Source organism: Phocoena phocoena, chromosome 12, assembly GCF_963924675.1.
Source record: "Phocoena phocoena chromosome 12, mPhoPho1.1, whole genome shotgun sequence".
Classification (NCBI taxonomy): domain Eukaryota; kingdom Metazoa; phylum Chordata; class Mammalia; order Artiodactyla; family Phocoenidae; genus Phocoena; species Phocoena phocoena.
In genome coordinates, this window is record NC_089230.1 from 7,836,275 (window position 1) to 7,978,010 (window position 141,736).

General features: G+C 44.2%; 6 protein-coding genes and 2 non-coding genes across 11 annotated transcripts; 4 read left to right on the top strand and 4 right to left on the bottom strand.

The window, feature by feature from the left end:
• Positions 1-692: 692 nt before the first annotated feature.
• Positions 693-19,585, bottom strand: PNLDC1 (PARN like ribonuclease domain containing exonuclease 1). The gene is made up of 19 exons (XM_065889055.1): positions 19,510-19,585; positions 19,053-19,110; positions 18,688-18,761; positions 16,673-16,712; positions 15,800-15,923; positions 15,529-15,617; positions 14,147-14,247; positions 12,311-12,387; positions 11,976-12,119; positions 11,376-11,445; positions 9,693-9,778; positions 8,395-8,450; positions 5,402-5,466; positions 4,915-4,968; positions 4,683-4,725; positions 2,634-2,733; positions 2,142-2,317; positions 1,940-2,038; positions 693-756 (listed from the first exon to the last, which is right to left on the bottom strand). The coding sequence occupies exons 1-19, from the start codon at positions 19,583-19,585 to the stop codon at positions 693-695; spliced, it is 1,596 nt and encodes a 531-aa protein (XP_065745127.1).
• Positions 19,586-21,681: 2,096 nt separating this feature from the next.
• On the bottom strand, positions 21,682-28,232 carry MRPL18 (mitochondrial ribosomal protein L18). Of its 2 annotated transcripts, none has more exons than XM_065889191.1 (4): positions 28,181-28,232; positions 27,480-27,666; positions 22,271-22,502; positions 21,682-21,753 (listed from the first exon to the last, which is right to left on the bottom strand). In XM_065889191.1, the coding sequence occupies exons 1-4, from the start codon at positions 28,230-28,232 to the stop codon at positions 21,682-21,684; spliced, it is 543 nt and encodes a 180-aa protein (XP_065745263.1). The 2 variants fall into 2 exon arrangements, with proteins under 2 accessions (XP_065745263.1, XP_065745265.1); XM_065889193.1 differs by having other exon boundaries at positions 21,686-21,753; positions 22,420-22,502.
• A 900-nt stretch (positions 28,233-29,132) lies between these two features.
• TCP1 (t-complex 1) lies at positions 29,133-40,035 on the top strand. Its single transcript, XM_065888476.1, has 12 exons — positions 29,133-29,380; positions 30,501-30,586; positions 30,797-30,925; positions 32,152-32,249; positions 32,637-32,747; positions 33,055-33,236; positions 33,630-33,756; positions 37,574-37,749; positions 38,123-38,246; positions 38,558-38,750; positions 38,896-39,059; positions 39,741-40,035. Exons 1-12 carry the CDS (start codon positions 29,317-29,319, stop codon positions 39,955-39,957), a joined length of 1,671 nt encoding a protein of 556 aa, XP_065744548.1. The 5' UTR covers positions 29,133-29,316; the 3' UTR covers positions 39,958-40,035.
• Positions 32,417-32,554, top strand: LOC136132400 (small nucleolar RNA SNORA29). Its single transcript, XR_010656476.1, has one exon. It is a non-coding gene; the product is annotated as a small nucleolar RNA SNORA29 (small nucleolar RNA).
• Positions 38,314-38,445, top strand: LOC136132398 (small nucleolar RNA SNORA20). Its single transcript, XR_010656474.1, has one exon. It is a non-coding gene; the product is annotated as a small nucleolar RNA SNORA20 (small nucleolar RNA).
• On the bottom strand, positions 39,946-53,475 carry ACAT2 (acetyl-CoA acetyltransferase 2). The gene is made up of 9 exons (XM_065888477.1): positions 53,371-53,475; positions 52,552-52,686; positions 49,328-49,509; positions 47,259-47,376; positions 43,421-43,564; positions 42,145-42,267; positions 41,445-41,599; positions 40,761-40,871; positions 39,946-40,344 (listed from the first exon to the last, which is right to left on the bottom strand). The coding sequence occupies exons 1-9, from the start codon at positions 53,423-53,425 to the stop codon at positions 40,174-40,176; spliced, it is 1,194 nt and encodes a 397-aa protein (XP_065744549.1). The 5' UTR covers positions 53,426-53,475; the 3' UTR covers positions 39,946-40,173.
• Positions 53,476-59,622: 6,147 nt separating this feature from the next.
• Positions 59,623-85,818, bottom strand: WTAP (WT1 associated protein). 3 transcript variants are annotated; one of them, XM_065888606.1, is made up of 8 exons: positions 85,643-85,818; positions 79,020-79,057; positions 75,606-75,661; positions 71,809-71,867; positions 70,632-70,759; positions 66,756-66,934; positions 61,637-61,791; positions 59,623-60,210 (listed from the first exon to the last, which is right to left on the bottom strand). In XM_065888606.1, exons 2-8 carry the CDS (start codon positions 79,047-79,049, stop codon positions 59,627-59,629), a joined length of 1,191 nt encoding a protein of 396 aa, XP_065744678.1. In that variant the 5' UTR covers positions 79,050-79,057; positions 85,643-85,818; the 3' UTR covers positions 59,623-59,626. The 3 variants fall into 3 exon arrangements, with proteins under 3 accessions (XP_065744678.1, XP_065744677.1, XP_065744679.1); XM_065888605.1 differs by lacking the exon at positions 85,643-85,818 and adding an exon at positions 85,349-85,515; XM_065888607.1 differs by lacking the exons at positions 59,623-60,210; positions 61,637-61,791; positions 85,643-85,818 and adding an exon at positions 66,478-66,538 and having other exon boundaries at positions 79,020-79,049.
• A 23,119-nt stretch (positions 85,819-108,937) lies between these two features.
• SOD2 (superoxide dismutase 2) lies at positions 108,938-117,612 on the top strand. The gene is made up of 5 exons (XM_065889107.1): positions 108,938-109,013; positions 109,431-109,633; positions 112,889-113,005; positions 114,879-115,058; positions 116,793-117,612. The coding sequence occupies exons 1-5, from the start codon at positions 108,991-108,993 to the stop codon at positions 116,936-116,938; spliced, it is 669 nt and encodes a 222-aa protein (XP_065745179.1). The 5' UTR covers positions 108,938-108,990; the 3' UTR covers positions 116,939-117,612.
• Positions 117,613-141,736: the final 24,124 nt, after the last annotated feature.

Here is a 141,736-nt window from a genome sequence, read left to right on the forward strand (position 1 = left end):
TTTTATACAGAAAAAACTTCTTCCACAAGGAATTTAAGAAGGCTTTGCTGAATCCTTAAGTTCAAGGCTGAACACACAGCCCAGCCAAGTTCAACCCCTCACACAGAAGAGCTCCTGATAAAGCCAAGTGAAGTGCCCAGCACTGCCAAGGAAAGAAAATAATCCGATTCTACCTCGATCTCAGGGTTCACACCTGTGGTACAAGTCACTTTGTTTCTAAGGTGAGTTGCTTCATGGTTTATGACAGTTACCCAAAACATGGACCAACACCGGCGCCCATGACACCTGGTTTTATTTTTCCCTTTAATAAAGCTTCGGCCGTTTCTCAGGCCTAAACCCCCGCCTATCAGCTACTGCTTTCTCTCTCAGCAATAATGGAGTCTTCTGCCCACCTGGTGTCCAGCTCCTATCGTCCCAGTTGTCCGTTCAGAAGACACTCTGGAACATTAGCTCAAATTCCCAGAGGTGTGGCTTCTCCCCGGTCATTTATAGAAAGAAAAGTTTTGGCTACATACAAAGGATTTATCATTGATAATATTTACAGAATTTCACACTCAACACATAACAAAACTCCTAGTAAGGACCACGCAGATCCACGTGCAAGTAGGATGTGATTCGAACAAACAGAAGCCAGGACGGCAGCCCCGGGATCGCGCGGAGACAGGACGGGACTGCAGGCGGCCTTGCTGCGCTCAGGGGCGAGCTCTTCCCAGGAGAAACGCGATAAAGGCCCAGGTGGTGACTACGCCACAGACCCTGCAAGACAATGACACCGGTCAGCGGCCTGGATGGCTCGGGAGGCCCCGCGTGCGCCCAGCAGGTGTGAGAGCGCCGGCGCAGGCTGGCCCCTCTTCCTTCCCGGCTACGTTCGCCCAGGTGTTATTTTCTTTCCATCCCTCTCCCGGCGCCAACATTCTCTCGAGGCTAGAATGGCTCTGGGACACAGAGGGCACCTTTCCCAGTGATTCACGTTGGAGGTTGAGGGGGGAGAAGACTGCCTAGCAGCCAAGCTTTCTTCTTCAACGACGTGGTTTTCGACGGGTCTGGCTCCTAACAGGAAACCAAAATCCTTCAAGCTCATTTACAGCAGCTCTGTCTTCCCAGTTGCTCAGACCAAAAACCCTGGGTTTAAACTTGACCCTGCTCCCGTCCGTCTGATCCCACCTTCAGCACCCCCGACTCCCCCGATCTGCCACCAAGCCGCAGCCGAACAGTGTGACCAGGTGACCTGGCTTCCTGACGCCCCCCTGCCCTGTGTCCTCCAACGTCTCCACGCAGAGCCCTGCGCCACCGAACCTCGGGCGGCCGACCCAGCTTCTCCCGCAGTCCTCAGCCGCGCCCTCTGCTGGTCGCAACCCGCCGGCTTCCGTAGCCTTGCCGGCTGCTCCTTGTTTCGTCTGGTAGCTTTGTCACTGCCCCTCCACACGCCAGGAGCACCGCGCCCCCAAGAGGGCCCCTCCCCGCTGCCTCCTCTGCCTGGACACCGCCCCCGCCCCGCGTCGCCGTGCCTGGCTCACTCCCCACCAGCGACACGCCCCCACCCCCCGCCCTGGGCCTTCTATGAGGGCCCCGATCTTCTCCTTTAAAGAACAACCTGCCCCCAGGCCAGCCCTCCCGCTTCCCGACCCTGCTCGTTTCTAACACTTATCACCTAACAGACCGTGCAGGTCACTCGTTTATTACCCCCACTCCAGTGCGAGCTCCACGAGAACAGGGGGTTTTGTTTCATCCACGGATGAAGCCCTGGAACCTAGGACAGTGCCGAAGACAGCACGTGCTCGATCAACGTCTGCTGAGCGTCACTGAACGACGTTTGGTCCAGCGTGCTGGTCAACGACCCCTTGCCCAGCACACACCGGCTAGCGAGCTGTGCTCGATCGACTCACACCCAGCTGGGACCACCGGCAAGTCCGAAGCAGCCTCAGTCCCGGTCACTTACTGTAACAGGCAGCTGACGTTCGGGGAGTGTCTCCAGTAGCGGTACAGGGAGACCTGCAGGGTGGGGTGGCACCTGTACTCCTTCAGGATGCTCCGGGTGCTGCCAAAAGAAGGGCTCGGTCAAGCGCGCAAGCAGCACAGCTGCTCCGAGCGGCTGAAGTGGCCGCAGGTGGAGGGCGGGGGCTGAGAGCCGAGGCACCTACTCCTTAAACTTATTGGTCAGAAGAAGGAAGTGGCTCCCCACCAGTCTCCTGACATCAAACTTGCAGAGGTTCTGAAACTCGCGGTAGACTTGCTGCTCGCTGACCCCGGGCCACCTCTTGACGGTGACAATGAGGATGGGAGGGCGGATACTGGGGTGATCTGGACCCGAAAAATTCTAGAAGACAGGGAAGGGAACAGGTTTTCCACAGTTCCTACTGACTGACTACCTACCCAGCTGGAAAATCCTGCGAGAGACACTAGGACAGGCCCTGTGAGCAGGCGGGAGGGAGAGGGGAGGAGAGGAGAGGAGGAAGGAACGGGCGAGCTCACCTTGGCTCAGGCGGGAAAACACAGGAGACAGTCACAGGCTTAGTGGGGCGTGAGCGCCCTCTCTGGCCGCGTTTGGTGGCCGTCAGAAGCCCCTGATAGCCCCCAGAGCCCCAAGCTGCCTCCAGCCTCCGAATGGGGGGAGCAAAATGAAGTCTACTTACGATCTTGGGGACCCCGGCTCGGATAAGATTCACCTGGTTCACATAGGGAGCCAGCACATCGAGGTACAGCGGGAAGGAGGGCTTGGGGATGGGAAGAACCCTATGAGGACAGAAAGCCCCAAAGCCTTCAGGCCCACGGGGGGTGTCCCACGTCCTCGGCCACAGCTGAGGCTCTGGTGACAACGGGCAAGGTGCTGCCCGAGACCCCCCTCCCTCCTCCCCTCACAGGCTCTGGGACTTCTGTTGACGGGCCACCCCCACACGACCAGCGAGCTCTCACCACGGCCCGAGCCAAGGGAGAACTTCCAGGGGTTACCACCTGTTGGTGGCCATCTGGTAAAGGCCCCTAGGCTCACCAACATCAGCCACAGGCTCAGGGGATGAGCGAGGCCCCTGTTCAGAGGAAGGTCCACTCCATTGCCCCTCGACGAGACTGCAAATGGCCGTCCCTCGCCCCACAGCCTTGTCGTGACTCAGCCTCGCCTCCACCCAGACACCACCACGTACCTGAGCACAGGCCCGCGAGAAAGCACAGCCCTTGGCACCAGGCAGGCCTGGCTGCTACGGAGCTTCTCTAAACCTAGGAGGGTTTCTAGGTTTTGAGGATTAAAAGAAATTGGGGCTTCCCTGGTGGCACAGTGGTTAAGAATCCACCAGCCAATGCAGGGGACATGGGTTCGAGACCTGGTCCGGGAAGATCCCACATGCCGCGGAGCAACTAAGCCCGTGCGCCACAACTACTGAGCCTGAGCTCTAGAGCCCACGAGCCACAACTACTGAGTCCACATGCCACAACTACTGAGCCCGTGCACCTAGAGCCCGTGCTCCACAACAAGAGAAGCCACCGCAATGAGAAGCCCGCGCACCACAACGAACAGTAGCTCCCGCTCGCCGCAACCAGAGAAAGCCCGTGCGCAGCAACGAAGACCCAACGCAGCCAAAAATATATTAATTAATTAATTAAAAAATTTTTTTTAATTAAAAAAAAAGAAATTAAGGACACAAGGTCCAGGTACTAAGGCATCAATAAGCTCCACTGCTCTTAGCTGCCCTCACAGTCAGAGCACAGGGAAGAAGGAGACGGGGGCGGGGGTTTCTTACTGAAGCTATAAGCCTCACATCAATGTGTCATAGGCTATTTCTGTGTATAATACCCTTTACCAAAAGAGACAACTTAGGCAGTACCCACATTAACAGGGTAGAGTCTGAAAATGTTTAAGTCAGTCCCAGAGAACACAGTTTTGATCAGCTCCTTCCCCTGGCCTGCTAAATCCTACTTTTATTAAAAAAAAAAAAAAAAAAACAACCCTCTTGAAGGGTATTTTTATCCCCAGCATGTGGGATCTTAGTTCCCCAGCCAGGGATCGAACCCGTGCCCGCTGCATTGGAAGCACAGAGTCTCAACCACTGGACCACCAGGGAAGTCCCTAAATCCTACTTAACACATGTACGCGGCAAGGATGGTGCCACAGAATGCACAGTTCACGTGTGGAGCTGATGCCTACAAGCCCAGCACTGCAGGCATCCAGGATGACAATGCCCTGAGAAAATGCATTTAAGATTCCAATTTGAGGTTTTAAGAACCTTTCCCCTGTGTGCCTTGTTCCAAGTCACTGCCCTTCTCCCCAGCCTGACTGTGTGAACCCCGAGGATGGATCATTTGTTGGCCTATATGCTTTGCCCTCCTACCTCACTGCGGTTTACACGACACGAGGAAACAGGAGGGTAACAGACAAAGCAAGCATACTGCCCGGGGAACACTGGGGCGGGTGCGGAACCCAAGCCTGACCCACTGTCTTGGCGTCCCGACAGTGACTTTTCCCAAGGCCGACACAAGAGGCAGGGGGGCCGGGACCAGCCCCAGGGTGGGAGGAAGGCTGGGAAAGGCCGCCTATGGAGGAGGGCTGCTTCCATAAATGTGTCATTTACACAATGACACTTGCATCCTGCTTCTTTGGGAGAGTGTGGGAGCCCCGAGGTCTTGGTTTACAGTGAGGGCTCAACAAATCCTGACCACTGATGAGATCACAGGACGAAGGGGACACTCACCCGTGCACTTTCCATAGGAGCAAGTGGGCCACTTTCAAAAGAACTGGAAAAAAAGAAGCTAGAAACGTGACAGACATCGAGGCGCAACCTGATCACCTTGTCAAAATATGCAAACTCCGGCCTTATTTCCACATGCGCCACCCACCTGGAAGTAAAGGGGGGGGCCCAGGGATGGCGGGGGATGACTGAAAATAAGACAGGGGTCTCCCTTTAAAAGCGCAGCAACTCTCACCTGATCCGCACAGGAAGGCATCGTACGCTGCTTCGTGGGGATACTTTGTCTCAACTGAAGTGTTTTTCCAGAAGCAGGAGAGACGGTCAAGCAGCGATTAGAACACAGCCCGGGAAAGGACTCTCCCCCAACCCCGCCCCAGTTCCACATCCACGTCGGCCGTGCACACACAGCCTACTAACGGTTGTTCCTGCAGAGACCACGCACCCTTCTCTCAGCCATACCCCACTTTGACCTAGGACCTCCCCACAGCAGCAAGAGCGCCACGGGAGGTGGAAGCACAGGGCTTCCGGACAGACGGACGCCCCCGGGACCTCCGACGCCTTCTGGGATGGCTCCTTTCGATCGGGTGGTTATAATATGGACACGGCACAGGAAAAGCCCCACCCGGCCCTCCCACACCTGCCACGTGGAGACCCGGCTTGAGCTCCAGCACCTCAAAGCCGTGCCAACCTCGGAGGAGCACAGCTCAGGCAAACATACGTACCGTATTTTTCACATTTGCTTGCGTGAATAATCACTGGCCCAGAATTCTTGGTGGGATTCAAGTCACTATTAGAGAAGAAAGATCAATAGAAAATGTTCGCTGACAATCCTTTCTCGTTCTCCCCTCATCCTCTTACCAAATAAAAACGTCCTCAGTACTGGGACTCCTTGAAAATCACAACGAAACACAGCTCTAATATAAAATAAAACAAACAAAGAAAACAAAACAAGGATCCAGGCATGGGCAGACAGGTCTTGGTAACCAGGCAACAGGACAGAAGAAAGAACAGCAGAGCCAGAGGCTCCAACCGCGTCATTCTGAGCATTTACCAGACGCGGGACCCCAGCCCGGGCGTCAGGATCAACCCTATGCTGGGTCTGCCCCCGGGAGCTTGCTGTTCAGTGCGTCCTAGAAATGCGACGCCCGAGGCGTGAGCAGTGCACGTCTGGCTATCGAGGGACAGGCCTTCGGGAGGAAAGGCTTCCTGAAGTCGGTGGTCCTACAGGAGAGTCCTGAACCCCAGTGACTCACCTGGTGGAGGAAATGGGGCAGTGCCAGGCACTTCAAGCCAAGAGAAGAGCACGCAGAGACAGCGAGGGAGAGGGCGAAGCCCGCAGCGAAGGGCAGGGGCCGGGAAAGAGCTCGAACATTATGGGGGGGCTTCAGGAACCAGAGGAAGACTCTGACCAGAAAAATGGTCAAGTTCACATTTTAAAAGATCACTCAAGTGGCAGCCCGGCAGATAAAGTAGGTCAGGCCACCAAGCTAACCGGGGAGGAGCTACTATCACCATTGGAATAAAAATTAAGGCCTCAGGGAAGGCAATGATCCTGGGGATGCAGAAAAAGGAACCGGTTTCCAGGACATTTAGGGAGTAAAACCAACAGGCCTTGACTAGAAGACGCTGGTGGCCCAGCTCTGGGTCCCCTTCCAGGTCTCAGCTCTGGCATGTGGGTGAACGCAGCTGGCATTCGACAGGGAAACCTTCCCTTCACCTGTTTTCCAACAGAATCTATCGGTACCTCTCTATATGCTTCACATCTCTGAACCCTGATTCCCTCATCTGCTCCTAAGCCGCAAGGCGGCCATCGCTCTGGGGGCCTGCTCTCAAGGTGACTCACGAAGCTAGTGAGAGGCAAAGCTGGGATTTACACCCAGCAAGTCTCGATGCAGAGCCTGCGTACTGAAAACAAGATTCTCTCTCACACCTGCACACGAGCCATCGGCACAGCGCCTGGCGCCGTCAGGACGTGGCAGAAGTTGCTCCAGACACGGGAGCGGGTTTGACGGGCAGAGAGGCGGGCCAAGCAGAAGGTGCCTGCGGCCACGTGGTACAGGAACAACCAGAAGGCGGTCAGGACGCGAGGACTCTGGAGCCGCGGTGGCACAGACGTGGTGATCGCCGAGGCTGGGGGTGGGTGGATTCGGTCACCCAGGGGCACGGTAACGAGGAAGACGAGGACAGTGGGGACCCTGGAAAGATGTGAGGGACCGAGTGGAAGAACGAGAGCCCACGAGGAAGAGATTAAAACACTCACCAGAAAATAAGAGAAAGCCGGGAGAGGGCGCAACAGCAGGGAAGGGGGCCGAGGGGCCCAGGGTGTCAGACGCCAGACAGAAGTTAACACTGAGCACGACCGCCTGCCACGCCCTGTTCCAAACGCCTGTGCGCATCTTCCCATCAGCTGGGCCCCGATACCCAGATCGAGTTCCATGGAGGGGAGGCAACCTGACCTCAGTGGGCCCAGGAGAAGGCGAGGCCTCTGAAGAGGCCTGTTGTAAAGACAGAACAAGGACAGTGGTGGCAAGAGGGGAGACCGAGGGGAGCTTCACGTTTTCTGAGTTAGAAGAAAAATGCTGATGCTGAGGGAGAGGCTGAGGACACGGCGGGGGTCAAGGGGGCACGAAGGGCAGGGAGGCTGCTGAACGGAGCGAAGGTGCAGGGCCAGGAGGACGGACAGGCTGCGGGAGGGCAGCCCGTCGTGCCCTGGCCCCATACACGGTAGGCGTTCCCGTGTGCGGGCTGACGGGAGAGACAGTGGCGAAGAGGGTAACACCGCGCAAGTGTCTGCAGGGGGCTGAGACACTCCCGCCTCTAGCCTCTTGTTTTCCTCTTAGAAATGAAGGCCAGGAGGGCCGTGTGATATAGGAGGAGATGAAGCCTAAGGGGCCAGAGGAGACGATCACGTCGGAAATAACGGATGCCATGAGCCGGAAAGATCATCTATGGGAGACTCAAGAGGCCAGTGCGGCTCCGGCCAGGCATCTTCAGGGGCCCCCGTGCCAGTGGCCGGATGACAGCGAGCCACAGAGACACAGCTTCTTTCCAAAAGGTCTCACCTTCAACTGCTCCCGACGCCACCCTCTCCCTGCTCTGGTTTGCTGGTCCCCCCAGTTGGGGACAAAGGAGTGGGCAGAGAAGCCCCCATCCACTCCAGGCCTTCCAGGCAACACACTCCTGCCAGCACATGCCCGCAGCGTGGCTGGGACACGAGGGAAGACAGGGTCGCTGTTCCTGTAGGAAGGGCAGGAACTCACCCGGTACTAGGACCGTTCACTCACTCCAGTGTTTAATGTGCACCTACTATGCCTCGCACTGCTGTAGGCCTGAGAGAAACATCAAGGTCCAAAAGAATAACAAAATCTGTTCCCATGGAGCTAATCACTCCAATAATCAAACAGATCACAGGGAAAATAAAACCCTGGCCAACAGAAAACACCAGATAATTAAACAGCTGTAGGTATTTGACCAGGCCCCTTCCCCTCCAGAAGGGGGTTTCGCAACCTCAGCACCAGTAACATTTGGGGCTGGAGAATTCTTTGGGTTGGGGGCTGTCCCGTGCATCCTGGCCTCTACTCACTAGGTACCAGTAGCACCCCCGAACTGTAACGACCAAAAACATCTCACTGTTGCCACATGTGCCCTGGGGAGCAAAATCGCCCCAGGTGAGAACCCCTGATCTATAAGCAGCTCCGAAAAGCAGCTTCCTTACCTGTTTAGTACTTCATAAACTTCTAAAAGATTTGAAACCCTTGGGAAATTCAGTTCCTATAATATGGAAAACAAATTAGGGAGAATAAGACATTTGTGGTTATGTTTATTATCTGCTTCAGGTATTACCAAATGGCCATTAAAATGACCTGGAAAATGCAAACTCCGATAAACTCCTCTCTCTTCACACACACCTATCTTTATTCCTTAATTCGGATGTCAGGGTACCTAGTGTCTTGGGTTTCCTATAAGGGACCCGGCAACCCAGCCTAAGAAAACTGCCACAAACACAACACAGCAACTTCCTTCAAAGACAAGTGTTTTAGGGGTTTGAGAAACACAGGACTCCAAGGCACAAGACCGCGGCCAAGGACACATTACGCAGGGCACTAGGTACTCTAAGGGACTGCCAGGTCACCAAGGCCCAGAGTTCACCTCATCTCGCGTGCAGTGGAGACTGGTTTGCACTAGTTGCCTCAGATCAGCCCCCGCGTCCTTCCCGCTTCGCCCTAGAACTCCGTTCCGTGGAGATGGGCAGCGTCACAGAACACCGTCAGCTAGAAATACGTGAGGTACGAGTAATACGTGTGTCTCTGGGCAAAGATGTACCAAGTAACCCAGTGCCGTCTTTGTGGCTTCCTTACCGAACTGTAATTCTGATCGGCTTAAAGCTTTATTTACAACACTGATCTGGCTCCCCTTGTTTGGTTCCTCAGTTTTAACTTCTAAACCAGCTGGGTGCTTCCGTTCTCCACACAACCTCAGCTGCAGGACAGAAGTCACCTGGCAGCTGTAGAAATGCCACTCCCGGCCCCTCTACACCAGAGAAGCTGAAGGTGGGGTCTGGGTGTCAGTGTTTACCCTCCCAGGTGATTCTAATGTGTCTGGGTTGAAATCCCACGGCCCTAATGCTCAGTAAAGATAAAATTTTTCAAGTGGGATCCCTGCCCCCAACCCTGACGCTCTTTAAGCACGTTGCAAACACTCACTGTGTGTACACCAAGCTCTAGAACAAGTTGTTCTGCTGTGCCATCTAAATAAGCCCGTGAACTACACACCAGTAAGTCAAAACGTGAGAACTTGAATGAAGGAAAGAAAAAAAAAATCACACATAAGCTAGCATCACTCAGAGGTGGTAGAATAAAAAAAGAAAACCAATACTGGTTGTAAAATACGAGAAAAGGGTTCAAGGAAACGTTCAAGGAACGCACGCTCTCGTTCTTTTGAAAAGAACGAGAAAGCTAAGTGTTAGTGGGACAAACGAAGCATTCCTTTCCCCAGAGCAGTTTAACTTATTACCTTCCAGATATCCTTTGCCACACTTTTGGTGTCAATGAGAACAGGAAATAGGTTGTGGATATTCAGCTTAAATTCATCATAGCTTTCTGAAGGAAAAGACCCAGATAGTCAGAAGTGAGTTCATTGGTAAAAATGGGAAGAAATTCTCCAATCTAGCTTGTCACCAACACTGGCTAATAAAGCAAATAAAACAAAATAGGAATTGAAAACATCCTTACTCCTAATCATCAAGGATTTCTGAATCTCAAACCAACCTGACATCACCATTTGTAACAGCAAAAGCTAAACGGTTTTCCCAAATTCAGGCCAACATTAGTTAACGCAATTTGCAAAGTTCTAGCCAATGGAAAAGGGAGAACGAGGTATGACTGGAAAGACAGATGTGAAGTCTGTAAATAACTGTTCAAAGAAAAATCCAGTAAGTTAAAAATTATAAGTGCCTTGATAAAAATTACCTATTAATTCACGTATTTATCAAAATTATACCTGCATATAGTTGTCTGCAAAACAAACCAACCCAAACCCCTCTGCTAGCCCTCTTCTCACTGCCCTCCCATTTCCTATTCCCCAAAGGCAACGACCTTCAATTTTTTCTTTCGGAGTTGATTCCCACATCTCTAAATAACATGCTCACGCTGCTCGGTGATTTCCCGGTTTGGGGCCCTCACTAAACTGTTGACTCCCACGAGGTAGGAAAATAATCACCCTTTCTACCTCGTACGCCTCACCATTGCCAGCACCTGTGCATTACTCACCAAGGGGCCATGTGGTCTCCTCCAATGACTTCCTTTCTGGCACAGCTTTTGTTCCAGCAATTTTTTTGTTTGGTTGTTTGCTTAGTCTTTTGGTGAGTGATTATTTTACCCTTGATTCTCCCCAAGTTCTCTCAAGATGCTCAAACTGAGGTGTTTTTTTTAATCAATTCATTTCCTAGAGAACTCTCTCCTAGAACCTTCTCACCCCTTTCAATCTACACTGGTGTTCTCAGTACATCGTTAGTTCATTTAATCCCCAAACAACTCTGATATCCATACTGTTGATATCATTTCCCCCGTTTTACAGACATGGAAACAGAAGAGGCACGTTTAAGTAACTTGCTTGAGATCGCACATAACAATGGTGGGATGGGGCCTCAACGTGACATCTGAATGCGTGCTTTTAACTGCTACGTCACACTTCCGTGTGTCCAATGGCATCAGTCATGGAAAAGACTGGGACGGGCATAAGTCAGTACCACGTGGCCATTAAATGATTTTAGGTTAATGACATAAATAAATGCTTTTGGCAAGTGAAAAAAAGCCAAAATCAAAATCATCTACGCAGTGTGGTCAAATACGTAAAAAGCCACGACAGAGGGAAAAGCAAAAAGTGTCAGGATTATAGCTGTGATGACACGTCCCCTGCCCGTCTCTGATTTTGCTAAGTCTTATGCAGTGAGACTGAACAACTTCCGTAACAGGGGGGAAGAGTATCAATTCAAATGTAAGTTTTTCTCCTGGAGAAAGTCCCCCAGCTCCAGGAAAATGGTAAGAGGCACAGATGTACGCGACCTCTCCGGACACCTGTGAGGCCCTGGGGATGGCTGTGTGTGGAGGGGCTCCCTCAGGGGCACGATTCTGGGCCAATCCCCTTGCCGGATGGCAAGCTAAGGTCAGAGGCAGGAGAAGGATGGTCTGTCCCTACCTGGGAGAGGTCTGAAGAACTTCTCGTGGAGATGCAGCAGGTCCATCAACATATTATGTCCCACTAAGGGCTACTTGGAGGAAATCGACAGGTGAGAGGAATGAACTTGCAAAAATAAAACAGACGCCACCGACTAACTGCTGTCTCCGGCCAAGGGTGCAGCTTTAGAACCCACCGCATTCTGACGACGTGGTAATCCCATCCCCACCTGCACTCCACTCCCGTGAAAGGTAGCCTGACTGCTTAAAGGCCAGAAAAGCAAAGCAGCGAGTCAGAGGGACTCGAGGCCTGGGCCGCGCTGGGAATCTAAGCTGTGAAGCAGACATGTGCAGTCCCCAAGTAGTTTTAGGTCAATCAGCATTGAAATGCCCATGTGTCTGAAAGGAGCGAAGAACTAGTAATATTTCACAGGGACAGTCTTTCCCCAAATGAATCTGTCATGATTTTGTGAAAGCAAGGTTAGATCCATAAAGCCAGTTAACAAAAAGGAAGTCACTTATCTTAAGGAATCTTAGCGTACTGTTGAAGGACCCATTAGGACCTACAGCCAAAATTACAAAAGACTGCTGAAGACCAAGGAAAGAGATACTTTTTCCCTACCTTCTGGGCTTTCACCAGCATCTGGAAAAACACAGAAAAACCCCTCGCAGAGAGAAGAATCTTCTCCTGCCAACAGCTCTCTCGATCGCAAGAGGTGTTCTCCAGATACCAGCGATGCCGTTTACTCACTTTCTTCACTGTCACCTGAAAGGAGAAGTAGAGACAAGGTCCCTGTATCCTGGGTTCCTGGGAATGGGGCCAAAAAAGTGGTCCTTCATCTCAAAAGGGAGGAGAGGGAGCGGGGGAGAAGAAGCCTTTCACAGAGGCCAGATTTGGCCAAATGAGAGAGAAATGATAGAGCCACTGAGGCTGCCCCCCTCCAGGTGGGAACTCACCCCCTGGTCTCTCATCACCGTCCAGATGTCAGGGAGGGCCTTCCTCAGCACAAGCTGGACCTCGAAGGCCCGGAAGCCTGCAGCAAGGAAACAAGACGTGCACAGAACCACTGCAGACCCTGGAACGGCAGTCCACCCTCCCCTCAAGAGAAGCCCGAGAGGAAAAGCGGCTGAGAGATGGATGGATCAAGTGGAAAGACAGCTCTTAGGTATACCCAAGCCCACAAGGCCAAGCGACAGGGATGGCACGGCATGATCTAGGGCAGCTTTCTTGAAGTTTCTGATCTCGGGGCCACTCTTAAATTGAGGACCCCAAAGAGTCTTTGTGTGTGTGTGGGGGTACGGGTCTTGATATTCATCATGTTAGAAATTAAAACTATACATGAAATTCGAAATCGCCAAGTTTTAAAAATAATAAACCCATTCATTACACTTTTGCCCATGATTTTGTAACATCACGTGCTGGTTATTTGGAGCACACTGGTTTCCTGAGTTATACACGTTGTCCAAGTGTTCACACATCATACAATACCATCAAAAGGCACTTGTACATATGGCCACTGATCTCATTAGAAAGGTCTCATAAAGTTGTCCAGCTTATGGTGACAGATGCAAGCTTTCCAAAATTCCAGTCTTTTACTGAAAGCTCAAATTTCATCTCTAGCAAATACTGTAAGTTAGTCTCCCTGAAGACAAGGCTTACTTTTTTCACTTGAGAAAGTGATTGAAAATACCCACATTGAAACAACCAGTCAGTTCCTTCAAGTAAAAATTATATTCCTTAGGGGAATTCCCTGGCAGTTCAGTGGTCAGGACTCAGCGTTTTCACTGCCGAGGGAGGGCCTGGGGTTCAATCCCTGGTCGGGGAACTAAGATCCCACAAGCCATGCGGCATGGCCCCAAAAAAAGAAAAAAAATATATATATTTATATATATATATATATATACACACACACACACACACACACACACACACACACACACATATATGCCTTTAAATAAATAAGTAAATAAAAGGGAGCTAATTCAGCTCTCAACACAAAAACCTGCACAAGTGCTTCTGCCCAAGACAACCACTGTACTTCGGTAGCAGCAGCAATGTTTCATGAACATTTATTTTTTCTGTACTTATTTTGATACACAGAATATTTTAAAAGATGAGCAATCAAATGTTGAGATTTAATAAAATTAATAATTATTATTTCACTAAAAAGAATTATTTCACTAAATTCCAAGTAAAACTGGAATTTTTAAAAACTGGAAGCAGTAACAAAGAATACGACTACCAGCGTGGTCGGACGCGCCTCCCTTCACCTGTGCTGAGGTGCCAGCCTCTCTACCCACCGCTGCTGCAGGACCATCGGTGCAAATGGCACAGTGATAATGGCAAGTGATAGCCGAGTGATATTCTGACAAGAGTTTTGACCTTGTGAACCCCTTGCAAAGGGTCTCAGAGACCCCTGGGGTCCACCGACCAGGGCTGAGAACCGCTATTCTAGGGCAGGTTCATTGTGATCCCACATTGTCCCGTTGGGGGAAATTCAGAGAAATTCAGAGATTAACAACAGCAAAGCAAGAGTCCATAGGGCACCAAGGATTGGGATAAGAAGGATGGCTCTGAATGGAACTTTACTCCCTCAACCTTAAAATTCAGAATCGGTTGAAAACCCTTCAACCTCAGAATTGAGGTCAGGGCTCTATCTAACCACAAGGACCATGTGTCTGCTGAGCTGCCGCCCAGGATCCACCAGGGGAGAAGGGATGCTCCCCCACCCTCCAGCACGTGACAGCGGCCGGTTCCACAGCTCCCAGGCCGGGGAGTCACCTCCTGCCTACCGGTGATACCAGGGAGGGTCATCCAGTCGCCTTCCTCTGCCAGGTCCAGCCAGCGCGTCACCTCGTCAATCACCACCTTGATTTGATCTTTATCCAGAGAACTGAAAATGGGCACAGTGAAGCGGGAATGCTGGGGAAGACCACAGAACCATGAGACAGCGCTCACGTGGGAGAGGCTTCTGAAGGCTCCCGTTTTAACACTGTGATCTCAGCAAGAAAATGGACCCCAAAGAGACCACTTCTTTTCTGAGTCTTGTTTTGCAACAGGAAGCCAATCACTTGGCCTCTACCCTCTGGTCTGTCCTCAGGAGCCCTTCTGCCCCTCCCTCGGACGGGACTATGGGCGGGAGGATGCTGGGATGCAGCCCACACTGAACAACACCATCAGCCCTATCTTCTCAATCCTGCTCTCAGAGGTGGAAGAGCACCATCTGCTGAAGCATGGAGAAGACAGCAACTTTGGTAAGTACACCTTCTCCTGCGTTAGAAGTATAAGGACATGATGTTATGCTGAGAAAAGGAAAGACTTTTCTCCAACACTTGAAGGTAACAGAAGATTAAAAATTCAATTTGCTTTTCCCTTCCAAAAGGTATTTTTATATAAAACCACAAACAGACATTAAAAAAAAAATGCCCACATTACATAATTATCTGGACCAGATAATCGTAACATTCCAGAACTAAAAGCTGTCTAATTTAACCCCTTCTTGAGAGAGGCAAAGAGTCTCAAGCTCAAAGACCTTAGAGGACTGGTTCAAAACCAGAAAGCTAGCGGACAGCAGGGCCTGTGTGGGCCCGGGCGGCCTGCTCCTTCTAGCACACAACGAGGCTGTGCAGGCCTGGCCCCAGCCCTACAGTACAACTGGGTTTCTGGAGGCACTGGAGGCCAAAGAAAAAAGGCAGAGATCCTGCCCTGGGGAACACAGCAGCGTCAGGCACGTGGGGCAACGTGCCCAAGCCAAGGCATGTGACTACCTGGTCAAGGCTACCTGTGATTTACCTTGAAAAATCCCTAAGATCACGTGGGAGGCCAACATAACATCTCACAGGGAGGCCAACAGAGCCATCTTCCCCTCTAGCCCTGGAATGGGGTTCCTGCCTCTTTGAGTACCAAATTAACAGTCAGTTCTTTCTCCCCTTCATTGTTAAACACTAAAATCACACGCTACACAGTGAGAGATTTCTTATCTCAGGCCTGAGAACGGTATCACCAGCACTTCAGGCTGTTGCGTTTGACTGAGCGTGGGTCCAGGAAGCTACGCCAGCTAAAGTTGATGGTGTGAGGTCAGCCTGTCCTGGAGACAGCACGTCTATGCACAGGAAAGCCAGAAACACACCAGCAGCAAAGAAACCCACAAAGCACCCGGAGAAGCAGGCTTTACCTGCGAACTCTCCAGTTCCCAGTCAGGATGCTGTGTTTAATTTTCTTCTCCTGTTCTTCGTTCATATATGGGATTCCATTCTTGAGAAACTGAAGATAGGAACAGACAAGGAAACTAGTCAGAGTCATCCTCTGTGCTGGCAGCAGAGTGGAAAGGAACCTTCCTTGTCCGCGTTTTGAGGACAAGTCAGAAAGGGGACAGGAAATGGATTCAGACCAGGTGGGCTAGATAGCCTTGCAACCCTTCCCGGTCCCCTCCTCCAATGCTGTACCTTGTTATAATCGAAGCCATGCTCATTCAAAAACTGAACACTAGAAGCCTGGAAAGAGAACTCTGAATCCAAAATCCCAAATGTTGTAGGGAAGAGAAAGAAGTTACACGAATGGGCTTCATACCTAGAAAAAAAATACACATAGGGAGAAAAAGATGAAAACCAGTTTTAGAATTCTGGCTCACACCACAGGCTTCTGAGTGGGCTCTTCCCTCCACTTGAGAAGTACAGTTGACCCCTGAACAACACGGCGGTTAGGGGCGCCAACCGTTCATGCAGTCAAAATCCGCATATAATTTACAGCCTGCCCTGTGTCTACACATGGGTACCGTCATTTTAGTGAAAAAAATCTGAGTATAAGTGGACCCATGCAGCTCAAACCCCGTGTTGTTCAAGGGTCCACTGTACTTGAATGTCAGCTATATCTCAAGCACTATGACTGGCATGGGGGTGGCCAATGAATAAAGGCAGAGATCCTGCCCCTGGGGAACAAAGTCTGACGCCCTATTTGAGACAGTGGGGCTGCCATCCAGCATCCTTTCTGACTGCTGCCGCCTGGGAGGTACATCACCTTCATTATAACACCGTTAATTGCAATCCTGAAGGCGCACACAGGAGACAAGGAAATGGGGAAAGGAGCACCAAAGGTACAGGGGTGTTGGGAAAGGCCCCCAGAGATGGTGCTGCTTTGAGAGACTTGAAGGACCAGCGGGCATCGGCAGGGGAGGGGGGTGGCGGGCACAGAAGCCGGAGAGTCTACAGAGCACCCGGGGCCAAAGCGCTTCAGAGCCTGACGCAGAATTTGAAGGGGGAGCAGGTGGAGAAGGTAAATGGGCAAGAGCCATGTGTTTTGCCAAAGGTCTTTATACATACTTGTTGGACTCGCCTTCAATACTGGAAAACATAGACAATCCTAGAAGAATGATGGTAGAGAGAATGAATACCAAAAGAAAAGCTACCAGAAGTTAACTACAGAAAAACTTCTGAACAGTACTTTGCACCCAAAGCTATTGTACGAGCTTTAAGATAACTTCTAAAAAAGAAAGAAGAGTCAAAACATGAGAACTGTCAAACTGTCATTCACACGGAAATTACTGAAATATAATTGTGACTGGCTGTTCAAACACAGAATGTTAAATTGACACTTCTATGGTTTTAAAACTAGTAAAAGGAAACACTAAGAAAAAAAAGAGAAAAAAGGGATAATAAAAGAAAAAAGAGAAAACACTAAGATCTATGAAGATGTATACATTTAATTGCTTTAGAATGTCTGTACCGCTAAAAAGACCACACACAAAGTGAAAAAGACTTTGAAGTAGGGGAAAAACAATACAAACGCATCTAAGTGCTGTTTCCCATACTTTCAAAGAGGTCTCACAATTAAGAAAAACAATCACAACAGAATAATAGCAAAGGACAAGGACACAGAGCAAAACACACACATACACACACACACACACACGGGTGTTCACCATCATTCACAGGAAAAGAATCAGTAAAATGTCTCATGACCTGTTTTTTAAATAAAGTTTTATTGAAATACAGCTATGCTCATTCATTTGTGTATTAACTACAGCTGATTTCTCATTAACAAGGGCAGCACTGAGTAGTTGTAACAGAGACAGTATGGCCTACAAAACCTAAAATATTTCATTTAGCCCTTTACAGAAACAGTTTGTTGATCCTGTATTAAAAATGTAAATCAGAACGGTAATTTTAGATCATTTTTCCTCTACCAGGTGGGCAAAAAATTAAGACTGGTAATACTCAGTGTGAGTGAGGGAAACAGACACATTCCCTGTTAGTGTAAGTCTCTGTAAACTTCTCAGATGGTTGGTAGGAAGAGCAATAGTTAGACAACAAATCAATACTTTAATGCACATACTCCACTGCTACAAGTATACCAAACACATATATTCACAAATACACAGTAACATATAAGCACTAAGACAGTCAATGCAGCCCTGTTTCATCACATACAAATGGTAACTAAAGTACTCATCATTAGGAGGGGGAGCCAACAGATACATTCAGTTTGGAGTGCTATGCAACCGTTAGAAACGAACAGGAGGGCTTCCCTGGTGGCGCAGTGGTTGAGAGTCCGCCTGCCGATGCAGGGGACATGGGTTCGTGCCCCAGTCTGGGAAGATCCCACATGCCGCAAAGCGGCTGGGCCCGTGAGCCATGGCTGCTGAGCCTGAGCGTCCAGAGCCTGTGCTCGCAACAGGAGAGGCCACAACAGTGAGAGGCCCGCGTACCGCAAAAAAAAAAAAAAAAAAAAAAAAAAAAAACGAACAGGAAATCTGTATATGCTGATATAGAAAGATCTCTAAACCCCAGTCGTGGGGAAGAAAAATAACGATGCAGAACAACATGTTTATAGTATGATCTTGTATGATTTTTCTTTAAAGAAAACATACAAATTTTTCCCTGAAAGATGGTACAAGTTCCTTAATGTTGATTTAGGCACGGAGATCACGTTTCTGCTTATTCTGAAGTGTTAGGTCTCGCAGGCATGACATGGCCAAAAACCAAATGAGCACGCAAAACGATAGCCAGTATCTCACAAAGGCGCCAAAACTGTTTTCCCAGTAGGAAACACAAAGACAATTTTAAAAAAGGAAGAGGGCTTCCCTGGTGGCGCAGTGGTTGGCGGTCCGCCTCAGAGGGTGCGGGTTCGTGCCCCGGTCCGGGAGGATCCCACGTGCTGCGGAGCGGCTGGGCCCGTGAGCCGTGGCCGCTGGGCCTGTGCGTCCGCGGCCTGTGCTCCGCGGCGGGAGAGGCCGCAGCGGTGAGAGGCCCGGGCACGGCAAAAAAAAAAAAAAAAACAAAAGGAAGAAAGTCTCTATTTCAGTAACTTATAAGAAACAACTGAGGATTAAACTCACCAATCTGACAGACGGTGAAGTGCTGAACGCTCTGACGGGTCTTGAGATACCACTCTGATGGCAAGTCAAACAGACTGTGAAAAAACAGGCATCTCAGCGCAGAGGCAAGCAGATGGCATCAAGGCAGCACTGCCTCCGTGCTGGATCAGCACGTCTCAACCAGGGGCAGCACTTTCCTTGTTACAACTAGAGAACCAGCGTTCCTGATAAGGGCCAGGTCCCCAAACCCCACACAAAATGCTGTCCTGCCCGCCCAATGCCAACAGGGTGCCTGTCGGGAAACAATGCTGGCCGGCCAGGGTGTCGTCCAGGAGCGCGCGGCCGAGAAACTCTCCAGCTCAGCTCTAAGGCAGTTTTAGCTTTACCTGATCTGCTGGGGCCCGGACGGGTTAGAACGAAGACCAGTGAACTCTATGTCTAGACCTGCAGGGGAGGCAAGAAAGACAAGAGTCCCCAGGCGCAGGCCATCGCAAGGCTCTTTGTGCTGTAAACGCTGCTGGTGGTAAAAGTTCTGGCTCACCTTTTTGCTGCTCAAGAGGCCAGGAGAGGTCAAGAAGGAACAGAGGAAGCCAAAGCAAGGACAAGCCAGGCCACCCCGTTCCACCTGGACCAAACTGGGGCCAAGGCTGTAACTGCTGCCTAACATCCCCCCCAGGCCCGAGAAGGCACACACCCTGTCCTTCGGAGGGGCCCTGTTTTAAGCCTCCTGCAACCTGGCAACCACCCAGCCGGGCCTCACCTCTCCGCCCTGCGCCGCCCGAACCACACCCTCCCGCCGGCCAGGGGGCTGCGGCGACGAGGCCCGGAATCCCGGCGCCTTACCCACGAAGTCCGCGCCCAGGACGAGCTCCTGCAACAGAGGGAGCCTCTGCTCGAACTCATCGGCGCCCACGTCCATGGCCGCGCAGCTCGGCTGAGGGCGCCCGGTGCGGCCACGTGCTGCCACGCGCTTCCGCCGCGCCGCCGTCTTAAAGGGCTCGCGGCGGGGAAACCTGCTGCCCAGCACACCGCCACCATCACCGAGAGCCTCTGACCGGCGGAGGGCGGCGCCGGCCACCTGCCCACCCACGGGCGTTTGATCTTACACTTGGGCCCCTGCGGTGAAGCGAAGCTTAGTTAGACTCCGCCCTGGCGCTCAAAGGCCATTTACCTTGCTCCGCAGCAATTTCTTCGCAATCCCTACAAGGGGAGAATATCATTTACGTAGAATGTGAAGAGGAATGGTAGGAAAAAGAAGAGCCTGAAACAGTAGGAACGGACCAGTAAACAGCACCTGAAGGAATTGCAGTAGATCAGGTACTGCAGCTACGGTGCAGGGATAGAGGGACTGCATCTTGTCGGTTTTCCAAATCCGCACTTCTTCCCAACTTGGCCATCGCCGCCAACATGGGTCTGTCCCATCTCCTCCCCAACAACCCGCCTTCTCCCTCTCTATTTTGCATCACTGCTGCCTTTGTAATACCTTGCATCAAACTTGCCACACAAAGCCTCAAAAATTGCCCATCAAACATAAGTTCTTGGTACAGAGATGATCTACATCATACATCATACGCCTAGAAAAAAAATCCCTACCTATGGCGTCCCTTACAGGTGAACCCTATTTTTGTCACTGTCAATTTCCAAAGCCACACTACTCCAGTCCGTGGTCTCCTTTGCATCCTCCCCTGAACTCTAGACTTGTCTGAACAGCCTTCTAGGACTGTGGTCTTCAAAGTGAGATGCTCCAATCTTTAAGAAGAGGGAAGAAAATATTAGAACTATACTATGTATTTGTAAATGTGTCCACTGGGGTATCTATTGATCAGAAGGGGACTACTAAGCCATTGCACTCTGAAGGCCTCTCAGAGTGAATCAAACTTTTAAAAAATGTTGGTGCATACGTATTTCTTGTTAAAATAATAATACACTGAATACTTAGACTAACAGTAGCGATGTTATTTCACTTCTGTATAAATATACAATTGGGAGTACACATTTCAAATGTGGGGGGGAAATGCTCTAGAAGCCACTTTAACTGCTTACTGGTTCTTCCTCTTCGCATTTGTCTTAAATAGCCAAAATCAGTTAACACCTTACTTTGATTTAGCCACTCATTTAAGAGACCCGCCGTGATTCCCATCTACCCCACTTCAATTTTAAATTAACCTGAATGTACTTCAAGCTTCATCTCCTACCTAACAAATTTTCACTTGATGGCAAACTTAGCATACACTAACCTTGTCCATTTCCTTTCCTCACTGCATTCCTTTCTTCTTTCAAACCTGGTTCTGTTAGGATCCAGGAGCCCAACTGAGGTTAGGATTTGCCCCTTTTATCTTCACATGACTGTTTATAATAAATTGACTGATATTGACATCTCTTATTAAAAAAACACCTCCACACCCTGAGCGGCAACCCAGCCACGGTGACAAATGCATAAACCTATGTGTACCCATGCCACAGTGAGCTCAAAGGCAGAGAAAATGTCATATAACCAGAAAATAAGAGTTCACAATATACCTTTATTCTTTAACTTATAAACATTTGTTCCTCAAAAGTTAATTATAGGCTTCCCTGGTGGCGCAGTGGTCGAGAGTCCGCCTGCCAATGCAGGGGACATGGGTTCGTGCCCTGGTCCAGGAAGATCCCACATGCCGCGGAGCAGCTGGGCCTGTGAGCCACGGCCACTGAGCCTGTGCGTCCGGAGCCTGTGCTCCGCAACGGGAGAGGCCACAACAGTGAGAAGCCCGTGTACGGCAAAAAAAAAAAATTGTTAATTATAATTGGCAACAGCTCTTCTCAAATACTTCTCTCAAGTCAGAGAGAGGAGAAGAATTTAGCCCTGGATTTAAAACAAACACACACAAGGAAAGAAGAGGACAACCTTTACTAATAACATTCCGCTGTTAGGTTACTGTACAGGACGTCCAAGCTGGCGGTTCGTCTAGAGACTCTCCTCTGATGAACGAACAGCTGACAGCTTTACATTTACAAGTCTCAAGCAACGCTTCTGCTTCATTCATAGATTCTCCGAGGCTCCTGCAGCACCACACCACCTTCTGTCATGGCACTCTGCAGTCGTTTCATCTGGTTTTGAAGATCAGGAAAAAAGGAAAAGATGAAGTCAACACCACAAGCTGACAACAGTTCACTTCCCAAGAGAAGGAGAAATAAACACCTGATTTGATCCTTGCTAACTTCCCAGCCTACACTGGTTTTTCAGAAAGTGATCTTAATAACGACACAGATAAGAAAAAAGAGGATGTAGAGATGTCAAGGATTAGCAGCATTTTAAAATATTCTATCGACAAGATGTTACTATATGAACAGGGAAGCAGAGTGGTCAACATTATGGCTATGAAATCGGTCACGTGGGTTTGAAGCCTGCCCCGTGCCACGAGGACTGGGCCAGCCAGCCTCAGCTGACCTACAGGACATGAGTGCTGACGCGCTATAGGCTGTTGTGAGGGAATGCACATCAGGATACTGACCTCAGGCTCTGACACTTGGAAAGAACTTAATAAATGGAACTATTATTATGTAAATATCTAGTGTCAAGAATTAACACAATACCTTTTAACTAAGTACATGAAAACAAAAATACCGAGTCTGAGGCTGCCTCCCAAGGAGTTGGTTGGTAGACCATGAAGTTGATTCCTGCTTCCAAGCACCGCTCTGCCAGCACTCGTCCTACACTCTCACAAGCCACCACATTTCTGGTGCTATAAAGGTGTTTTTTAATAGCCCATTCACGAGTGGATGCCGAAACCACAGTCTGGCCATTGCGATGCTCAACAAGCGCGTCTATGTGATGCTGACTCCTTATAACTCGCAACCTAAATGAGGTGAGAGAATAAAATCATAAAAGAATTCTAAAGATAAATGACTTCAGGTGAACAAATGCCGAAATATTTCTCAAGAATGTAATGTCTGGTTCATTTACTTCAGCATACTTAACCTGGCTTTTACTTGGAAAAGGTGTTTTTCCCTTGCTTTTATGAGAATATCATCAGCAATAAACCAAACATTTCTACTTAGCCTCAAATATCCAGGAGAAATTTGGTATTTCTGACTGCTGAGATTTACACAGCATCTACTTCAAAAAAGGACTTGAAGAGGCAAAGCTAAGTTGCTGACCCTACACTGGATAAAAATATACTTACTACATGCTTTTTTTTTTTTTTAAAGGAAGGAAATATTTTATTTATTTTTTGGCCACACCATGTGGCATGTGGGATCTTAGTTCCCTGACCAGGGATCGAACCCGTGCCCCCTGCATTGGGAGTGTGGAGTCTTAACCACTGGACCCCCAGAGAAGTCCCCTTACTATATGCTTTTATTTTCTAGCTCACGATTTAAATATAAAAACAGAAATCATAAGTGTACTAGAAGACAACATGGGAGAAGTTTTAAGTAATGTCAAAGTAAGATAAACCTATTTAACTATATCAAGCTATTTAACATGACCTCAAACTACATCATATGGCTTTTGTTTAAAAAAAAATTAACAAAGTTTTCTGCATGCTAAGAAAAACAAAAAAACAAAACAGTAAAGTCAAAAGGCAAGCAATGAAACAAAAAATACTTTTAAATCATATATTGTGCTAATTTCCATAATATGTAAAAAGCCTCCTATAATCAATAAGGAAATGACCAGTAACTTAATAGACAGAGGATGGACAGACTGTTCACAGAAAAGAAAAATATTAATGACTCTTAAACCCATGAAAATATGCCCAATCTCACTGCTAAATTGCATGGACAAGACAATTCATTTCAACACTGTTTGAAATCATAAAAGATAATCATCAATAGGCAGTCAGTTAATTAAAACAGCCATGCAACGGTATTTTATTTTTATTTTTAAAATCTTTATTGGAGTATAATTGCTTTGTAATGTTGTGTTAGTTTCTGCTGTATAACAAAGCGAATGAGCTATACATATCTCCCTCCCACCCTCCCTATCCCACCCCTCTAGGTGGTCACAAAGCACCGAGCTGATTTCCCTGTGCTATGCAGCTGCTTCCCACTAGCTATCTATTTCACATTTGGTAGTGTATATATGTCAATGCTACTCTCTCACTTCGTCCCAGCTTACCCTTCCCCCTCCCCATGTCCTCAAGTCCATTCTCTATGTCTGTGTCTTTATTCCTGTCCTGCCCCTAGGTTCATCAGAACCTTCTTTTTTTAGATTCCATATATATGTGTTAGCATACAATATTTTTTTTCTCTTTCTGACTTACTTCACTCTGTATGACAGACTCTAGGTCCAACCACCTCACTACAAATAACTCATTTTCGTTTCTTTTTATGGCCAAGTAATATTCCATTGTATATATATGTGCCACATCTTCTTTATCCATTCATCTGTTGATGGACACTTAGGTTGCTTCCATGTCCTGGATATTGTAAATAGTGCTGCAATGAACACTGTGGTACATGACTCTTTGAATTATGGTTTTCTCAGGTATATGCCCAGTAGTGGGATTGCTGGGTCATATGGTAGTTCTATTTTTAGTTTTTTAAGGAACCTCCATACTGTTCTCCATAGCGGCTGTATCAATTTACATTCCCACCAACAATGCAAGAGGGTTCCCTTTTCTCCACACCCTCTCCAGCATTTATCGTTTGTAGATTTTTTGATGATGGCCATTCTGGCCATCCGTGTGAGGTGATACCTCATTGTAGTTTTGATTTGCATTTCTCTAATGATTAGTGATGTTGAGCATCCTTTCATGTGTTTGTTGGCAATCTGTATATCTGTATATCTTCTTTGGAGAAATGTCTGTTTAGGTCTTCTGCCCATTTTTGGATTGGCTTGTTTTTTTTGATATTGAGTTGCATGAGCTGCTTGTACATTTTGGAGATTAATCCTTTGTCAGTTGCTTCGTTTGCAAATATTTTCTCGCATTCTGAGGGCTGTCTTTTCTTCTTGTTTACGGTTTCCTTTGCTGTGCAAAAGGTTTTAAGTTTCCTTAGGTCCCATTTTGTTTTTATTTCCATTTCCCTAGGAGATGGGTCAAAAAGGATCTTACTGTGATTTATGTCATAGAGTGTTCACGCACATATGGTCACCTTATCTTTGATAAAGGAGGCAAGAATATACAATGGAGAAAAGACAGCCTCTTCAATACATGGTGCTGGGAAAACTGGACAGCTACATGTAAAAGAATGAAATTAGAACACTTCCTAACACAGTACACAAAAATAAACTCTAAATGGATTAAAGACCTAAATGTAAGGCTACGGTATTTTACACAGTTACTTCAAACAGTTATTTTACATAATTAAGAACAAAGTAGCAATTTATGATGCTGCTGTTGCTAACATCTACTGAACACTTACTGTGTCAGGGAGTCCTAATTGTTTACAGGTGTAGCTCATGTCTCAAACTAATCCCATTATTCTTTCTTTCTTTCTTTCTTTTTTTTCTTTTTTGGGCTGCAGAAACTGACACAGAAAGGTTAAGTAACTTAGCAAGATTACAACTAATGAATGGTAAGTAATGAAGCTAGTTAGGATTTAAGTCCAGGGGTCTGGCTCCAGAGCCAATGTTCCCAACCAACACAAAATATTTCCAAGATGTATTTTTAAGAGAGAGAGAGAGAGAGAGAGAGTGTGTGTGTGTGTGTGTGTGTGTATGTTGGGGGGGTGAAGGAGGTGGGCGGGGGAATGCAGAACAATGTATATGATGTGGTAAGATTTATAATGAAAAAAATACAAGTTCATACTTATCTGCATAGACTAGCTCTAGAAGGATACACAGAAACTATAGTCCCTTTTGGATTTTACAACATTTGTATACATTACACATTTAGAAATAAAGTTCATGATAAAGAAAACACTGAAATCAAACATTATACTAAGATTCTTAGTGTGAAATAGCATAAAAAGCACTAGATTTAGACATGTGGGTTCTACTCTTAGTTTCGCTGGTAGCCCTAGTAAAAATCACAATCTCTTAATCCAGGGATCAACACACTCTTTCTGTAAGGGATCAGATAGTAAATATTTTATGGTTTGCAGGCCATATTATAAGCAGAGAGGGTAGTGGGTCCCTGGAGAAAGAGAACTAGGCATGTCTTTCTTCACATAAGAGAAGCCATTTTTGGCCTAAGCCATTTTGTGCTCTAAGCTTGGCCACAGTGCCTGCTCCTGAACAGGTCTCAGTAATTAATGATCTTAAGGGAAGTAAGGGAATGCAGGAACAAAGGAAAAGCAGTCAAGAAACAATAGTCTAGTGGTAAAACAGAGTCCTAGTTCCTCCTCAAGGGAAATATATAACAATCTGATACCGTCTTTAAGTTTCTCCATCCTCAGGTGGAGGATGGAAATGACTACGTTGACCCCTGTGACTTCAATCAACTAACGCTAGGACTCTGTCGACCCTGGCCCCAATTCTATGCTGAATTCTCCTCTGCTCAAGTCCCTTCATGAATATGCTTGTACCCTTAGTTTAAAGCTCCCGCAGTTTTGCTGTTCCGTGTGACCCTGCTTTGGGGAAGATCCCCGGGGTTCTCCTTACTTGCTGCAAGTAATAAATCCTTCCTTCTCCTGATCTTTGGCTTGCTTGTGTCTTCTGGCTTGACATCCACCAAGAGGTGAACCTAGTTTTCAGGTAACAACGTGGGTCAACTGCTCAACTCAGCCACAGTAATACCAGAAGAGCCAGGTAAGAATGAGTGGTGGCTGGGTGCACATAAAACTTTCTTTGTGGATAATGAACTTTGAATTTTACACAATTTTCACATTACAAAATATTCTTTGCATTTTTAAAAATCTTTTTAAAAAATGTAACAATATTTAGCCTGCAAGCCAGCTTTGGCCCAGGAGCCATAGTTTGCTGATCCTTGTCTTAAACCATTAGTGCAACAAAGGAGTAGGACTCATTATCTCCAAGGTCACTTCCAATTTTAAACTGATAATACTGTGAATGGAGAGATAGGGAAAAAAGGGGGGAAAAAGATCTCCAATTATTTAAATAATCCAAATATTAAGTAAAAGTGATAGTTTGGGTATTTCAAAAAAAATTCAGGATTCAGATTATTTCGACGATGAACTGCCTGCCCCCTTTCTTTGACCCCCTCCTGTCTCCCTAAGCCTCAATTCCCCTGCTCCTGTAAAACGGGGGAAATTACTGCACCTGCTTCAAAAAGTACTTTTAAGGATTAAATGAGAAAGTGCATATAAAGCACCTAGCATAGTTCCTGGCAAAGACAAAGCATTCAGTAACTGGCCATCTTTATAACAAAGAATAGACTCCTAATGTTCTTCCTGTCTCTACCACCGCCCCCTTAAAAATTTGTTCTCCTCAAAGGAACCAGAATGATCTTCCATTCGGGCTCAAATTTTAAATCCCCTCATAGTTTCCCACTGTAGTGAGAATAGCGTCTAAAGCGCTTACTTGATTTACAAAGCTAATGATGTGTCTCCTACCTACCTCTCGGCCCTCTGAGCTCCAGGTCCACAGGCCTTTCAGTGCCCCAAACGCGCCAAGCTCATTCCCACCCTAGCTGTTTCCCTTGCTGGGAACACTCTTCTTGGCAGCTAGTTTGGCTTCTTCCTATTTTCTGAGGGGTCTTAGTCAACCAGTTCCCCATTCTAACTTTATCCCCTTTCAGTTTCCTCCATGACACCTACGTATTTATTGTTTGCCGCCCCCCTCCACTAACCCCTCCTAGACCCACCGCAAGGCAGCTTCCTGAGAGGAGAGTCGCCAGCAGTTACCTGGCACGTTCCTCAAATGAACTGATGAAAACAATTTGCAGAGCACCATGCGTGCTCTGTGGTCAATACCTAGCAGAGTTAATTACCTGTGCCAGAACTCGCGGGAGGGCCACACTGTCCCCCAGCCCCGCTCTTTTCTGGCTACAGCTAAGAGCTCCAGATTCCGGGGGTTCCGGTTGGTGAACTCCGGGGCAACAGCTTCATTTCCTTCGGGGTCCGCTTCAGGCTTCACCGCTGGCTTGGAACTGGTCGACAGCACTGCCACCCGACACCCTAAGAACGTAAACAACCATACGTATCTTTTAAAAATGACGAAACGGGGCTTCCCAGGCGGCGCAGTAGTTGAGAGTCCGCCTGCCAATGCAGGGGACGCGGGTTCGTGCCCCGGTCCGGGAAGATCCCACATGCCGCGGAGCGGCTGGGCCCGTGAGCCATGGCCACTGAGCCTGCGCGTCTGGAGCCTGTGCTCCGCAACGGGAGAGGCCACAACAATGAGAGGCCCGCGTACCAAAAAAAAATGACGAAACGGACAAAACAAAAATATGATCTAAATTGTCTCCATCCTCTCCCCCTCAGTCTTCGCGCCCTGGAAGGGGGACAAAAGGTATGTTCGGTCACGGGGTGTAGTCATCACAGACCCTGGTCCTTAATTTTCTACTAGTGTCATCACGACGCTGTCAGCTCGTTTACTTTTCGATGGTATATGTTGAATGCAAAAGACGACCTGCATGTGCGCATTGTGCTGACCCTGGGGAGTAATCTGAGAGACGTGGGAAGATGAAATTACCGGGGTTCCTGCAAACCGACAACAGCTCCCAGAACCCCGACCGAAGCGCCATTGCTGAGGGGAATCGTAGCCAAAACCTCGGAGAGACCTCGCCTCCCCTCCTCACCGACGCCCCAGCAGCTCGCCGGCCGCAGCCATATTAACTTAGGGAAAGACCTTAGGAGAACGTAAGGTCATCGACGCCTCGAACTCGAACAAGCCCCCTGCCGCTGAGTGGCGGATAGGGCAATCCGTCACCTCCGCTCTTCCAATCAGCGCTTACGCTGGGGCGCACGCAGGCGCCGGATTCAACCAACCACCTCGCAGCAACGCGCTTGGTGGTTGGCTCACGGTCCGTTAAATCGGGCCGAGCTCATCGTGCCTGCATTTCGTTGCGTCATTTGGGCCCTCGAGTTGCAAAGCACAGATCGATCATTGTTGGACACAGACGCACGCAGACACACACGGACAGGCCATTTGGGCTCTGGGAGGACAGGGCAGCGCGAGATGCAGTTTTCAGAAAGGGTGGTTGTCGCTTTCCCACATGACCAATGAAGCTTATACCCGTGAACCCGGGAACAAAGCCTGCTACTTGCGTACTCTCCTAGCTAGCTCATACATTTAAGTTAAACAAGAACGCCGATTTATACACCTCCAATTAAAACTCGCTCAGAACCCCGGCTCTAACTTACACGGCCCTAGCCCCCCACGCCGTTCGTCACAGAACTCCGCCCTACCGACCACCTTTTCTAGAAGGCACTAGAATGTGCAAACGCGCACGCGCAACTTGTGCGTAGTAGGGAAAACTTCGGCCCGGCGCCCCCTTCCTCCAGCGGTCCGAGATACTGACTTCCGCCCTCCTACCTTCGCGCCCTTCTCATTCGCTCTCTAAATGAGCGAAAGTGCTGGATCCGCCCCCTTCAGGGTCCTCACTTCCTGCGCGTTCACGATTCTCCACCCTCCTCCCCATTTTTCTTTCCCGCCCTGCCCCGCGGCCCGGCCAGGGAGCGGGGTGGAGTGGAATTCCCAGCAGCTCCCGCGGCGTAGCTCAGGCCAGTTCCACGCAGTCGCCGCTGCTGTGGCCGCCGCCCGGCCCAGGAACAAGACGCTTGCTGCCCGCGGTGTGAGTGAAACTCGACGTGTGCCCTGCCGCGAAGATGGAGGGGCCCTTGTCCGTGTTCGGGGACCGCAGCACTGGGGAGGCGATCCGCTCCCAGAACGGTAAGGGCGGGCGAGGCCTGCGGCGGGCCCGCGGCGGTGCGCCACCCTCTCCTGCCTCGCTGGGGCCGTGGCTGCGGTGCTCACGCCTCTTCCTTTCTCTCCCCAGGAAGGGCTCCCCGGGTGGCACGGGCGGCGTCTCCGACCCGCGGCGGGTCTTGGCGCTTCGGGGCGGCAGCGCCCTCTTCCCGGAGCGCGGCATTCCCGAGGGCGCAGCGCGGTTTTAACTAGAGCTGCCCGGATGCTGCGGTCCTGAGGCTGGCGAGGCGCGCCCCGACACGTGCCGCCGCTCCTCGAGTCCCAGAGGGCCGGGTGCCCTGCGCCCTTTTGTCTTGATGGTAATCAGGAAGGGTGTCCACCGCAATCTCTGGGTCTCCTTTTAGGGCCATTCACCAGGAAGAACTGGCTTTAACGGCTCGTTTTACTGAGGGGCGCATGGCCATCGGCCACTCTTCAAGACGACTTGCCCGTGGTCCCCCTGCAGATTCAGTCCGTACCCCACCTGTCGCTGACCACTTCTTGTAACAAAGCTAGCTGACGAAGTTTTTGTTGAATGTTAAAAGATAAAACATTTTATCTAGTAGATTTTAACCGCTTAAAGCATTGTTGAGATGGTTTACACTTCAGAAGTCACGAATGCCAGTCCCTCGTACTGTCATTTGATAGATTCCTATTTTTGTCATGAACGAATTTGAAGTATAGTCAGAACCTTTGGATTACCGCTTTTTTGATTCACAAAGTCTTGTTAATTTTAATAGAACTTTTTTTTTCTTAAACCTGCCAGAGTCTGAAGGAAAAGGCTGATACGTATGTATTTCTGTTCTGTGTGGAGTGGCAGAATCTGAAATGTCGAAGAGTAGATTATGTTTTAATTTTATGAGACAATAAAGTGGGTACTCTCTACAACACTTGGCGTCCCCTTGGCGGTTGAATTCAGACTGTGTGTTACTAGCCCACTACCCTCCCCGTATTAGACTTTTAATAGCTAATTTTCAAATTGGGACGGATTTGTAGATTTGAAAATTTCAGAGGCTGTTTCATGTCACTTACTTTTTTTAGGCTGAAATGATTGTCCTTGGAATCAAGGATTTTCTAATTTCATTTCTTTCTTTCATTTCTGCAGTCATGGCTGCAGCTTCGATTGCCAATATTGTGAAAAGTTCTCTTGGTCCAGTTGGCTTGGATAAAATGTTAGTGGATGATATTGGTGTAAGTATATCTAAATATTGTGTTAGTCGCTTTAAAGGAAAAAAATGGTTCGTAAACACCTTGCTTTGTAAATTCTTTGTTTTTATCAGGATGTTAGTGTTGAAAGGTATACCGAAGGTGAATGTATCATAATGGGGTTGTTCTAACTTAGGGGATATTCTGTTTCTGTGGGTGGTTATGTCAGTTTTTCTTTCCCGGGAAATTTCTTAGGATGTAACCATTACTAATGATGGTGCGACCATCCTGAAGTTACTGGAGGTGGAACACCCTGCAGCCAGAGTTCTTTGCGAGCTTGCTGACCTGCAAGACAAAGAAGTGGGAGACGGAACTACCTCCGTGGTAGGTAAAGACTAATGGACTAATGGCTAAATACTAGTATACCTTTTAAAATCAAACTTTCAGAAAGTGAAGCCAGAGGTAGGTCATTTGTTTTGGGGGTAGTGGTTCAGAAACAAAATTTGAAGACTTGTGGTTATAGCTAGTTTGTACAATTCAAGTAGAAAAGAAACTTAAGAGATAATTTAATATAATCCTCACTTTAAATGTTTTTGCGAGTTTTACGAATTTTTTCTCAGCTATTATTCATGCATCACGCAGAATTTTTTTTAATGGTTTCTTTTTAAAGGAAAAAAAAGTGTCTTTTTTTTCTCCTCCCCTCACAGCCTGAGGCCCAGGAATTCCTAAAACCTTACCAGTTTTTTAAAAACAACATGTTCTTATATTTTAAAGGCTGACAAGTGATCTCATGAGTTCAAATGGGAGTTTGAGAAAGTTTGTAAACACGATCAGTAACATGATTTAAACTCCTTGAAGATCACCCAGCACCCTGATGTAGTAGAAACACTATTATTTGGTGAGGAGCAAATAATAATTTGCTGTAAAGAAACAAGCAGTGGTTTGTGGTAGAAGATGGTTGTTTCTAGATTAAACTTTAAGCCATGGAAGAATGAAATCTACCTCTTCTAAAATAATGATAATGGTCTTTGTTAAGTAACTTGTTTATGATAACATAGTTTTTAAAATATAACTATAATTTCCCCCAAAAGATGCAGACTAAATTTTCTCAAAATTTTTTTTAATTAAAAAATAATTTTTGGTGTACTTAGAAGGATGATTTTTAAAATAATAACGTAAAATAGTACAGATCAAGAATTCCCTGGCGGTTCAGTGGTTAGGACTCCGCACTTTCACTGCCGAGGGCCTGGGTTCAATCCCTGGTTGGGGAACTAATATCCTGCAAGCCGTGCACAGCCAAATAAATAAATAAATAGTACAGATAATCTGAGTGGTCGGGCTCTTCATTTAGCTTATGTTGACCACGTCATCTTGAAGAGTAATGGATGTGTTTCCTATTGTTGTACTGACTCTTATCGGGCTTTAGCTATTTGCGTATACAATACCGTGTAGGGGTGTCTTTTTTCTGGTTTCTAATAAGCAGTTATGCATTTCACCACTGTTACCATTCTGGTTCTTAATATCTGATGTGTGTTAGTGTTGTTTGTACATATGTGTTGCACGTAATGAATGTCAGGCTATTGTGAGAGTAATGGATGTTTTCTCTGCAGGTTATTATTGCAGCAGAACTTCTAAAAAATGCAGATGAACTTGTCAAACAGAAAATTCATCCCACATCAGTTATTAGTGGCTATCGACTTGCTTGCAAGTAAGATTGTTTACATTCAGAGAAAATTTTATGTATTATTTAATGTAGTAGTTGCCAACAGTCTGTTCTTTAAATGTTTCAATTAATGACTAAATCTTACTTTGAAAAAGTTGTATTTTAGCATTTAAGTAAACATTTGAAGTAGGAAGTTGGGCCAGTATCCTTTTCTTCCCATTTGACTACCACGTTATCTCCTAATAATAGATATAGTGGCTATGCTTATGGGATAGATTAAAATTGCCGTGATCTGAAGAGGGAGGATTATTTGTGTCCTCCTCCTATATGAAATGGCTGAACAGAAAATTGATGCCTCTGACATCCTGACACAATGATAAAGCAAAAATTTTGAGTAATGAATTTATGTTTTCTTCCCCACACTTCAAACAGGGAAGCAGTGCGTTATATCAGTGAGAATTTAATTATTAACACTGATGAACTTGGAAAGGATTGCCTGATCAACGCTGCTAAGACATCGATGTCTTCCAAAATCATTGGAATGTATCCTTGTGATAGTCCAGTAAAGTGTAGGCTTTTTTAAAAGTAAGACGCTGTGTTAGTTTTTCTGCCAGATGATGCTGTATTGAAATTGCCTGTTCCCTTCTTTCTTAGGGGGAAAAGTAATAAAAAGTATGTGTAAAAGTAGTATGCAGACAGTGATAAATAGTACTCTAACATTTTGGTGGCGTATATAATGGTTGTTTCTTTGATGAGATTGCTAAAAGGAAGTGCCTTTGAATTACCCTTGATTTTCATGTGTACCCGCTGTCCATCCCGAGTCTCTTGTTCTCCTTAACTGTTGGCTTAGAAGTGGAGATTTCTTTGCTAATATGGTGGTAGACGCTGTACTTGCTGTTAAATACACGGATGTCAGAGGCCAGCCTCGCTATCCAGTCAATTCCATTAATATTCTGAAAGCCCATGGGAGAAGTCAGATGGAGAGTATGCTCATCAATGGCTATGCACTCAACTGTGTGGTGGGATCCCAGGGTAAGACTTATGGTTTGATTTGGTCATGTAACGAGAATACTAAAGGATAAAGTTAGCTGTTTGTGGACTGTATAACTACATTTTCAGGTGAACTATCCAGGATGTGCATTTACTGTTCTTTAGTGAAGCCCAGAGAAAAAGGAAATGGTCCATAATGTTGCCAATTCCTCTTCTGTAATTTAATTACATATAACTTAAGAAAAATGCAAATTAAAAGAAAACACGTGTGTTTAATGCCATTTAAGTGTTTCTAAGGGTAAAAGTAATAAAATCTAAATTCGTTTACATACAACAATTTAAAATCTCTGCAGATCTCTAAGGATAGGTGTGTTTTATAAAAGGTAACAATGTTATAGTTACTGTAAAGGTACTTAACGTTATGTTCAATTTTAGGCATGCCCAAGAGAATAGTGAATGCAAAAATTGCTTGCCTTGACTTCAGCCTGCAGAAAACAAAAATGAAGCTTGGTGTACAAGTGGTTATTACAGACCCTGAAAAACTGGACCAGATTAGACAGAGGTATGTTGAGAGATTCATTTTTGACCTTGGACAGGGGGTGTTTGTAAAGTACCCTTTTTTAGAGCAGGTGACAGTAAACTAAGAAGAATGAGCGGTAGGTCTAATAGGTAGCAGGGTGTGATGATTAGGCAAGTAGTTTTTTTGTTTTCAAGTGAGTGTCTTGGAGGACTTTAAATATTAACGTTTTTAACCAAAGTTTTAACTGAAGTCAAACTATATTTTACCCAAACTGCTTGGAAAATTAGAAAACATGGTGATGATTTAAGAGAGATTTGGGTGATACATGAAAATCAACATTCTATGGAATTTTGGTTTTATGAGTATATTGATATTAAGGCTTGAAGATACATCCAGGAGTGTATTTCCTCAAGTGGTACAAGAACCAAACAGTATAGTGTTGATTCTGCCAGGTACCAGGTAGTTCATACGTCCATATCTATTGACTGGCATGCTAGAGAGCTAGTCGGGAAGAGATACTCCCTTTTTTTTCCCTTGTTTTTTGGCCGAACCATGCGGCAGATGGGATCTTAGTTCCCCAACCAGGGATCGCATCCCCTGCTGTGGAAGCACGAAGTCTTAATTGCTGGACCACCAGGGAAGTCCCAAGATGTACTCTTACATCTATTTGCATGTGTACTCTTTCCATCAGAGGTCAGCCCCTCTAGAATAAGTATTCAGAGCCTGTCGCCTTCTGCTTTTAGAGTCTTGTTTCCTCTATTATTCTTTCTCAACTGCATCTTCAACTGCTAATTCTACTCTTCTTTCCTTTCTGGATTCCACTTGTACCTCTCTTATCCCTAAATAAAAGCCTCTTGTGCCCCCACGTGTTCCAATTACTCTGTCCTTCCTCAGTTCTTCATAGCCAGATGTCACGAGTGATTTACACAAAAACCTTCCTGGTGTTTTATTTCTCACACCCTTTTCAACTGTGTTCTCCACTGGAGGACCTCTTGCTCAGGTCACTAGTGATCACGGCTGTGAAATTCATTAGACATGTTCAATTTCCACTTGACCTTTTTCAAGCCTTTGACTGCTTGAAAGACTTCCCGAGGATGGAGCAGTTTTGTGATACTACCTCGTCTGTATTCCTGTGCTTGGGTGGCCAGCGTCTCTGTGCTGGAGACTCCCAAATCTATTTCTCTGAGCTTTAATTGATTGAATGCTTCTTAAGCATCTCCAAGTCATTATGTCTAAAACTGAACTTGTGATGATACCCCCAGATCTGCTCTTTGCCATTTTAGTTAGGGACCCCTCTATTCAGGCAGAAGACTGGGAAATGTCTGTAACTCCTTTTTACTTAATACTCTTTCCCTTTTTCATCTGTCATCAAGACCACTTGATTTCTATCTATAAATTAAATCTCAAATTCACCTACTTTTCCATTTCCATTTTCTTGCCCAGACTATTGGAGAGGCACCCAAGCTGGTCGTCTTGGTTTCAGTCTTGTTCCCGCCCAGGCTATTCTCCTCACAGCAGCCAAGTGGATCTCGTTGCTTGCAAGGCCAGAACCTTTTGCAGGCTTCCCTTCACTCTAGGATAGGTGTTTTTTTTTTTTTTTTTTTTTTTTGGCGGTACGTGGGCCTCTCACTGTTGTGGCCTCTCCCGCTGCGGAGCACAGGCTCCAGACGCGCAGGCTCAGCGGCCATGGCTCACGGGCCCAGCCGCTCTGCAACATGTGGGATCTTCCCGGACCAGGGCACGAACCCGTGTCCCCTGCATCGGCAGGCGGACTCTCAACCACTGCACGACCAGGGAAGCCCGTGCCTACTTGTTTTGACTGGTTAATTTTTTAGTTTATTTTTTAGTTGATAAATCTCAAAGAATCTTTTCTTTCCCCCTCAATCTGAATTATTCTCTGCTGTGAGCTCCTATACTTTGTCTTCCTGGGGCTTAAGCACAGTTTGTAACTATATTTCTGTGTCTGCAATTGTAAGCTCTGTGAAGGTAGAGGCTGAATGATTTCCTTTGCTTTGTAGCCCCCATCCTTAGTGTCATGTTTGACGTGCAGTATTTGTTTAGTGTATATACAGAGTTTTTTTTTTTTTTTTTAAATGTTGAGCCTTCTTTTTAATTAATTAATTTTTTTATTTTTGGCTGTGTTGGGTCTTCGTTTCTGTGCGAGGGCTTTCTCTAGTTGTGGCAAGTGGGGGCCGCTCTTCATCGCGGTGCGTGGGCCTCTCCCTGCCGCGGCCTCTCTCGTTGCGGAGCACAGGCTCCAGACGCACAGGCTCAGTAGTTGTGGCTCACAGGCCTAGTTGCTCCGCGGCATGTGGGATCTTCCCAGACCAGGGCTCGAACCCGTGTCCCCAACATTAGCAGGCAGATTCTCAACCACTGCGCCACCAGGGAAGCCCCTATACAGAGTTTTATTTTGAGGTTCACCTTTAACTCATTTCACTAAGATCCTTTGATCTCCTCTACTATTCTTTGAATGAGTAAACTGGCTTCAGCCGTCTCTATATTGGCTGTTTTTCACATCTGTGCATGTTTCCCGTAGTTTGGGATTTCCATTTCCTTCTGGCAGTTTCACCCGAGTATCCCAGGGGCTTCAGACTCATCTTGTTGAAACAGGAACTCTGTCATCTTGCAGCCCAACCTGTTAGCATTTATTTCACTCCAGGAGTCAGTGGCTGAACCTCCCAGTTACCCAAGCCATAAACTTTGACTTATCTGCTCAGGCCATATATTCTCAGATAGATTCACCTCCAGTTATCACCTTGTTGTCTTCATTCCTTCATCTTTTGAAAACACAGATTGATAACGTTACTTTCACTTAAAAATATTAAACAACTTCTCAGTTCACACTAACATCCCTACAAGACTAACAAGAACCTACAAGTTTCTTCATTTTTTGATCCCACCTGCAGTTTCAACTCTGGACCCCTGTATTAACTCCAGACCTTTAGCTTTCCTTGTCCCACCTGCCAGGCTGGATGCATGGCTCTCATGCACTTGTAGTCTCTGTACTGCACTAAGTAACATTAGCCCTGGAGTTTGGTTGTCCCAGAGCCTTGAAGGCAGGGATGCTGCTTCCTTTCTAACCACAGTTCTTGTTTAAGAGCTCAAATTGGGGTGGGGGAGAGCTAACTGGTGGTTTTTTTTTTTTTTTTTTTTGTGGTACGCGGGCCTCTCACTGTTGTGGCCTCTCCCGTTGCGGAGCACAGGCTCCGGATGCGCAGGCTCAGTGGCCATGGCTCACGGGCCCAGCCGCTCCGCGGCATGTGGGATCTTCCCGGACCGGGGCACGAACCCGCGTCCCCTGCATTGGCAGGCGGACTCTCAACCACTGTGCCGCCAGGGAAGCCCTAACTGGTGGTTTTTAATCCCTTTTCTGTAAATTGGACCGATTTAAATTCTGGTCATAGAAGGGAGAGAATAAATTTTTTTTTTTTTTTGGCTGCATTGGGTGTTTGTTGCTGTGCGCGGGCTTTCTCTAGTTGCGGCAAGCAGGGGCTACTTTTCGTTGCGACGCGCGGGCTTCTTATTGTGGTGGCTTCTCTTGTTGCAGAGTGCGGGCTCTAGGTGCACAGGCTTCAGTAGTTGCGGCTCGCGGGCTCTAGAGCGCAGGCTCAGTAGTTGTGGCGCACGGGTTTAGTTGCTCCGCGGCATGTGGGATCTTCCCAGACCAGGGCTCGAACCCGTGTCCCCTGCATTGGCAAGCGGATTCTTAACCACTGTGCCACCAGGGAAGTCCCTAGTTAATATAATTTAATCTGCAATTATTTGTGAAAAATACTTAACGGAAGTTTGAGCTGTATTTAACATAAAAAACACAGCAGATAACTTTAGGTTACTACTCAAATATTTATCTTTGTAGAGAATCAGATATCACCAAGGAGCGAATCCAGAAGATCCTGGCAACTGGTGCCAATGTTATTCTAACCACTGGTGGAATTGACGACATGTGTCTGAAGTATTTTGTGGAGACTGGTGCTATGGCAGTTCGAAGAGTTTTAAAAAGGGACCTTAAACGCGTTGCTAAAGCTTCCGGAGGTGAGTCTCCTGCCGGCTCTCGGATACTGTTACTACCCAGGACCGTGTCCCTTTACATTGGATGTTAACAATAAGCAGCTCCAGAAACGTAACAGTTTTTACTTTTTACTCCCTTAATGCTTTGTGCTACAAATATGTGTGTAGAGGCGTGTTTTTCTGTAACTGGGTAAGTTCTTTTACTTCCTCCACCTCAAAGTGACATGGTTCCATCTTAGGATAAAAGGACAGTTGGTTGCCTGATGCTTAAATGTAAACCCTAACCTTACCTTTATATGACACCTCTGTCATCAATACATGTGTCTGAATCTAAGGCAGGATTTGAAAATATTCATGGAAGAACAGTGTTTACAGATCTTTGTAATTACTTTAATAGCAACTATTCTGTCGACCCTGGCCAATTTGGAAGGTGAAGAAACTTTTGAAGCTTCAATGTTGGGACAAGCAGAAGAGGTGGTACAGGAGAGAATTTGCGATGATGAACTGATCTTGATTAAAAAGTAAGAGCTACTTTCTAAATTATAAAGCTCTACAGATTTTATTTATTAATGAGTGAAAATAGGTCACCTTCCCATTTATTTGCTGCTATATAGTCTTTCAGTGATATAAGCAGTTATACGCATGGGATAAAATAATGTTGGGCCATTGTAAATTGAGGTGAAGTAACCATTTCATCTCTTCTCCATGGTCTAGACATTGCTTCCGTGTCTAAATGTCCTGTGTAAGCAGGATTTAATCAAGGCACTTAGATTGAATTTCTGCACGGATTTATTAAAGCATTGATTTGAGAATTTCCCTGTTTTTGAAATAGCACTAAGGCTCGTACCTCTGCGTCGGTCATCTTACGCGGCGCAAATGATTTCATGTGTGACGAGATGGAGCGCTCTTTACATGATGCGCTTTGTGTGGTGAAGAGAGTTTTGGAGTCGAAATCTGTGGTTCCTGGTGGCGGCGCCGTAGAAGCGGCCCTGTCCATATACCTCGAAAACTACGCAACCAGCATGGTAAGAACATCTGGAAGCCCGTTTTCATTTCTGGAAGGGCACGGCACTTTGTTCACATGAATACGTCTCTTCTGCGACCTTAGCTGCCGCTGTGGGTGTTAATTTTCTTCCTCCTGTGAAGACACCTCATTGTCTTTGTTCTCAGGGCTCCCGGGAGCAGCTTGCTATTGCCGAGTTCGCAAGATCTCTTCTTGTTATTCCCAATACTCTGGCCGTTAATGCTGCCCAGGACTCCATAGATCTGGTTGCAAAATTAAGAGCTTTTCATAATGAGGCTCAGGTTAACCCAGAACGCAAAAATCTAAAATGGTAAGCATACTTAACATTTTTCATTGTCATCTGTATATCATATATGGTAGTTTGGTTTTTGTTTTAAACTCACGAAGGATGATGACTAGTGATTATTAGCATTGGTGTGTCTTAGTTATCAAATCGGATTCCTCACCTTTCCCTGCTGCTGTGGGTAGAGTCATTTACCTACAGTAGGAAGGTTCCAGAGAGGAAATTATTTTTGGGTAGTCCACACCTGTTCTTAAGCAACCTCCTTTTAAGATATTAAATGATGTTTAGAAACAATTTCTTTACTACCATCTAGGCTTTCTACACCTCTTTCAGTGCTGAATTTGTTTATCCATAATCAGTTACTTTAGACTTACAGGGATCTACTATAAGGTCCCAGCGTTTCCCAAGGTTAACATTTGAATGGAGTAGCTGGCACTAATGAGACTACTTTTTAAATATTTATTTGGCTGCGCTGGGCCTTAGTTGCGACGTATAGGATCTTCAGTTGCAGCAGGCGGGCTCTTATTTGTGATGTGTGGGATCTAGTTCCCTGGCCAGGGATTGAACCCAGGCCCCCTGCATTGGGAATATGGAGTCTTAACCACTGGACCACCAGGGAAGTCCCCCTAGTCAACTTTTAAAGGAGTGGAATAGGATGGGTGTGAACTATGAAAGAGGCCATTTAATAGGTTTTTTTCTAAATTGCAGGATTGGTCTTGACTTGGTCAATGGTAAACCCCGAGACAACAAACAAGCAGGGGTGTTTGAACCAACCATAGTTAAAGTTAAAAGTTTGAAATTTGCAACTGAAGCTGCAATTACCATTCTTCGAATTGATGATCTTATTAAATTACACCCAGAAAGCAAAGATGATAAGCATGGAGGTTACGAAGATGCTGTTCACTCTGGAGCCCTTGATGACTGATGTCTTTTATTTATGACAATGTTAGATGCATTTATCTTGTTGTACCTCGAGTATTACACATTAAAGTGCAAAAAGCTGTCAAGTCTTGGGATTCTTATGAAGTGGGAGATAGTTTCCATCCTCACTTTGGTCCTCTGATTTCACTTAGTATTTTATTAGTTTAAAAAGAAAATGAGGTTCACGTTTAGTTTAAGCATAATTAAAGGTTAAGCAGTTTCATCCTCTCAGAACACACATCGCTATTCCCATCCCACCCCCAATGCACAGGGCAGCGACCCCACGATGTCCACCCTTGCGCTCCATCGTGTGCAACAGGGTAACAAGAATCCGGCAGCCAGATGCTCCGAGAGGATGGCCCAGGGCTATAGCTCCTCCTTCAGTGTTGACCTAAGGGGTACATAAGATTTGTATCATTTGTTGTTCTCTGGACATAAAGTTAGAATCCCAAACTTGTCTTTTTCCTCTTAATGTCATACCGGTTAACTGCCCTTTCAAATTCAGTTCTTAGTTCAAGTTGCTTAGGAAGTGATTTGTACCCTTGTGACATCCATTCCGACTACCTTAGTTTAAGACTGAAAATACCCTCTTCCTGTGGGAAGTGAACTAATGCACACAAGTTTTTTTGCCTTAGGAAGCAATAAAATAAGTGAACTCGCAAGCCCAACGGGAGCTTACCTAGCACCCACCCCTTACTGTATGGCCAGTACCTGGGACACATCCTGTGTTTTGCTGTTTACAGTATTAAGATCGCATTGTGAATGTTCATTTGCAAGCTCTCGTCAGGACTGCGTGCTCAGGTTTACCTTCTCTGGGTTTAATCCAAGTTCTTTAGCTATCGCAACAGACACGGCTGCAAAGGCTTCATTGATTTCAAATACGTCAACATCCTCCAGCGACCAACCTGCTTTTGCAACCTAAAGGAAAGGTTAATGGAAGAGAGGTCTAAAAACTCAAGTGGAACCATTCTTCGTTGTAGGTGTAGAAGCAGAATATACTGTGTGATATTGAAGGATCTCTTGAAAATGCCACTTTGAGTTCCAAGTGGTAACACATTTTGCCTTGGTGACACCAATTCTAAAAGGTTTAAGGATAAAACACCCCTTGGAAATTCTATACTGTCTTCAAATTTGAACCACTTAACACGTGGACGTGAGGTTATAGGGCAGAACTAGTTGCCTTATAAAGCAGATGATCCAAATGCTGGCTGCTCTTCGTGGAAGGGAAAGAACACTATAGATATAATTAAGTGAATAAGCTCATTTAAGGCTAATGGGAGGATGTCTCCTTTTGAGACAATGCAAATGAAGCCTGATAGGAATAAATATGAAAGTAAAATCAAGCTCAGTCTCGGCATTTTGGAGTGGGAAGGATCTGAGCGAAGGTTTGAAGGAGGTAGAAGTTAATAAACATTTACAAGTTACTGGTCTGGTCCCAAAGAGGCTTTAGCAACAAAAAGGACAGGTGCTAACATTGTAAATTAAACTCACAGCTTGCTTTATTGCTGGAATTGGTCCTATTCCCATAATGGAAGGCTCCACACCTGCTTGTGACCAGGAAACTATCTGTGCCAGGGGTGTAAGCCCACGGTTATCAGCTTCTGACTTCTTCATAAGAACCACGGCTGCAGCACCATCATTTATTCCTGTAAAATATGAATGTCTTAATTTCCAAAACATTGCTCACTAAGTTACATACCTGTGTCTACTTTCTCCAACACCTGAAGACATGGGTTAAGTTAATACCTTTTGACAAGATGATATAACAGACCACAGAACATTCCAATGGGATAAAGAGCGGAAAGATTAAAGCAGTGGGGGGGGGGAGATTAATGAAAAGAAATGGAAGAAATATCCCAGACCTCATAGGGGGTAATGGGAGTTCCAGGTTTTGGAAAAGGACAGAGGTGGTAGATAAAATCTGGAGTTCCTTAATTTGCCTTTTCACTTGTGTGTCTCGTTAGGATACTGCGAGGAAACCAAATCCATTTTTCAGTATGTTGTACAGGTTAAGTCATAAATCTAAACATGAAGAAACATGATCAAAACTACATTTTCTCCTAAAGCAACGAAAACAAGGTTTTAGAGTAATTTGTATATAAATAATTGATGAAATGAAATTAAAAAGGTATTAACTTAGTAGACCTAGCAGAAGATAATACTCCCACAACTGCCCTTCAGAAAATCTAACCTGAAGCATTAGCTGGGGTGACGGTTCCTGTTCCATTTGTAAGGAAGCAAGGCTTTAGCTTAGACATGGCTTCCATGTTGCTCCCATGGCGAGGAAACTCATCTGTTTTAACTTCAGTAAGACCTGAGAAAAGGGAAAGTCGTTATCCAAGATTAGTAGTTCCTCAGACATGATATAGAAGGATTCACATTTGGAAGAAAAGGTTTATTATAAAATACTTTTATTCCAATAGGAAAGTACACACTAGTACAAATTACTGTAAAGACATGTTTTCCATATCCAGAAAGCCCTTTCTGAGGAAGGCAGTTACAGGGACTTCTTTGCTTAAAAGGTTGCTAAGATTTGGGGTATATAGGTCTTGGCTGGTTACAACTGACTGGATCTAGGGTGTCAAAGCCAGTCTCATAAAGGCTGGGCATAATCGATGTCAGTCATCAGTAACGGAACTTGACTAGAGCGTTCCATATTAGAGAATAGCTAAGTGACCCCAGAAGATCCACCCTCAAATATGAAACACACAGAAGCAACAGGAAGTAATGGGCATTTGCTTCGGAGGAGATTGAGCCTGTAGGCGTAGAAAGGTCGGCTGCTTTCTCCAATTTCTCCTAAAACGCTCCATCTACACAGCCACGTGGAGACCCTGGGCGAAAAGTGTCTGGATGCTGACACAGCCTCCCATGTCTTCTTCCCTACCTCACATTCAGATCTATCCTGAATATATCTTTGCAACCTGAAAGACAACTGAGGTACGATGTATAAACATTCCTATATGTTATTCTTTTGAATATTAATAATTTACTTATAAATAGCCCCGTTGATGTTTAAACCATTATGACTGGGCTTCCTTGGTGGCGCAGTGGTTAAGAATCCCCCTGCCAATGCAGGAAACACGGGTTCGAGCCTTGGTCCGGGAAGATCCCACATGCCACGGAGCAACTAAACCCGTGCGCCACAACTACTGAGCCTGAGCTCTAGAGCCCGTGAGCCATGACTACTGAGCCCATGTGCCACAACTACTGAAGTTCGCCTGCCGCAACTACTGAGCCTGTGGTCTAGAGCCTGCGAGCCACAACTACTGAAGCCCGCGTGCCTAGAGCCCGTGCTCCACAATGAGAGAAGCCACCACAATGAGAAGCCTGCGCACCGCAACGAAGAGTAGCCCCCGATCGCCGCAACTAGAGAAAGCCCGTGCGCAGCAACAAAGACCCAACGTAGCCAAAAATATAAGTAAGTAAATTTATATATATAAAAACACCTTTATGACTTATACACCCACCTTTTTTAGAAGACACAAAAACTGGTACAATCTCTTTGTCAAAATGGCCAGCTTTCTGTGCGCTTTCTGTCCTGTTCTGGGACACAACTGCAACCTTGTCCTGATCTTCTCTACTCACTTGCCATTTGTTGGCTACATTTTCAGCTGTGAAAGAAAAAAAATAAAGCAAAAACCAAACATTTTTAGGAAATGGCTTTTGGTAGCTCAAGTTTTTCACCTTTAAACAAGCACTGAGGCCCAACAATGGCAGGCTCGCTGGTGGACTGAGACAGTGCTCTGCGGCAATCTTGCCTCCCACTGAATGTGGAAACGTTGCAGTGATTCTTAAGGAGCCATTTCCTTTGCTTCCTTCCTTCTCTTTTCCTTTCTATAAAATCACTTCGGGAAGTTTCATCTATGTGGCTCCACCAGTCGTTCATCTTTTTTGCCCCATTTGCTTTATCACTCTGAACCATTTGATGGAAGGCTGTAGACACCATGCCCCTATATCTCTAAATTTTAATTTCACTGTATATTTCACCCCCACAAAGGCCATTTTCTTACACAACCACAGCTACCAAAATCAGGAAATTTAACAGTGATAAAATACTGTTATCTAATTCTTAGTCCATATTCAAGTTTCACCTATTGACCCAATGATGCCCTTTAGAGCTAATTATTTGTTCAGTCCAGTAACATCCAATCCAGGATCACGCACTGCATTTCACTGTCCATCTCTTTAGTTTCTTTTTATTTGGAACACCTCCTTAGACTATCCTTGTTTTTTGTTTTTTTTTAAGTTTATGATGTGCTATGTGAGGCTCAGTAGTTCTAGGAAACCATGTTTTTATTTTTATTATTATATTTTTGGCCACACAGCATGTGGGAATCTTAGTTCCCCCACCAGGGATGGATCCCGCACCCCGCACTGGAAGCGAGGAGTCCCAACCACTGGACCACCAGGGAAGTCCCTGTCTCTGTGTTTCTTAACCTTGATATTTCTGAAGGCCAGGGGCCAGTTCTTTTGTCAGATGTCACCAATTTGGGTTTGTTTGACTCATGTTTCCTCAAGATTAGATTATGTGTGAAAGCACTGAATGATGATTATATACTATCTTCTCACTGAATCATTTATTTATTTATTTATGGCTGTGTTGGGTCTTTGTTGCTGCGCGGGGGCTTTCTCTAGTTGCGGCGAGCGGGGGCTACTCTTCATTGGGATGCGCGGGCTTCTAACTGTGGTGGCCTCTCTTTGTTGCAGAGCACAGGCTCCAGGCACACGGGCTTCAGTAGTTGTGGCACGAGGGCTCAGTAGTTGTGGCTTACGGGTTCTAGAGCGCAAGCTCAATAGTGGTGGCGCACGGGCTTAGTTGATCCGTGGCATATGGGATCTTCCCGGACCAGGGCTCGAACCGATGTCCCCTGCATTGGCAGGGGGATTCTTAACCACTGCACCACGAGGGAAGTCCCTCACTGAATCTTATCAGGATACAAGTGGGAGTTTATCTCAGGTGATGTTAGGTTTGCTCACTCGATTAAAGTAGCATCCACCATATTTCTACACTGTAAAGTTCGTGTGGTGTATTATGTGTGCAATAGCACCATATCTTAATGCACACGCCTTAATTAAAAAGACCTGACCGCTAAAAAATGCTCACCACCATCTGAGCCTTCAGCAAGTTCCAGCAGTAACATCAAAGATCAAAGACCTTTCTGTTTCCTGCTTTGTCAAAATTGTTTTGGGTATTCTAGGTCCAGGCTTTTCATATCACCATAACAAATATAAAAATGAAAAACTTGAAAATATTGCAAAAATTACCAAAATGTGACCCAGAGACCTGAGGTGAGCAAATGCTGTTGGAAAAATGGCACTGACAGACTTGCTTGACACAGGGTAGCCACAAACGTTCAATTTGTAAAAACACAGTATCTGAAGCGCAACAGAAACTTGTTTGAAATTTGTTTCTAAGATAATTAGTTTGGGTCTAGAGTAGCCCTTACCCTGGGCCCTACCCTAAACTGTGGCCTTTCTTAGATGCCAATGGAGTGTCCAGTGGGTTCAGTAAAGTCTCTACTGTTGTTGGTTTACATTGCTGTGTCCCCCAGCAATCTAAAATCTCCATTCAGGGACTTCCCTGGTGGTCCAGTGGTTAAGACTCCAGGCTTCCACTGCAGGGGGCATGGGTTCAATCCCTGGTCGGGGAACTAAGATCCTGCATGCCACGCTGAGCAGCCAAAAAAAAAAAAAAAAAATCTCCATTCATTTTCCTAGAAGTTGCTTCTACTAGGCCTTGTAGAGCGTTGCCCTGAACATCCGTAGCTAAACATTTGGCCAAAGCCTTAAGGGGAGCCTTACGCAGATTTCTGGAGCGCCTCCTCTTCTCTCCAGTGCTCTGCCCCACAAACTAAGCCATCTGAGCAGCCCCAGACTCTGATCTCTACCTCTCCAGTTCTTTGAAGCCACTTTTCCCCAGATAAAAAGTTAGGAAAGCAGCCCCAGGTAGAAATCTAGTTATAGTGGGCCTTTCCCTTCTTTTAAGAAGCTCAGTTTTGCATGATTGTTGGCCGTTTGAAAACGGTTGATATATTCTGACCAGTCTTATACTTGTTTATAGTAGGAGGTCTAGTCTTTACTAATTACTACATCATGGCCTGAGCCATTATCTTTTCTTTTTAAGCAAGGGAAATTTATTTTCCCACAATTCAGGAGGGTAGGCGCCCAAGATCAAGGCACCGGCAGCCTTGTTTTCTCCTGAGGGCCCTCTCCTTGGAAGCTTTCTCACTATATCTTCACATGGTCTTCTGTGCCCACATCTCTGGTATTTCTTCCTCTTTTGATAAGGATACGAGTCAGATTGAATTAGGGCCCAGGCTAAAAGCCTCATTTCAACTTAATTACCCCTTAAAAGGCCCCACCTCCAAGTACAGGTCACATTCTGAGGTCCTGGGGGTTAGGGTTTCAACATAGGAATTTTGGAAGAACACAATTCAGTCCATGACACCTCGGAAAGGGCTGGGGAGCTAAATTTTTAATGACCATCTCTGGTGATGTTGAGGCAGTTAGCTTGGACTATGGCACTTTGAGAAACTGACACGTTAGGCCCTAGTACAGCACACATTGCCCGCGGTGCCCAGCCATCTCTGCTGCAGCTGTCAGTCCCACAGCGACAGAGACGCCCTGAACTTCTCATTGTCCCCGCTTCTCCAAGCCCTCCCTCCCTTCCAGGCACTCACACACACTGTTCCCTCTGCCTGGAACCTCACCCTTCCCCTCCTTATCTTTTTCACAAGAATTCTTTTCGCAGAACCAGAGCCGCTGCCAGGCATCTGAGCAAGATACTTAACCTCTCAGGGTTGGTTTCTTTAACTCAAAACTTAAAATGTTCTTAAGTTTTACATTTATATGCAGTAAAGACAGGAGTTCTTTTGATCTTCCAGTTGCTTTGCCAGTACACCTAGACCACAGGAGCCTTCTAGACGGATGAAGACCTGACTGCGTAGTGCAACAAAGACAGAGTTAGGTACCAGAAGTACTAGTTTATCTCTGATGTTGCCTTTGCCACAAAGCCACTATTTGTGAGCTCTGTTCTGTCATATGGTAAAGTGAGAGTTTGATCCAGAAGAACTCTGAGGCACCTCCCACTACTAACATTCCCTGACAATCAAGGAGTCACAAAGGACAGAGGGAATACGTCCCCACTTCGCTTCATCAAATGGGAACTATCCCTGTCATCAGGGATACAAAATGATTAGGACACAGTCCCTGCCCTGAAAGAGGAAAGCACCTGCAAAGCCGATTATTATAGGATCTTTTTTAAACTTTTTACAGTTAGTATGTTTTCAGCCATGTTTGCCTTACCTGTAATGCCCATGTGATAGTTGTGAAATGCATCTATCAGCCCATCACAGAGCATACTGTCAGTTAGTGGTGTATCCCCCATCCGGACTCCTGTCCTCAAGTGAACCAAGTGAGGAGCCTGAAAACAACAAATACCAATAGATTAGGCTTGGTTGTAACTAGTCCTCTCCTTAGGATCCCACTCAAAACTATCCAGTGGGACTTCCCTGGTGGCGCAGTGGTTGAGAATCCACCTGCCAATGCAGGGGACACAGGTTCAAGCCCTGATCCAGGAAGATCCCACATGCCACGGAGCAACTAAGCCCGTGCGCCACAACTACTGAGCCCGCGTGCCAACTACTGAAGCCTGCACGCCTAGAGCCCGTGCTCTGCAACAAAAGAAGCCACTGCAGTGAGAAGCCCATGCACTTCAACGAAAAGTAGCCCCTGCTCGCCACAACTAGAGAAAGCCCGCGCGCAGCAACGAAGACCCAATGCAGCCAAAAATAAATATGTTTAAAAAAACCCAAAACAGCTCTCCAGTGATTCCTCAGTCTTCACCTAGTCCCCCTTGTGACCCTTCTCCCCTGTTCCAGTCCATGTTCCTCCCCACCCAGGGCCCAGGGCCTGAAGACCCCTGGAATCAACAGGCTACTCCACCCTTCCTACTCCTGGAGACCCATTGCTCTCCTCCCCACCCATTTCCAGTCTTCTGTCAAACAAACCTACGCATTCTGTGTCCTATTTCCTTAAAAAGCTCTTTATTCTTTCCAAAGAAGCAACTAGTTACCTATTGAATGAAGAGCTCATCAAAGGGCTTAAGTGATGGGAACAATGTGTTACTTACTTTGATGGGACACATAATGCCTACAGGGAGAACAATCAGGTTACTTAATTAACTGATGAGGGGAGATTTCTCAGTAGGGGATCCTCTTAACTCCTACCAACTCGATAGCAGCTGTCATAGAATGGAAAGTCAGAAGATCTCTATTGGAGTCCAGGCTCTGGGCCTCAGTTTCCTTACCTGTAAACTGGGAATAATACCAAGACTAAGGTCTGTTATGTCTGCGTGTTTAAAAGCACAGCTATTAGTACGGTCCCATCAGAATCACTCCGATTATGTTTGCTACTTTCACCCTGCCTCCTCCAGAGCCTCCGCAAATGTGGGGCTGAGTTGACCTCTGCCTGCGGGATCCCCAGGTGAGACCCTGAACTCCTGCAGGAAGCAGGGGATATATTTTTCCCTTTTCACCACTGTGCCGATTTGAGGGATGGAACTTGGTGAAACCAATCCCACCTGGCAAGCCTACTGGAGAAAGGCACTACTCAGTGGTCCTCTTTTCCATATTCTATACTTACCGAAGGTCAACAAAATGTGGTCCCTGGAATATTCCTTGTCCTGTGCAGGAAGGTAAGTGGCATCATCTGTTTTCAACTTTTACTCACAATGAGAAAGAAATTTAAAGCGAAGTATATCAACTGACTAATGTTACAGGTTTAATTCAGAAAATATTTTACGCTTCAGTAACACTTAATTTTATTTATTTATTTACTTTTGGCCACATTGGGTCTTCATTGCTGTGTGCGGGCTTTCTCTAGTTGCGGCAAGTGGGCTACTCTTCGTTGCGGTGCGTGGGCTTCCATAGTTGTGGTGCATGGGCTCTGTAGTTGTGGCTCGTGGGCTCTGTAGTTGTGGCTCATGGGCTCTAGAGCACAGGCTTGGTAGTTGTGGTGCACGGGCTTAGCTGCTCCGTGGCATGTGGGATCTTCCTGAACCAGGGCTCGAACCCGTGTCCCCTGCATTGGCAGGCAGATTCTCAACCACTGTGCCACCAGGGAAGCCCCAGTAACATTTTAGAAAAAAATATATTCTGCTCCAGTCACACTGGTTGATAGGCTTTTTCTTCAACCTGGATTTCCCATCCAATTTGAAGAATAATTAATAATCAGGCAGGGATCAAGGTTCAATGCGTTTTTTACTTGTTCCCTGTTTGGTTCCAGCTCTGATACCATTGGTCTACCCTGCTATGGCAGTGGACGAGAGTTTATCAGTGAGAGGTCAGCGAGAGCCATCTCTTCAGAGGCCTTACCTTGCTCATGTTTTCCATGCCTCCCGCGACCACAATGTTGGAGTCTCCTACCACTATGGACTGGGCTGCAAGGCACACGGCTTTTAGGCCTGACCCACAGATCATTTGGCAGCTCCATGCTGGAACAGAGTAGGGGATTCCGGCACCCACACTGGCTTTTCGAACAGGATTCTGCCCACAACCTGGAGGAAGGAACAGAGAGGCCTCCCAGCAATCAAAGAGAAAGATAAAATGTTGGGATGAAGGTGAATGCAAAATCAGGAGATTGCCAACTGGGTCTCTTGCCACTTCCCAGCCAAGCCAAGTCAAGTTCCTGGCAGAGGCAAAGACCTGTGTGGACCTCACACCCATCCCAGTCTGACCCTTCAATACATATTATCTTGTGCTGTTCTACAGATATTTTATTAATGTAAGCTTTCGGGGCTTCCCTGGAGGTCCAGTGGTTGAGACTCTGTGCTTCCAATGCAGGGGGCGCAGGTTCGATCCCTGGTCGGGGAACTAAGATCCCACGTGCCATGTGCCAAAAAATAAAGTGAAACAAAAAATTAAAAAATTTATGAACATAGGCTTTCTTCTCCACAAAGAAGTTATTAATACTGTAAGAAGGAACTGTCTTCCTGATCTTTCTCTAGGGCATGAATAAGCACACACTCCCTTATAAACAGAGGGCAGAACTGGGGCATTATTTCTGTTTCTAACTACGGTTATTTGCTTCCTTGATCATGGCTTAAGACACCTGGGCAGATAAGAGGGTTACTTAAAAGAGGAAACTCTGCTAAGAAGCACTTCTTTCCTTGCTTAATATCCATCACACCATGATTAACTGGTTACGTAACGAGATATGTACAAAATCAGAACTGACAATACCTTTCTATAATTCAGCTGTGGGCACTTCCTTCAGGGAATGGGGAGAAATACATCACATACTTAAGTTGGCAGAGAAGGGGGTGGAGTGGAAAGTTTCAAATATCTTCAGTCACCATTATCTGTTATCAACAGGTCAGTGTTTATACAGTGGCCGCTCTATTGCAAATTTCAGGTATACCCATACCGAACACCTCTCCTCAGTGAGTTTGTTGGAAAAGAACTAGCAAATGGGTCACTGAGAAAAACTTAGGGATTATATTCATCACGGTGTTATTAATCTGGGGTTAGGCTGGGAGCCTAAAGTTTGAGATTGAAAATAGACGCAGGAAAAATTATTATTATTTTAAAATATTTATTTATTTATTTGGCTGTGTCGGGTCTTAGTTGCGGCACGTGGGATCTTCATTATGGTATGCGGGATCTTTAGTTGCGGCATGTGGGATCTAGTTCCCTGACCAGGGATCAAACCCATGCCCCCTGCACTGGGAGTGCGGAGTCTCAGCCACTGGACCACCAGGGAAGTCCCAGGAAAAATTATTTAAAAAACAGTATCAAAATGTTCTCGGGGACTTCCCTGGTGGCGCAGTGGTTAAGAATCCGCCTGCCAGTGCAGGGGACACGGGTTTGAGCCCTGGTCTGGGAAGATCCCACATGCCGCGGAGCAACTAAGCCCATGCTCCGCAACAAGAGGAACCATCGCAATGAGAAGCCCACGCACCGCAACGAAGAGTAGCCCCCGCTCGCCGTGACTAGAGAAAGCCCGCGCGCAGCAACGAAGACCCAACGCAGCCAAAAATAAATAAACGAATAAATAAATGTTCTCTGAATTAAATTCATAGGATACTAGTTAATAAAGAAGACATTAATATTATTTAAGGTTCCTGCTTTTTAAGCTACAGTGAATTACATCTGTATTTAGGTAAATAACTCCTTTATAAAAATTTTATGTATTTATTCATAATCCCCATCTTCAGGCACTTAGAGTAGTGCTGGACATAATTAACTAACGGTCTAGCATTTAGCAGAAAGTGAGGTCCATGAGACTGAGGATTCCTATCTGATATGAACACTTTATCCCCAGCTGATAGAACAGTGCCTGGAGCGCAGCAGGTGCTCAGTAAACATTAGTTACAGGACCCTGGAGGGTACCTGCGTAGGAGGTAGGACAGATGTGGGTTGTGATCCTGGATAAGTTACTCAATCTCTCAAACTTCCATTTACTCGTTCGTAAAATGGAGAGAATATGATCCAATAGACTTCCTGAGAGGATTAATGAAAGCACTAAACACAGGGTTTTTAAAGGCCCAGCACTTAGCAGGCCCTCAATAAACACAGCTATTATTTTTATTCTAATTGTATGGAGATACCACACAGGTGAGAGGTGGGGTGAGGTGAGATATGGAAGAGAAAACAGAAACCAGGAGTGGAGGACCCTATGGCAACAGAGTAAGTCTAAGTCGTGGGTCTGGGAAGAAGAAAGGAGGGAGTGGCCCAAAGGCAGCCACCTTTGGGCCACCAGTAAAGTTACTCATATGCTTTAAAGCCCTGGAGAGTCAGGAGAAAGTGGCGTGCTTCGACTTTAAGGCTGCCCAAAAGGACAAGGTGAGAAAGGAGAATTAGGAAGAGGAACTACAAAACTACAAAGTAAATGCACAGAAAAACGGGCCTGGTCTCAGATAAGGTAAGGACAAAAGGTGGCCGGAAGTGAGCGGGAGCAACTATCACTAGGAGTAATTAGAATTTATGCTACTGAGTGAGCGTGATACTAGTTAAGAATAACTAGGAATTGTCAGTGGTCGTGGGCCTGTGAACCTAGTGGGAATGAGAAGAGAGCTGGGACACTGGTGATTCACCTACGCCAGCCCTCCAGGGGTGATGCGCCCGTCTGGCAGTCTGGCAGCAACACACCTTGGCGGCTCGGAAGTGAGCCCTATGCGGGCAAGGACTCACCTGTGTTGGAGCTCTATCCCCAGCACCTAGCACAGTGCAGGGCACAGAGGAACTCAATACATTGTTATTGAATGTGTGACACTTTAGGGAAATACGGAAGGCCCTGCATACTCTCCCATGTGTCAGGCTGACCCTGCTTCTAAAGAAAGAAAAGGCAGTGGAGGACGGTGATCTAGGATAATGTAGGAAAAGTATATTAAAGACGCTTAGTGTTAAGCCGGAGAGAAGCTACTGTTGGGGCTTGACAGAGGGGCGACAGGAGGTATTCCAACCGAGGGAACTCCGTAAGCGAATTTACGGAGGCAAGAAAACAAGCTTCTGAGTGTTGGTGGGGGGCCGGGGGAGGGGAGTGTTAATGGGCTGCTTCCAACAACCTGACCTCTCTGCTGGGGTCACTGTGGAGTTACCTGCTGCCAAAACGTGTCCAAATATGACCTCTGATACCTCTTCGGGAGCCACACTGGCCCTTTTCAGGACCTCTCTGATGACAGTTGAGCCCAGGTCATGGACAGGAACGGTGGATAAGGCACCATTGAAGGAGCCTAGAACAGAAGGGAAGGCGAGGGCGATGGAGAGCGCGCCCAGGGCGGCGGGGGACCGGCGGCCCGGTGCTTTCCCCCTGCGCAGGCGCCCACCGCATCTCGTCTGGGCACAGAGAGGAGCGTGGGTGCCTTGCAGCAGCCGAACCCCGGGGAGGCGGCCCCCAGGCCGTGCGGGGAAGCCGCGGACCCGCGAGAAACCTACACATCCACTCCCCAAATCCGAGCGGATGGGCGCGGCCCACGCTTTCCTAACAAGAGGGGTCCACACTCCCGCGAGTCCAGGGCCTTTGAAATCTATACAACACTAAGGACATTTGGGCAATTCTCTGTAATCCTCCTTTGACTAACGCGACCTCTGCCCAACGCCCCGGCACCCACCACCCAGTGGCCCCGCCCCTGAGGCCACAGGGCTGAGGTGGCGTCTCCTGAGGCTGGCCAATCAGGGGTCTCCCCAGCCAATGGGAGAGCCGGGAGGCGCAGTGGCCCTACCCAAGAATCCAATCAGAACACTCGGAGTGGAGTGGACCTCACCGCGCGACGAGGGGGCGGGGAAGGCAGGCGGGCCAAGGAAGGCGCGAGGCGCCGGGTGCCGAGGGTCCCGGAGGTCCCGGGGGTCCCCGTGACCGGGCCGGGCTGGGCCGAGCTCGCGCCTCAAACCCCATGCCGGGTCCGCCGACCGCTCACCTATGATGGTCCGCGCTGCCGAGACGATAACCACGGGGTCTGAGTCTGCACTCATCCTGCCGCACTACTGCCTCTCGAGCTACGGCTGGCCCAGTGCAGCCGGCTAGTGAGCAAGATCCAGCCCCGCCTCTGACATGCTGCTCTGGGGGCGGAGCCTCAGAGCGCCCCGCCCACCGCCTCCGCGGGCGCCGGTGCGCAGACGCGAGGGCGGAGCTGGGCCGGGCAGGGGGCGGGACTGTGGAGTTGGGACTCACAGGCGCGCAGCCCGCCAGCCGTTCAGACGTTTATCTGAACCCCCCGGTGTTGTCGTTTCTGTCTTGACGTTTTTGTTTTGGGGGGGATAAGGTTGTCTTTTTTGAATTTAATGTTTTTGGAGTCAGTGAAAAGTGGGGTGACCAGAGTATCGCGCGTTCAGCCCGGGCTCTTGATCTCGGCAGCGAGAATTTGGTGCGAATCCTCCCAACTGCAGGCCCGCGGGCCATTCTCTTTGTGTGCTTTTGCTCTCGTGGCTTTTTAAAGTTCCCCTTTGTTTTGCCTGGACGCCAATAATCAGTCATTCGTTTACTTGGGGGTTAACTTGGTTCTCTGTGCAAACAGTGGCAGGAGTCCGTACCCTTCCGTGGGGCTGGCCACACTTGCCAAGTTCTTGTACCGGAAGATCAGCTGTAGCGACGAGTGTGTGAGAGCTGTAGCGACGAGTGTGTGAGAGCCAGAGAGTCTCAGTGTCTCACAGATCAAAAGGATTTCCTCCGGTTGACTGCGGACAATCTGGAAGGCGAGGAGCAAGTAATCACAGGTTGGATGACTCTTCTGCTTAAAACCTTTTCCAACTTCATATCCCCTACTGGGCAAAGTTCAAAATCTTTCAGAGTTCTCTATAGGAACCTCAATACGTGGCCCACTTGGCAGCCTCAGCTCTGGCTGTTTCCCCCTGGACACACCCCACGATCTAGTCTTCCAGAGAGAGGTCTTGCTTTGTCTGATTCTCTCTAGCCCCTGGGACAGTGTTGGACACACAGTAGGGACTTAATACTTATCATATAGATGTTAATGCATTTTCATGATATTATCCAAGAGCTTTAACCATCCCCAAGGGCTGCATATAGAGAGGTTGGAGTTTGCCATAGATACGGAGTTTTACAAATATTTGAGTAATAATTAAGATTGAATAATCATTAATTGTCAATATTGACAAGATGTATTTGAGTAAAGGGTAAGTACCTGGATGGGGTAATCAGTGATGGCTGGAATTTCAAAGCTGAATAGACTTATTCTGAGTAAACCATTAAAATAGACTTGGTATTTTTCACCTCTCCATAAACCCAGTTATAGTGATTGATTCCTAACATTCATTTTACTCCAAATAATTAGTCTTAGCCCTGGCCAGTGGCTTCAGAATGTCCACATGACCTAATCTTGGCCACAAAAATGGAAACTTGCTGGGTGGCTCTAGGAAAGGTATTCTTACTTCTAAGAGATACAAAGATGGATCCTTTTTCCCTCTGGACATTGTGGTGTCTGGGTGTGATACCTGGAACTGCTGCACCCACCTTTTGAGCCAGCATGATTGCAAGGCCAACACACTGAGGACAGCAGAACAGAGATGGGAAGAACTCTGGCCTTTTGAGGACATCTTTGAGACCAATCTAGAATCCACTCAACCTCTGATCTTCCAACTATGTGAGACAGGTTTTCCTTATTGCTTAAGCCAGCCTGAGTTAGGTATTGTTCTGTTAAATGTAACTGAAAGCATCCTCATTCATCCAGGCTGACTTCCCGGTAGAAAGCTGAGATTTTCAGATGTTTGGTGAATCAAAGAGAATAGCCTAATATGCTAGGAAGGAAAGAGTTTCTGGGCGGGCAGTGCAGCTTGTTGAGAACACTGGAGCAAGAGAACTTACTTACAGGGTTGTGGAGGGAAGACTGTTGACAAGACTGGGGAATCCTTCTGAAGAGCTTTCAAGTAGATTGAAAACTCATTAGGGCCAGGGAACCCCCATTAAGACTTTGCAGAGATACGCGGACGGGCCAGATAAACCAGAGAAGATAACTAGAGCATAGCCCCTGTGGTGAAGGAAATGCTTGGATAATGGTGGTCAGGAGAAATCCTTAGGGTCTGGAGTAGTAATAGAATCAGTAGTCTTCTGTCTGGGATGTGTTCCCTGTCCCGGAACATAAGCCTCCAAGGAACCTGTCACTCGACTTCATGCTGTATCTCAGTGTCCCCTTACATCTCTGGCCACTCTTCAGTCTCCTTTGTGGAAGCCTTCCTATCTCCTGCATTTGATGCCTCTTATTAGCATGTTCTACATATCTTTCTACTTACCATGTTAAAATTCCTAGTTTCATCTGTCTCGTCTACTAGACTCTATAAGCTTTGCAAAGTGATCTTGTTCTACTGCCTTATGCAGAGCTCCTAGCACGTTATAATTACAGAGGAATGAATACTAATATATTCTTTATGCCTAATGCCTTACACATCTGAATGACTATGACTGTATTCTTCTGGATGCAAGGAATGTATTCACTTGTTTCTTACCTGGAGGCTCCATTCAGAACCAACCTAACAGCAAAAACTGAAAAGATAATTGCTTGCTTTTGGTGAGTGGCTGGTCAGCACTTGGCCTCGAGGGAGTCCTCGTACCTATTCCAAGCTACATATGGGCCAGACAGGGACTCAGAATAAAGAAGAGGTGAAAGAGGGGGACAGTCCTTTTAAAAATTACATCTCCCTCATGATCCAGCTTCAAAGGGAATGAAATGACATTACCCAGCGTTGTAAGAAGTGTTCACTATAATCAAGGAATAAGTGAACTCCCAAGGAAGTGTCATCAGAGAAGAGCAGTAGGCAATGAGTGGGTACAGGGGACAAACCACTATTAGTGAGAAATAAGGAACATCTGAGAGAAAATTGTCAGAAAGAATGGCTTTGCATTATGTTTGCAAAAGTGTCCCAGAAACTAGAGTGCTCAGTTGCATCAAATACAGCTGAGAGGCCAGGATACCTAGTCTAGTGAGCCCTACGTAACAAGCACTTGTACATATTTTTCTCATTAAAATGGTCCCAGCAGTAAGTATCCACTGAATCTTATGTGAAGAGATGGGAACTGGTACATCCTCTAATAGTGCCAGACATTATTAGAAATAGTCTCAATCCTTTTGTCCACAAACCGGTATCATTTCCTTCAAGGGCTAAACTAACCACTTCTGAGAGATTATGCTTACCGAAACCCTCTTACCTTTTAGCAAGCTAGCATCTTGAGCTCCGGACTTGGAATCTTTGTAATCTGCATTTTTTCCATCACTGCATTGCCATTTCGTGATTCTTATCGTTTAATTTAGCACAGCAACCGTCCAGACGGCTTGTGAGATGTCATCCTTAGAAGCTCACGTACATTTTCCCCTCCTCCTCAAGATGAAGGGAGGCAGAATGGCGCAGTGTCCAAGTCAGCTCTTGGCACCTGGCCTGGTTCAGCTGCCAGCTTTGAGGTTGGTATTGTCCAGGGAGCTTTAATGACAGCACCCTGGAGGGCAGCTCCAACGTTTACCAACCGTTTGCTTCTTATGTAACCCTTTTAAGTGCATTTCCTATCCTGTATGTGGGGATAACAAGTGCCTGTTTCATGGGGTGATGATAAAAATGATTATGCATATAAAATACCTGTCAGTTTCCAGCATGTAAGTACTCAATAGACGTCAAAAAACATTAAGGCGTTTTTTTGCTACCTTCACAGTAAACTCTGAACTAATGCTCCAGTAGAGACATTGGAACTTTCTTATAATCTTGGGCTTTATCCAAGTTGACGCCCATAAAATTACCCCTTTGGCAGTACTCAGCAAGCTTTCCGCCAAAAGCTGCATTTCTCCATTTCCAGGATTCATCAAAAGAATGCTTAGGCATTTGCACTTGTCCAGCGTAAGGAGTAACAGACACACTTGTAACTCAGGAATTCAAGTAAATACAGGCAGCTTTTCACTCTTCCATCAAGGGTATTACAATCCATTCAATTAAAGCTACTGTCTTTTATCCTTCGGTGGGAACTACCCAAACAATAAAAATTTATATTTGGAGTAGTGTGACCTAGGCAGACAGTTTGTTATCAGGACTGGAACTTCACTTCAAGACAATAGTACTGGCGAACATCTACTAGCAGTCACTACATGCTTGGCACTGTTCGGAGGCTTCACACGTATTAACTTATTGCTCTTTACAGGGCAAAACTTGAGCCAGAGAGAGAGAAAGTAGTTTGCCCAAGCCATGAAGCAGACACACAGTAAAGCCAGGATCCAAACCCATTCAAATCTAGGTCACTCTCCCAACCTAGATTATGATTTACCATCTCTTTTATCATAGTCATACCAGCAAATAAAGCATCCAATTCCAGAAATGAAGAATACTGACTCTGCACAGTCTTAAGTCCTCACTGCCCAAGTCATTCATCCATTAATGCAGATTCAACAGAAATCTGAAAATTGGTAATGACACATAACAGGCCTATTAAATTTAGTCATAAAATTTTATCACCAGTTGAATAATTTTTTTGCACACACCAACGATTACATAACACCAAAAGGAAGAGAAATTCCATCTTTGTTTAAATTGAGCAAGTTAAAAGGATATACATAACAAAAACTAAAGCTAAAGCCCATGGTACTTAATAAAACCAAGGGAATATTTAGTATTTTAGTACACACCAAAATGTTTATAAGCAAATTTAGTTAAAATTGTGTAGCATCTTTTTATTTGATCTTCCTTTGACTATGCACAAAAGCTTAATCAAAAGGTAAGAAGTGCAGTATTTTACATACACCATGAAGACCAGATACACTTGTATGCCAGTTAAACAAGCAGAAACATAGGAGTTATTTTCAAGTAAGTTGTACCTCAGTTTCAAATGTCATTATCTCCACTTTTGAGGTTCCCTGGTTATATTACAAGTAATATCTAAAATGAGAAAATATTTTGCTTTCAGCAAAAATTGTATTTCATCTCAACCACATATGTGAAAAGTTATTCTAAAGCCATTCAATTCCATAGACCTTGATACTTAATGTTTAACATGACAGGAAAAGAAGCAAACTTTGTCTTATCTGTTTAAAACATTTCACCTTCATTCTAACACCCTACACCCTTACTATGTAACATTAGCAGATATTATTAGTACAAATCAGAAGTGGCCAATATTTTAACACAAACATCACTGACTACAGAGATACCTAATTACCTGAAATCATTTCACAAAAACAAAGTCTACTTTTCCAATTAAAACCTCACAAATACTTAGGTGACTATTTTCTTCTTTATATTTTTTGTATTTTCAAGTATTTTAACAATTATTTTTACAAGTCAGGAAAAAACATTAAAGTGTAGTCCTAAACTCCAAGTTCATTTTCCAAAACAAGGGATAAATTAAAAAAAAATTAAGTTCACAATTAAATTTATGCATGGACTTAAGTTTCACCTTTGTGGTATGTTGAATAATGAGTAGACATTCAGCAAGCCAATGAAAAGAAATGACAAATGCTAAACACACATAAAGAAACAAAAAACAACTCATGTAAGGAGTTACAATAAAAATCTTTATTTAAGTTTGGTCAGTACAGGTGAGATATACTGGAGTCACAGAGCAATATGCATTAACAGGATACAACAATTCATAAAAACTGAGTAACTACGCACACAGTTTCTTAAACATTCAGTCACCTAAAGAGAAAATGCACAGATGTATGGTGGAAAAAACTGTATCTAACACTGAAACTACTATAGGACTCCTTCAACAAGTCCAACTTTCAGTGATAAAACTACTGTACTGGGCAGACCTGGCAGTCATAAACCCACAGCTACGCTAACAAGTCTGAACGGTGCGTAAGTACAATAACAGCATGAATAAGAATGCCCTTACACAGCACAGGTTCTAGGATAGACACAGATTTAAACAGACATCATTGTGTTACACTTTAAGGAAAGGTTTCCATTTACAACTTCACATTAACTCATATAAAAATAACCTGACCCTACACAAAATGTCCTTTTAGCAACATTCAAAGTAATTAACTGTTACCGTTTCCAAAGTGGCAGAGGTATTGAAGCAAAAAGAAAAAAAAAAGAAAAAAAAAAGAAAAAAAGAAAAAGGGAAAGGAAAAAAAAAAACACCCACAAAAAAGGCAAATTGTGACAAAAGTATGCGTTAATTTTCTGGACAGTATCCTCTCCCAAATTAAATGACACTGTATAAAAATTTGCTGGAAAAATTTTTTACAAAACTGAACCCTGTACATTTACACTTGAGTCCAAGCCATTCTGAACGTGGCGGGAACCCGCAGTTCGGTTACCTTTCCCACTCACTGTTTTCTCCTCTTGAGGGTCATGATTGGAGTCTGTGTCATTTGAGTGGTGTGTGACAGAGTTTTCACTGCCCGTGGGAGAGTCTACACTTTCATACCCCGCACTGAGTTGGTTTACGTAACTACTACCTCCTCTGCCAGTTCTCTCCTCCGAGCTGTTGGAGGCCTTATTACCATTCCCTGGTGAAGAAGGGAAGTCATCTTCGGCTGTGTCCCCCTCCCTATGAAATCCAGACCCAGACGTCCTCTGCCGGGAGGAACTGCCATTACTTGGTCCGTTGGCCAGACGACTGCAGTCTTTACCTGTGCCCTCTGCCTGTCCTACAGGCTCAGAAGATGTAGTCCTGCTGGTACTCGGGCCTGGGGCTTGAGACTGCTGCTGTTGGTACTGAGCCAACTGCTGGCGCGTCTCCTTCAGTTGTTGCTGAAGAACTAGAATGGTACTCTGCATACCCTCTACTTCTTCGTCAAGTTGAATGATGAAGTCATTCAGTTCTGTGCAAAGGAGAGTCAAACCTACTTTAATATCTTTTAACATATTTAAAAATATTTCTTAGTGCCTGCACAAAGCCAGGCAATCAGTAAATGTTTAAATAAACAAATAACAATTATAAAATCACAAGAGTACTTTAAAATTTTGCTTGGAATGTTAAAATAGCCATTCAACAATGAGTTTGTTTTGGGGAGGAAGGCAAAAGCTTAAAATAAATATATTAAAGCAACCAAATTTAAATTTATTCAAACTACCTAGCCACATAAAACTGGTCACAGCCCACAGAAGCTGCTCCACGTCTGCTGAGCTGGGGCCTCATGTCCAGCCCCTTACTCCTCATCCTCCGAGCCAATGTCTCAGCTCCACAGCAGGTTAGCCCCTGGGGAAGTGCGGTCCTCTACTCTAATACTCCAAAGAAGCCTATGCAGTCATCAAGGATTATCCCCCATCCAAGAACAAAATTCAGAGAAAATAACTCTTGAAAACTGATAAAAATACAGATGTCTATTAAGTTCTAAAAAGGCCTTGGGGGTGGGGTGGGGGGGGGAGTTCATTTACTACTATACAAAACCTCCTATTTACTATATTTATAAATAGTGAGAGCTAAGAACCATCACTTTGAAAAGGCAGTTTTAAAGATATTGCTTGACTAGCGACCTTCTTTGCAATTAACTACAAATTTGCAATTAATTTAATCTCCAGAGCTTGGGTATTTTTCTTACTACTAATCTTCCTCACAAAGGAGAAACGGCACGGATGAAACTATACTTGCCCAACAAAAAAAGAGATGGTGGCTGACAAGTTGCGTTTGTCTTAGCAAAGAACTATTACATCTTATTCACTAAATAGGATCTTAAAAGGTAAAATGAACTATATACTTTTATTTATTTATTATTTTTTTGCCATGCCGTGCGGCTTGCAGGGACTTAAGTTCCCTGACCAGGGATGGAACCTGGACCCGGCAGTGAAAGCACCGAGTCCTAACCACTGGACCACCAGGGAATTTCCACAATCAATTATATATATTTTCAGATCCCTGGAAATAGCCAAATACTTCCAAGATTTACACTTACAGAAATTGGTTAAATGAAGATATTCCCTCTTTTAAGCACTGAATATAAATTTATATAGCTACATAATGCTTTAGTAATACAACAGCCTTTCTATCTTTTGCCAAATCCCACCCCTAAAAAACAAAAACTTCTTATGAAATTTGCACAATAAACAATTCAGGGGCTGGGGGGGGAGGCTGAGGGGACCGCTAAGATTAAATGGCTTTGTTTGCTGACTCAACTGGAAATATTTCACTTATAATTTTATAGAACCATTGGCAGAGATGAGCATATACACTCTAATCTATAATACTCATGCCTGGCAGTATTTTAAAGCCAGTGCAAACTTAACCAAACTTTTCAAAAAACCCCTTACCATCCTGACTGCTTTTAAGCTCCTCACTATATTTCTTCTGTAAAGCCAATTCTGCTTCAAGTTGTGCAATACGTCCCTGGGACAGCTGCCTTCCAAGCTCTTGATTCTCCTGGATAAGCATTCGACACTTCGCCATTAACTTTTTGCCTGTTTGGCTGTAAAGGAAAGAGCCATTCATCACAAAATGAAGACAAAACTCTCTACAACCTTCTTTGCTTGCAATTATTACAACGATAGATTCAACACGTACAGAACATAACACTATGTCACAGCAGATGCCTCCCTACAATTACCATCTTCTTTTTGGAACACATCCATCTTGTACATTTCAGTATTTTGCCAATACAGCAGCAAAAATTTTAGAAACCTAAAGAAGTACCTAAATGGCTACTTTTTGTTTCTATTAATAACTGATTCTGAAATCTATTTTTATCCCAAATTATAATTTGAAATAGAAACAGGCCAGTTAATTAACACACATTTTAGATATACAGTATTAGAAAACACTAAGGTACTTAGCTTTATGCAACAGAAAAGTTCTTGAAAGGGTTAACGTAACATCAACCACAAATGTAAACTTCTTTAAAATACCTAATATATAAAAATTAGCACCTATAAATATATAAATGAATGAGAGTATATTTATTCCTGCTAGATCAGCATTTTTAAGGATGCCTCTTAATAGGCAGTTCTCACGTTTATTTACTGCATTAAGTGAGGCCTGTTCAGTTACTGTTTTTAAAAAGCCTTCAGACTATTCCTATTCACCAATCCCTCATTTAATTTCATATGATATATATATACTTTTGAGCTGTCTTAAACTGGGATGGAAGTTTTTGAAATTTTAATATTGGTATGTGGTGAAGATTTTATCCATGTTGAAAAGATTACTCTTAGGACACAAAAATAAGGTTGGAGTTACTTATCATAAATAATGCAAATATGTAAGTGTGTGCCAAATCAGGAGTGCCATACTTTCAACAAATTAGTTACCAAGTGCTAGTGCAATGTACTATAGACCTATGTGCATATACACAGTAATTGCAAAAATGCAATCAATGTTCATCCCCTATATTACTATTAAGGATGAGATGAATTTGAAGTAGTGTATCAGGCAAATGAAAGCCCTATTTAAAGGAGTTAAAAGAAGAAAACAATAGAAAGTGTCAGCAAAAAAATTTTTTAACCAGTAAGGTCATTCTGAACTTTACTCCATCACAAGAATATCAAACTGTCCCTATCCAAGTTTCAAAGGTAACATCACAATTATATACTTAAATTAGCACTCTTTAAAAGTGATTCTTTCTATTCTTATTAATGAGGCTAAAGAAAAGCAGTGAAGTTTTATTGAGACACTGTTACTGGGGCTTCTGGTTGCATTTTTGCAATTGCCGTACACACACTTTTTAAATGTTTTAAGATGGGAGCACTTTGTAAATGTTTCTCATTCTTTGGCTCAGTGTTGCAAGGTTCTTTTATCAATAGCACATGTTCTAACCCAATATGATTCAAGCAAAAGTTTTTAATACATTTTCCTTACACAAATCTCTGGTAAAACCTGGGGTACCACTGCGCAAAGGAGCCTCAGATGAAAGCCATGAGTTAGCATGTGGTAAGGGTTTTTTCTCTACATGGCAACTTTATTAGCTGATATTTCTGTTCATTGTTATTATAGCTCCAGATATCCCCCATTTCCTATAAGCACCCTCAGACTTTAGCCTCTAGGGAACAAGAGTTTACAAATCAAATGAGGAATAAGAAACACGCACCACCATCTAAGACAGGGGCATTCCTTCCACTTTACTGCCTATGCTCCCACAACACTGCTTTCTTGCAAAGTATATAGCATTAGTGTTTACCAACCTGAGAAATCTTTTATATGAATTTTTTAAAACATAGACAATTGTAAAATCAGTACATTGTGACCTGACTTAACCTCATATAAAGTATCACAAATTCTAATGCAAAAAGTATTTCATTTATGAAGTCATGCCTTTTTATAAATGCCTGTTCTAAAATAATCCTACCACTTCTAAAATTAGTGATCACTTTAAAACAAATCTTCAAAAAACTGTTCTTTAAACATTCTGTAATTTTACTATGTCATGTAAAATCTGTGTTGTGTTCATCATATCACAAAAGATGGTAAGAATCCAATTACAAGTAACTTGTCTTTGGAATCATTTTACCAAAAAAAAAAAAATCTAACTCATTCCTAAAAATCAAATAACCCACAAAGAAAATACAATAGGAAATAATTTAAGAGAATGATTTATAAAAAAGAACGGACACTGTACACTGCTTTGTTATCAAGGGGAAGGGAGACAGGGTATTCTGAAGAGGTGTACACACAAGTACTTAAATGTTTAAATGCAAACTGAAAACTGTCAAAACACTGCAATATATCCCTCTAACTACTCTAAAATATACGCATTGTCACATGTATGAAATATTTTAACTGAAGTGGACAACATAATTCATGAGATCTTTCTTAAAACAGAATAAAAAAGTGGAAAACAAAACAAAACCCACATAACCCATTCTATTTGAATTATTCCAGAGTATTGATTGAGGACTATTTGTTTCAAATTAATGATGTATTTATACCACCTGATGAACTCTGGCTTATAGCCTACTTTTTACAAAATAAAAACCCATTTATAGGTAATTAAAGTAAGTTATGATTTACTAATACAATGAAAATATTATATAACCATTAAAAATGGTAAGTAATTTAAATATAGTAAAAAAAATGGGGAAATGCCCAAGGATAAAGTGGGGTGGGGAAAGCCCTGGCACAAATCATCTGTATGTATGTATACATGTATGTCACATTTGTTTAAAATCTATCTATCTATCTATCTATATATATATATAATTACTGTATATGCACACAAATTATCTTAATGATACCCAAGAAATTTAAAAGTGCTTACTACTCCTGCGGAATAGAACAGGGAAGGGCAAGGTCACACCCAGGAGTAAAACTCACTTTTCACCTCCACTTTTCTTTACACTGTTTCAATTTTATACATTAGCATGTGTTACCTTATTAATTAAAAAAAAGTTTTTAACAGTAAGAATAAAAAACCCACTTCAAGGTGACTGTTACCTAAGTGGCAAAGAAAGATACTTGGCTAAATTTGAGTACATGTTAATGATACCTTTTATGAATTATTTCCTGACCTACTGAGAATACACAGGCCTTCTCTACTGTGATCTTAAATGGCATAACATATACACAAAAGCCTTAGATCGGGCACAAGAAGCCAATTTCAAACAGATTTGGTTACTTACCCTCCAACCCCCACAAGCAGTGAGAATTTTAGAAGCGATTTCTTGCCGTGAAGTCACACAAACCACTTCTCCAGCCCACCCTCTGCCCCACAACCAGTTCCCTAAAGCACACACATACAAGATACTTACAATTGATTTGAATGATTAAGAGAGAACTTAAGTCACCCTTGTTAAAACTGCACTTAAACGTTGGGGCAATCTGGAACATTTATCTTCCACTCATCTTAGACTCCATTATCACCAAGTGAAAATTCGAATTGGTGACTTATAGAATGATCTGACGAAAAAATTCACCTCCAGGATTGGATGGAAGCATGAAGAAAATAATGCCTCATTTATCTAAATGATCAAATGAATTTGCTAGAAATGATCACTATACCTTGTTTTTTTTTTTTTTTTCCAATTCACAAAATGTCTCACTTAGGCCAGCCCACAGTTCCAATACATTCTGTCCCCAATCTTCTGGCAGGCACCCTGTGAAGCTGTCCCACATTAATGTCTACTGCAATATCCTGGGACAAGGTGTCAAAAAGCAACAAGTGTCAAGTCTCCTTGTCTTTTATGATACCAGCTGGAAAAAAGTAGGTCTTTAAAAAATGAGACACAGAGCCTTTTCCTTCACTTTGAAGAGCACAGCAACAATTTTTTCGAAATCAGTCTGCTCTCACAGCCCCCCCAAAACCAAAATGTTAAAAGTACAACAAAATCATCATAGTAATCCTTGAACTTAAAAAACAAAACAAAACCAAAAACAAAACAAAAAAAAAACCCAACTATTTCAAGGCACATTTAATTTAATATCAAGAGTGCAATACAAAAGGCCCAAATACAATGAAGGAACACATTCCCCCATTAACACCAACGACAATGCTCTTTCAACATGTGCCTGTTGAATGGAATGGGGATTTCATAAATTTCACTACTGAAAAAAATAACGCAGTGAGTCTCATCACAGCTAATATCCTTATACAATCTAGTTGTGAAATGAATGTTTATAATGCTTCAAACAGTTTAGACCTGAAGTTTGATCCACACCTTCATTATTTGTACAGTCCTCAATAAGATTATCTACAGTATTAGCAACCATTCAGAGAACAAACCATTGAGTGAAACCACATTGATTTAAGGCTCAATCAAGTAATATGGAGCCCCAAACTAAATGGTTAAATATATGAACTACTTGTACTGACATCTATTATTTGATTCTCTCATGACTATTAAGTTGGTTCTTAGCAAATAAACCCTTTAAAGGCAAAATTCACCTCATTTGAGTTTGACCCAGAAGTTCAACAACAATCACGAAGTCCACAGTCTTATTGGCAAAACTGATATACAGTGTCTCTAAGTCACTATGCTCAAGGTTAAGAGCGATGCATATTCCATCTTTACATTTACTGGAATTTTACATGTTCAATTCATGATTTTAAATCTCTAGGTTTTCATTCCTCCAAACTGTCTGAAGACACAGTGTGCCACAGACTTAAGACTTCTGTTTCTCCCTCTATTTTCTTCAAACAGAAACATTTCTCAAGTGTCTACATGTTCTAGAAGGGGAATTTTTCGGAGGTGGCCACTTCTTCGGAATAGTCCGACGCCATCAGGCCTCTGAAGCAAGGGGAGGGGGAAGAGAAAAAAGCTGAAACACAAGGTTCATCTGGTAAGTTTTACATTAACCATTACAAGCTGGATAGTATAAGAATGTGGCTTTTTGGCTCAAAAAGTCTGAGTCTTGGTGTGGAAACGAGTACTTGGCTGTCCCACCACAGCTTTCTCGTAGTGGGACTGTCAGGGAAGTCTTGACTGGGGAGTATGATTTGTTTACCTATCAGGCGTAAACTTCCAGGCACTCAGTTCATTTTGGGCTTGTTCCAGTTTGTCTTTAGTCTGTTCCAGTTCACCTTTCATTTTTAGGAAAAACAAGTTGATCGCTGGGTCTACCATTGTTGATCTCAGTTGGGCAACGCTAGGCTGCTGGACTTGCTTGAGGTACTGGATTTGAGTCTGTGCAAAGCAAAAAAACGCCAATTACTACCAAATCCAAGGAAACATACTTAAGAAGAGATAAAATCCCTTTCATTCACTGGATTTACCAACTTGTTTTGTTAAGTCCTTTCCCCCCTTGATCATAAAATCCTCTAAAAGTACAAATTAAAAACAACTACTTGGGAATTCCTTGGTTAGGAGGGTCTAGTGGTTAAGAGTCAGTACTCTCACTGCTGGGGCCTGGCTTCGATCCCTGGTCAGGGAACTAAGATCCTGCACGCTGTGCAGCCAAAAACGAAGAAAAAAACCCCCCAGGAAACTATTTAAGGTTATCCATGTAGGAATAAAGGCCATTTGATTGCACTCCGTATTTAGAAACTTCAACTATAAGGAGACTAACACGTTGGCAACCAAAACAGTACAAAATCAATCAATCCATCACTGTTATATTTACTAAAAATGCTGATGCCCACTGGGGAAAAAAAGCAAAGTTTAAAATATTACTTATGTAAGTAAATCTGTGCTTATGGGAAATTAGTCTATATACAAGTTCCCTAAAAATACACCAGGTTACAAGGTTATAATTTAAAACATATTTGCATTTCTAAATTTAAAAATGTATAGTACTTACATATTTACATGAGTTGGCATTACAGCTTTATAAACAGCACCTTAACCCAAAATTAAGCATTTTTTTCCCCTCCAAGTAGATTTGAATCACAGCATTGTAAGGCTGGAAGGTGACTGACCTGGTCCAAACTGCTTATTTTTGAGAGAGTAGATAAGCCAACTGTCCAAGGATAGTTAGTTCAGTGCCAGTACTGAAACTAGAATTCTTGTTCTCAAGCCTCCTGACTCCCAATCTAGGGCTTTTCCCACCATACCAAAACCCTCTGCTTACATATGAAACCTTCAACTTCAACTTTGGTTGTACTATTTACTAGCACACTAAAAATACATTTCTAAAATATGAGATACAGTGTATCATCATTAAATGCATCACTTTCTTCACACCCAAAGTAGATCTGGTTCAAGATCCTGCTCCACAGTAAACCTTAAACAGGACTGAAACTAAGGCTTCCCTGGTTGCGCAGTGGTTGAGAGTCCGCCTGCCGATGCAGGGGACACGGGTTCGTGCCCCGGTCCGAGAAGATCCCACATGCCGTGGAGCGGCTGGGCCCGTGAGCCATGGCCGCCGAGCCTGCGCGTCCAGAGCCTGTGCTCCGCAATGGGAGAGGCCACGACAGTGAGAGACCCACATAGCGCAAAAAAACGACCGAAACTAACATTCCCTAAGCAGCTAATTTCTACCATAAAAGATACAAGTATAGTAGGATACATTTAGTTAGTATTTCACTGAGCAAAGAGAACTATTTTTTCCTCTTTTAGCTTAAGGAATTTTAAAAGTAACTCATTTTAAACCAAAAAGTACACCTATTTATTCAATATAATGCAAGCTGCTGAGGTAATCTAACAGGAATAAAGCATGCCATGTAACATATAGCATGTACCGCTATCGCTAAGAAAACATTGCCTCTCTTACACGAACATAGTTACTAGTATTTAGATTACACAGTGAACGGCCCTCATCTGCTACACATAAGCTTGCCATTTCCTTGTGTTTGCTCCTGCTGCCCTCTCTGCAAAACTTCACTGTGTTCTAACTGAAAGAGCAGTGAGTTCTTCGGCTGGCCTGTGCAGAGAAGAGCTGTAAAAAAATGTGGCTGGAAAAAGTTAGGTTCTACTTGAAAAAAACTCTTAAATATAGGCTGAGATGACAAAAGGGTGATGAGGCATCACCAAAGGCCCTGACTGGGCATAACATGATCAAAACTGCCTGTGTATATGGAATGGCTGCACAATCACTGAGATGAGTCAACAGCACATACTATCTAGGCAAGTGTTAAGAAGTATCTGGACTAGAATGTCAAGAATAGGATTCAAGAGATAAAAAGAAATCAAGATGCACTGGTTTTATGAGACATCATCAGCACCATCTATTCACACTCTATCTACCAGGTGCTAGCACTCTGAAGGTAAGATTCATCCTTTGCATGTATAAGCATCTGGCACAGTGCCATGTTAACAGGGAAACCTAAAACTATTAATGAGTAAATGGTAGAACCTAGAGTCCTAAATATCACAAGAAGAAAGAATTAAATGGTTTTGAGACTAGGCCCTCGAGAAGCAGTACTCATACCATTAGATGTGAAAATCCTAAGCAAAAAAAAAATTGAATGGGATGGGTGGGTGTTACAGAAAAGAAACAAAAACAAAAACCTTATATTCAAAATGTTGGTAAGACTTCTTGGAACCAGGTATCTAGGTTAAAAAAAAAAAAAACCAAAGGTGGGAATGGTCAATAGTTGAAGTTAGGGAAAGTAGAGACATACGAGTGCTGAGAAAGAGAAATTTCTTAATACGTTCATTAGTGACTTTACAGAAAAAATATCAGTGGCAGTGCAGATGGAAACTAAATTGGTAAAAACAAAAGGAATGGTGAGAAGATAGAGAAAATAACAGAGGCTACTCTTTAACAGGTAAAGAAGTCATTTTGAAGAAGTGAAGGGGACTTCCCTGGAAGTCCAGTGATTAAGACTCTGCACTCCCAACGCAGGGCACAGGGGGCGTGGGATCAATCCCTGGTCGGGGAACTAAGATCCCACATGCCACACAGCACAGCAAAAAAAAAAAAAAAAAAGGAAAAGGGACTAAAGACTTGTGGAAATGTGGACAACAGACAGCGTCTGCACAAGAAGAATAGGGATTGTGATTAAGCCCTAAAGAACATTTTATTGGTGAGAGAAGAAACAGAACTGTGCCCCACAGATTATTAGTCTCCAGTGACCAGAATATTGCCTTATGCACTAGATTTTAATAACTATCAAATGGAGATTACACAAAAAAATTCAGGAAAATTTCAGCTTTTAAGATGAGAAACAACACGGAATTCCCTGGCGGTCCAGAGGTTAGAACTCAGCACTTTCACTGCAGGGGCCTGGGTTTGATCCCTGGTCAGGGAACTAAGATCTCGCAAACCGCGCAGTGCAGTCCAAAAACAAAAAAAACCAAAGAAAGAAAGAAAAAAAAAACGATTAGGAACAACAGGAATAGAGCTGCCCCTATTTTATATAACTGACATATACAAACAACAAAAGAAAGGGCTAAGACTGTCAAAGACAGCATAAAGCTGACTCTAAATTCAACCCCAGAGCTAAAGGATCAAATATATCATTAGATTTCAGATCTATGTAGACATGGCAAATAGTACGAATGAAAGATTAACAATTAAAAGACATGGTAGAAGTTGACGATACTAAGAAAAATAACTTTATACAGAAAGGGGTAAAGACAGCAGAGGAGAAACTAATCAGACGGCTTGCTTAGTAAAGAGTAAATGCTGCTTATACCCTCAGATATCAGTTACTTAAAGATATCTGAACCAATATACTAATTCTTATAAATCATGGAGGTTTCAGAGAATAAGATTTTTGACTTCTTGGCCACAGAAAAATTACTTTAAATCCAATAATGAAAGGTTATCTATCAAAATTTTACATTTAGCACATTTAAGCTCAAAGCATTTCTACCTTAACAAAATGTGCATCTATAATTCCTATTAAGTAACAAAATTAGCTTAATGTGAATTAATACATGTCATCATGACCCAAAACCCAATTCCTCAAAAAGACTTTAAAACATTTGAAATACTTACAGTACACTCCTGCATCTCTTGCTCCTTGGTTGCTAGTCGCATTACAAGAATGTTTTCCCTGCGTGCAGACTCTTGCTGTTGTTGCTTTAGTTTTTCTTCAGATTCCCTTAAGCCAGTTACATCATTAGCTGATGATTAAAGGAAAAAAACCCCCAACATCATGAAATATAATTTTCAAGATCAAACTGAACTAACCAAAAGAAAGTTCTGATTGCCTTTGAACAGATGATAAAAACCATGGTAACAAGTTTAAATCTTTACTTTCTATTCTACCAATGCTTCTGTAACAATGAAATCTGTTCCTGATCATGAGCGCTCTTTTAGGAGTTAGTGCTGTTATACGGGTCCACAGCCACTTAATGCTAGACGGGATTACGTTGTTATAGTCTAATCTGTTGCCAACAAACACCAGGAAACTTCATTATTTGCATTTGTTTATACTATGAAGTATTCACAAAGTCCTGATTAGTACTGTTTTTAACCTATTCAATATAAACATGCCCATAACTGCAGAGATAATTATTACTTTAAGTTTTCATAATGTTCACAACTTCTATGGATTATACTATAATCATAAAATAATTGAGATTTTAGGATATTAAACTTTCTGAACTTGGAAAAGTGCACTGGTTTTTATACTCACAAATATTATGTTACTCTAACTCAGTGAAAAGTGACAAAGACTAAATTGGTCTGAAATGATAAACTTCGTTGTATTATTTTTAGCAGATGTTGAAAAATCCATAAATACACACAGCTATATCCTACTGTTACAATTTAAGCTATCATAAATTTAATACTGGTTGCTTCTCTCTTCTAGAGTAATAACTCATGCTTCACTTGAAATTTCTCTGTGGAAGGGACACATCAAGGAAAGTTTCAAGTAGTTGTGAATTTCCCTATCTATGCTCTCTCAGAACCTTGTAGTTCAGTTAAAAGAGAAGTGCTATTATAAGATTATTGCATGTTGGTCTTCTCCAATGACTGCGAACTCTTCAAGAAGACAGAGCATGTCTCATTCACCTATTTCTTAGCACCCAGCATAGTGCCTGGACAGAGCTCCTCAATAAAATGCTTGAATAAAAATTACTTAGTAAAACCAGTTATCCTGTGCTTATAACAACAATCTAAAATGCAATAGTCACATAGTCTTTAGAAAGCTAAAACTCAAACTTACAGTTAAGATCTGTGTACTTGCCCTCCAAAGCTTGTACATATGCTTCATATTGTTTCCACCTAGTACAAAAATAAATCCATATTAGTTATGTTTAAATTGCTTTTATTAAATATACTAGAAAACCACATCCATAAGCTTTAAATAATACTGAGAATTCCACTGCATGAATTTTAATGTCTCTTCCATTTTGAGATAACTAGAAATCTAGTTTAACCCATAATAAATGAGTCACTTCAAAATTATTCCTTCTCAACTTACAGGAGTTAGGTAAATGGAAATACAGAGAAAAGTGTTCCCTGCTGAAAATACACCAAGCAGTGTTCCCGTGGGTCAGATCACACACCATACAGGACTTTGTATCACTGATGTTCAGCATGTTGCCTGGATTATGGAAGCTGACTGAAAAACTTAACCCTACTTTTCAGATATGCTCTCCACCTCAAACAAAAGGCATTTAAAAAACATGCCTAGGGACTTCCCTGGTGGTGCAGTGGTTAAGAATCCGAATGCAGGGGACATGGGTTCGAGCCCTGCTCTGGGAAGATCCCACATGCTGCGGAGCAACTAAGCCCGTGTGCCACAACTACTGAGCCCACGCTCCAGAGCCCGCATGCCGCAATTATTGAAGCCTGCGTGCCTAGAGCCTGTGCTCTGCAACAAGAGAAGCCACTGCAATGAGAAGGCTGCCCACCGCAAAAAAGAGCAGCCGCTGCTCGCCACAACTAGAAGAAAGCCCGTGTGCAGCAACGAAGACCCAACGCAGCCAAAAATCAATAAAGTTAAATAAAATTTAAAAAACATTAAAAAAAAATTTTTAAGTGCCTGATTATAAGGGACTGAAGGTTATCTCGGCTCTTATGTGAAAATACCACGTGATTCTCTCAAAGTAAAAAAAAAAAAAAAAAGTGTGGGGGGGAGAGAACATACTATTTTTCAAAAGCATATCTAATTAGCAGAAACAACTTCCATACATGCCATATGCCATCAGGACCTTTCTTCATTATATTCCTCTACCCTCAAAATATAGGCCATATTAGCTGCTCTTGGCAATTACTGCAGATAACAAACTTTCCCCAGTCTTACATTTAAGCAACTGCTCCTGGAAAGTAAGCCGCCTGCCACCTTGCTTACTGAAGAGCTGTTTTCAAGGTGCTCTTCAGTTACAGCTAACTAAAATTTACTTTGATTTTAGAAAATATTTTTTTTTTTTTTTTTTTTTTTTGCAGTATGTGGGCCTCTCACCGTTGTGGCCTCTCCCGTTGCAGAGCACAGGCTCCAGACGCGCAGGCCCAGGGGCCGTGGCTCACAGGCCCAGCCGCTCCGCGGCACGTGGGATCCTCCCGGACCGGGACACGAACCCGTGTCCCCTGCATCGGCAGGCGGACTCTCAACCACTGCGCCACCAGGGAAGCCCTAGAAAATATTTTTATAATCTTAAAACCTCTGACAAAGGGCTTCCCTGGTGGCGCAGTGGTTGAGAGTCCGCCTGCCGATGCAGGGGACACGGGTTCGTGCCCTGGTCCGGGAAGATCCCACGTGCCGCGGAGCGGCTGGGCCCGTGAGCCATGGCCACTGAGCCTGCACCTCCGGAGCCTGTGCTCCGCAATGGGAGAGGGCACAACAGTGGAAAAAAAAAAAAAAAACAAAAACCTCTGACAAGTTTGCTATGAGATTTATTAACATTACAACACAATGAACAAAAATATTCCATAATATCAAGCTAATCCATTCTACACAAAGACTAGGCCAAGGGCATGCTCATTTTTACGGCCTCTACAACCTAGGACACAAAGAGGAGTTCATTCAACATTTTGGGATGAATAAAGATGTTTTGTGGAGGTTATATAAGAACTATTTATTTTAGAGGAAACGAGAAATATAAAAGCTCAGGGACCTCCCTGGTGGCGCAGTGGTTAAGAATCTGCCTGCCGATACAGGGGACACGGGTTCGAGCCCTGGTCCAGGAAGATCCCACATGCAGCAGAGCAACTAAGCCTGTGTGCCACAACTACTGAGCCTGCGCTCTAGAGCTCGTGAGCCACAACTACTGAGCCTGCGCTCTAGAGCCCGTGAGCCACAACTACTGAAGCCCGAGTGCCTAAAGCCCATGCTCCACAACAAGAGAAGCCACTGATGAGAAGCCCGTGCACCACAATGAAGAGCAGCCCCTGCTCGCCGCAACTAGAGAAAGCCCACGTGCAGCAACAAGACCCAATGCAGCCTTAATTAAAAACAAACAAAAAATATATATATAAAAGCTCAAACCACAAACATCCTCATCAAGTAGAAAAAAGAGACTAAGTAGCAGTTAATTTAAAATCACAAAGAGAATTAATGAGGAAAAAACCTACTTAAAAGTCATAAATGAGAAGTCCCTAAATAAATTAAACTACCTCAAGAATATAAACTAAAAAAAAAAAAAAAAAAGAATATCTGCAGAACATAGATGGACTTGAAGGGCATTATGCTAAGTGAAATAAGCCAGACAGAGAAAGACAAATACTGTATGATATCACATCACATAAGCAGAATCTAAAGAATACAACAGGACTTCCCTGGTGGAGCAGTGGTTAAGAATCCGCCTGCCAATTCAGGGGACACAGGTTCGAGCCCTGGCCTGGGAAGATCTCACATGCCGCGGAGCAACTAAGCCCGTGCACCACAACTACTGAGTCTGCGCTCTAGAGCCTGCGAGCCACAACTACTGAGCCTGCACGCCACAGCTACTGAGCCTGCATGCCTAGAGCCCATGCCCTGCAACAAGAGAAGCCACCGCAACGAGAAGCCCACGCACCAAAATGAAGAGTAGCAATGCAGGGGAAATTATCGGGCTCTAGGAAACAATGGAGCATGTCATCTGTGTTTCCCTATCTTATAAAACCACCTTTTCTCTCCCCAACTTCCACTCTGTTAAATTTACTCAGTTCCTCAAGTAAAAATTCCTTGAAATTTCTAGAGGAAAAAGTTCAATGAACTTGCAAGTTGCCCTGAAAAATTCATTTTAATCTAAAAGTTACCTCGTAAAAAAATTACCATAGTGATAAAATGCAAAAAGAATATATTTAAGTTATAAAATACAAAACATGCGTGATCCTATTTTCTGATTTCTTACATTTGAAAAACGAATAATATAATGCTGTACTTGACAATCTGCTTTAGTAAGACATTTTAAGATAACCACAGAAATTCAGAGCTGGAAGTCATCTTTAAAAGTAATTTAATCCAACTGCTTTAACTTGCAGATAATAAAATGAAAGATATATAAAGTTAAATGAGTTGACCAAGGTCACAGTTATGAGAAAGAGTAACTCTGCTTCACCAGTAAATAATATATTTCTTCCACAACGAGAAGACTATCCTTAAGGAGTACAACTTTTCCATATGTTACGCAGAAAAGTAAAAAAATTAACTACATCAAAACAAGTCTATTCATTTGGTAAACTGAAAGCTTCCTGAGAACAGGGTCTTTCCCCATAGCAAGTTATACACATGAAGTACAAATGCTTTTCAAGTTAAAGTTCTGAATATTTGCCCTCTACAAGAAAAAAAGTCAGGTTACCTATCAGTCTAGAAGTTACCCAAGCTAGTGCTTTAGTTCTTTAAAGTGTTATGCTTTCCCCAATGTTTATATAATGAAGAAATAGGCCGTAGGAAAGAGGTTCAAAAAATATATTAAATGATTTAAGGATGTATTAACATTAAAAACAAAACAATACCTCAAATAAACACTATAGTACAGAATCACAACATAATAATGTTCTATAGAAAGATTTTTATTTGGTAAAAGAACATTTTACCTGAGAATTAATTCATCTCGTGCCATAACTTTGAAGTCTGTTTCACTCAGTCGAACCTATAAAGAGAATTATGATACAAACTAAGTGCTCTTTCTAAAAGTTTTAAATATTAAATACCACTGGCACTTATATTCTTATTTTTATGAAGACAGGATCATACTTTTAATCCCTCAACTGCTGGTTTCTGTTATTAGGAATCCCCTTTTTACCAAAGACACACAAAGCTCCTCCCAAAAGGAAACCTGTACTGAAATGTCTGAAACTTAAATGGCTCAGTACATACTACGACGTTTTTTAAAAAAAAGTCTTGGGTTTCCCTGGTGGCGCAGCGGTTGAGAATCTGCCTGCTAATGCAGGGGACACGGGTTCGAGCCCTGGTCTGGGAGGATCCCACATGCTGCGGAGCAACTAGGCCCGTGCGCCACAACTACTGAGCCCGCGTGCCAACTACTGAAGCCTGCACGCCTGGAGCCTGTGCTACACAACGAGAGGCCGCGATAGTGAGAGGCCCACGCACCGTGATGAAGAGTGGCCCCCACTTGCCACAACTAGAGAATGCCCTCGCACAGAAACGAATACCCAACACAGCAAAAATAAATTAATAAACTCCTACCAACATCTAAAAAAAAAAAAAAAAGTCTTAATTTTTTGGAACGAAGTTTTTAAAAGTTGGACTATTTGTTATCTTTAAAACAGGTATCATTATTAGGAAAATGCAAATTAAAACCCAATAAGCTATCATTACACCCTATTAGAACGGCTAAATAAAAAAATAGTGGTAACACCAAATACTGAGTGAAGATGCAGAGAAACTGAGCCTTCATACATTGCTAGTGAGAAAGTAAAATGGTACAGCTGCTCTGGAAAATAGTGTGGCGAATCCTTTTAAAACTGAAAATGGATGTTCCATGCAACTCAACAGTTGCACTCTTAAGCACATATTCCAAAGAAATGAAAATTTATTTTCACACAGAAACTTGTACACAAATGCTCACAGCAGCTTTATTTGTAATAGCCAAAAATTGGAAACTACCCAGATGTCTTTCAACAGGTGAATAGTAAACTATGATACCATGAAATACAGCAATACAAGAAACAGACAACTGACATATGCAACAACTTGGATAAAGCTGAAGGATATTATGCAGTGTGGAAAAACTCAAAGGATATGTAATACAGCATAATTTCACATATACGACATTTGTGAAATAGCATAATTTTAGAAATGAAGAACTGATGAGTTGTTGCCAGGGGTTAAGTTAAGAATGGAGTGGGAGAGGATGGATGTGGCTATAAAAAATGGCATAAGAGAGACTTGTGGTAATGGTTCAGGTAACTATTTTGGTTGTGGTGCTGTTTACATTAAGTTACAAGTGATAACACTGCATAGAGCCACACACAGAATGCACGCATAACCAGGGAAGTCTGAATATGCTCTGTGGATTGTACCAATGTCAAGTTCCTGGTTTTGATATTCTTATGCAAGATGTCTGACAGTTATGCAAGATGTTAACGCTGAAGGAGGCTGGGTAAAGAGTGCACAGAACCTCCCTGTACATTTCTTTTTTTATAAAGTTTTTTTTTTTTTTTTTTTTTTTTTTTTTTGCAGTATGCAGGCCTCTCACTGCTGTGACCTCTCCTGTTGCGGAGCACAGGCTCCGGATGCACAAGCCCAGCGGCCATGGTTCACGGGCCCAGCCACTCCACGGCATGCGGGATCCTCCCAGACCGGGGCACGAACCCGTGTCCCCTGCATCGGCAGGCGGACTCTCAATCACTGCGCCACCAGGGAAGCCCTAAAGTTTTTTGGTTTTTTTTGATTTATTTTTGGCTGCGTTGGCTCTTTGTTGCTGCACGTGGGCTTTCTCTAGTTGCAGTGAGTAGGGGCTACTCTTCGTTTCTGTGCGCTGGCTTCTCATTGCGGTGGCTTCTCTTGTTGCAGAGCACAGGCTCTAAGCATGCAGGCTTCAGTAGTGGCACGAGGGTTCAGTAGTTGCTCTGCAGCACGTGGGATTTTCCTGGACCAAGGCTTGAACCCACGTCCTCTGCATTGACAGGCGGATTCGTAACCACTGGGCCACCAGGGAAGCCCTTTTTTTTTTTTTTTTGCTGCATTGGCTTTCGCTGCAGTGTGGTCTTTCTCTAGTTGCGGCGAGTGGGGGCTACTCTTCCTTGTGGTGCACGGGCTTCTCACTGCAGTGGTTTCTCTTGTTGCAGAGCATGGGCTCTAGGTGCACAGGCTTCAGCAGTTGTGGCACATGGGCTAGGTAGTTGTGGCTTGTGAGCTCTAGAGTGCAGGCTCAGTAGTTGTGGCGCACGGGCTTAGCTGCTCCACGGCATGTGGTATCTTCCCAGACCAGGGCTCGAACCTGTGTCCTCTGCATTGGCAGGTGGATTCTTAACCACTGCGCCACCAGGGAAGCCCCCTCCCTGTACATTTCTTTACAACTTCCTATGAATCAGTAATTATTTCAAAATAAAAAGTTCTTTAAAGTGGGCATAATATTCTAATGAGATGAAATTGCTTTGGAAATTGAGAAATATGAAATGTTTTCTCTATACCAAAAGAAGATTGTAAAGCTGAGGCACCTCTCCTACTTTAATATAAAATTAAGTCTTATTAATTTCCCTTATAAGATATTAAAACATTTTTTATAAAAATGTTTCAAATTGTAGCATTTACCAGTAACATGTTACTATCAGAAAACAGAAAAGGGAAAATCATTATACCAGAATATATTAAAAGCCTAACAGAAAGCACCCAGTAATTCTCAAGACTGTTAAAGCACTTGACCCCAAAACCTAGGACAGAAATTTCCGTAACATTTACTATTTAAATTGTCCACTTAAATATTCACTGGTTAATAAGCACATACCCCTACTTTCCCAACTGAATTACAAATACCTCTTAGAAACTGTTATTCTTTTGTAACCTCTTTTGTGTGTGTGTCATAGTGACTAAACTGAAGATAAAATGGGGAAAATGAGACTAGAAAATAAAACTTCAAAGGAAATGGTAGAATCTAAGAACTAGCTGTAAACTTTTTTGAAAAATATGGAAGTGGTTCTGCATTACAACCAAAGGGATTTAAGTTAGGAAAAAAAAGAAAATAAGTAACTTATAGGATCTTGTAAAATAATCTCTTATTTTGACATTATTTGTAGTTATATAGCTGGGAATATTCATATGATAAAGGCTACAAGTTGACCATGGGGATGTCATTATTACAAAAGTTTTCCAAAGGCTGAAAATATTCTAAAAATATATTACATATTAGATACAATGTCTCACACATTATACACCCATGATGCTATCAATATAAGGCAAGGAGTAAACAACAAGCAAACAATATGGATAGTGCCTTCAACTCTATTAGTCAAAAGAAGTGCTTAGAAACTGCTGAAAAAACAAACCTTTTTAGGAAGAGGTTCCTCGTTGGTCATCTTGAATCCTAGAAAAAAGGAATAAAGAGAGGAAAGTCAACTGATTTTCTTCCAGTTAAGGTAGGAAGAAAAAAAGACTGGCTTTTTCAAACGAATTTATTACTGAATTCAGTTATGACCAAATCATTCGGTTATTTTTTTAAATTAAAATAAACCTTTTAGGAATGAAATTGAGTTATTTGCAGTGAAGTGGATGGACCTGGAATCTGTCATACAGAGTGAAGTAAGTCAGAAAGAAAAACAAATACCGTATGCTAACGCATATATATGGAATTTAAAAAAGCAGTGCTGATGAACCTAGAGTGGCAGGGTAGGAATAAAGATGCAGACGTAGAGAACGGACTTGAGGGCATTGGGTGGGGTGGGGGGGGAAGCTGGGATGAAGTAATAAAGTATCACTGATATATACGCACTAGCAAATGTAAAATGGATGGCTAGTGGGAAGCTGCTGCATAGCACAGGGAGATCAGCTCAGTGCTTTGTGACCACCTAGAGGGATGCTCAAGAGGGAGGGTGGGAAGGATGCTCAAGAGGGAGGGTGGAAGGGATGCTCAAAAGGGAGGGGATATGGGGATAAAATGTATACATATAGCTGATTCACTCTGTTGCACAGCAGAAACTAATAACATTGTAAAGCATTTATACTCCGATAAAGATGTGAAAAAAATTATATACCTCTTAGACTAGTTTTAGACTTACAGAAAGGCTGCAAAGATATTACAGGGTTCCCATATACTCTGCACCCAGTTTCTCCTTTGTTAACATCTTACACTACTATTGTTATTAGGTTTTTTTTTTAAACTCTCTTATAAAAAAGTTGATCATTCTTTGTAATGTTGCCACAAAGGATTGAAAGAAACATAATCAACCACTGGACCACCACGGAAGTCCCAAAGAAATACAATTTTTCAATGCATTCTTACAACTGCCCTGTGAAAGACAAATCTGGCAGCAGAAGTAATAGGTTTGTGCTGAAGTCCGATACTGGCCTCAGGCAGTATCTCAGGCATCTTGTTGAAAGGACAGAGGAAGGGTAAGACCAGTTGCTAAGCCTTTCCTTTTACAGAATTAACATTGTTATAGTAAGGTCAAATCTATCATCCTCATGATAATTCATCACTACACAATGTAGGTATGAAGGTATTTACACCTCAATAAAAATACCCCTACATTATTTAACTTCATGTCACAGAATAATTTGTATCTCAAAATTAGCTTCTTTTATAAATTTACATAAAATTCACTTAACCCTGTTGAATAAGATTAATGACAGAAATACCCTCATTAACTTTATTATGCTTACTGAAAAGATTTGTGCTATTTCCTAATACTCAAATTTAACAAAGAGAAGCTAATTTAAAGTTATTCCTAGGTATCCTTTCTGGCAGCAAAGTCATAAATGTTCCCTTACATCTTAAACTCTTTTTAGTTTATTTTACCTGCTACCATACATACTACCATACTTACTACAAACTCCAAACAATTAAATAAGTAGCCAGTAAATAACTCACAGAGATATAATGTACAACACAGTGACTATAGGTAATAATACTGTATTACGTAGATTTGAAAGCTGCTGAAAGAGTCAAAATCTTCATCACAAGAAAAAAAGTTTTGTAACTACGTATGGTGACAGATGGTTACTAGATTTATGTGGTGATCCTTTTGCAATGTATACAAACATCAAATCCCTATGTTGTACACCTGAAAATAACATGTCAATTATACGCAATAAAAATAACTTAATCAAAGAATTTACAGTGTAAAACTGAGTTTTAAAAGCTACTTGACTTCTTAATGAATATCTGAGATTCCTCAAAAGGAGATGATTTTCAATACCATTTTTTATATTACATACAATCCCAATTCAAATATTCTAATCATACTGTCACTAAACCCTGATTTTCAGATTAGGTACACTGAGTTGAAGAAATCAGTACATTTTAAGGAAAAAAATTATATATTGATCATATCATAAATTAACTGCCTTAATTCTTCCCTCTTTGATAATCTTATCATTGGATGTAAAACAAAAACCTGAGCATATATCATTAGTTTCCGAGCTGATGGAGTTGATCAAGTCTCTATGACCAACCAATACCTATGAAGACATGACCATATTTCTACGATTTAAAAATCGGTATTTTTTCTCTGAATTGGCCCCTGCCTACTTTAGCCCCCTTATCACCCAGTTTATAATCTCTGTTGCAAGTTATAGACAGCTGCTTAGTGACTGATTATCCTAACGTGACTCTAGAGTGAACCCAAGCATTTGGAAACAAACGCTCACCATGTTCACCTCCAGAGGCCTGACTACTTATATTTTAAAATGGTTTTAATGGGCATTCCCTCCACTAGACTGCAACCTCTTGGAATCCACAACTCAAGTTTAACATTTCCTTTGAACTTCCCATTTGTCCAATGCTAAATAGTAGGTAAATATCAATAACGTACTAATAACGTAATAAATTGGTACAAGAAAATTTGAGCCATTTGAACTTTTAACATACTTAAATAGTATATAAATGTGTACCTATATGTCAGTCTTCTGGTTAAATCCTTCTAAAGGCTTCCCATCTCAAAACTGTGCATGTGGTACATATACACAATGGAATATTACTCAGCCATAAAAAAGAATGAAATAATGCCATATGCAGCATGCGGGCTTCTTAGTTGTGGCATGTGGGATCTAGTTCCCCCGACCAGAGACCGAACCCTGGCCCCCTGCATAGGGAGCCCGGAGTCCTACCCACTGTACCAGCAGGGGAGTCTCCTGTTTTTGTCTTTAAGCCCCACTGCAGAATTCTTGGTGACCTCCAATTTTCAGAATTCTAAACAGCAAGTTATTTACATTTTTAACACTGGCTTATGTTCTCTCTCCTTTTAAAAAGCTTGACGCTGGGTAGATTCTAATTACACACGGCTTAAAGAATACCTACATTTTCTTTATAAAAATAGATGTTTAAATTTGTAACGTTAAGTCAGGAATAAATACAGGTTTTGTATATGTTTGCGTTTCACATGTTGACTCTCAATCACAAGTCACTCCACATGTTATGGAATATGTGACTTGGGAAATCAAAGCATAAGCATTTAGTAAGAAATTCCTCCCTTATCTTTAGCAGATGAAAAGTCAATCTTTGCTTGAGATTCCATGATATGCCACAACAGTTAAATGGACAGTGTGGCAAAAGGCAAATTAGAAACAGGCTTAAAATTTGAAAGCATCAACATTCAACTATTTAATCAAAATAGAACCTGGTTCTCAATTCTGACTCTCCCACTGCACATGTGCTGTGAAATTTATTACTCCCCAAGACAATTTTTTTTTAGCACAATTGACAAGCACAATACCATCTAAAGTTAATTCTATGTTCATAAAGACAATGGATATTCCAGGTTCTTAGAACAAGCTATTCTCATATCAGAAAAACAGAATGACTGAAATATCATTTGGATTTGAACCCTGAGTCTTGAAGGGAAAAAATGAATATATACCCAGTGCTATGAATCACTTATTTAATAACCACAACTTCTAAAGTCGAAGTTAGTTTCCATTTTCCAGATGATGAAAAGGGTTATGAATCATTAGGTGATTAGCTCAGATTAAAACAGCTACTTATTAAAAAATGGGGGGAATAGAGAATGCTAGAGAATTAGCATTAGCTAGAGAATGCTAGAATTCTAGAATGCTAGAATTCTCTAGCATTAGCTAGAGAATGCAGAACAGCAAAACAGAAAAGAAGCAAAAATTGACCAATTTGGCTACCTTTTAGCAAGTTTAAGAGGATTGGCTAAAACATGGTTTTATGTTTTATGTAAAGTTTTGTTATCCATGTGGATAATTCAGAGGTAATATAGCTCTTCAGACTGTCAGAACCACCATCTACTCCTGATGCCTTTACACTGAGAAACACCTTATGATGGAGAGTTCGGTTTTCGTAGGCTAGGTGCCTAGCATCCCAGATCCCAGTACTTCTCTGGCTCTTAGCATTATGATCCCAAGATATGCAACTCAGTTCTCCCTTAACAGAGAAGCAAGTACCAGCCAACACAACTTCAGTAAGAAATCACGTACCTTGCTGAAACTAATCACAACTAAATGTAAGAAACTAATAATCTGACACTGTATTAGCCTAGGCACTGTAGTTGAAGTGTACTTGTTAGGAATTGGAAGACCAACTTTTCTTGACTATGTATCAGTCATGTGATCTTGAGCAAGTCACTTTCTCTAGATTGCAGTCTCCAAATCAGCAAAAAGAGGATACCAGTTTTGCCTGCCCCACAAAGTGCTACAAATGTCAGTGTTTTAAGTGCCATAAAGATACTATACAAACAAAAGATATTCCAAATAAAATACTAACATTAACATAAAAGAGAATTTTAATGTGTATTTAGGAAAGATTAAAGTAAATTCCACCAACTACATTTTCAAGAGTTGAGAATGTTTATTTATAGCACTGAATGTAGCCTGATACACCGCCTTAATATCTAATGGGATATACTGTTATAGGAATATTGAAAAGTTTTGCTCTAGTAAGCTTAGTAATAGAAAATACTTAGATGCAGAAAAATGGAAGGTAATAAAAACAAGAATAAAACCAAATACTATCTACATCTTGCTTTGCAAAAGCAAAGCAACAGAAAATTTTTAAGAGCAAGAAAAATATTTTTTTTCAAGAGCAAGAAAATGTACAATTGAATGAAAATGATCAAGACCTCTAAACAAAGAATATTTTCAAGGGAATTCCATATTACACCTATACATACATACAAGAGTGTACGGACTCTGAAAGCTGTAACGTACTGTACAAATACAATTATTACAACTCTCATCTCCATGCCACAAGGCTGCTACGGATTTTCTGTATTATACCAACCCATTTCTGACAAATACTCAAAATTCAATCAGGAAAGCTATATATTATGAAGTTCTATAAATTAGATGAGCTAAGTAAAAAATAGCAGTGCCTGGGATACACTTTTATCAGTACTTTTGTCCTTTGGGAGTTAGAAATTTAGGTAGTTTGCCTAAGTTCCGCCACTGAGAAGTGAAAATACTGATCTCTTAGCTATAGCTATCTGCTTAAGATAACGTAAAATCTGAACGCACTCTAGGAATACAGCCACCAAAACCCTTGAAATTGAACCTCCTCTTTATCACAAGTCCCAATTTCTTTCCCAATTTCTAATGGACCGCAATTTCTTTCCCCAACTTGCCTAATCAGATGCTATTAAATGGCATGTGTACATATATAACATTTAGGCATCTTGAAAAGATTTTCACGGTAGCTTTATACGGGGTTTTAGATGTCTACAACATGTTTATCTGTCATAGAAATCTTAATGGTCAAAGTTTTTAAATAAAAAACCCGGTCGATAATCACTTTGTTGTACACCTGAAACTAACAACATTGTAAATCGACTATACTTCAAAAACAAAACAAAACAAAAACCCGGTAGGGCTTGTGGTGACAGACGCGTGACTTCCACGTATCTTCCTCAGCAATGGAATTAACTAAATTCTGAGAAGGAAAACTACATGGACAACTCAGGACTGTAACATGATCATGAAAATATTTCTTTATCTTTTTAAATCTCGGGCAAAAGAATCGTTTCTTGCTTTATAAACACGGTTATTAAGGATTTTAACACAGTCCTCTAGGATCAAATATCCAACTGACTTCACCAAAACAAACTTGGACTTTTCCACTATGTGCTCCCTACTGACTAGTGAAATATGGTTTAAAAAATTAATAACAGCCTTACAGGGATCCGAGGTGGGACTCTAAAATTTCACGAAAACCTCTAATTCAATAAATAATTTTTCTCTTTTTAATTCAGAACGCATGCCATCATTTAAAAATGGAAGTCTACAAGACAACGCAGCTGCAATATTAAGCTACTGCGCGACGTGCGATTTGATCAACGAACGCTGCTTTCCTTCCCCTGCTGAACTGGTTCGTGCTGCCAGTCCTCGCGCTCCGGCCGAGGTGGGAGCCGGCGACACCGGGGCGGGGACTGGACGCGCACCGAGAAGGCGGCCTCCGATTGTCGCCCGCCCCGCGGGAGCGCCCACCTAGCCCCCGGGACCCTGAGGACGGAGGTAAAATGGCCTCGGGGTGGCGGAAGTGTCCCTGCAGGCGGAAAAGCGGCGCGGCTAACGGGAGGCCGGCGGGCCCGGGAAGCCCGAGTCGCCCCCTGTGCTCCGTCCGCCCCTTCCCGGGCCGGGCGGCCGCGCCTCAGCCCTGGGGACCCCGAGATCCTCGCCGCCGCTCCGGCGAGCGGCCCGCACCTACCTCTCCTGACGGAGGCCGCGCCGGCGCCGCCCAGTCACATAGGCTGACCCCGTGCTACCCGCTCGCTGCCCAGGCCGCCCGACCCCGCTGCCGCCAGCCCCCGCGCTCCTCCTCCCGCCACAGCCCCGGCTCTCCCCTTTATTTGCAGGTCTCGCTGCCACAAAATGGCGCTGAGGGAGGAAGCGAGGTCCCGTCGCCCCACCCCCTTCCCGCTCCTCCCGCCGCCCCGCCCCGCGACGCCGCCGGCGCCCGCCCGCTTCTCCGCCCCGCCATGTTAGCGCCCGGCCCACTCACCGACCAGTTGTCTCAGGGACGCGGCCACAGCTTCCCGCCCGCCGGGCCCAGCCGCGGGGAGGAAAGGCGAAAGGAGGGCGCCCGCTGAGGGCCTCGAGTCGCTACAGGAAGAGCTGCGCCTGGTGGCACGCCCCGCGGCCGCTGAAGCGCTGCGAGCTCGGCGGGGGCGGGGAAGGAAGCGGGCCTCTGGGAGTGGTGAGCCGCGAGGTCGCAGGTCAGCCGCGGGGCATCACGGGAAGGGCGGCGGGGGTCGCGATTGGCGGCGCCGGGTGGACACGCTCCCCGGGCGGACAAGCTCGCCGGGCCACCTGCGGCTGCGGCGCTGCCTCTGGCGGAGGAATCTGGGCGAAGGCGGCGTGTAATTGGCCGTCCTTTGGTACAGCACCCATCTGTGATGCTTCCGCGCGCTGTCGGCAAGGTGCAACCTAAGGAGCGACACCGTGGGCGGGGAGTCCGAGCAATTGAGGCTTCGTGACTTGTTGCTGTTTGAAGTTTTGAGAATTTGGAAACCGATGCTCTTTCTTCCGTCAGGAAGTGCTGCCTCCTGGACGCTTGGTTCGTCCGCGCCTTGAAATCTCGAGGCGAAACCGGGGAGCTATTGTCTAGTACGTGGAGGTTTTACCTATGTCAGCAGCTCTAGGGGCACCTTGATAACGCAGAAGCGAGGGGAAGGCGAACCTTGTGAGGTTTTAATGGAACCGATAATATAAGTTTTTAAATTCGAATATACGCCCTTACGCAAGGCTGTGTGTCATCCGGACCGTCGCATAAGACCGATGGTGTTACCTGGTAGACGTGAAACAAGTCTCATACTTCCTACAGGGGTCAGGTAATCTTTTGATTGGGCTGCCCTTATCCAATTTTACCCAAACCGTTTATCCCCAAAGGAGGTGTTCTGGAATGAGGTGATTTATGGGGATGAGATTAAACTATACTCCAGATGGTCAAAGACCAAAATCCGAAGAGAAAAATGGGCAAGGACATGAACAGACATTTCACACAAAAGACCAGCAATGGTCCGAAACGTAAAAGTCTGTTCGTCCTCACTTATAATGGAAATGCACATTGAAATTACACGGCAATGGAGAAACAGTGCTCGTAAATTTCCTGGTGGGAATGGGAAAATGATTCAAGCCCTGTGGAGTACCAAAATTATATATGCACTTATTCTTACGTCTTGCAATTTCACTTCTAACCCTAACCTTATTCTGAAAATACACCTTCACTTATAGAAGCAACATGTAGGCAGGGTTACTTGTTGTAGTGTCATAGCAAAAGTTATAAAATAACTCAAATGTCCATTAATAGGGAACTGGTTAGACCCCGTACATCCATAACATGAAATACAATGCAACTCCCCCCAAAAAAAGAATGAGGATGCTGTTTATGTGTTGCTTTTAAATGCGTCCCAGGCTATGTGGAAAATTGGAAGCATATCCTAGAAACAATAAAAATGGTTACCTATAGAGAGTGGTGGGGAAAGGTGGAGGCGAAAGAAATAAAAGCAAGACTTCTCTGACTTTGAACTTTTGAAGTTTTATATAGCCAAAAAGTACATTGAAAAGGAAACAAACCCAAAGTTGATAGCAAATTAAAATAAACTTAACTGTAAGTCACATTGGTAATGCAACTATCTTGTTACACAGAAAAAGGAATTAATTCCCCAGGGCTTTTGGACATAGTACTCTAAGAGAATTATCTGTGGTGAGATATATTCTAAGGTTGAGAAAGAACTGCAAAGGAATCTGCAGCTTCGCTCAGTGGTTTATAATTAATGGTAATTTTGTTGCTGTGGTTTGAAAGTATGTATATTGTAGGATAATACAAATATTTTCTTTTTTTTTTCTTTTTTTTTTTTGCGGTGCGCGGGCCTCTCCCGTTGCGGAGCACAGGCTCCGGACGCGCAGGCTCAGCGGCCATGGCTCATGGGCCCAGCTGCTCCGTGGCATGTGGGATCTTCCCGGACCGGGGCACGAACCCGTATCCCCTGCATCGGCAGGCAGACTCTCAACGACTGCGCCACCAGGGAAGCCCCAATATTTTCATTTTTAATGTACAAGACTTTAAGAGAAAATGAGGTACAAATATAAGATCAAGGACGTTCAGAAAAAAGCTGTAAAACATTTAAATTGGATATATCAATTTGAGCATATGATTTAAAAAGTAAATTTACTGCTTCTGTGCACCGAAAGGGCCTAGAAGCACTAGGGTGATGACTAAGTGTCCCAGTTTCCCCGGGACTGAGGGGATTTCCCCAGATGCTGCACTTTGTGTTAAAACTGAAAGTGTCCCAGGCAAACAGGATGGTTGGTCGCCTTACAGTAGTAATAAGCACGTTTGCCATGCCTTGGTTTCTAAATTCCATTTCCACTAAATAGAACCAGAGCTCCTTGGAGAATTGGCTGATTCCTGTTCTTGAGCAGGGAATGTGCAAGATGAATCAGACATTTTGTTGTGCCTGAATGTAAAGGTAGTGCTGAGGTTAATAAAGATAGGTCAACAGGACTTAGGAGAATAGGCAAAACTAATCTATAGGGATAGAAGTCAAATCTGGGCTTGGCTAGGAGTGGAAAACAGCAGGAATCGGTTGGAAAGGAACACGGGGGAACTTTTTGGGGTGACGAAAATATGGTAAATCATGATTAGAATGGTGGTTATCCAGTATATACCTTCGTCAGTATTCATCAAACCGTACCACTAATGAGTGCGTTTAATGTAAATTATACCTCAGATTTGTTATACCTCATATAACTTTTACCCTCATGTGTATGTAAATGAACCTCAGTAACGCGTGAAGACTAACCCAGTGAGAAAAGCAAAGACTGTTTCTTCAGAGCTTGCTATAGGAAGAGAGTCAACCATGATCACTTGCATTTTGGCAGAGACTCAAAGGCAAGCAGAGGAGTGGGAAGGCTTCACAGTGGAAAAAAGAGGGGCTTCAGCTGTGCCCTGTTGGAGGCTGTTGGCACAGAGGAGCTGGAGGTGGCTAACAAGAAGCAAGGCATTCTATGCGGTTGGATAGGGCTGCATATTCGGCTTTCTCTCGTTGGTTCCAAGTTGGAAGTGGGGACAAAAATTAGAGAAGCAGTCAGATTTTAATCAAGTCCTGGCCGTTTTGAGCTGATTGTTATACTCATTGTTTATCTTCCTGGATTGTTACTTGTGATAGCAATCTGACTTCCTCCAAGTGTGACTTACAGCAGGCTGGCTTCCGGGCCGGTTATGGAAGCTGAGGGGATTGGTTTCCTGGGCACGCTGCTGCAGGTTGTGGGTCAGAATTCTTGTTCCTTTTGTGGTCTGGCTATGCCCTTTTGTATATTCAGTCTTCAGAAGTAAATTTTTATTTTTATTTATTTATTTATTTTGGCCATGCCCCGTGGCATGTGGCATCTTAGCTCCCCAACCAGGGATCCAACCCTGGCCCCCTGCAGTGGAAGCGTGGAGCCTTCACCACTGGACCCCCAGGGAAGTCCCCAGAAGTAAATTTTTAAAAGACACAGGAACCAGCTTGAAGGGTCTCCCACAGGCCAAATTTAAGGCAAATATTAGCATCAAAAAGAAAATGACTACAATTGACTATAAATACTGAATAGATAAAAATCTGTGACTCTCCAGTTACACTTGATGAGAGACGAAGGGGGACTGTTCCATCACTGGAAATGGCTATCACACCAGCTTCTTACTCTGAAAATTAGTTATTAAAAGGAAAAATATCGTTTGCTCTGCCTTCCTTAAAAAAGGAAAATTGTGGTTCACTCTGGGTGGTTGAGGAAAAACTCTTCTTTACAATAGGGTGCTAGCGGGCTTCCCTGGTGGCGCAGCGGTTGAGAGTCCGCCTGCCGATGCAGGGGACGCGGGTTCGTGCCCCGGTCCGGGAGGAGCCCACATGCCGCGGAGCGGCTGGGCCCATGAGCCATGGCCGCTGAGCCTGGGCGTCCGGAGCCTGTGCTCCGCAACGGGAGAGGCCGCAACAGTGAGAGGCCCGCGTAACGCAAAAACAAACAAACAAAAAAAACAATAGGGTGCTAGCGAATAAATATAGAATAAATGATATAATTAGAAGGTAATTATTATGCAAGTCCTAAAGAAAGAATTGATTCAGGCAAGGATTATTAATGGACTTTAAAACCTTTATGTGGGACTTCCCTGGGGGCACAGTGGTTAAGAATCTGCCTGTCAGTGCAGGGGACACGGGTTCCAGCCCTGGTCCGGGAAGATCCCATATGCCGCGGGGCAGCTAAGCCCATGCACCACAACTACTGAGCCTGCGCTCTAGAGCCCGTGAGCCACAGCTACTGAGCCCGCGTTCTAGAGCTCATGCTCCACAACAGGAGAAGCCACTGCAATGGGAAGCCCGCGCACCGCAACGAAGAGTAGCCCCGGCTCTCCGCAACTAGAGAAAGCCCGTGCGCAGCAACAAAGACCCAACGCAGCCAAAAATAAAAATAAATAAATTTACTAAAAAAGAAAAAGCTAATGGTGTTTAGTCTTCTTTGTCTTTGCAGACCACAAAGAACTCCACAGGTACTCTAAAAAATTATATATGATTAGATTTCTATCATAATTTTTACTAGTACTATTTTTATATATTTAAAAAAATTTTTATGTGTTTATTATTTAATCAATTTATTTATTTTTGAATGCGTTGGGTCTTCGTTGCTGTGTGTGGGCTTTCTCTAGTTGCGGCGAGCGGGGGTTACTCTTCGATACAGTGCACAGGCTTCTCATTGCGGTGGTTTTTGCTGCGGAGCACGGGCTCTAGGTGTGCGGGCATCAGTAGTTGCAGCACGTGGGCTCGGTAGTTGTGGTGCACGGGCTTAGTTGTACCGTGGCACGTGGGACCAGGGATTGAACCCGTGTCCCCTGCATTGGCAGGTGGATTCTTAACCACTGTGCCACCAGGGAAGTCCCACTAGTACCATTTTTAAAATGCTGTTTCATTGTACCTATCTCTTTGAATATAAGGCCGAACGCTTTTCCAGGCTTTGCTTCCTTGTATTGTTTTGAATCGATATATTTGTCATACGGGCTTCCCTGATGGCGCAGTGGTTGAGAGTCCGCCTGCCAATGCAGGGGACACGGGTTCGTGCCCCGGTCCGGGAAGATCCCACATGCCGCGGAGCGGCTGTGCCCGTGGGCCATGGCCTCTGAGCCTGCGCGCCCGGAGCCTGTGCTCCGCAACGGGAGAGGCCACAACAGTGAGAGGCCCGCGTACCGCAAAAAAAAAAAAAAAAAAATTGTCATATACCCAAGAGATATTCACTAGATACCTGCCATTATTGTATTAAGTACAGTCTTCAAAGAGATTTTATCTCCCAAATAGTAGCTATATATTTGGATTTCAATCATTCTGAATCCTTGGTGGTAGCAGGGAGCAGAGATACTAGAGGTGTAGGGAACTCAGACTGACCTGTTCTTGGAAACAGGCTTGTCCAATTACTAGGAAGTCCTTTCACTAGTAAAAATAAAGGTGACCCTTGGAGATAACTTCCGTGTCTTGATCTCCATTCATTGTAAATAACAGTGCTTTCTGAAAAGGAATCTGTGCCAGCATTGACTAAGCAACACCATCCCCCTTCCAGCCTCCACCAGGGTACCATGGCACAACTGCTGGGAGCCATGTGCTTCTTGCTCTTGGTCCCCTCATTGTGTTTGAGTCATCAGCCCGTGAGATGAATTATGGATGCTATGAGCCAGTGTTTCTTAGTAGGCATGCTATTGGTATTTTGAGTAAGACAAATCTTTTTGTGTGTGTAAAAGTACTGTGCATCCTAGGACATTTAACATCCCTAGACTAACTCACTGAATGCCAGTAGCCCCTTTCTTTTTGTGTGACAACCAAAAGCGCCCCCTCTATATTTCCAGTACCTCTGGAGGGGCAGGATGCCCCTGCTGAGAACCCTAGTCAATTGTGGGCATCGTGGTCTTTACCAAATAGTGGCGCCCGGTCTTCTCGCAGGCAGAATTGGCCAGTTGACCAGTTCTGGCCAGGACCAGCGGATATCTCCTGGGGCTTCTGAGAAAGAGTTTCCTCGATGACAAGAGACATGTGCATGAGGAGAAAGTGCTCTTTTCCCCCTCCCTTCTTGTCTCTTAACTGGCTGGGAGGGGCTGTGATCCTTGCATCTGTAGAAACCATCTTATGACCATGACCTACCAGGTGGGAAAACAGAAGCCAGCCAGCTAAGAATGCAGAGTAGAGGGTGGAAAGTCCCTGGGTCCTAGACGACATTGGTAAGCTTCCAAACTAACCCAGGGACTCTCAGCTGTTGGGCTTTTTATGAAGTAAAATAGAAATGTTCTTATATTTGAAACCACTGTCCATAGGATTCCTGTTACCCATTGCCAAACACATCGTGACTTACACAGAGAAAAAGCATATTTACATGATAAACAAGTTAAAGAAAATTACCAACAAAGCTAGGTTTTTCTAAGGAATATGTATATATATATATGTATAAAATAATTTACCTGCAGAGAGTTGACTGTTCAAAGTCTTAAGATATGAATTGTGTTTCCTTTACTGAACCCACGCATCAAAATAATTGTCCTTCCTGCAGCATTTTGCTTTATTGTTGCTTTGACATTACTTTATGACTACAGCCCTCATTGTTCAGCAGTGCGATAAAGCAGACGTTTCAATTCCATCATTCACTTCCAGAAAATCAGACTTTACAAGACACAGACTTAGGTACATTAAAAATATAAGGAGCTTGGAGAACCTTATATTCAGAACTTTTCAAAATACTATTCTGTTTGCTCTGATGCTCACAAACTGTGTTTAACCTATGGGAGCAACAGGTAAATTCTGTTGGGTCGAACACTCAGTGAAACCTCTTCTAATTTTTAAAAAGGAAAGCTGTATGTTCCCCACAAATTAAAGATCTACTAGCTCAGGAGACGGTCCATCTGGAAACCATATGCCCGATTCCCCAAGACAAACTGCAGATCTGTGCTTCTGCCAGAGAAGTGCACTGGACTCTGGGCAGTTGTTCTAATACTGACCGTGTTGACCACCTGCTACAGATGTCTGTTAGGAACAACTGCAGACTTATTTTCATTGCTCTCTCCTGCCTTTATTAACCTCCTAACTATTTTCCTCTGTCCTACTCATCTGTGTCTGGTGCTGCCAGCCAAGTCCAGGCCTTCATCTTTTCTCCTAGTTGGTTCCCTGCCGCCCATCAAAACCATCTTGCACACAGGAAGCAAGTCCTTTTCTAATGTAACTGAGCAAGGGCTCATGTGGCCGCAGTGCAGAAAGCCCAACTCATAGTGGGTGTTTGCAGCAAAGTAAGGGCTTATTTGCAGAGTATCAGGCAAGAGAGTGGGAGACAAGCCTTAGGTCCACTCTGTCTTGGACTTTGAGTTAGGGATGTTTTAAAGGGGAAAAACAAAGAAACTGGGATTAATCATCGTTTTGTGACATTTCTGACGAGACGTGATGGGGCGCATTCAGGGTGGTATGGCCGTGGATTTGTGACATTTCCTAATCGTGGTTTTAGGAGCCAGCATGTCTGCGGTTTACCATTCCCTGGCCAGGTGGTCCGTGGCTCCGGGGTCTGTGAGCTCAACTTGCCCCAGAGAAACAACCCGAGTTTGTACGTTAATGATAAGATCTTCTACAACTTTAGTACATTAATGACGTTATCGATACAACAATCTCAGGCATCTGACTCTGGTTGGTTAGTGTTCAGTTAGCACAGGATGGAGATTGGAGGAGACAAGAAAGGAATTGAGGTCAGAGGAGACAAGCAAGGCAATAAAGTTTGGGATAGAGAGATTAATCATGAACTCTGCAGGGGAACTCAGTTTTAGGGAGACTCGGTTTCACTAATACAATTCCGGGAGAGTTCCACCTCTGGAGAAACAGAGTAGACAGCCTTTTCCATGTCACTCTGTCTAAGCACAACTTAAGATCCCAGATATTACATGTGAAACAACCACAAGCAAGCACGTTGGCTGGGGACCTCAGGACCCTGGGCTTTGTTTTTGCTTCATAAACCCCAGAAGCAGGCAATCTGGAAAAACCAACAGGTGCTGACAAAACATGCTGCCACCTGTAACCAAAGGACCAGGGAAGGGGCAGCCCAGCAAGACAGCCTTTAGACGGCAACCACTGTCTCCATCATTTACTCCTGCAAAGGCTCTTGATCTCAACCCCAGTGAGCCTGGATGGGATTAATTGGAGAAGACACCAGGGCTGGATTGCCCCACAACCTTGACACTGGAATCAGAGTCATTTGGTACAACTTTCCAACAAATTGCAAAAGAGAAAGTGCTTTATAGTACTCTGGGAAAGAGCACCACCTAGTGATGAACCAAAAGCAAAAAAGGTAAACGTAAATACTGTGCTTCCAAGCCCTCGGTCAAAGCCAAGTCAATGTGGGTTGTTAAATCATAACCCAATCCCAACCTGGGGAGGCAGGCGGGGGTGTGCAGTCAGGAGAAGAGACTGATGATGAAGCCCAGATGGAATGTGCTAGAATGTTGCAGTTCAAAGCTGGGCTTATCCCTCTGGGGATGGGAAAAGTCTGTATGAGATGTGTCACCCAGTGTGGGGCTCAGAGAAATCCAAGGTGTGGCTGGGTTTCTGGAGAGGAAAAAAAATACGGGGGAAGGTATAGGCAGAAAGAGAGGTGGGAAACTATGGCCAACATTTTGCTGGTTGTTTCCATACGTTGCTTCATTAGTCCTCACAACCAGACATCTAGAGGAGTAAAGGCTTGTATTTGTCCCGTTTGACAGATGGGACAGCTGAGGCACAGAGATTCAATAACAGCACAGATAAGGAGGGGTAATCAACTCGGATGAAGTTAAGCTGATTTCAGAGTCCACTCTGATGTACGCAACAGGCTTCCCTTAGGGACATATGCAAAAATAGAAACCTTTGGCAAAATAATGGTCCAACTACGGCGAAGCGTGTGACCTAGAATATGTTTAATTTCATCAGACTGATATTTAGATAAAATGTCCTCTATTTGGGATATCCTTATTTTCTGCCCGCAGACCCTTGAACTGAATAAGTCTCCCTCTCAGCAGAAGAAACCTTAGATACAGAGGAAGGGGATTTTGGTTTTGGTCCTGGGAAATAAATGCTGAATATAGCCAAGCAATCCAATAAGTTTGAGTAGTGCTTCTGCCCCAGACAGAGGAATAGCCAAACGGTAATGAGGGCAGGTTTGGGTAGGAGGCAAGGTAAGAGGGGCTGCAGTGTCCCCAGAGTCTATCCTAATAAGGAAAACCAGGCTGTCCAAGGCCATGTCCAGAAGACATGGAAAAGTTAGATGTGTCTTGGCAAACAAGTGTTTTCAGAGGCCCATTCTGGGAGCAGGGCTCAGCAATGATGTAGGACTGAGGGGGAGCCATGTGGTGGTACCTGCTAGTTACATTCCCAGTAAGACCCCAGGCAGAAGCCCAGATGCAGAGAAGGGGACCAAGCTGCTAGAAGAAGGGACAGGTGAGGGCCAGGAAGTGTTTGCAGGCCTCAGACATTGGAAAAAGGGAATGAGTAATACATACAGGATCAACACCAGCAGACACATGTGCTTGTTGTGGGAAGGAATCTTACTAGAAGGCATTAAAACGAGGTAAGTATTTAATAAGTTTTTAAAGGATGAACCACGGTATGGCGTTGACCAAGGCATTTTTCTAAGCTCCACTACGTACTTGACTTCAGCCTTGGCCTTTGAAAAACTGGAGTCAAGTGCTATCTTCACTGTCATTTGGGCCATCCCTGACCTCGTGCTGGAGAAGTGATTGTGTAACAGCTAAGGTTACCACCATATTCAACTGGAGTAATGACGTCAGCCATATAATCAAGGCGTGTTGTTCAGATTAATTTGAAACTCTAGAGAGTTCCTAGATATAGCATGGGGTGACAATCTTCCTATGTTCTGTGTTCACTGAAATTCTATCAGTTAGTTGTATAAATGAATATTCATTATACAAGAACTTTAAAGGAGCTAAATACATCTCCCTTATTAAATATCATTATTTAAATTCTTATAAACATTTATTGACTCAAAAGAATACAACAGTCTTCTTAAAGTTACCTACTTAATATTGTTATAACTTTCAACCTATCTTCAAATGTATTTAACCTTTTAAAAGTTCTTAATAATTATCTTTGTACATAAGATGCATGATTAAAATTAACTTTCATAATCACCATTAAATATTATGGCATTTAACCCTTGCAGTAATAAGTACACACTTATACTTCAGTTGACAATGACAGTTGTCATGAGGTGTAGCAATGACCTCATCAGTAATCTAGCAGCTGACATGCTGAGAAATTATTATAATATGAAGTATTTAAAATTACTTTAAATTTAAATTTGAACAACTGCTGAACGTTTTAATAAGAGAATAGTTTTATTTATTTTGAATAAAACTTCAGATTTATTCTTGAATTTCAAAGGTTCCTTCTGTGATGGTGCTATTTGTTGTTGACCAAGCATTGATCATAACAATTGGCTATTAGACATTCAACTAAAGTGTGCATTGATTGCATTTCTAAAGTCTTTAGAAAGTGACTAATAGAATTATCATCATATTTCTTGGTATCCTGTGACTAGTCATTGACATCTTAACACTTATTACAATTACCAGTTATAGACTCCTTAATATATGTATTTGTGTGTGTGACAGACACCTGTTAAATACCCACCAAGCCCATTTCCTCCTGTTCCTTGGCACGGAGGTCAGCTACATGGTCCTGCTTCTCTTACAGTCAGATGCGGTGCGTGGCTGAGCAGAGAATGGTGTGTGGGCAGAGGGGATGTATGGCGCTTCCAGGCTGGGCCCATTACCACCTTTCTCATTCTCTTTGCCATCTACCAGCCGGTGGAGCGGAAGGCAGGAGCGTGCATGCTGGCCTGTGTGATGTAAGCCCTGGAGATGTGGGAGTCTGTCTGTCAGAACAGCTAGTGCTACTCTTACTAATAGTCTTCTAAAGGAATTTCAAGAAATGTTTGAAAACAACTCAGGAAGCCATTAAATGTCTAGACGCATCTAAGTTATAACTTTGCATACTCCTTTATAAATTTAAAGGTCACGTCTGGGCTGATTGGGGATGGGTACTCTTAGGCAAGATGCTGGCATGAGCAAAGTTCCTCCTCTAAAATTGCACCAAAATGACTCATGGGACAGACTCATGGGGAGAAAAATCCAGATTAGTGCTGGAAATCTGGAGGCCACTCAAAGGCCAGAAATATGAGAGGATTTCTGGTAGATGTAGCATCGATGTGTTACCATCACATTGAGTAACAGTGACTCATAGCATGTGGTCATAAAGTGACTTTCTTTTTGTCCCCAACTGTGTCGTTATATTGGCCTGGTGGACTTGTTTTTTTCCTTGCCCCTGGACCAAAATGCTGGCCCCACGACCATTTAAAAAAAAATTCTTAGGTAATAAAAAGTCATAAAATCACTTGAAGTCAGAACATAGGCACTATTGTAAATGTCCAGTCCCGTGTCATAAAACTCTGATTTAAAGTTGGGACTTTGCCTCCTTCAGCACAAGCCTGTAGGAAGCCAGCAGCCCGCAGTGAAAGAAAGGTGGGAAGCCGGTGGGTGTTAGGTTTCCCTCCTTGTTCTTGCGTTTCCCCTCTTCTAGCAAGCGCATTGTGGCTACAGACTTCTCCAGGGATCGAGCTGCGGGAATGTGGAGGTTCTGGTACTGTTCGTGGTGGTGGAGTGGGGGGTTCGTTGCGGGGGGGTCTTACCTGACTGCCACTGTCTTGCCTGGCCGTTGTTTAAAGTGGACTCCTGATGCTGAGGATTTCTCACTTGGAGTTCAGTCTGAAAACCGAGGGACTGCATCGTGTTCCAGGGACACAAGAAAAGAAACCCAAATCTCTGCCTTGGACTTGAAAAGTTGAGGCTGAATCTAAAAGAAAACCAGGCCAATGGAAACTCAAAATTTAACAAAATGGAATTATGTCCCAAAGACCAGACCTTTAAACACAACTTCCAAAGTGTGATCACAGAGATATTTGTTCTTCATTTAGCACGAATAGATGAAAATCTTCTTCCACGTGATCAGAAAAGTTGGAGTCACGCAGACATAGAAAAAAAACTTATGGTTACTAAAGGGAAAGGGTGGGGAGGATAAATTAGGAGTTTGGGATGAACAGATACACACTACTATATATAAAATAGATAAACAACAAGGACCTATTGTATAGCACAGGAAACTATACTCAATATCTTGTAATAACCTATAATGGAAAAGAATCTGAAAAAGTTATATATAATTTTGTGTGTGTGTGTGTGTGTGTGTGTGTGTATATATATATTTACATATGTAACTGAATCACTTTGCTGTATACCTGAAACAAACACAATATTGTAAATCAGTTATACTTCTGGGGACTTCCCTGGTGGTCCAGTGGTTAAGAATCCGCATCCTAGTGCAGGGGATGCGCGTTCGATCCCTGTTTGGGGAACTAATATCCCACATGCCGCGGGGCAACTAAGCCCGTGTGCCGCAACTACCGAGCCCGTGCACTGTGGAGCCCACGCGCCACGACTAGAGAGGAGCCTGCGTGCTGCGATGAATATCCCGTGTCCCGCAACTAAGACCCAACGCAGCCAAATAAATTAATTAATTTAAAAAAAGTTGGAGTCAGAATAAAATGTCACACAGTTACCTTAAACAATGTATTTTATTATTATTTTATTTATTAATTTATTTATTTTTGGCTGCGTTGGGTCTTTGTTGCTGCACGCAGGCTTTCTCTAGTTGCGGTGAGCGTGGGCTACTCTTCGTTGTGGTGCACGGGCTTCTCATTGCGGTGGCTTCTCTTGTTGCGGAGCATGGGCTCTAGGCACGCGGGCATCAGTAGTTGTGGCACACGGGCTCAGTAGTTGTGGCTCGTGGGCTCTAGAGCAGAGGCTCAGTAGCTGTGGCGCACGGGCTTAGTTGCTCTGCAGCATGTGGGATCTTCCCGGACCAGGGCTCGAATCCGTGTCCCCTGCATTGGCAGGCGGATTCTTAACCACTGCACCACCAGGGAAGTCCCAACAATGCATTTTAATATAAACAAGCAAATGCATATTCATTCAATACTTTTCAAATGAAGAGACAGAATTGATGCATGGCCTGTGATTTCCATTTTCAGTTCTCTGAAGTGGAGTGGGAACTTAGACACCTAAACAGCAATCTGATCCTTTATCTGTTTCATGATTTTCCCGATGTTGTATACTTGTTTTGCCCACATCTAATTGAACAGCGATTGTTTTTAGTGGCTCACCTTTACTGTCTTCACAAAGCATTCAATTTAGTTTTCATTAAAATAACTTCCTTTCTTTTCACACTCATTTTGTCAGTTTACAGAGTACTTAATTAAATTACATAATTTCAATAACTAGTAAATAAGTAAGACTAGAAGTGAATCTGTTTTGGGAGCAAATACACCTGACTCCTGGTAAAGTGACTCAAACTGTTGGGGGCAGTGGCGAGTGCTCTGGCCTGATCATTCGTGGGCCATGGGCATCCGTCCCAATGCTCTACAGACGAACAGGAGAATGTCTGTTAATCTAGAAAGCTGTTGAAATAGACTATTAAAAAGCTTCTACTGTATTTCTTCTGCCTGAACCAGCATGGTATAGTGGAAAAAGCATATGAATCTTGCGGTCAAACAGACCTAGGTTTAAATCTTGTATTGTTTCTAGTTCAGTGACTTTAGGAAAATTACTTAATGTCTCCGAATCTCAATTTCTTTATTTGTAACAATTGGCAAACTATTCATGAGAGTTAAACAAAATCAATTAGGGGAATTGCCTAGTGGCGCAGTGGTTAAGAATCCACCTACCAATGCAGGGGGCACGGGTTCGATCCCTAGTCAGGGAAGTAAGATCCCACATGCCACGTGGTGTGGCAAAAAAAAATAAATAAACAAAACCAATTAGTAAAGATTCTGGCATGTAGGTACTCAGTAAACAATAGCTGTTGTTGTTATTTTATTATTATTATGTGTGGTTGTTTACCTGTTGGTCTTCACCTAACCAAAAATCTGGTTTTGTTGTGCCAGTTAGATGTCTTCCATTTCATCCCTAGCTGAGCTGGCCACACTGCGAAATGAGTCTGATTCCTGGGTCTGCAGCCAGCTGGCTCTGTCATCCTCCTCTGGACTTCCATGACTCAGCTACTGTGACTGGCAATGTGGTGGTTACAGACAGTGGGGGAGAAAGACTCTCACCATCTTCCCGTCCCGCGCGCCAGTGCATCAGAAGGACCCCCGCCGGTAAATGTTGCTGCACCACTGGCTGCCCGTGAGCCCCCCGAGGATACGCTATGTGGAGTGGAATAGGCTGGCTTCTGGACACACAAGTCCAACTAGTGGGATTAACTGGTTTCTTGTCTGGAAAGACCTAATGGGTCCACCCCTAATGGCACTCAACATAGCATGGGGTGACAGATCTGTACTGTGACTGCTGACCCCTGGCTAGGCCACCAGAATGTTTCTTTTATTTATGTATTGCTATTTTTGGCTGTGCCATGCAGCAGAATGTTTCTTTTGAAGCCAGGCCTTCCCCTCCCCGTGGAGGTGGTTCTGGGTTTGTGAAAACCAGGGGTGGCCTTGCCTTCCTTATAGCTGGACAGCATACTGCTGCCATTGACTCCCTTTCCATTGACCCGGTAAGTGCTTGGCTCCAAAACTTGCCCACATCCTGGCAAATGACTGTTGTGAGCATGCTAGGTATCTTACCCTTGATACTCCTTGGCTGCGGCTGTCTGGATTGTATTGTGGTATCTGGTTGCAGGGCCCCCTATGTGCCTGACCCCAGGGATATAGCGGAAGAGGAGTGGACCAGGATCATAAGGGCCGTGCAGGGCACGTAGGGGTGGAGCGTGTGGCCAGGCCACTCAGGATGGCAGTTCTCTTGCTCTCATCCATCCCCTGCTCTACCAGGGCCTGCTTCACCTACACCTACTCACATGACTGACCTTCCTACTACTAGCCCCAGGCCCCAGCTGGTGATTATTATTATCAAAGGGGTGGTGAGGGGCCTGCCCCCTCTGCTGGTTTCCCTGGTAACTAATGAGCCCACCTGAAGTCAATTCCCCCTACAACCGGTCATCTCCCCTTCCTCCTGGGGGTGAAGGCTGCCTCCATGTCCTGCCGAGCACCCATGGGGTGTTGCTCCAGGACCTTGCTTCCCTCCCCCTTCCATTAAAGCACTGATGTCAAGAAAGAAAGGAAGAGAGAGGGAGGGAGGGGGAGAGAGAGAGAGAAAGAGAAAGGAAAGAAAGAAAGAACGAAAGGGAAAGAGAAAGAAAATCTGGTTCACTGTCCTGTTTTCCCACTTTGCCCAATGCCCCAATGTTTTGCTCACAGCTGCTCAAATAATGCCTCCCAAAGGACATTAGTAATTTTTCACAACTGTGTTTACCCTTTTGATTGAGAAACTTGTGGGTGATGATGTATGGTTGTTTTATTTTGCAGGTACACACATTCTTTCCCAGATTGTTGGCATCATTTAGCCTAACTTTGCTCCAATTTATAGGTTTTCTGCAACTATGTTTTTCTTAGTAACAGTTACTAAAAACTTCTTTAATCTCCCTTAGAAGTTATTTGTCTTGCTACTAATTGTAAGTTCATCAGACCAAGCTTCGGGCCAGGACTGTATTGAGGCTGAGAAGACTTGAACATGGAAGGTCTGGGGTAGCATCACATGCAACGGGCCAACTGTGCCCAGAGCATCACCCACCTGGCGCCTGGACCTCTCTGATCTCCTTCTGAGCCCTTCTTGGTCCCTCATTCTATTCCTCAACCTTGCTTTCCGTGATCTGGCATCTCTTTGCCGACTAACTCACTTGGTTTGACATTTTTGTTAATAGTTTTACCTCTAGGACAGTGGTTCTCAACTGGGATGACTTGGCACCCAAGGAACATTTGGCCACGCTTGAGGCATTTTTGTTGTCACGAGTGGAAGTGGGTGAGGGCTACCGGCATCTAGTGTGGCGTGGCCGGGCGGCAGGTGAATAGCCTACAATATACAGGACAGCCCTCACAGCGGGAGGGTTATCTGGTCCAAAGTGTCAGCAGCGCTGAGGTTGAGGTTGAACCCCCTGCTCTCTAGGTTCTGGCCTTTGACCCCAGTCTCCAGTCTTTGAGTGGCCTCAGGCCTTCCTGTCAGCACCCCCAGACACCACTATCCTTCCTGGGTGACAGGCTCCGCAGGACTATGACAGAGCTCCCGAGGGTGAGGGCAATGGCTCGTTCTACCCCGAGCTCACAGCAAGCTCAGCACCCAGAGGACAGTCCGTGCAGGTTGTTTAATGAGCAACAGTAGAATGTGAAGTTTAAAGCACTCATTGAAATCCATTCTCAACTACCCTCCAACTCAATTAATAGTGGCAGCTGCTACCGAAGCCTGGAGCAGAGGTGGAAAGGCTCTTGTTCTGGGCGCGCTGGGCAGACTTGGCAGCTTTTCCCATCAGGAAACACAGAAGAGGGACTGAGGAGAAATAAGAGCTGCCTCGGGCTTCAACAGAGTATCGGGCTTGATCCTTCCCAATTTTTCTCCCCCCCTCACGCCCTTGGAGAAAGGGGGTCAGGGGGTGAATGCAGCTTGTTCATTGAGGGTGAAATTGGACACCAGAGCCCACTTTTCTTTTTTGGCCACGTCGCTTGGCACGTGGGATCTTAGTTCCCCGACCAGCGATTGAACCGTACCCGCTGCAGTGGAAGCCTGGAGTCCTAGCCACTGGACCGCCAGGGAAGTCCTCAGAGCCCACTTTTCGTCACCACGTTTCTGAAGGTGTGGGCACCAGCTGGTCTTAAAGGGAGCGTGGTGAGGAAGCATGAACCAGACTGCCCTGGACGCTGCATGACTGGTCAAAGGAGCATTCACCCGGAACAGGGGCCGGGGGCCAAACAGAGGCATGGTCCTGCCTGGGCAGGGGTAGGGGGGTCTGTGGCAGAGAGCCAGTCGGGGTGAGGCTGAGACAGACATGTCTCCTTTACTAAAACTCGCCATATGTGGGGACTGTTAAAATGGAGTTGAGTCAGGCCAAGAGAGACTGCACTTCTCCCTCAGCCCCTTGTGGCTGGAGCTGGCGTCGCTAGGACCTGGGGCCAGGTGACACCTAGGTGGGAGCCCTCCGAGAAGGGCCATCCCTCCGGAGTGTAGACTCCTCTTCCTCTCCCTGCAGGTGGGTGCAGTCAGCCTCTGAAGGAGAGGGGAGGGCCAGCGGGAGTCCCAGGTGGGAAGGAGACCCTGTGATTGCGATGATAAACTCCACAATGGCTGACATTTTGATAACCAGATTGGCTTACAGAAACTACTGACCTGCTGTATTAGTTTGCTTGGGTTGCCGTAGCAAAACACCACAGACCGAGGGGCTTAAACAGCAGAGATTTATTTCCTCACAATTCTGGAGGCTGGGAGTCTGAGATCAAGGTGTTGGCAGAGTTGGTTTCTTCTTAGGTCTCTCGCCTTGGCTTGTAGACGGCCTGCTGCTTGCTGTGTCTTGTCGTGGCCTGTGTGTGTCTGTGTTCTTACCCCTTTTTATAAAGACACCAGTCACACTAGTTTAGCGCTCACCCCAGTGGTCTCGTTTTACCTTAACTACCTTTTTAAAGGCTCTGTCTCTATACGTTTGTTTTCTAAGCCTGTGAGTCTGTTTCTGTTTTGTAAGTTCATTTGTATCACTTTTTTTAGATTCCACATATAAGTGATATCATATGATAGTTGTCTTTCTCTGTCTGACTTGCTTAGTATGGTGGGGTGGGGAGGGATAGACTGGGAGTTTGGGGTTAACATAACACACTACTATATATAAAATAGATAACCGACAAGAACCTACTGTGTAGCACAGGGAACGCTACTCAATATTCTGTAATAACCTATATGGGAAAAGAATCTGAAAAAGAATGGATAAATGTATATGTATAACTGAATCACTTTGCTGTACACCTGAAGCTAACACAACATTGTACATCAACTATACTCCAATATCAAATAAAAATTAAATTAAAAATAAATTAAAAAAAATAAAAATGTGCCTGATACAAAAAAAAAGGCTCTGTCTCCAAATACGGCCACATTCTAAGGTACTGGAGGTTAGGACTTCAACACATGAATCTGGGTGGGGACACAATACAGCCCATGATAGCTGAATTAAGTTCTGAACTGGTCTGGGATAAAATTAAGATATCTGCTCAAGGGGGACCGGAGTGTTCGGGGCGAAATGTGGAGAGCAGGAGATCTGTTGGTTTGTTCGTCACTGAGAGGCTACTCTTCAAACGCAATAAAAGAGTAACTGATCAGCCTTCTTTCACAGTCAGCCAGAGCATCTTATACCAACGAAAAGCTGACTAGTTCCTTAAGCTAAACTAATATCTTAAGGTTAAAAATACCTGTAGGCTTATTGTACATGCTTTTATCCAATTACCCACCAAAGGGCCAGTGCAGATGTAAGCCAGCACCAGAGTTAGGTGATGCAGGCCAGGATGGGGAGTGTGCTGGGACATGCCTGAGATGGACCAAGTTCTGGCATGAACCTCCGTGGTATGTGAGGCCGTGCATCCTGCATATCTCCTCTGCATCCCTCAGGGTGGGGATGCAGCCCCTGGCGTATGCTGGCCAGAAGACGTAGCTGGCCTGAGCTCCTTGTGCTTGGTCATTGCCCTCAGTGGTGTCAGTTCATCTTGGGTAGCGCTTGAGAGTTATTCTTAGAACTGTGCCCATGAATTCAACCTCACTCCATGATAAATCCTGGGCTATTAATTGGAATTCTGTGGTATAATGACTAACAAATCTCCCCACCCCTTACACAGAATGCCTTGCCCATGTTGTTTTACCTGGTGTGATGATTAGTTTAAGGTGTCAACTTGGAGGATGTTTTGGATGAGATTAGCATTTAAGTCAGTGAATTTCTGGGTAAAGTAGATTGTCCTCTCAAATGTGGGTGGGCCTCATCCAATCAGTTGAAGGCCTAAATAGAACAAAAACTGACCTCCCTCAAGCGAGAGGGAATTCTCCATCAGATTGCCTTCACACTGGCTGCACCACTGGCTCTCCTGAGTCTCCAGCCTGCTGGGCCTCACTACAGATTTTGGTTGTGCCAGCCTCTGTAATTGCATGAGCCAATTCCTTATGATACATCTTTCTCTTGATATATACATGCAACCTAGCCGTTCTGTTTCTCTGGAGAACCCTGACTGACACGCCTGGAGTGATGATGATGGTGGGTTGTTCATTCCCCTAAAGGGGCGGACATTGCCTCGTTTTTATGGAGGGATCTTATGGAGGCATTTCCTGGACTCTAAATAGGAGACCACCTTTCTTTTCACCCTTCCTCCATTCTGTTCTGGTTTCTCAGGTTCATGGCCAGCCAGTCTAATTCTCTCCATAGACAAGGGTGGGAAAGTCAGTCAGGTGGGATGGTGCCAAGGGAAGCTCCAGGAAGCAGGGTCTTCCCTGAGGCTAAGAAGCAAATGTGATTGAAGGGGCAAATGACCCAAGGGAGAACAGAGGACCAGTTCAAGCCTCAGGGGCAAGAGCTAGGACCTGCCTGAATCATTTGCAAGAGTTGAGGCCGGAGATGAATCAGGAGTTGAGAAGACAGGAATAAGCTGGGAAACAGCATAGGATGGGGAAGTTTCAAACACTGAGCTGCAAACAAGACAGGGTTGAATTCAACTTTATTGGGTGCAAGGGATGTGGCAGAGGGTGTGGCAGCTGTTTAAAGGCACAGTGATGTCAGTGTTAATAGAGCAGTCCATTCGAAGCCCAGCTCTACTACCTACTGGCTCTGTGTGTGACCTTGGTCAAGTCACTATCTTTGTGCAAAAGAGGAATAATAAGCCACTCTACAGAGATGCTGTGTGAATTACGAGATGATGTGGAGCATTAGAACCAGTACCCAGCACACACTGAGGATCTACTCAATTACGTCAGTTCCCTTCGCCCTTTGTGGATACGATCAACTGACCACCCATCTTCTTCAATAAAACACTTCTATTCTGAGCCAAGCTTCCCCTATCCGTTCTAGTAGTTAATGTGTTCTTTGAGGATGCAATCTAATTATAATTAGCCCGATGATGTGGGGGTAAAGCTCACTTTGAAACCTTTGCTAATGATACTATATCTCTACCATCATTTTCTCTTTTAGCCTAGATCACTGAGTTCATTTTGGCAATTTAAGTACTACTCTTGGTCCTATTAGCAATCCCAGTTACGCAAAGGGAAGTTGGTCCAGCAGTTCTCACTTAGATTCCTGCCTGCATAAGATTTGTGAGACAAGGGACGAAAAGGAAAAGAGAGAGAGAAAAAAGAGAGTATAGCTAAAATTCCATGAATGGTCAGAGCTCATAACCAAGCATGTGAAAATATGTCTTGTAGAAGGATATGTGGCAGAGACTATTTTCCAATCCACTATTCATTTTCCCTTTAGTTAAGGAATTCCACATTTTTTTCTTTTAAATTCATTATTTTTTGGCTGCTTTGGGTCTTTTTTTACTGCGCGCAGGCTTTCTCTAGTTGCAGCAAGTGGGGGCTACTCTTCCTTGCAGTGCGCGGGCTTCTCATTGCGGTGGCTTCTCTTTGTGGCGGAGCACAGGATCTAGGCTCGCGGTCTTCAGTAGTTGTGGCTCGCGGGCTCTAGAATGCAGGCTCAGTAGTTGTGGTGCACGGGCTTAGTTGCTCCACAGCGTGTGGGATCTTCCCAGACCAGGGCTTGAACCCGTGTCCCCTGCATTGTGAGGCGGATTCTTAACCACTGTGCCACCAGGGAAGTCCTCCACATTTTTTCGGACTGGAAATGTCCACAGCTAAATGACTATGTTTTCCAGCCTCCTCTGTAGTTAGGTGCAGCCTTCTACCTAAATTCTGATTGGAATTTGTTGGGTGAATCTACTACAGAGGATCCTTAAAAGGGAGACAGGGGCAAAAGGGAGGCCCACCTTTTGTCCTTCCCTCTTCATGGAAAGAAGGTGAAATGGCTGGTGCTCCAGAAGCTTTAATGGATCATGAGCAACTCTGAGGACAGAGAAACCTGGTTCCTTGATGACTTCATGGCACTTTCATCCCAGCCCTGGACTACCTACTCCAGATCTCTTTTACGAGGGAATACGCTCTTCTGTGTTTGAGACGCTGCAGCTGGACCTGTTATTAGAATACGAATGCAATTAATAACTGGCTTAGAATGAATTCCTCTCAACCCACATTTTTCCTCCTCCAGCCAATGTGTTGATTCAGACTGTGGTGGGTCTGAAGGTGGCTGTGAAGTAGTCTTGGGAAGTTTATTGAAGGGAAATCCATAATTATGGTGCCCAGATGTGGCAGATGACATCCTGAGCTGGCCAGAGGAATTTGGGACAGACTCCAGTCAACAGTAATTTAACACCTTGGGCCAACTGAATGAGTACTTCTTATAGTGGTCAACTATAAAAGAAAAAGAGGCCTGTTTACTGAGTGTAAGAAATTTCTCATTACCTCCTGTAACCCCCAAGCCCTTGGTCTCAATCCTGGTTACTCTTGCAGTTGGGGTCGTCTTCTGGAAGGATGTAGCTGATGAGAGATACGATGTTAGAGACACTTTTACTTGACTGCTAATGTCACCTCCCCACACCCCAATCTTTGTTGCATGCTCAGAAGGGCATGTGGGGGGAGCGTGGTCAGTTTAAATCTCAAAGTGTCATCATTAGTACAAACAAGAAGTACATCGATGCGTCCTGACTGGGCACAGTGTCCTAATAGTGATATTTTGTTCTCACTGGAACAAGCCCTTTTATTAGTGACTGACCCGTCACTGAATTCTGTTGTTCCATCCTTCAAAATGCTTTCCTTCCAGTTCCAACAGCTATTACCCTAAAACCGGCTCTTAGAATCTCATGCTAGGATTCATGCAACAGTTTTCTAACTAGCCTGCCCCTCAAATCAATGCCAGACTTGCTCGCCTGAAAAACTGCTTTCAATGTGCTTCACTTCAGCTAAAGTGCTTTTCAGTTTCCTGTTACTAATCACATGTTTGAGTTTTAAGGACATCCATCAGCTGGTCCCAACTTGAATTTCCTCCTGCATCTGGTGACATGCTCTTACATTCACCTGACTGTCAGCAAGCCCCACCCTTTCTGTGAAGCCCTGCTCCGTGGTTCCCCTTTCTGTCCCCCTTGTCCTCCCAAAGCTTAGTCATCCTTGGGGCAGGGGTGGGGTGAGGGTTGTGAAGGGGGTGCAGGAAAGTAACTGAAACTCTATTTGGCACCTATTATCTGCTTCCTTTCATTTTATTCTATTCAGTAAAGGCCCAACTCAGGCCAGTAACAGTGTAAAGCTTTCCTAACTTCTTTACAGGGAAGTTACACAATTCAGGATTGTTTTGTTAATTGTTGAGAAAGCATTTGATACTTACAGCTCATTAGATATAGGACACTGCAGGAAAGAATCCTCTGTTGTACTTCTTTTATATTCTCCCAACAAGCACTGAAGACTTGACTGCTAAGGCCTGGTGATCAAGAAAGTATGAACTTTGGGTTCTAATCCTGACTCTTTCACTTATTAACGGTGTGACCTGGGCAACGTGCTCATCAAGCTCCTTGAGCTCATTAACCGTCACCTGGAATCAATGATACGTCTCCTGGGGTGAAATAAAGATAAATGTATGTAAACCCTGCAGCGCAGTCCCTGACTCGTCGTGAGTGCACGGTAACACTATTATCAGGCCTGGCGGAGATCCCAAGGTCAGTTCACTGGGAAAGAAAGGTCACTCCGGGCAGTGGTTGGAGGGACACTGGCCCTACACCATACCAGCGCCAGGGCCCGCCTTCCTGGGGGACCTGACAGGCCCGCTGGGGCGCTCCGAGGCCTCTCAGGGAAACACGAGTCTTTCTTCCGGGGGTGGGGGGGGGAGGTCACCGGACCCCGAGGCTGCGCCACCGAAACCGCAGGGAAGCTGCAGGGACTCTGCTCCCAACAATTCCCTCGCACGCAGGCGCAAGCTGAGTCTCCACCTGCGGGCAGCGCTGGGCGGTACCTTCGTGGGGCGGAGCCTGGGGCCGGACCATCTCACACGGCGTGGGGACGGCGGCCTTTCCTTTGGCGATACGCCCAGAAGCGCGCAGGGGGGCACCGCGGTTCGTCTGGCCGCTGGGGAAAGTGCCGAGTCTCCCTTCCTCGCGTTCCCTGGGCCCAGAGCGCGGGCTCGGGGCCCTTCGCTCCCTGTGCCCCCGAGTTGGAAGCGGCGAGCGCAGGGGGCGGGGTCGAGGCGGGCGCAGGGGGCGGGGCCGCGGGGGGCGGCGGTGTACTTGCTGCGCAGCGCGCAGCTCAAGGCCGTCCTCGGCTGTCAGCGCGGCGGTGCGGTTCGAGCTCCAAGAGGCCTGCGGGCTGCGTCCACCATGTTGTGCCGGGCGGCGTGCAGGTGAGGCGCCGGGCGGTGTGCGCAGCGGGGGCGCGGCCCCGGCCCTACGGGCGAAGAGGTGCGGGCGGTGGCCTCGGCGGGTCGGCGCGGTGGCCGCCGCTGTCCCCCACCGCCTCCCGCTCTGCCTACCCTCTCGCGCCGGCCCCGCGAGGTCCAGGGCACCTTCGGGGACCCGGCGCCGCAGGGCGTGGCGAGACGCCGGGCCTGAGGGCAGGTGTCCGCTGAGCGCGTCCAGGTGCCGCCGAGGCGCTGGACCGCAGCGCTAGTTTAATGGCAAAGACTGGACAGCGAGGGGGCCAACGACTGGAAGGCCCCCCAGGGGCGCGGGTCCTTCTAGCCGGGTCTGCGGAGCCGGGCACGCGGCTTAACGGTTGCTGCCCGCGTCAGCCGATCGGGCTGTGTTTGCTGTCTTTCCAGCACAAGCAGGAAGCTGGTGCCGGGTCTGGGGGCTCTGGGCTCCCGGCGGAAGCATAGCCTCCCCGACCTGCCGTACGACTATGGCGCCCTGGAGCCCCACATCAACGCGCAGATCATGCAGCTGCATCACAGCAAGCACCACGCGGCCTACGTGAACAACCTGAACATCGCCGAGGAGAAATATCGGGAGGCGCTGGAGAAGGGTGGGTTCCGGGCGGCCGTACTTCGAGAAACCGGTTACAGGGAACCGTGGCGGCGAGGCGGATCTGCGTAAAGCCCCATCCCTGCTTTCAGCAGGACCGCTGCACGTGTTCGCGCGTTGACTTAGGGAGCAGAATTCACAAGAAGAGCCGTTTCGCGGGGGAACTGAGACAGGCTTGTATTTATTTGCTAATCTTTGGAATTAAGTGAAAGTATAATACGGAGTTGGTATTTGTTTTTTAAAGGAGCTCAGGTGACAAAACCAGTCGTGCGTGGACTTTTTTCGTGTTTTGCATCTGGGGGCGTGTATGGGAGTACTAAGTCTTTTCTGTACAAAATAGCATTACACTTCGAATCTGTTAGTTAATGTTAGTGATGTTAGTGGTTTGCACGAGGGGAATAATTGACAGACGTGTTTCCAGGCTATATGTATGGCTGAAACTGCTCAGTTAAAAGTGTATTTTTTTTCTTAAATATGTTTTTATCGAATTTCAGTCCTGTGAAATTTGAGTGAATTTTAGACTGTGACATCTTGTTGAGTGGGGACATCTAGTGGAAAAATGTAGTATTTCAGTCTGTGTGTGAGGTAATAGGTAAACAAAAAGAAGAGGAAGTTACCACATTCTGGAAGATTTACTTGTGATCATCAGAGGGACCGCAAGTACGGTAAAGGAAAAGGTTCAGAGTACGGGAAGAGGTTCTGTGATTTAGGACAAAACAAATGCGGGAAGAATGTGGTAATGGGGAGAGGCTGGGATAAATCCCAATTGTGAAACTGTTTCCTGGATGACAACATCTGACATCCGTGAACCCTTCTCTTCAATATTTTAAAAACAGCTTAATTTCAGTCCTTTTCTTGTGCAGTCAAAGCTTTGCTTGTTTAATGAAAGCCAATGGAAAAAAAGCTTTACTATATTATATTGTACTGTATTGCCTATAAGTTAATGAATGTCTGTAGAGCTTTCTTTTATTTAAAAAATAATTTTAAAAATCATTAAGGAGTTAAATTTTCATGTTTGAAAATTTGGGAAAAATAACATCATCAATCTTACCGCATTTAAGTAAGGAAAATAACATCATCAGTCTTACCGCATTTAAGTATGTAAATACTTTTCAAACAAAAGTACTTAACTTTTATTGTATTCAACAGAGAAAATTGGCCGTGAAGCCAGTGAAAATGTTGAGCTTCAGAAAAGTGTTCTTAAAAGCAGATATTAATCCCCCCAAATTTCTATTAAAATTTTAAAAATGATTAAGTAAACTTTAAGAGATTGTGATTAAACTAGTTCTCAAGAAACGTGTTTCTTTCCCATTAGAAATATTTAGTTATTGTTGACTTATTAAAAAACAATATAAAGCCTGCATTTATTTTTAGGGTGATTCTCCAAGAAAAATCAGTAAGGGAAACACTGATCTGTCAGAAAGTTATTTTATAAACATAACAACGAAACAAAAGTTGACATCTTAAACAGAACTCTCAAAGATTATCTGTGTATTCAGATAGCATTGGTCCTCTCCGCCTTTCTGAATTGCTAAAAACTGGAGGTTTTATTGTTTCAGAAAGCGACATTTTGTTTTTTTTTTAGAAAGCGACATTTCTTAACGTGTGTTCTTGGCATGTGTCCCAACAACAGAAATAGGGAACTTGTATTGCTATTATGTAAGCCACCCAAGGGCAGAGATCTCAGTGGTTCTCTGTGCCCTTCACTTTGCCTCTTGGTATCTTGTGAGTCATAAGAACTTAATACTTAACTGAATAAGGGAATTCCCATTTTTCCTAATAGTTCCGTCAGTCTGTAGCTTCTTGAAGGCATCAAGAAAAATATTTTGTTTTGCCTCCATGTTTAGCAAGGTAGTAAAAACAGCTTCAAATATGACATTCTTTTTAAGTATAGAGGTCAGAATTTTCTTTCCGTGGAACTCCGTTCAGCATTCATGAGTGCCTGCTGCACGTGAGGCAGTCTGTTGGCCTCAGGGACACGGCAGTGCACAGAAGTCCTGTCCTCGCTGGAGCCTTCCTCCTAGCGGAGACACGTGAACAAGTCAATATGGAGTGTGCCGGGGCTGAAGTCCTACCGAGAAAAACAAAGTAGGGGAAGTGGTCTGGACGCGGGGCGGGGGTTGCCCATCTTATATTATGGTTAGAGAAGCCTTCTGATGAGGTTGACGTTTCAGTGGAGACTTGAAGGAGAAATGGGGGAGTGAACCATGAGACTGTCTCCGGGAAGTGTTCCAGCAAAGCCCTCAATGGTCAGTGGAAGCCCTAAGCCGGGAGCATGCCAGGCCTGTCGCCTAAGCGCCAGGAGGCCGTGGTGGCCGGAGCTGGGCCAGCAAGGAGGTGCAGAGGGTCGGATGATGGGCACCTGTGTACCGACTGTATGGACTTCGGGTTCACTCTGAGAAGAGCAGCCTGCAGAGGGGTTTGACCAGACGTATGCCGTGATCAGTGGGGGTCTAGAGAAGCCCTCTGGCCGTTGTGTTGAGAATAGACTGTAGCGGCAGGAGTGGAAGCAGGGGACCAGTGAGAGACAGGGGCACGAGTGCGGGGCGGAGGTGCTGCTGGTGGCACCACAGGCAGGAAGAAGGGGTGAAGTTCTGGGTGTTTTCCGGAGCTGGCTTTGCTGGTGGGTGTGCTGGTGGGCTGATGTGGGGTGTGAGAGGACTAGCGTGAAGAATGACCGCGTCATCAAAGATGTCCTGAGAAAACAGCTGGCACTCACTCAGGTGGGGAAGGCCTTTGGATGAGTAAGTTTGGGGTTGAAGATCAGGGGTTCAGTTTTGAACGAGTTGAGTTTTTTGTTAATGTAACGTTGAAGTATTTCCCAGTGAATGGTTGTCTATCTAGAAAATGGGAGTTGAGCATTTTCCATGTGGTCTGTATACGGAACCATCTATTTTATAGCATTCCACTATTTTCTGTCTTTGTTCTCTTTTTATTTCATTTACTGAAATCTTTTCTACCCAAGAAACCCGAGTTCTTTGAAGCCCAGGAGTGAATTTTCTACTAGCTTTGCCACCCCTGCTGGCTTCTCACTAGTTGTTTGGTACATTATTAATTGAACTGAAAATCCACTGGGACAAATATTTTGGGGAAGGTTTTTTTTTGGGTAGAGTCTTGAAATTGTGAAATTTGGGGACCAATAGGGATGTTACAATGGTCCAATTATCTAATGTTTTACAAAGAAAAAGAAAATAGTGTATAGAATGGTCAAAAAAGTAAGAATTAAAAAAAACGTGTTTTTACTTTAACCTTTCAGGTGATGTCACAGCTCAGGTAGCTCTACAGCCTGCAATAAAGTTCAACGGCGGAGGCCATATCAATCATAGCATTTTCTGGACAAATCTGAGCCCTAACGGTGGCGGAGAACCCGCAGGTTGGTTGAGATTGGTGCAACCTTAGCTACGTCTTGTACACGATAGGAATGACTTGACTTTCTTAAGTTACCTTTAATTCTCCCTGAGGTGTCATAATGGCATGTCTTTCACAGCAAGCAGTACAACAAAATTGTAACTTTCAAAGGGACACGTGCAAGAGTGGAGAATACATTCAGGGAATTATGTCGTCAGATTTTATACACACGCGCAGTATCACATACAGTGTCACCTTTCGGTTGAAACGTACTGTACGTTAGGGAAAGACTCAGAAACTTCGTTTTTAGGAAAGATGAGTTTTCACCTACTAGCTCTAGGCCCTGGGACAAGATGTTAGCCATCCTGCACCTTACCTTCTTCATCTGTATGCCATGGGGATAATAGGGCTGTTGTAAAAATGAAGTGTTGTTATAGAATAGTGCCTTGTGCTGTTGTTCACTACTCTTCCTAACTGATAAAGAGTCGGTTATCCCAGAAAATTAGGTTTTCCAGGACAACTGCAGGTAACAAGGGAGTACGGAGCCGGTGATCTTGTCCACTGCTTGTTTACTTGACCTCCTGTGGAGCACACAGAGACCCAGAACTTTAATTATCCTCCCCACCCCAGGGGAGGTGTGGGGTGTAAATATAGCTCTCCTCCTTTGTTTCTGCCCTTCTGGCACGTACCTTAAGTTTCTGTGGCATTTTTTTGTTTTTAATCATGTTCTAGAAGGCATCTTGTGCGCTTGAAATAAGCAGTTTCATTTGGAAGTAAAGATGAATGGGGGAATAAGTATGGGAAGCTGGACAATTCATTTTTTTCTGAGTTAGGTCTTCAGACCGTGACTTAATACTTTTGAGGTGTTGTGAGTTACCAGAATACCAGATACACCTGTATTCAGCCAACAGGTTTTGGTACTCTGCCATTTTGTGTTATCTGGTACCGCTTTATTCCACCATTTGTGCTTATAATAGATGATTACTTTTAAGCCAATAAAGTAAGAGAAGTGATATTTTGGGCCTAGTTGATGTGCTCAGTCTCGAATTGTATTCTGTATTGCTACAGAATAAAAAGGGTGATAACTCTTAAAGTGTACCCTTAGTTCATTAATAGGCAACATCACTCTTTTTTTTTTTTTTAAGATGTTGAGGGTAGGAGTTTATTCATTAATTAATTTATTTTTGCTGTGTTGGGTCTTCGTTTCTCTGTGAGGGCTTTTTCTAGTTGTGACAAGCGGGGGCCACTCTGCATCGCGGTGCGCGGGCCTCTCTTGTTGCGGAGCACAGGCTCCAGACGCGCAGGCTCAGTAGTTGTGGCTCACGGGCCCACTTGCTCCGTGGCATGTGGGATCCTCCCAGACCAGGGCTCGAACCCGTGTCCCCTGCATTAGCAGGCAGACTCTCAACCACTGCGCCCCCAGGGAAGCCCCAACATCACTCTTTTTAAAATGATATAATTGAGATAGGAAAGATCTAGGCTGCCTTGGAGAAGAAGCAAATCTCACCCATAACATTTTATTCCCAAATTGAAACATAGAGTAGGTAGGGTAGAAGTCAAAGTAAAATCTTCTGTTCATGGGAAAAAAGAAAGCTAATGAAAAATATTATTTCTTTCCTTATGGAAACAGCACTGTGAGTGAAGAAATCCCTCTAACATGTTTCAGCAACAAACATGTAAATTAAAATTGTGAGATGTTATGACCCTGGTGTCAGGACAGGAATAACACTGTTTTGTAGGCTCACTTGGTCATGTAGTGTTTTCCATGTGTTTCTAGTTGTGTCTGGGGCCATATGACAAGAATATTGGGCTATATTTTATATAATAAAATATTTTATTGTAATTGTTGCCATCTGTTCATTTGTGAGTGGTTTTGGGTTTTTTTTTTTTTTTAATAGGGGAGTTGCTGGAAGCCATCAAACATGACTTTGGTTCCTTCAAGAACTTTAAGGAGAAGTTGACCGCCGTATCTGTTGGTGTCCAAGGCTCAGGCTGGGGTTGGCTCGGTTTCAGTAAGGAACAGGGACGCTTACAGATTGCTGCTTGTTCTAACCAGGATCCCCTGCAAGGAACAACAGGTTAGGCTTAAGAATTATTACACGTTTATTCGGGAGAGATGGTTCACTATAAAGCATTTACCGTGAAATACGGAAGACTAGCAGTGTTTAAACCTACCCTGAGCACGTACTAAATCGAACAGATCTTAGTAGATGATACCCAGAGTCTTGTGGGGGCAAAAATCTTTCCAAGTCCTTGATATTTTATAAAATGAGCACGTGTAGTTTTACAGATACATTAACAAACATGTTTTAAACATAAACTCTGCTTCATTTGACAGAGAATTCGTATCAGCCTACATAATAATTATATGCACTAGAATAAAAAACTAAAATTAGATAAACAACATGAAGGAGGAAAAGACACATAGTCTGAGTCTGACTTCAGAGCTTGGCCTCTCAACTCCTCTGCTGAGTACCTGTGGTCAGACTGGGACCAGAGCTCAGGTTTCCAGACATCTACCTTCCTGAGGATTGTTTGGTGTAGGAAAAGATTGGGCTTAGAAGCTGCAGGCTGGGTTCACCAAATCCTTTTTTATGTTGAGCCAGATGGAAGTAGAAGCTCTTTAGGAAATAGTCATAAGGATCCAGCAGTTTGCTGGAACTTTGATGTGAGGTGATACCTTAGCATCAATCAGCAGTAGGTCTCAGCCATATTTTCTACCTCTACACATGTCCGGAGACTTGCTTACGTGACTCACTAACCTGGATATGTTCAGATTAGCCAGAATCTAAACAGCTCTTTACGGAAAGTGAGATGCCACAGAATTTGGAAAAGCAACCATAGATGTGTGAGCCCTGAGTGCTCTAAGAGTCAGGTACCTGACCGAGGAGGCTGTGATTGGCAGGTCAGTCCTAGCAACACCTTCTTCTCTCCTGCTTGAAGAAAGCCCATTGGAATAAAGATAAATGAAAGTTACGGTGATTTATCTAGGGGGAAAATCATGTATAAATTTTGTTCCCTTAATTATAAGTTATTAGTGACGCACCTCACAATTGATTTAGACATGCTGGTTGATGCTTGTTTTCCTAGAGGAGCGCTTTCAGTTGGAGAGGTTTCTTAAATGAATGTTCTATAGATTTAACTACTTCTTCACACACTTTTCAGAAACTAAATAATGTATCTTTTTCTTAAGCCTTACTCAGTTTTCCTTGTTAACTTAATTTTTATTATGTCTCATAAACGCTCATTTATTTATTTATTTATTTGCAGTAGAGTTGCTTTACAGTGTTGTGTTAATTTCTGCTCTACAGCAAAATGACTCAGCTATACATGTGTATAATCGTAAACGCTTTGTATTCTCTGTGACTAACATCAGCCCAGGGGAGCAGAGCAGGTTTTCCATAGACTCCTCCAAATGCTCAACACCTTTGGAAGGTCCTCAGCCACACCCACAAAGAGAACACACCGTTCCTGAGACCCCTAGTGAGGACCACTGAGAATTGGCTCTTAGATAAATCTGTTGATATTTTAAGAATAGCTGTTAAAATACTGTGGTTAGTTGATTTTCCCAAGTCTGTTTTAATTACTTTTACTGTTTATCGCATTGTCTTCCAAAGAGTAAAGTTTAAAATCTTTTTCTAGGATATTTATTCTTATGCAAATTTCCTATTTACATAAGAAACTGAAAAATGGATGAGACTGTTGTAAAGGGTAGTTTTGTGTGCATAGGATAATTAAAGTTGAAAGCGAGAAGATACAGTGTTGTAGAGTGAAATTCATGGCTTTTGTTTCTTTCCCCTTCTTTCCAATAGGTCTTATTCCACTGCTGGGAATTGATGTGTGGGAGCATGCTTATTACCTGCAGTATAAAAATGTCAGGCCTGATTATCTGAAAGCCATTTGGAATGTAATCAGCTGGGAGAATGTAGCTGCGAGATACATGGCCTGCAAAAAGTGAAACGTCAGCCTTACACTGAGACCATCAAGCTCTTTATGACTATGTTTGTAGTAGTGCAGAGAACCACGTATACCAGTAAGCTGCTCCATCGTAGTGTTTCTGAGTGTGGCTTATTCAAATATTTGAGAAACATAATTTAGTGCTGTGAATAATCTCTTTTAAAAGCTTGTTATTAGGCAACTGTTTGAAAATGTTAAATGCTTTGTATAATTTAATCTTTTGATTGAACATTTTCTTCAGAGAGCTATAATAGTTAGGAGATTATAATTTTCATCATAAAACCATGAAGGATGTTTCATCCCTATACTGTTGGGGTGTCTAAGGAAGCCTTTCTAATCCTGTTCTATTGCAGTTACAGAAAATCTGGTCTTTTGCCCCATTTGTTTAATAATAAAATACTAAATTTATTTCCCAAGGGAAGTATTCAGTTTTCTATTGAAAATTGCTCTTTTTGTAAGTAATCCTCTGTCCAGTATTACTTCGGGTGGATATCACCCAGTGGTCTTTAGTTACTTATGATCACAGGTTCTACAGGGTTAACACTAACCATTTTGTCATTAAAAATATATATAACTTGATTGCTAATTGCGAATTGCTTTATTATGAGAAGGAAATAGTAGTGCCTCTGAATTTTTCTGTGGACAGAAAAAGACTTTTGTGAAATTTTGTCCTCAGACATAGAAATGTGTGTTGTCTAAGTGCTCAAAGTGGACAAATTAGGGCCTAGTTAATAAAGTCAATGATAGGGATGGGCCACAAATCTGCCGGCCAGACACTTGCCCCTCTTCTTTTGGGCCTGCTCATGAAGTATCCCTCTCAAGAGAACCAGACCTGGGTCAGGGCCTGCATTGCCACGTAATGAAAGACACATTGGTTTCAGGATGCAGCCAGGAGCATGCCTCTATGAGGAACATTTGTTTTCAAAGATTTGTTTTTGAGTTATTTCATCCATTTTGATGTTTTTTGTTTCTTCTAGAAAATGTACAATCGCTATAGAAGCTTTATATTGTTTTATTGGTTTTTCCAATAAAGGGAAAACCGTATCCCTAATATAGTGACAGGGCAGTCGAGTTCCATTCCTGTTGGGTTTTTGCGAATGGAGCTGTTCAGTGCAGCAGGGTCCTTTCTGTACTTGGCTTCACAGTGTCAGGTGTTCCGTGTTCTTCATCATCTTCTCTCCTTTTTTATCAACTGGACATTTCCTAATATATTTTACAGTTCTGTCACTGAAGATTTCATTTGTTTCTGATCTGACGATTACAGGTAATGCTATTCTGATACCCCACACAGGTTTTACCTTCTATTGGAATATTTTCTCTATGTAGGTTTTTTTCTTAAACCTATTTTAGTAACAGGGTGTTTTCTCAAGTTTATTTTTTCATTAAAAAAAATTTCCCCCTAACTTTATTATCCTATTTTTTTTCATGGAAAAATGGAGTGACTTAGCAGTTTCAATATTGAAGACTGAAGTTTAAAAAAAAATTTAAATTCAAGGCACTTTTCTTTTAGAATTCAATTAGAAAAGTATTCAGGCTTTCTGAATTGTCGATAGCGTTGATGAGACTAGTGTTAACTGTGTATGTGTGTGTGCTTGTGGATTGAAAACACTTCAGAGACTATGATTGCCATCCTTTCTATACCACAGTAAAATGGCTTTAATGGGGGCACAACTGAGAGCCGTGTGACTGCTGCTTACATATACCCTATACACACATATATATGCCTGGGTATATAAACAAGGCAGCTGTGTGACCGCTGCTTACATATATCCTATACACACATATATATATGCCTATATATTATAAACAAGGCAGTGAACTCTGTAAACAGACCATTGAGAAAATAGGACCTTCTTGAAAGATGGGCTTTTGAAAACAAGTAGTCTTCTAGATCATGAACTAAGATATGCAGAGACTACTGACTTATATAAAGCTTTTGGACTCTCATTAAGCTTTAAGATTAAAAAAAAATTCAATGTTGAAATTTCTATGGGACTCTATTTTTGCTTTGATTGTATCATGTGCGAACAAGGGAAAGCATACTGTCCTCCACTGCACTTTTGGATTTTAAGAGACTAAGATAACATACAGAGTAGAGATTTTAATCATCCAGCAGAAAATGAGACTCTATAAGATTCTGTTTAGCCCTGTTTTTCATAATAGAAAAGAAACAGAAAAGGTAAAACAACCGTTTCTTCTGGAAAGAGCAAGTACTGTTCACCCAGGAAGGATTTTTGTGACTGAATCAGCAGTGCCTGCTCTAGTCATAGACGTGCTTCGAAAATCGTAGCATGATTGGTGCTGCAGGGGAACAGGATGCAGAACAAATACTGTCTGTGAAATAGTATCTGTTGCTCGAACTGTTGTGTAATAATTAAACTTTGATATTGAGAAGTTACAACTTTATTACACACCTCAGATTCATGATTCTAAAATGAGATTTGAATTTCTGTGGAGTGCCTTTAAAAAGTAACATCAAAATCATAAAATTAAGATTGATGTGTGTTGTCAGTCATATCTAAAACTAGGTATAAATACAAATTTTGTTTCCTGTTTTAATTTCAGGGGAACTACTGTTTGGGAAAGCTGTTCGGTAACTGTTTTATAAATTACTGTCTCTCTTTTTCAGTCATACCCTAATGATCCCAGCAAGCTAATGCCCTGTGTTCTAAGGTACACATGGTACATATTAAAAATCCTGTAAGGTCCTGGAGAGTTTTCATTTAATTATTCATTAAAGAAGCATTTATTTTCATATTGTAAGTGTGAAGCTTTTTGATTATTAATAAAAGAATCTGTTAACCATCAAAGGAGGTCTGTATTAAGTGTGTGTGTCAGAAACATTTATAATCTTGCAATGCTTTATCATTTTTACTGTAGGAAAGGAATAATAACTGATAGGTAGTTGAAATTTTACTCTAAAAACCCAGAAGGCATATGAATTCTGTCTCTGGGAGGAATTCTTTTGTGCATGGTTCTCATGACTGTGGCTCCACCTTCTGGAGGCTCTAATTTGGAGGGTCTCCATGGTTCATCTAGGGGAGGTGATGGGCGGTTTCCTCTCCTTGGAGAATGCATAGCTTTCAAGGCCTGATTTCTACCAGTACAAGTTTGAGAGGTCTGAAGGTTATTTAAAAACTCAAAAGAGCGAAAAACTTTTTTAGTCTGATTCCATTGTTTCTTTGGCAATACATTGGCCTTAAAAACTTTGTGGGTTTCTAACCCATTTGCAGCCAGTTTTACGTGCTAATATCCACAATAAACATCCACAATGAAAATTTTTTACTAGATATACTAGATGTAATTTTTTTTCTAACATCTTTATTGGAGTATAATTGCTTTACAGTGGTGTGTTAGTTTCTGCTTTATAACAAAGTGAATCAGCTATACATATACATATATCCCCATATCTCCTCCCTCTTGTGTCTCCCTCCCACCCTCCCTATCCCCCCTCTAGGTGGTCACAGAGCACCGAGCTGATCTCCCTGTGCTATGTGGCTGCTTCCCACTAGCTATCTATTTTACGTTTGGTAGTGTATATATAAGTCCATGCCACTCTCTCACTTCATCCCAGCTTACCATTCCCCCTACCCGTGTCCTTAAGTCCATTCTCTACGTCTGTGTCTTTATTCCTGTCCTGCCCCTAGGTTCTTCAGGACCACTTTCTTTTCTTTTCTTTTTTTTTTAGATTTCGTATATAAGTGTTAGCGTACGGTATTTGTTTTTCTCTTTGACTTTCTTCACTCTATGACAGACTCTAGGTCCATCCACGTAGATGTGAGTAATTTTTATCCTTGCTTCCTTACCCCGTCAGCCTAAGAGCAGCTACCTTGAGCTAAAGGTAGTTAAAACAATAAGCTCGGGGGTGGCGGGAGGAAGCCCACATCCTTCATCCTTGCTTTGGGGCTGAGACTTGAGCATTTGCTCAAAGCCGTTTTCAGTCTTAACATCTTTTACTGTTTGGGATTTAGAAGTAGTCAGCTTTCCCAGGCTTTCAGGACCCAAATTTCTGAACTGTATTTCCTTTCATTTCTGCTTGCAGACCGGCCAGTTCTTTCCTGAAGGCACGAATGACATCTTGCTAAAGGGGGAGATAAAAGCCAACACACAGGGTCAGTCTGGTTCTTCTCGAACATTCTAGAGCTGCAGTGGCTGTGCCTTTCACGTTACCGCAGGAAGCAGGTTTACCGCATGATCTGCCACTGGGAAACATGGCTTTCCAACTTTTCAGCTCCCGATACCAATTTTCTCACTGGCCACTAAGCCAATGCCACATAGTTTGAATTTATTTATTTATTTATTTATTTTCGGTATGCGGGCCTCCCACTGCCGCACCCCCCCCCCCCCCCCCCCCCCCCCCCCCCCCCCCCCCCCCCCCCCACTGCGGAGCACAGGCTCTGGACACGCAGGCCCAGTGGCCATGGCTCACGGGCCCAGCCGCTCCATGGCATGTGGGATCCTCCCGGACCGGGGCACGAACCCACGTCCCCTGCATTGGCAGGCGGACCCTCAACCACTGCGCCACCAGGGAAGCCCTGAATTTTTTTTTTTTTGGCTGGGATAGTACCTACTTCAAGGTCCTAGTATTTGAATTCATTTGGGTAACTGCTGCTTTGACAACAAACTCCAAATATATAATGGCTCAAATACAATAGGTTGTTGTTCACTCAGGTAAAGTGTATACGTGTTTCTGGTTAGCGCTGGAGCTTTCTACTCGCAGTGATTTGGGGGTCCAGGCTCTTTAGCTTTTACTGCTTTGCCGTCCCAGTAAGTGCCGTCTGAGGAGCTCTTGTCACCGTTATTGAGCCTGTGGAGTGCAAACCAGCATGTGGGTCACGTGTCTGAAGTTTTATGGGCCAGGCCTGGAGGTGGCGCCTGTGTGTCTGCTGTTTTACTGGTGACCACAGTGCACCTAAACACAAGGAAGGCTGGGAAGAGAGCTTAGCTCTGCTCCTGTGCCCAGAAAGGACAAGAAACAGCCAGTCTCTCTACTGCTCTGGGATTCTGAGCAATCTGTTTGACCTCTCTGTGCCTCAGCTTCTCAGCTGACCATAACGGGTTTCTGTGAGTTTACGGGGTCTGGCATGAAGTGAGCACTGTTAAGTATACCTATCATAGAAGTTGTTTTACACGGCTTCTCAATTTTTATCTTGTCTGATTCAGCCACCCTGCAGGGAAGGCAGAGGGGATGCAGACTCAGGGACAGATTCGTACCTGGGACTCTAGTGGCCTGTTCTGGGGTCCTCTACCTGCTTTAGTGTGCTTTCCACAACAGTGCATTATATTCTGAAAGAATACCTTGATGTGTACGTTCTAAGTCGGGGCCAGGGGAAGTGTCTTCATTTAGGAAAAAGCTGAAATACCCAGATCTGTTAAAGCAATTCCACCAATGTTTTGATTTACTTCTCCATCTACATGTTTTAATTACACCCTTTCATTTCCTCCCCAGTACCAAAACATAAAACTGCTTACAAAGCAATTTTTTCCTAAAAAGCCTATTTTTATTTGGTTAAGCCTTTCTGGGAGAAGCCAAAAGTGAGATTCCCCCCATCCCCTACCCCCCAAAAACAAACCAAACCAAAAAAAAAAAAAAAGAATCAGATGGGAAAGGGTGAGTGGCTTTAATTTTTAATTTCTAATTTTGGCCTCTCACTGTTGTGGCCTCTCCCGTTGCGGAGCACAGGCTCTGGACGCGCAGGCTCAGCGGCCATGGCTCACGGGCCCAGCCGCTCCGCGGCATGTGGGATCTTCCCGGACCGGGGCACGAACCCGTGTCCCCTGCATCGGCAGGCGGACTCTCAACCACTGCGACACCAGGGAACCTTGCCCATTTCTTCTTTTTCCTAGAGAATTCATCTTCTCCAAGTTTACTGGGATGGGGAGTGAAAAATTTTGTGTCTCTATTGTACCCCTTGAATGTATCCCTTCCTCTTAAACTCCCCATTCGCCCAGGACACATCTGAAACCCAGAGAGCCATCTGTCATCTGCTCTGAGTCTCAGATTTAATTCTAATGCAGGCCTCAAGGTTAAAGGGCCTGTTTGCCTCGGTCTCCAACAGCCTTTAAAAGTCAATCCCCATAAAAAGCTTTATTCTTCCCCGGTCCAGAGGAAACCTCAGGATTTTTTTTCTTTTACCCTAAATATATTTGCTCTACACCAGTAGGTGGCAGTATTTCTATACTTTTCTCCCCTCCGTGCTCTGCTATAAACAGGACTTATGGGAAAGCAGAGTGGGTTGGAACAGTATTAAGGGTTCCCCTCCCCACCCCAAAGAAACACATTACCTTGTTAGTTTTGTTCATTTGAGAACAGATAATCTTTTACTTTTTAAAGTTTTAAACTTAAAAATTCTTTTTATTTTGAAACCATCTCAAATTTACCTAAAAGTTGCAATTATAGTACAAGGCCCTTAGCTTTTTCAGAATATTTTGAGAGTTAGTTGCTGTTGTGAGGTGCCATCACCACCGAGTACTTTGTATTTCCTGCAGACAAGGGCATTCTCCTGCAAGCTCTAGACGGCCTTCAAAGTCAGAACATTGGCAATTGTGTGTCACTATCCCGTAACCCTCAGATACCGTTCAAGTTTCACTTCTTGTTCCGGTGATGCCCTCTACAGCAGACGGACCCAGTCCAGAATGACCACTGCATTGAGTAATCATGTTCCCTCCCTTAGAAACTGCCACGGTGTAGTTAGAAGTTCCCTGCATCACAGAGCCTGTGGAAATGGTGATGCAGGGAAGAACACTTCTTTCTTTGTTTGCGAATCTGATCCATATGGATAGAGTATTTAGTCTACATGCAGAGTCTTGTAAAGGCTCCAAACAGGAAGCCTCTAAATTAGCCAGCAGCGAGTTTTTAAGGTATGCCGATTTCAATCAGTTAGCAGTTCTCTTTCTTACTCACAACAAAATAATTCCCTTTAGGCAAGAGCTCAGCCTTCATTTTCCTTTTTTTTTTTCCAAATCCTTTGTTCTGATTTATTTAGGTTACCAGGATGCCATATTCAGTTTTCAGACATTTTCACCAACCGCAGTTGAGGACAACCGTGCGTGGGTGTCAACCATGATGTTGCTTTTCGATTTGACTCCCTCCACTTCCTGCCAAGGATTTTCTTTCTGCGAGAAGGTAATCAGATTTGTGCAGGTTCTATGTCTCAGTTCTTTTTTCTTTAAATATTTCACTTGTTCCCTCCATCTATTTCTCTTGGGAAAATCCACTATTCTCTAAGATTTAGTGTAATGGTACCTTTTTTTGACACCTTAGGCCAAATTGGTCATTCCCCTACCCTCTATCTGCCCCTCTCTCGGTCCTGGTACTCGCTGGTCTATATTGTAACAATTTGCTTCTAGATCTCTTCTCTCCACAAGGCTTGGGGTTTATCCAGGGTGGCAATCGGTCTCTATTCATTTTGTATTGTTAGACCCAAACGGTCTACGAAGGATTCCAACTCGCCCAAGAACCGCCAAGAGTCGAGAGCCGCTGCAACACGCAAGAGGTTTATTAGGAGCCGATGCACCGGGGTTCCCTGAACCTCACGCAGGAGGCCGATGGGGAACCCCTAAAAGCGGAATCACATACTTTTTATAGGTTTATTTACTCATAGGGCGGGTATATTCTCACAATGATTGGGTAAATGTGGTGACTTTTGAATTCATTGGCTTAGGAACTTTTGCCCCACCTTCTGGCCGTTATAGTTGTCTGTTCATTGTGGCGGTTAGGGCGTATACCTGTTACGGGCAACTGGAAAATTACCCGCTGTCTGGCAAGTCCCCGTCAACTGAAAAACTCCAAGAATTGGTTTCGATAGGGAGAAGGAGTGGCGCACGATAGGGAGAAGAATTGGTTTACGGGAACAAGTGAGGGGGTGGAAAGTCCCTAAAGGCCCCACATTCCCCCCCTTTTTTTTTTGTAACTAATTTCAATCATGGAATTTCAGTTTCTTTTTGCGAGTTTTGGTATTGTTGCCTTAGCATTAAAACTTGTACCGTACTAATGCGTTCTCTAATAAAGGCTATCAGGCGATTCAGAATGTATGGTCCAAAAGTTAAAAGCAACAATAAAATAATGAGGGGCCCTAACAAGGTGGAAACTAAAGTAGTAAGCCAGGGAGATTTATCAAACCATGATTGGAACCACCCTTTTTGATTTTTTCTTTCCTGTTGTCTTTTGTCCAGGCGTTCCCTGAGTTTGTTCATAGTTTTAGTAATAGCCCCAGAATGATCAATATAAAAACAGCATTCTTCTTTTAGTGCAGCACATAGTCCGCCCTCCTTAAGGAACAGCAGATCTAATCCCCTCCTGTTTTGCATTACCACCTCTGAAAGCGAGGTGAGGGATTCTTTTAACTGAGTTATGGAACTTTCTAACGCCCGGAGGTCAACATCTACAGCTTGCCTTAAGGCATCATAATAGTGGGGTTGTTGGATGAGGGCTGTTGTACCCGTTCCTACCCCGGCTGCCATTTCTAGTCCTAGGAGTACAGCCAGGGTGAGTGTTATGGGTTCCCTCTTAAACCTTCCTCTGCCCTCATATTTATCTAGAAAGGATGAATCTGAATGATAAATGAGTCTGGGGACCAGCTGAACTAACACACAAAAATCGGTTGAAGCTTTAAGGACCTCTAAAGAAATGCAGGGGGTCAATCCTGTGTTACATGCCCACCATCCATCCGGAGGAGGGAGGAGATACCCTGAGCCCTGTGGGAGGCTTAAATTGGCACAAAGATGTCGGTGGGACGAGGGGGGCGTTCCTACACATGTACCGTTTCCTAATACTGAGGCCAGGGTCAATTTACTATTTTCTTCTTGTTTTTATCGACATTGATCTGGAGTGTTAACATTATTATAATTAGAATTATATCCTATAGCATCATAATAAGGGGGAGGAGCAGCATAGTAAAGCCAACAGGATTTGGTAGCCTCCGGGTTTGTGGCATTTAAAACCTCAAAAGCCGCCTGGACCAATGAGAGCATTCGGTCCCGGGGGGTCTTGGGCTTGATTGTCATTCCTTTTGGCTCAAAAGTTTGGTTTTTTATCTCTGGTAACGCTGTGGGAGGGGCCAAAGGTAGCAAAGAGTGCCCTATCTCAGGGTTGGGGCTTATAGGAACTGGAGTAGGGGTTTCAATTTTTAGTTTGATGGTCATTAGTAATCCATCATCATATCCTTCTTTATAAAACCTGATTCCCCATGAATGGCCATTTATCCAATTTTTATCTTTTTTTCCTGGTTCACTAAAAGAAATCTTACGGGGATGGCACCATTTAGTACATTCAGGCCTATAAGTTAAGGGGTTGGTTGGGTGTGTATAATTGGCTGTCACCTTAATAAAGTCCCAGCCAGAGGTGGGCTTCCAATAGGTGTCTCCTGTGGTTTCATATCCCCAGCTTTTGCAATAAAAGTTTTCAGTTCCTCCATATTTATAATTAAGGGACCTGTGGCGATGGAACCCGGGGCATATGTAGAAAGCAGGAGCTCTGAGCCCAGTCCTCCGAATCCCGTTTTTGCAACCCTTTCCGGAGGAATCAGCTCTAGTTGATAAAATTTTTGGAACATTATGTTGATCATAATAGTCTTCTAAATCCCAACCGGGAGCACCTATGGCCAGTTTACAAACATCAGGAAAAAGGTTTGGCCACCAGGTCCATGGGGGAGCGATATTGCTAACAGACCATATTACATCTCCAGTCTGGGAAATTACCTGCCAGGTTAAACGCTGGGGCAGGTGAGGACTAAAATTACTCACAGTCAGTAGGGGTAACAAAGTTAAAATTATAAGTCTGATGATCGCAGAAGCTTGAGCTTGAGCGGGTTGCTGGTCTTTTGGGCTCGCCATTCCGATGTTGCAGATGCTGGTGCGGCCTTCACGTGTGAAGCGTGGATCCACGCAGCGATGCCGTCTACCTTTATAGCCGTGGGGGTGGTGAGCAGGACGATGTATGGTCCTTTCCACCGAGGCTCTAGAGTCTGGGTTCGGTGCCGACGGACGTACACGGAATCTCCGACTTGGAAGGGATGAGCCTCTGCTGGTGTTCCTGGTCGGTAAGCCTCTGCCAGCTGGGACCACACCTCCTTTTGGACCAACTGGAGTCCCAACAGCCTAGCATATAAGTCAGTGTTATTCTGGCAGTCAGGACTTAATTTTTCCCTTAGCGTAAAAAGAGGAGGTGGGGCCCCGTATAGTATTTTCAATGGAGTAAGATAATAGCGGGAGGGGGTATTTCTAGCCCGGAACAGGGCTAAGGGAAGGAGCACCGTCCAATCTGTACCGTCAGTCTCTATGGACAATTTAGTTAGGGTCTCTTTTAGAGTTCTATTCATTTTTTTTACCTGTCCTGAACTCTGGGGTCTATAGGCACAATGTAATTTCCAATCAGTCCCCAGGTATTTGGCCACACCCTGACTTACCTGGGCGACGAAGGCGGGACCATTATCTGATCCTATTACCTTTGGTGCCCCGAACCGGGGGAAAATTTCTTTTAAGATCTTTTTGGCCACCACAGTAGCTGTCTCCTTCTTCGTCGGGAAAGCTTCTACCCATCCTGAGAAGGTATCTATAAAAACTAGAAGATACCTGTTACCGTACCTTCCAGGGCGTATTTCAGTGAAGTCGACCTCCCAATAGGCTCCTGGGCGGTCTCCTCTGAGCCTTTTTCCGACCTCAAGTTTTCCTTTATGGGAGTTTACCTGTTGGCATGGAATGCACTCTCGTGCAATCTGCTCAGCTAATTTAGTTAGTCCAGGGGTATCATAACCTGTCTTGTGTAGTAGGGACACCATCTTTTTGGTTCCCAAGTGTGTCCATCTGTGAATCTGTTGTAGCATGGATTTTGCTTGTTGAGGAGATAATGTTCCTTTAGTTATGGCTGGGGTACTTGTTCCCCTATCATTTGGTTTCCCAGGACTCTCATCTGATAGTTCTAGTATGATTTCCCATAGAGCCATTTCTTGTGCCACCCTATCTGCCATGTTGTTGCCTCTTGTCACCGGGGTATTGTCCTTCTGGTGTCCGGGGCAATGAATGATGCTGACTTTAGTGGGGAGCATGAGGGCAGCTAGCAGTGCCACTATTTCTTCTTTGTTTTTAATTTCTTTGCCCGCCGAGGTGAGCAACCCTCTTTGTTGGTAAATGGCCCCATGGACATGGGCGGTAGCAAATGCGTACCTACTGTCCGTATAGATGTTTACCTTTTTGTTTTCTGCTAGTTCCAATGCTCTAGTCATGGCGATTAGTTCAGCCCGTTGGGCCGATGTCCCTTGCGGTAATGCGGCTGCCCAGATGACCTCTTTCCCGTCTACCACGGCAGCTCCCGCCCGACGCTTACCTTCCTCTAGGAAACTGCTTCCGTCAGTAAACCAGGTAACGTCGGCGTTGGGGAGGGGCTGATCCATCAAGTCTGGTCTGCTACCGTGTGCTGCAGCCAGTACTTCCTGACAATCATGGATGACGGTAGTGCTTTCCAGGTCAGGGTCGGGTAGCAAGGTGGCCGGGTTGAGTCCTGTGGCTGAGGTAAACTTAATACGATCTGAGTTTAACAGCAGGGCTTGGTAATGAGTCATCCTGGCATTTGTTAGCCATCTGTCGGGTGGCTGGCGAATTACACTTTCTAATGCATGGGGGGCTGTTATCGTTAGGTTCTGCCCCAAAGTCAGTTTGTTAGCATCTTTGACCAAAGCGGCCACCGCGGCGATTATTTTTAAACAGGCGGGCCATCCTGCTGCCACAGGATCCAATTTCTTTGATAGGTACGCAACCGGGCGATTCCAGGGGCCCAGTTTCTGAGTTAGTACTCCCTTTGCAATACCTTTATTCTCGGCCACGTACAGATGAAAAGGCTTAGTGATCCTTCCCCCGTTCCTTTTTTTAGGGCATTCTCTTGCCCAATGACCTTTTTCTTTACAGTAGGCACATTGGTCCTTGTCTAATGGCCGCCTTCTATCCGTTGTTCGCCCTTTCTGTCTATTTCTGTCTCTACTGTTTCCTCCTCTGACTACAGTGGCCAGTATCTTACTCAAATGTCTTTCTTGCCTCTTAACTCGTCTTACCTCACGAGCCTCTTGTTCCTTCTGCTTTCTTTCTTCCCTTTCTTCTTCTGTCTCCCTCTTATTATATACCTTATCTGCCTCTTTTACTAAGTCCTGAAGGGAGAAACCTTGTAGGCCATCCAGCCTTTGTAACTTCTTTCTAATATCAGGGGCCGCCTGGTCAATAAAGGCCATTGCTATGGTGGCCTTATGTTCCTCAGAGGTTGGATCATAAGGAGTGAATCGTCTAAAAGCCTCCATTAAGCGTTCTAGGAACACGGTTGGCGATTCCTGGGGCCCCTGAGTTACCTCTCTTACCTTAGCCAAATTTGTGGGGCGCCTGGCCGCTCCATGGAGACCCGCCACCAGAGCCTGGCGATACATTTTCAGGTGCTCCTTACCTTCCGGGGTATTAAAGTCCCAATTCGGCCTGACGAGTGGAAACCCGGCATCAATCTCGTTAGGCAACTGGGTAGGTTGTCCATTGGCGGCTAACACATTCTTTTTAGCCTCCAGGAGAACCCGTTGCCTCTCCTCAGTTGTGAGGAGAGTCTGGAGGAGCTGTTGACAATCATCCCAGGTGGGTTGGTGGGAGAAGACAAGAGACTCTATTAAAGCAGTAAGAGCCTGTGGGTTTTCAGAGAAAGTAGGGTTATGCATCTTCCAATTATAAAGATCTGCAGAGGAAAAGGGCCAGTATTGAAGGGACCTATTCCCGTGGTTATCGGGGGGGCCATATTCTCTAAGGGGTAAAGCAGTAGAATCCGGGGAAACAGCCCTCCGGCTTTTGGTGCCCGCCGAGGGACCCCCCCTTTCCGCCATAACAGGTGGCCCTACTGGTGCGGAGGGTTGTGAAGCTGGGGGTCCTAGGGGCGACATGGGATTTAGGGCCGGAGGATAAGGAGGTGGGGAATCTAGAAGAAGCAAATCAGACTGCAGGTCAGGATATATCGCCTTTGGCGGGTCCGGGGCAGCAGATGACTTTTCCGTGTCTGGGGTTTTCTTCAGGGCCAATATCTCCGATTGTGCTGGAGCGCATGCAGACGTGCCTGTTGAGGAAACAAAGGGCCGGACCCACGGAGGCGGGGAGAGAACTAGATCTTCCCAGACCAAGATATATGGTATCTGGTCTGGGTGTCCGTGGGGTCCTGTGTTAAAGACCCTAGACTTGACTAGCCCAACCTTATCTAACAAAAAAGATCCTTCGGGTGGCCACCCTGTCTGAAATGTAGGCCACTCAGAGGTACACAGCGTTTGCCATTTTCCTTTCCTTACTTCTACCGAAAGGTTGTGGGCCCTAGCCCTAACTTCGGTCCAGTGGCTTAGGGTAAGAGAAAGAGTCGTCGTCATAGTTTGTCCCATTGTCGTCCGTCAAAAGAAAGATAATAGTACAGAAAAACAATAAAATTTCAAAAGACACACATTGATATTGCCGCCGCGAACTTAAACCCGAAACCAACTCAAATTCAGATGGCAGCTTATATAACCTGCCAGAACCAGCCGCCGCGAACTTAAACCCGAAACCAACTCAAATTCAGATGGCAGCTTATATAACCTGCCAGAACCAGCCGCCGCGAACTTAAACCCGAAACCAACTCAAATTCAGATGGCAGCTTATATAACCTGCCAGAACCAGCCGCCGCGAACTTAAACCCGAAACCAACTCAAATTCAGATGGCAGCTTATATAACCTGCCAGAACCAGATGAAGGGGAGACAAAATTTGTTTCTCCTTCCAGATGGACCACCAGGGCGTCCCCCGGGGCCCGTGGACACCAGCTTTCGGCACGTCTGCCTAGCCAGGAGTCCAATACAGATTCCACAGCAAGCCGGTTCGCACGGCTTTTTCCTAATGGCGGCTAGCAACAAACAAACGACAAACAAATAGACAATTGGGCTCGAGCCTACCTGATACCTCCGACTCCCGATGTTCTTGTGACCCGGGGGCGAGTGGGGATCCCGGACGAGCCCCCAAATGTTAGACCCAAACGGTCTACGAAGGATTCCAACTCGCCCAAGAACCGCCAAGAGTCGAGAGCCGCTGCAACACGCAAGAGGTTTATTAGGAGCCGATGCACCGGGGTTCCCTGAACCTCACGCAGGAGGCCGATGGGGAACCCCTAAAAGCGGAATCACATACTTTTTATAGGTTTATTTACTCATAGGGCGGGTATATTCTCACAATGATTGGGTAAATGTGGTGACTTTTGAATTCATTGGCTTAGGAACTTTTGCCCCACCTTCTGGCCGTTATAGTTGTCTGTTCATTGTGGCGGTTAGGGCGTATACCTGTTACGGGCAACTGGAAAATTACCCGCTGTCTGGCAAGTCCCCGTCAACTGAAAAACTCCAAGAATTGGTTTCGATAGGGAGAAGGAGTGGCGCACGATAGGGAGAAGAATTGGTTTCGATAGGGAGAAGGAGTGGCGCACGATAGGGAGAAGAATTGGTTTACGGGAACAAGTGAGGGGGTGGAAAGTCCCTAAAGGCCCCACAGTATCACTAATGCCTACAACAGGGCTTGACGTCTAGCAATGGTCAACTTCAACCGCTCTTTCCTTTAGACATTTCTTCTCATATTTTAGTCTAACATTTTTCTCAACGTAGATGACACATGTTTTTAGTTGTGGAAAGTGGAATAGGAAGCATTATCCCATAGGCTGATGACATGATCTTATTATCAATAACTAGGAGCTATCTTAATAGACATCTAATTATTGCCAGAGAACATAAGATAGTCTCTTTGAAAATCTAAATTGTCATTTTATTTTTTTAAATTTTATTTTAAATTTAATTTATTAATTTATTTATTTTGGGTGTGCTGGGTCATAGTTGCAGCAGGCAGCCTTCTTAGTTGCAGCTCACGAACTCTTAGTTGTGGCATGCATGTGGGATCTAGTTCCCTGACCAGGGATCGAACCCAGGCCCCCTGCATTGGGAGCGCCGGAGTCTTAACCACTGTGCCACCAGGGAAGTCCCTAAACTGTCATTTTCAAGGCTTGTTGCTAACGACTCTACATAGCTCAATTGCTTTAAACTTCTTGAAAGTTAAAATGTTTCAAGTCATTTCTGGCTCTTTACTAAGATTTAAAAAAATGGCTACAAACAGTGTTTGGTAAGATTCATTAAAGACACCTGCCTGGTGAGAATTATCGCGCGTGTCCATGGCCTACGACTGGACTTTAAGGGTCCGTTAGTCTGCAGGCTGAAGTAGAACTAGCACTGCCCTCTGGGGAAGACCATGTCTCCTGCTGCCTCTAGGGCTGCCTCCTTGCAGAGTGAACGGCCTTCTGCTGGTGCACATTGTAGTTTATTCTCTAAACCTCCTCCCCGCAAGCCAGCTGACAGAGTGAAGGGGTACGGACCTGCCTGTACTTTGTAATATGTAATCTGCACTTCAGATAGTTCTCAGAGTAAAACCCCAAACTCTCTGCTGACCAATATTTATAAAAACCAAGAAGTGATATTTATAGGAGTATGTCTGAAGCATCATGCTTGGTACCTCCCATGGAAATCCTTGCCCTCTCACTGTCATTCTCGTCTGCTTCCTCCTCCTTGTTATTATCATGATAAGGGTCACGCAATGCACCTGTTCCCTAGGTTTTGCTAGATCCCCTAGCAGTCATTCTTGGACTGGGTGGCCCACTGATGTGCTATCCACACACACCGCATTCTTTTGGTTTTTTTGTAGAGCTCCGTTTCCTAAATGGGCGAGCCGTATAAGACAGTGGTTGAGAGCTTGACCTTCGGGGACAGATGTTCCTGATTTGAATCCTGGCTCTAATCCTGGTCGTTCCCCTTGCCGCCTGTGTGACCGCTGGTGAGTTACCTGATCTCTCTCAGTCTCCGTTTCCCCTTCTGCAGCATAGGGTGAGAACACCCTTGACAGGGTGTCGGCACCAATTAAACAAACAATTCACGTGCAGCATTTAGCACAGTGCCTGACCCCTAGTAAGTACTCAACATATTTTCAAAAACTGTTTTAACAGTTATTAACCGCGCATTGGCGTGCTGTCATTGGCCCACATGGGGGTAACATTAAAGACAGAGGTCCCCTGTGCTGTTGCAGTCGAGATTTGCGGGGGGAGCAGATATCCAGGGGAAGATCACTCCCCGAAAGCCTTGGGGTCGGGTGGGCTCCTGGTGGCTTCCAGGAATAGCCAGGAGACCAGCGTGGCTGGAGAGCGAGGGGCTGGGGGCTGGGGGAGTAGTTCACTTAGGCCTATGACCTCTGGAAGGATACTGGCTTTCACTCTTCATGAGATGGGAGCCAGTGGAGAGTGTGGGTGTGGAAGATGCTGTTCGTTGCATCTCAGTTTTCTCCTCCTTCTTTCCTTCTTCCTTCCTTCCTTCCTTCCTTCCTTCTTTCTTTCTTTCTCTTTCTTTCTTTTCTTTCTTTCTCTCTCTCTTCCTTCCTCCCTCCCTTCCTCTCCTTTCTTTCTTTCTCCCTCCCTCCCTTCCTTCCCTCTTTCTCTCTCTCTTTCTTTCTTTTTCTTTCTCCCTCCCTCCCTCTCTCTCCCTCCTTCTTTCTCCCTTCCTTCCTTTCTTTCTCTCTCTCTCCTTCCCTCCCTCCCTCTTTCTTTCCTTTAAATAAATTTATTTATTTATATTTTTGGCTGCATTTTGTGTCTTCATTGCTGCACGTGGGTTTTCTCTAGCTGTGGCGAGTGGGGGCTACTCTTCATTGTGGTGCGCAGGCTTCTCATTGTGGTGGCTTCTCCTGTTGCGAAGCACGGGCTCTAGGCATTTGGGCTTCACTAGTTGTGGCATGTGGGCTCAGTAGTTGTGGCTCACAGGCTCTAGAACACGGGCTCAGTAGTTGTGGCGCAAGGGCTTAGTTGCTCTGTGGCATGTGGGATCTTCCCGGACCAGGGCTTGAACCCGTGTCCCCTGCATTGGCAGGCAGATTCCCAATCCCCAATCACTGTGCCACCAGGTAAGCCTCTTTCTGTCTTTCTTTCTCCTTTCCTTCCTTCCTTCTCCCTTTTCTCTCCTTCTCCTTCTCTTTCCTCTTCCTCCTCAATGGGAAACTTTTGTTCAACTTGCAGTATCAGGTCAACTAAGTCCCTGGACAACTGGTGGGTCTTCAGAACAACTATGGAAAGTGTGACTTGTGTGACTTTTCAGGTTGTGTTCTTTGTGTTGACAGCCAGAAATCTAGTCTACATCAACATTCTGATCAGAGCAAAGGCCCCTTTTTGGCAATAGAATATCAGGTCGATGACCTGTCTTGGTTATCTGTACAACGTCCTCGCAGCTGTAGGTGACTTCAGAACTCATACCATAGTGGTTATTACTTTGTTGGCTGCATGATTGTGCGGTTACTAATGCTTTTCTCCACTAGACCATAAGCTCCATGAAGGCAGAGGCCATGGTGCTGCTTTAAAATTCAGCACTGCATCGCCAGAACCCACTACACGGTCCTGTATACTTAATAAATAATGGTTGAGTGAATGAATACATTAAATCAGTATGATAATTTTTATTTTCTTTACTGCTGTAATGCTGGAGCCAAACATTATGAAACCTTTGTTCAGAGAGCCATAAGCAATTATATTGTTGGATAAAAATCTATATATTTAAGAATACATTGCAAGACTGTATTTTCTGCCAGCAAATGTGGGCCAGGGGTCCCAGCTTTGGTCATGATTTAGCAATTGTCTGAAATGTCCCTGCTCTGCCAATCTGTTGGAAAGGCAGATAAGAAGATTTCAGAGGAATGGTAAGATTTGATAAGAAAACCCATTTTTCTGTGTGTAAATAAAAGAATTCAGGAGACTCAGTTAAGTTTTTTTTTTTTTTGCGGTACGTGGGCCTCTCACTGTTTTGGCCCCTCCTGTTGCGGAGCACAGAGTCCGGACGCGCAGGCTCAGCGGCCATGGCTCACATGCCCAGCTGTTGCACGGCATGTGGGATCTTCCTGGACCGGGGCATGAACCCGTGTCCCCTGCATCGGCAGGCAGACTCTCAACCACTGCGCCACCAGGGAAGCCCTCAGTTAATTTTTTTATATTAAAATTTTTTTATATTTAATATGAATATGTAAAAATATAAACCTATATAGAAATCTCACTTTTTGCAGATCTTATACAACTATAAAATCAAATAAATATATCATTTAGTGCCAACACAATTATGAAGCCAATGCCATTCCAATGGACAGCATCAGTGAACCTGGGTCATGCCTCCCCTTGTGAACATCTCACTGCCTGCTCCCTGCTCCTGTCTTTCACTTGGCAGGTTCCACATCATTCTCTGAGTTAATCCAATTCCCTGAGTGTTGCCCAAAACTCTCCTTTTCTCAAAATATTGCAAAATATATATTCCTTCTGCCATCTGCAATGCAATTTACCTTTTACCTTTACTGGCTTAAAAATGCCTTTTTGGTGGCTTCCCTGGTGGCACAGTGGTTGAGAGTCCGCCTGCCGATGCAGGGGACATGGGTTCGTGCCCCGGTCCGGGAAGATCCCACATGCCGCAGAGCAGCTGGGCCCGTGAGCCATGGCTGCTGAGCCTGCGCGTCCAGAGCCTGTGCTCCGCAGCGGGAGAGGCCACGACAGTGAGAGGCCCGCATACCGCAAAAAAAAAGAGGCTTTTTTTATCTCTTAAGTCCATTTCTGCTAAGCTCACCAGACAGTAAGTGTTGTTACCTGTTGACCGTGTGATCAATAAACATTATGGCAAATAAAATCATCTTGCATTCTCAGACATAAAGCAGACATCCCAATAGCCCAGAAAGCGCTTACATTAACATTTTTTGCATTACTACTGAAATGAAAAAAATTTTTACTAATTGTGTAGAAAAACTTGAGCGTATCCAAAAATGTATCAGAGGACAGTAACTTAAAAACATTAGGCTAAATAGTTATTTACTGCCTGTTTATTTAGACCCCAAAATCAATTTGGTATGTTTTCTTTTTGTGTGTGTTGGAAGGGGTGGTGTGTGTGTGTGTGTGTGTGTGTCTGTGTGTGAGAGAGAGATGGAGATTGAGAGAGATCGAGAGATAGAGAGAGAGAGAGAGAGAAGAGTTACTCGTTAAGCATTGGGTTGGTTGGCCAAAACGTTCGTTCGGGTTTTCCGGTAAGATGTTTCGGAAAAACCAGAATGAACTTTTTGGCCAACCCAATATAATTGTTTAAGCTGGTCTTTAAATTTTGATGGGTACATAATCTCTTATAGAGATCTTTGAGGAGAATCAGGCAGAATGTTTGCCTCTGGTTTTTTTCAAGATTTTTAACATTAAGTTGGAATTCTTGAGATGAAAGTTACTATGTAAAATAAAGAGTTGAGAATGCATGTCCTGGGCAAATGCCAGGACTATTGTTTTTTATTTTCCACTTAAGTCAAATATTTAAAAATTTTGTTTGGAGATGGTGTTTATCATCTTGATATATTCTAGACTATTCATCAGATAGTTTTGTTTGGAGATAGTGTTTATCATTTTGATATATTCTAGACTATTCATCAGATAGTTTTGTTTGGAGATGGTGTTTATCATTTTGATATATTCTAGACTATTCATCAGATAGTTTTGTTTGGAGATGGTGTTTATCATTTTGATATATTCTAGACTATTCATCAGATAGTTTTGTTTGGAGATGGTGTTTATCATTTTGATATATTCTAGACTATTCATCAGATAGTTTTGTTTGGAGATGGTGTTTATCATTTTGATATATTCTAGACTATTCATCAGATAGTTTTGTTTGGAGATGGTGTTTATCATTTTGATATATTCTAGACTATTCATCAGATAGTTTTGTTTGGAGATGGTGTTTATCATTTTGATATATTCTAGACTATTCATCAGATAGTTTATCTAAAACTTACTGGTTTTTATTTAGATTATAATAAACAGGTTAGTTATCTGTTTTTTAGTCTTTTGTAATAGTCATGAGGCAGACTTCAGTTACAGTGTCAAGTTAACTTTTTTCTTGACTTTACACAAACATTTTCTGAAGGGTTCTGTGGATTCTTCAAAAATACAATATACACTTTACTACTGCCAGAGAATGTATGTATCTTAAATTTGAGTATTTGAACTCTCACATCTGTGAACATTTGAAATGCATTTATGTTTCAAAATCAGATTTTGAAATTAACATGGAATCTGTATCTTGAAAATGTATGAGAGTCTCAATATTTAAATGCCCATATTAACAAAAAATGTAGGAACTTCAAATTCAATTTTGTTTTTCTTTTTCTAGTTCTATTTATAGAGCAATTCTAGTGGTTTACAAATAAAATATGTTAGCTTTTAAGTAGCAAAATACACAGATGTTAAAATTTGGTTTTTAAATTTAATTCTGACTTTGATAAAGAGCAAAGCTGTATTACAGAAAGACCATGGAATAGAGAACTTAACATGTGAAATCTTATTTCATATTCCAAATCTATGACTACTTGGAGACACCCATTTTTATTTGATTACTTTTAGTTTTCAACCAGATGTTTGGTATTATGTATGCCCGGCTGTAGCGCAGCATAGCTAATAGGCCTATTTACTTATATGGAGTGTTTGCCATTGTGATATCCTCAGTGTAATGCCTGTTTATCACAAGTTTTGCTCATTATTTTTATTAGGTCCTAATGGTTATTACAATGACCTTTAAAATCTTATCCTAAACCTTAACCCCAAAGCATTTAAGTTTCATTGCCACAGGGAGATACTGGTAAAGTAATTTTGGTAAAGTGTCATCATTCCCCAAACAGTGATTTTTTTCCTTCTAGTTAAGATGATGGTAAGTAGGCTGTGTGTGTGTGTACTTGCAGTTATACAATGTTTATTGTGAATATCACTATTTAATTTGTTGACATATTGTAGAATACAAAAATATAAGCTCAAAATGTGATGTTATTTGGGAGGGATCAAGATGGAGGAGTAGGAAGACCCTGAGCTCACCTCCTGCCATGAACACATCAAAACTGCAACTACAGGACTTCCCTGGTGGCGCAGTAGTTAAGAATCCGCCTGCCAATGCAGGGGACATGGGTTCGAGCCCTGGTCTGGGAAGATCCCACATGCCATGGAGCAACTAAGCCTGTGTACCACAACTACTGAGCCTGTGCTCTAGAGCCCACGAGCCACAGCTACTGAAGCCCGGGCACCTAGAGCGTGTGCTCTGCAAGAGAAACCACTGCAATGAGAAGCCAGCACACCGCAATGAAGAATAACCCCCGCTCACTGCAACTAGAGAAAGCCTGTGTGCAGCAACAAAGACCCAATGCAGCCAAAAATAAAATATAAATAAATAAATAAACCCCCAAAACACAGCTACATATTGAGCAACTCTTGCTGAGAATCACCTGAAGACTAGCAGATGGCTTTTCTATAACCAAGGCTGTAAAGAAAGAACCACGTGGAGTCTGGTAGGAGGGGAGGAGAAGCAGTCTATTCAGGACTCACACCCCTAGCGGGTGACCCAGAAGAGGAGGGGGATATCACAGGCTCAGGGATCTTCCCTAAGGAGTGAGGAGCTCAAACCTCTAGTCAGCTCGGAGACCTGGAGGCAGCTCAGAAGTGTGGCTTCAACCCCTCAGGACCCCAACCATGCCCTCAACCCAGGTGGAGACTGCCATCACACCAAGGAGAAGCCCAACTCCATCAGGGCTCCTGCTGTAACCCCTTGGGCCCCAGCCCCACCCTGCAATAGGAGAAGCCCAGGCTCACACCTGGCTCCAGTTCTAGCCCCTCCAACTCCAGCCTTACCTCTCACCAATGTGGAGGCTGCCAGCACACACAGAGAGAAGATGTAGCCTGTGCTCATTTCAGCTCCAGCACTCCCATCAAAGCCACTGGGCACACATAGACTCCATACAGATGCTCCCACACAAGGACACACCTTCCAGACCAGAATATGTAACTGTTTTGCCTAATTTCATAGAGACAAACATAGAAAGTTAAACAAAATGAGAAGAGAGAGAATTATATTTCAAACAAGACTATGTTTCAAACAGAGCTGAAGAATATAATAACTGAAATGAAAAATACATTAGAAGGGATTAACACCAGTTTAGGTGATACAGAAAAACACATAGTGACATGCAAGGTAGATTAGTGGAAATCACCCAATCAGAAAAGTAAAAAGAAAAACAAATTTAAAAATGAGACTAGTTTAAGGGACCTCTGGGACAATATCAAGTGTACTAACATTTGCAGTATAGGCATCCCAGAAGGAGAAGAGAGATTGAAAGACACAGAAAATGTATTTGATGAGATTATGGCTGAAAACTTCCCTAACCTGAAGAAGGAAACAGTTACTTAGGTCCAGAAAGCACACCAAACAAAATGAACCCAAAGAGACCCCTACCAAGGTATATCATAATTAAAATGGCAAAAGTTAAAGGTACAGAGAAAATTTTGAAGGCAGCAAGAGAAAAACAAAGAGTCACATACCAGGGAACCCCCCATAAGGCAATCAGCTGATTTCTCAGCAGAAACTTTGCAGGCCAGAAGGGAGTGGCATGACATGTTTAAAGTGCTGAAACGGAAAGCCTACAACCTAAGATACTCTACCCAGTAAGATTATCATGAAAAATTGAAGGAGAGATAAAGAGTTTCCCAGACAAGCAAAAACTTAAAGTGTTCTTCACCACTAAACTGACCTTACAAGAAATGTTAGAAGGTCTTCATCATGTGAAAAAGAAACAACTATAACAAGAAATAAGAAAAAAATAGAAAGGGAAAAAAATCTCACTGGTAAAGGCAAATATACAGTAAAGGTAGTGGATCAACCACTTAAATAAGTAAGTACGAAAGTTATAAGACAAACTTTGTAAAATCGATAACTACAATGAACATTTAAGGGTAGACATGAAAATGTAAAATATGACATCAAAAACACAAAATGTGAGGGAGGGAGCATAAAAATGTAGATCTTTTAGAATGTATTTGAACTTAAATGACTATCAGCTTAAAACAAGTAAATACAGTGTAGGTCAACATATATAAACTTCATGGTAACCACAAGTCAAAAATCTACAATAGATTCACAAGAATTAAAAAGAAAGGAGCCAAACATAACACTAAAGAAAATCATCAAACCACAAGGGAACAGACTAAAAGAAGAAGAAAAGAACAGGGAAGAACTACAAAAAAACAACCAGAAAACAAGTAGTAAAATGGCAATATTACATATCTATCAATAATTATTGTAAATGTCAGTGAACTAAATGCTCCAATCAAAAGACATAGAGTGACCAGAGGGTAGACAGCAGAAGCAAGAAGAACTACAATCCTGCAGCCTGTGGAACAAAAACCACATTCACAGAAAGATAGACAAGATGAAAAGGCAGAGGGCTATGTACCAGATGAAGGAACAAGCTAAAACCCCAGAAAAACAACTAAATGAAGTGGAGATAGGCAACCTTCCAGAAAAAGAATTCAGAATAATGATAGTGAAGATGGTCCAGGACCTCGGAAAAAGAATGGAGGCAAAGATCGAGAAGACGCAAGAAATGTTTAGCAAAGACCTAGAATAATTAAAGAACAAACAAACAGAGATGAACAATACAATAACTGAAATGAAAACTACACTAGAAGGAATCAATAGCAGAATAACTGAGGCGGAAGAATGGATAAGTGACCCGGAAGACAGAATGGTGGAATTCACTCCTGTGGAACAGAATAAAGACAAAAGAATGAAGAGAAATGAAGACAGCCTAAGAGACTTCTGGGACAACATTAAACGCAACAACATTCACATTATAGGGGTCTCAGAAGGAAAAGAGAGAGAGAAAGGGCCAGAGAAAATATTTGAAGAGATTATAGTTGAAAACTTCTGTAACATGGGAAAGGAAAGAGCCACCCAAGTCCAGGAAGCACAGCAAGTACCATACAGGATAAACCCGAGGAGAAACACGCCGAGACACATAGTAATCAAATTTGCAAAAATTAAAGACAAAGAAAAATTCTTGAAAGCAGCAAGGGAAAAACGACAAATGACATACAACGGAGCTCCCATAAGGTTAACAGCTGATTTCTCAGCAGAAACTCTACAAGCCAGAAGGGAGTGGCATGATATACTTAAAGTGATGAAAGGGAAGAACCTACAACCAAGATTACTCTACCCGGCAAGGATCTCATTCAGATTCGATGGAGAAATCAAAAGCTTTACAGAGAAGCAAAAGCTAAGAGAAGTCAGCACCACAAAACCAGCTCTACAACAAATACTAAAGGAACTTCTCTAAGTGGGAAACACAAAAGAAGAAAAGGACCTACAAAAACAAACCCAAAACGATTAAGAAAGTGGTCATAGGAACATACATATCAATAATTACCTTAAATGGGAATAGATTAAATGCTCCAACCAAAAGACACAGGCTTGCTGAATGGATACAAAAACAAGACCCATACATATGCTGTCTACATGAGACCCACTTCAGACCTAGGGACACATACAGACTGAAAGTGAGGGGATGGAAAATGATATCCCATGCAAATGGAAATCAAAAGAAAGCTGGAGTAGCAATACTCATATCAGATAAAATAATAGACTTTAAAATAAAGAATGTGACAAGAGACAAGGAAGGACACTACATAATGATCAAGGGATCAATCCAAGAAGAAGATGTAACAATTATAAATATATATGCACCCAACATAGGTGCATGCACCTCAATACATAAGGCGACTGCTAACAGCTATAAAAGAGGAAATCGACAGTAACACAATAATAGTGGGGGACTTTAACACCTTACTTACACCAATGGACAGATCATCCAAAATGAAAGTAAATAAGGAAACAGAAGCTTTAAATGACAAAATAGACCAGATA

What these genes read in the sequence shown, in the direction of transcription:
- PNLDC1 (XM_065889055.1), bottom strand. Translation starts at nt 19,585, where the DNA reads ATGGACGTGGGCGCCGATGAGTTCGAGCAGAGGCTCCCTCTGTTGCAG. An exon ending in AAGCAAATGTGAAAAATACG is followed by an intron (nt 4,969 to 5,401) that starts GTACGTATGTTT and finishes AAAACACTTCAG; the next exon opens with TTGAGACAAAGTATCCCCAC. An exon ending in GAGCCGGGGTCCCCAAGATC is followed by an intron (nt 2,318 to 2,633) that starts GTAAGTAGACTT and finishes CCTGTCTTCTAG; the next exon opens with AATTTTTCGGGTCCAGATCA.
- MRPL18 (XM_065889191.1), bottom strand. Translation starts at nt 28,232, where the DNA reads ATGGCGCTTCGGTCGGGGTTCTGGGAGCTGTTGTCGGTTTGCAGGAAC. An exon ending in GTCGGTTTGCAGGAACCCCG is followed by an intron (nt 27,667 to 28,180) that starts GTAATTTCATCT and finishes TTACGTTCTTAG; the next exon opens with GGTGTCGGGTGGCAGTGCTG. An exon ending in GGGAGGCAGCCTCAGACTCG is followed by an intron (nt 21,754 to 22,270) that starts GTATTTTTGTTT and finishes CTTCAAAACCAG; the next exon opens with ATGAAACGACTGCAGAGTGC.
- TCP1 (XM_065888476.1), top strand. Translation starts at nt 29,317, where the DNA reads ATGGAGGGGCCCTTGTCCGTGTTCGGGGACCGCAGCACTGGGGAGGCG. An exon ending in TCTTCCAAAATCATTGGAAT is followed by an intron (nt 32,748 to 33,054) that starts GTATCCTTGTGA and finishes CTGTTGGCTTAG; the next exon opens with AAGTGGAGATTTCTTTGCTA. An exon ending in GAACGCAAAAATCTAAAATG is followed by an intron (nt 39,060 to 39,740) that starts GTAAGCATACTT and finishes TCTAAATTGCAG; the next exon opens with GATTGGTCTTGACTTGGTCA.
- ACAT2 (XM_065888477.1), bottom strand. Translation starts at nt 53,425, where the DNA reads ATGAGTGCAGACTCAGACCCCGTGGTTATCGTCTCGGCAGCGCGGACC. An exon ending in TGGACACGTTTTGGCAGCAG is followed by an intron (nt 49,510 to 52,551) that starts GTAACTCCACAG and finishes TCCTTCCTCCAG; the next exon opens with GTTGTGGGCAGAATCCTGTT. An exon ending in TTTTGTGTCTTCTAAAAAAG is followed by an intron (nt 42,268 to 43,420) that starts GTGGGTGTATAA and finishes CCCTTTTCTCAG; the next exon opens with GTCTTACTGAAGTTAAAACA.
- WTAP (XM_065888606.1), bottom strand. Translation starts at nt 79,049, where the DNA reads ATGACCAACGAGGAACCTCTTCCTAAAAAG. An exon ending in AGGAACCTCTTCCTAAAAAG is followed by an intron (nt 75,662 to 79,019) that starts GTTTGTTTTTTC and finishes TTCTCTTTATAG; the next exon opens with GTTCGACTGAGTGAAACAGA. An exon ending in AAGAGATGCAGGAGTGTACT is followed by an intron (nt 66,935 to 70,631) that starts GTAAGTATTTCA and finishes TGCTTTGCACAG; the next exon opens with ACTCAAATCCAGTACCTCAA.
- SOD2 (XM_065889107.1), top strand. Translation starts at nt 108,991, where the DNA reads ATGTTGTGCCGGGCGGCGTGCAG. An exon ending in CGGTGGCGGAGAACCCGCAG is followed by an intron (nt 113,006 to 114,878) that starts GTTGGTTGAGAT and finishes TTTTTTTAATAG; the next exon opens with GGGAGTTGCTGGAAGCCATC. An exon ending in TCCCCTGCAAGGAACAACAG is followed by an intron (nt 115,059 to 116,792) that starts GTTAGGCTTAAG and finishes TCTTTCCAATAG; the next exon opens with GTCTTATTCCACTGCTGGGA.